Genomic DNA, 129,576 nt, shown 5'->3' on the forward strand with positions numbered 1-129,576 from the left:
GGACACACTGAAGCTGTGAAGCAGGTTTCTATGTGTCTTTTAAACAAGTGTGGTGGTAAATCTCAAGTATGTTTGTTTAATAATAACAGGCTCTAACACATTCCTTCACACATAATAGTTCTTATTCTTGAATGATCTGATCAAGTTTCCATCTACAGAGCCTTACACTAAAAGAAACAGTTACTTGAATGACACATTTATGGCTACATCGCTGTGTGAGAGCTGCTGGAGAGGGGACACCAGAGGTTAATTGCAGTCTCCTGCAAGCTAGATAAAGCCGCTCCATGCAAACAGGGAGAAAAAAAAATAAAAAAATTACACTCTCATATTCATGTAATCATGCTGATATAATTAATTCTCCAAAGCCAAAATCTGCTGTCATCCCCTTGTTGCGCTCTATTCACGCTGGCTACGATAAGCCGGAAATAAAAGAATAATTAAGCATTAGTGTTTCTAATTAAGGTTTCTCTCAAAGGTGAATGGAACACTGATGAAATTTTTTCGTGGGATTTATTAAATTACTGTGAAATCAAATTAGGGGAGCAAATTAATCTTCGCAGTGAACTAGATCAGTGAATGTGAAAATTGACTTTTCAACACAAAGCGGGGGGTAAAAAGACAGGATTGGTGTAAAACATAGACACACAGCAGGTTGTTGAGCCCAGATGGTTATCAGGGATGGATGGCAACTGCTCTTTTTTAACTGGAGATGTCCACATGTGTGTGTATGTGTGTGTGTGGGAGGTGCAGGGGCGTAAATACAGACAGTGCAGGCAGTTGGGTTGCACTGGGGCCCATGGGATGGGGGGCTTGTGGCGGGAACAGGCCCTTGTAACTCATTCAGATTGCCACCTCAGAAATACACCCATTTTAAAATAAAAAAAGTGGGGCCAACTGCTATATTTGCCCTCTATCCATCCATCCATCCATCCATCCATCCATCCATCTATCTAGCTATCTATCTATGAGCGAAGTCTCACTCCAAAGTCATCGAAATCCGGTGCTTTGGCAGTGACTTGTGGCATCAGAAACCAATGAAAAAGGCATCCGCAAATGTTGACATGATACGTGGCCAGTTGCCGGTATAGTTAAATGCCACCCAGTGGCGTCAAGGGAAAAGCAGCGGGACAAGGACGAAAGTTAAGGCAGTGAAAGTCTGAGTCAGATGGGCGGGAGGTGTCCAGCAAACACCAACTTTCACCCGAGAGAGTGGTGTTCGTGTCCCTTACGATTCCAAAGTCAAACCCTGTCCTTTTTTCTGAAACCTAACCACGTGCGTTTGCTGTTGAAGGAAAAAGAAATGTCTATCCGCGGTGTTCTGATGTAGTGAGTTTATTTTGAAAGAGACTGTGTGTAAACGTTAAATTTCCTGTGAAAGCGGAAGTGTATTTTGAAAGAAGACTTGACATGGTGTCCCGACCAATACATCCAGGGTACCTTGGACGTCGTATGTAGATGTAGAAAGTCCGTGACCAAACCGTCAATATGTGACGAACGTGTTGATCTGAAGGCAAACCCATCTCCATCGTGGTTTCTTTTCTGTGTGAAAGAGTCAGTAGTGATCTATTCTATAATAAAATTATATGTATACTTAACATGATCTATCGTGGTTGGTGTTGTCCAATGTCAAGTCGTAGCTAGTTTAGACACAAAATCTTGCACTAGGAGTTACAATCAGCTGCAAGCAGAACACAGACTCAGACAAAGAGTGGTCCAAAATGGGGTTTTATTGCCAGGATAATGGATGTAGCTGTGGGGGAAAATCCAGGAGATGGAGGCTGATGGCAGGGAAGCAAAACAAGGTTGGAGGGGTTGTTGGGAGCATAGCAGAAGGTCAAACAGGCAGACAGGTAGGTAGACAGTGATCAGGGTCAGTATCCATCAAAGAGAAGCAGGGTTGATTACCGGATGGCACCCAGGTGAGCAGCAGGGAGCAGGTGAGTTGAATGAATGTAATCAGGAACCCAGGAGAGTGAGGGAGTTGCCACACCCACAGCTCAGACACACAGAGGCATCCAGAAAACAGTAACAGTAGCGAGAATCATGTGTGTCATATTCTAATTCCAGAGAGGAAAAGAGGGTCTTTAGTGCACATGGCTTTTATTCTTAGATGCTCCTGCACATTGATTTATTCTCTCAGTGACGCACAGTACTGTGCTGCTGTGCTGTTGCCTCCCACCACAGTATTTCCCAGGCATTCCCACAATGCACTTAGACAATCTGTTTAGTTTTGCATTGATGCATAAGAGCACAGTCACACATGAGTGATTGCAGGCGTGTAACAACTGCCTGAGGTGATATTTTTGCTGAGTGTGGGCAGTGGCTGATGTGACGCATACAGAGAGCTAGCTTGTTAGCTAATGTTAGCTAGCTTGCTAATAAATTCCTCAAATGTGATGCTTTTGATACATTTTCCCTTTTCTTCCATTGCATGTCACTACCAGCCAGGCAGCATCTCTCATGTGGGGCGGCTTGTATTGATGTAAGATGTATTCTTGTAAGATGAGACTTAACTTTGCCACCGCAAGCAAATGTTTTATGTGGAAGTGAATGTTAGTTAATTTTGCTCATGTGTGACCCTGATGTAAAGCACTGGTTTCTAACCTGAACACAAGCTTCTCTTTCTGCTAAACAACCTTGTCCTGCATTAGAAATGTATGCAGTTAAAACAACCAAAGGGCCAATACAACAATGACCAAGCTCCAGGGTTAAGAAAACACAGAATTTGTCAAAAAAAGAAGACTAATAAGTACGTATGATTGTTAAAAAAAATACATAATACAGACAGACAATCATATAAAAAATTCATCCAGATTGCTTGTTTTCGCAAACTTCCCTCAGTTACTGCATTCACTATTTGGGTTAAGTGTGGAGGTTATCATTTGTTCTGTGCTGTTATTGTTGTGCATTGATTATAATTTAAAAAAATATGTGTCACTAAGTCAGGAAGGAGGTCCCTTAAGAAAACAGGTTGGGAACCACTGCCCTAAAGACAACCAGGTCTCACTTCAAAGGCATCGAAATCCCAAGCTTGGGCAGTGACTTGTGTCCTTTAAAGCCATCCTTCAATGTCAGTGTGGGATTGTCTCTTGAAAGAAGACAATGCATGTAACAGGCAGAACAAGACACGGTGTCCCAGAGCGTCAACAACCAACACACCCAGGGTATCTTGCACGTCGTATCTGGAGATGGAAAGTGACCAAACGTCAATCAATCAATCAATCAATCAATCAATCAATCAATCAATCAATCAATCAATTTTATTTATAAAGCCCAATATCACAAATCACAATTTGCCTCACAGGGCCTTACAGCATACGACATCCCTCTGTCCTTATGACCCTCACAGCGGATCAGGAATCACTCCCCCAAAAAAAACCTTTAACAGGGAAAAAAAAACGGTAGAAACCTCAGGAAGAGCAACTGAGGAGAGATCCCTCTTTCAGGACGGACAGACGTGCAATAGATGTCGTACAGAACAGATCAGCATAACAAATTAACAGTAATCCGCATGACACAATGAGAGAGAGAGAGAGAGCGAGAGAGAGAGAGAGAGATGCAGGTAATGACAGTATCTTACAACAACATTGTTGAAAGTAATAATATTATAGTTATAGTTCTGGCTACTGTGGTACAATATGTTGAAAGTATGTATTAATATCTGGCAGTATACATGTGTGACAATAGTCATATGTGTATAATAACAGAAGAAGTATGACTAATGACTAATGATGGCAGCAGCAGGAAAATGTTTCCTGTGTATACCCTCCACTACACCACTGTTTATAAGTTGATTTATATTTTGTATTAATAATAATTAATAATAATAATAATCTTAAATCTCTCAAATAAATGTAGTGGAGTTAAAAGTAAAATATTTGGCTCCAAAATGTAGTTGAGCAGAAGTATAAAATAACATAGAATAGAAATACTCAAGAAAAGTACCTCAAAATTTTGCTTAAGAAGGCTACAGTAATAATGTATCAGTTACATTCCATCATTGATACTCCTTGAAATCTGTATTTAACAATGACCATTGTCTCCAAAGGTGACACTTTTTGTTTTTTGACAGTGTTTGGGTTCAAGATGATTTTCAGTAGAGCAATGTAATGGCATTTATTTTTCTTCTAAGCACCTTCTGAGTTTCTCTCCCTGCGTTCCCCTCCTGGGTCTGCCAGAGGAGCAAACTGCACAGCTGTAGAAGATTTGAGTAATTAGAAGGAAAGTTGGTGTCTCACACAGAAAAACTGTGATTTTAGTTGGCAGTTCCGGAACGAGCAAGGCAACCCCGGTGGTCTACAGTGTAGCGTTTAAGTCCTGGGGAATATTCACATTGTTTAATGATTTAATTGTGATTATTTATTCTCACTTCACATATCTTGGTAATCATGCTGCAGTTTTATTACTGTTAGTGTGTTTGTGATGTGAACTGTATCGCTGGCCTACTGTGTTACCGACTTTAGTGAGTTTATTTCATGTGTTTTGTTTTTATACAATCAATATATCACTGCAAAGTACTATTAATGGTTTAAAAGTGTGGAGCAAAGCACTCGTATTGTGTTTCTCTAATAATACATAATAAATCCGCAGGGCTATGCCAAAAAAGTCTCACTCTGACTTCGTCACATATCAACGTTTGGTCATGGACTTTTCGCGTGGAAATATGATGTGCAAGGTACCCTGGTGCGTTGGTTGTTGACGTCGTGTCAACTTCAGCCTGTTACGTGCGTTGTCTGTTCTCAAAATACATTCCCATTTTCACAAGAAATGTGCAGTTTGCATGCAGTGTCTTTCAAATTTTTTCCCTTCACCAGCAAACACACATGGTTATGTTTTGCCAACACATGCATGTGGTTGGGTTTAGGGAAAAACAACAACAAAAAAACAGGTTTTGGCTTTACAATCTTACAGGAATCGAACACTGGCCTCCCAGGTGGAAGTCGGTGGTTGCTGGACCCATGCCTCCTGCCCACCCTACTTGCCCTTCCACTGATTTAACTTTTGTTGTTGTCCCGCTGCGTTTCCCCCTGACACCACCGGGTGCCATTAAACAATAATGGTGACTGGCTGTGTATCATGCTGACGTGAAAGGATGTTGTTTTCCGTCGGTGTCTGACGCTGGAAGTCACTGACCAAGTGACAAAACAGGTGTAATGGGCACGACATGTAACACAACAGCGTCGGCCTCCAGTGTGACATGTAACATTCATGTTGGCAGTGCTTTCTAAAAATAAGAATGGCATTAACATGGCAATAACAATCATTTACCATCCCTGTTACATGGTGGTTTATATCATCCTGTGCTCGGAGGGTAAGGAGCTTCCAGACCTTGTTTTCCCACATTTTCGGCCACAGTTCTTCTTTTTTTGAGTTAGCTGCTAACTGCTACCGGCTACTTTTCACATGGTGGGTTGAAAGCATGTCACACTGTCAAAATTTCACACCCATGCCGCCCATGATCCCATCCTGGCAGTTGTCCTGTCTATACAGACATCGTTTCAGCACCATCACTACCTCCAATGCTGCCTTAAAGGTGCATTGCTCCCCCCATTCTGCAGTTGTACCTTTTATATAGAACGGCAAGGCGGCATAACAGCATGAAATTCCCGCCTTGAAGGGGCAGTGTAAAAGGGACTACAGATGGTTCTAGCTGTAACCAGTATCCTAAGGGTCCCTACACAAATGTCGCCTTTTTTCGTCTTAATTATTTTTTTATTTTGGTTTATTTAAAGATTATTTTTTCTGACTTTTTTTTTTTTGCCTGAACAATTGGTACTTTATTCAAAGTAGATGCATGGCAGGCGCGCTCAAACAGCAGTGCGACGCCATCGCGGCGTGCACACGTTTCCAAGCGCCTGTTTTTCAGGGTTCCAGGGCTGCGCTTTGAGATAAGTCTAGTTCAACTTTTGGAACACAGCAACGAGCACCACGTCATGTGATGAGAAACAACCAGTCCCTTCTTCTGTAAATATCAGTCTGTGGTAAATATGGAGCAGAGGTTGATTGTTTTAGTGCAGGGCTGCCAGAGCTTTACATCTGTCCCATGGACGATAGGCCTACAGACTTATAAACAGCACCTGGTAGAAGATCAGCTCTGCACTCAGGAATTCAGGTCAATAGGCTATGATATCGTGCTTGTTGATGCTGCTTAGCAACCTCAGACGCAATCTGCTGCCACGCTTTTGAAAGCTGGCACAAAAAAGGCACAAAGGCAGCAAACCAGCACCCAACCACATGTTTTCCAGGCGCTGAGAGAGGTGGCATGTGTATGGCCCCTAAAAGGGTTCACCTATGTGGACAAGCCAAAGAACCCTACATAGTTCTATTTAGCACCTTTATTTCTAAGAGCGCAGCTGTATTCATGAGCAATACTATTTCAATTCAATTTCAATTTCAATTTTATTTATAAAGCCCAATATCACAAATCACAATTTGCCTCACAGGGCCTTACAGCATACGACATCCCTCTGTCCTTATGACCCTCACAGCGGATAAGGAAAAACTCCCAAAAAAAAACCCTTTAACGGGGAAAAAAAACCGGTAGAAACCACAGGAAGAGCAACTGAGGAGGGATCCCTCTTCCAGGACGGACAGACGTGCAATAGATGTCGTACAGAACAGATCAGCATAACAAATTAACAGTAATCCGCATGACACAATGAGACAGAGAAAGATAGAGAGAGAGAGAGAGAGAGAGAGAGAGAGAGAGAGAGAGAGAGAGAGAGAGAGAGAGAGATGCAGGTAATGAAGTAGCTTACAACATTATTGAAAGTAATAATATTATAGTTATAGTTCTGGCTACTGCGGTACAATATGTTGAAAGTATGTATTAATATCTGGCAGTATACAAGTGTGACAATAGTCATATGTGTATAATAACAGTAGAAGTATGACTAATGACTAATGATGGCAGCAGCAGCAGGAGGCATCTGGCAGGACCACGGCAGCAGCACAACCACACACGTCACGCTGTCCAGGCACCACTGTGATATGAGTTAATCTGAGAGACAGTGGAGCACAAAGGCTCCGGAGATGAAGCCGAGTTAGTGACATCCAGAATGGCCGAGTTAGCTAGATGCAGTAATAGAATATGAGAGAGAGAGAGAGAGAGAGAGAGAGAGAGAGAGAGAGAGAGAGCTGCAAGCAGCGTTTGGCGGGACCTCGCACTCACGCCCGTTTCGGCCCCCAGCATATGTCGTCACTGTGAATTATTTAGAAACATCAAACATATTGCCACAAACATCAGAAAATCCTTACAGAGCTGAACGGTTTGATGTTTGAATGTTTTCTGTAGCTGTAGGTATGCAGAAGTGATGTCACATTATGCAAATTAGATGGGCGAATTTCTTCCCATCAGATTCCTCTTCCTTCATTTTGAGGAAGACATGACAAAAACAACACAAAACAAAATAAATCTACTGTGTAAATGTGTTCAAAATGTTGTTTGACTGAGATTTATGAAATCCAATATGGCTGCCTGCTGGTGATGCCACAATATGCAAATTAGATGAGTTAATTTACTCCTATCACAAACTTTGGGTCATGATGAATAGTTTTCTCATTTACAGTATGCCTTTATCTGTCACCACTTTCAAGCCACAGCCTTTTGAAATGTTGAAATGAAAATGGAATATTTTCCTCAATTAACTCTGGCACCTAAAGGGTTAATAAGTGCTTTGACAATATTGTTATTATAACTTTCATGTCAATAAAGCGAATTTGAATTGAATTGAATTGAGAGAGAGAGAGAGGGGGAGAGAGAGAGAGAGAGAAGGGGAGAGAGAGAGAAGGTGAGAAGGTGCCCGGTGTATTATAGGGGGTCCTCCGGCAGACTAGGCCTAAGTCAGCCTAACTAGGGGCTGGTACAGGGCAAGCCTGAGCCAGCCCTAACTATAAGCTTTATCAAAGAGGAAAGTCTTAAGTCTAGTCTTAAATGTGGAGACGGTGTCTGCCTCCCGGACCGTAACAGGAAGATGATTCCACAGGAGAGGAGCCTGATAGCTAAAGACTCTGGCTCCTGATCTACCTTTGGAGACTTTAGGGACCACGAGTAACCCTGCGTTCTCAGAGCACAGTGTTCTGGTGGGATAATATGGCACTATGAGCTCTCTAAGATATGACGGAGCTTGACCATTTAGAGCTTTATAAGTTAACAGTAGGATTTTAAATTAAATTCTGGAATTTACAGGGAGCCAGTGCAGAGAAGCTAAAACAGGAGAAATATGATCTCGTTTCTTAGTTCCTGTTAGTACACGTGCTGCTGCATTCTGAATTAGCTGGAGAGTTTTTAAGGACTTACTAGAGCTACCAGATAATAGAGAGTTACAGTAATCCAGCCTTGAGGTAACAAAAGCGTGGACCAATTTTTCTGCAAATTTTATGGATTTTTTTGGATGCTTGCCTTCACAGCTTTCAGTTATAGATCATTGATTTCTAGCTGTAGGGGTTAAAACAGTTAATATTGACAAATACAGATATTTCATGGGCTACAAAAATAATTTTCCCTCCAAGTGGGGTTTCCAACTCTCAAATGAGTTTGCTGTTGACGACCTGGCCATCATAGTCCAAAAAATATGGATATTCTATCATGTAGTTTCATTTTTACTGGGATCAAATGAAGGTCAAAGTTCAAACGCATTTAGTCAGTTGCTCCGGGCTTTGTATCTTGATGACACTAAGAGCAGCTGATTATTTGTCAGATCTGCTCTTTCATTGGCTTCAGATTGTGCTGACGTACATCTATCACTCAGACAGCAGACACAACAGGTCTATTAGAAAACAGGATTGCTTTCCATTTCACGTTACTACTGTACAATACTGGTGTCAGGAAGAAAGATTTCAATTCACATGCCAGTGTGGAGGGGAAATCTAATCAAGTCAACTCCATTAGAAAAAATAGCGTTTGTGCATTTCAATACATTGAAAGCTTCTGCCATGGAAACACGAGACACAATATGATCCTCCGCTGTATTTTATCTGGATGTCACTGAATACAAAAACTGCAGCTTCACCACAAATCTGACACCCGGTACTTCGCTGGAGAATTGCTAATAAGAAGATCAGTACATTGCAGACTGTGTTTGCTCTCAGCTGAAGCACATGCTTCAGAGAACAGCTGATAATGACACTGTGAACTCATCTGTGAAATAAACAGATGGAAGACAGAGAGCCTCGTATTTAAGCTGACCTGGATTGACACCTTCAAGGGTGAATGTGCAAAAATGTCTTTTATTTTGTAATGGGGTGCAAATCCCTCTGGTATCAAACTCAGTTGCCCTTTTTCTTCTGTCAAGAAAATACAGCTCTTTCCTGTAAGGTTCAACCGTTTTACATAATTACGTTATAAATCTGACTCCATCCTACAGAAGCCGAGCAGTAAATATTTGCAAAAAACTTTCCAGCTTCAGGTGATAATTGCCTGATGTTTTATGGCCTGGCTAAATATTAACAAAGAGGCTAAAAGCAATTTGTCAGCACCTACTGTAAAACACTCACACCATGTCATACTAACAACTTGTGCAGTTGCCTGTATGCAGCTTTGACACACTGCCAAAACCCTCCTGGATCCATAATGAAAATGAGCTTGTACTGCACAGCCCTGTGCCTGTATTAACACTGTTCTGATTATAAATTGCTGATGGCGAGCTCAGGCTTTGGTGCTGGGTTTCCTCGACGTCGCCACAGCTAATGTGAAAAGACAGGGGGCCTCGGATTGTTGAGGAGGGTTTTAGTGGTGCACTGCCCACTCAGGCATACAGATGGAGGACATGGGGAACAGCCTCTCATCAGGAAAGCTTTTTTAACATTCATATACAGCATGCACAGAGTTATGTTGGATCATTATTGCATTATCATATGCAGCATTTTAATGTTGTAGCTGGTTGAGGTGGACCTTCTGGATCATGATGCATCAGCAATGAAGATGAGACCACTTGTATGCAAAGTCTTAAGTGGGATATATACTTGTGTGTCAGCTCTATGCACGTGGCCTACACTGTTGTGAGCATTTATACTTGTGCGGTGGTGTGTCTGTGTCACTCTGCAGTTACATCTCCACAACACCAGTGGGCAGCAGAGGTTTCTGTGAAGTGTTGTAAAGTTTAGCTGATTCAAAACACACCTATGGCTTAATATCGATAATTTCAAACATCACAGACAAACACTTGTCTTTATCTGGACACATTTTCCCCACTAATACAACATGCTAACGTCATTAGCACAAGCCTATGATATTTTACATTGTATAAAATTAGCCTAGTAGCTAGTTTTCCTCTACTCATATGAAACCAAGACAACAGCAGCATTTAACAAAGGTAATGTTACAAAATTTGGTTCCATAACAACTCACAAGGTTCACTGACAAAACAACTGTCTTATACTAAACACGTTTTCCAAACAAATCTAACGTGCTAACATTATTAGCACAAGCCTATGGGATTTTACATTGTATAAATTAGCCTAGCGAATAGCTTGGGAGGCAAACACCGGCATCCCAGGTGAAAGTCAAACCTCATCAAACCTCGTGCCCACCCTGCTTGAACGTTGTTGTCCGGCTGTGTTTCCTCCGATGCCGTCACTGTCAGTGTGTAACAGCGCCTGGCTGTGTATCAGGCCAATGCGAAGGGACAGCTTTTTTCGTCAGTGTCTGACACAGACACCACTGCCCGAGTGCCAGTATTCGACAACTTTGGAATGAGGGTTGGCAAAAGGGAAGTGGAATCAAACACAGCGGTTGTGGTATGAAGCAGTTGCTGCCCACATGAACGCGCTGCATAACGTTCACGGTGTTGAACTTCTGACTCATTTCACAGGCAGCCTGTGGTGGGCCTGCCTCAACGGAGAGTGTCTTGTGATAAGGGCCGAAACAGCCGATGATGTTGGGGTGCACAACTGATGATCTGTTGGGGGGTGGCTCTGCTGGATGGTCATGGCCGAAACACCAACACAAGTCCTAACTAATGAATCTGAGGCTACGGGCCACCCCAAAGTAACTTTTGATGTTTTTTATTTGGATATACATGACGTCAAGCATGCCTTCATGAATATACCCTTCCATTGTATACTGCAGTCCATGTTGTCAGCTTTTTGAAAGGCTAAACAACCAAACAAAACCAGTGTTGTACACCAGTGTCACCTTGTTCTTTTTGTCAAGCTTGTCTGACCTAGAAACAGTCACTTGGGGGCGGGACTTTGGATCAGTCATGCATACATAGGTAGTTCGGTAGTGCCATGGGAAAAATATATAAGCAGAGAGGTATGAAAGTAACAGCTTTGCAGAATGATCCAGTGATCCAGCATCAAACAGGTTGCAGTGGTGTTGACTGAGCCAGAGGTAACAGGAAGCTGGCATCTCAGCATTATTGTTCACAGTATCAACACTTTCTCTTTGCCTTTACTTGCACGTTGGCATTTCAGTCTGCATGAAGCTTCCTGTCTGAGTGAGTCTCCCTCCTGTCTTCACCTATGAGACCTTTATCAGCCATAAGACTGCTGTTCTACCACTCTGCTCAAACAGTATGTACTGTGCACTTCTCTGCGTTACATAACACACTTATAGCCTCAGTCTGAGTTTTACAAGTTCTCCAACTTATTTACACCAAAGTCAGTTCCTCTCAACTCAATATAGAAATCTTGCATCACCAGTTGAGATATGTTCAAAATGTAAGTGACAAGTCTATATTCAAAAGGTGAGTTGGGAAAACGAAGAAGCTGAAGCATACATCTAGGTTTAAAACTTACGCCAGCCTGCCAATCTGAGGGAAGTCAAGTGTGGAATTGGAACTGGCAGCGAATTCAAATCCACACTGTCACAGCAAAAAGGAGGAGTGCTGCAGGCCTTCTCTCCTCCTACCGTTTCTCACAGTCCAGTCCTGCACTTGTTAAATCTTCTGACAAGAGGCATTACCTTCAAAGTGCATCTGCAGACTTGAGATGTCTTGACTTGTCTCAAAGACAGTAAACAACAAAGGATTCCCCGACAAAATTCTGATTTTTGGTGATGCGAAAATCCATCTTTACATAATAACACAATAAAGACAATGATATGAGTCTTTCATTCAGATTAAAGATGAACATTTGGCTGTACAGGCTGTGTCCTCTGAAAAGCCTTTAAAAGTGTAATGTAGGGGGAATTTCATTTTATTTAATGCAAAATAAAGGTAGGAAGGTTTTTTTTCTTTTTAAATTAAGATAACACAGCTCTCCCCTCTCTGTCTTAGCCCCTCCCACCAGACGAGCACGGACATAAACCAGCCCTAGCAACAGCACCAGGCTTTGAAGTCAATTTGACATACTGGCCAAACAGTGGAATTACGACTTCCAGGCCCGTCACGTGATGCCACTGGGCCCAAAAACACATTTTCCCACAGACTTACATTGGGAAAGAGACGTGTGTAAATCAGTGGATACTTTGGGTCACAACCAAAATGACTCGTTTCACTATCAGGATTTGATCCATTTGGTCTGATAGTATTTCTAGAAGAGCCACACAATTGATTTATTCTATCGCCATTTAAGATCGCAGAAGGCTAAACCGGAAGCTAGCTGCTTGGCCGCCAGAAATCTCTAGTGCACCTCCTCTGTGGGCCCAACGATACGGAAGATCTGGGTAGGTTAATACCCTGAAGTTTTTTGGCTTAATGCACCACTTACCAACTTTTATACAGATGAAGACCCTGTTTCCAATGCTGTATTTGGTGCTCTTTGTACACATTCATGTCGTAAGCATGCACCTCATACAGGAGGCTGCTAGTCATCCATTTTAATAATTGTGATCGTGATTGTGATCATGATGTTGTCAAGTAGTGGCAATTCTAAGAGAGTGACCATCCTGTTTTCACTGCAAATTTGTGGGCCTGTAAATCCCTCTAAGGTGACATACTGTCATTTAAGGCTTTAGCTAACCACATACGGGGTCATCCCTATGTTTCCAGGGTTCTGTGTTTCCCATTTAACCCTGCAAAAAAGCTTCTATGTTCCCCGCTTACACAAAAAGGGTTCTATGTTTCCCGCTTGGTTGAGCGCGCAACATAGAACCCGGGAAACATAGAACCTTTTTTGTGTAAGCGGGGAACATAGAACCTTTTTTGCAGGGTTAAGTGGGGAACATTGAACCCGGTTAACAGATACGTTCCCCATACATACAGCTGTTAGCCTTTGGCTACAAGCAAAAATTTTCACTCCATCTCTGAAATGCTTGGCCAATATTCGTCGTACTCGTCGTCCTCCGCTTATCCAGGTCTGGATCGCGGGGGCAGCAGCCTCAGCAAAGAAGCCCAGACAGTCCTCACCCCAGCCACCTCCGTCAGCTCTTCCGTGGGAACCCCGAGGCGTTCCCAGGCCAGCCGGGCGATGTAATCCCTCCAGCGTGTCGTGGGGCGGCCCCGAGGTCTCCTCCCGGTTGGACATGCCCGAAACACCTCCCAAGGGAGGCGTCCGGGAGGCATCCTTACCAGATGCCCGAACCACCTCAACTGGCTCCCCTCGATGTGGAGCCAATATGGCCAATTTTAACACGTTTTGTTTACTCTCTTTTAGACTCTGTTTTTGATAGGTCTGTCTTCCTCTTTTGGGGTGCTTTGCAGTGTAGGCAGTTATTGCCAGCGCTGAAACAGCAACTTTCTCTGCAGGATTCTCCGCCATTGAATCAAGTTTTTACCAAGCAAATTTGCACACAGATCTGCATTTGTAGAACAGCCAATAACACAGCCCTCTCTCTGAAATGACCTGTGATTGGACAAAGTCTCCCGTCACTCTCTAGATTTTCTAAAGCCAAGTGTCACAGGTCAGGTTTCTTAGGTTATGTTTTTAATTTCATTCATTCATTCATTCATTCATTCATTCATTCATTCATGTTGTTTCCTGTTTTCCTTTGAAACTCACATCTCCTCTCATTTCAGATCTTGTCACTTCCTGCCCCTGTGTGTTTTCCCTCCCTTTTGATGACTTCACCTGTGTGTGACTGTCTGTCCCGCCCTGATTAGCCTCACCTGTGTCTTGTTATCCTACCCCTCACCAGAGTATTTAGAGGCTGTTTACACGTACACAGTGATTTTGATAAACAGAGACATCTTCCTTCATTTGTGCCCTTTGTTTACATGCAAACAGAGAGTTCTCCTCTGAAAACGAGTCTTTCTAAAAACTCTGGCCAGAGTGGATATTTTGGAAAACTCCGGTTGCACGTTTGCATGTAAACTGAGATAAACGGAGTTATAGGCAGTCGACGTCACAGTATGCGCCGGAACTTGTGCCTGTGTCAAAAGTGCGACCTATGTTGCTATGGTGACAATGGATACATGGAAGGCTTGAGCTTCTCGTTACACTGCCACCTACAGGTTTGGCGTGCTCTTGTGTATATATACACAGGTAAGTGTAAACGAAGATCTTTTTGAAAACGGAGATGGTGAAATGTCCGTTTATGAAAATAGCCAACAGCGTGTAAACGGCTTCTTAAAGTGTGTCTTGTTTTCTCTTAGTGCCAGTTCGTCTTAGCTCCTTGTGTCCTGTGTCCTTTTCTTGTTCTTTTGGATTTAGTCTATTGATTGACTCTGACTCTGGCTCATCCCTATTGGATCTGTTTGCCTCCACTGACTGTCCTTCTGTGTACCGAACCTACCTTGCAACTAGTTAAGACTTTGTTATTTTACCTGATGATGCAAAAAAAGCTGCCTACTGCAGATAAAAGCAAACTAGCAAGAACAAGTCAGCTAGCACTCAAACTCTGAGCTGATAGTCATTTTTTGTAATCAATTAATCATCTTTAATGCAAAAAAAAAATGACTGCTTCCAGTTTCTCAAATTTAAGGATCTACTGCTTTGTTCTGTTATTATACATTTCCCAATCTAGTATCTTTGGGTTTTGGCTTGTTGATTGAACAAAACAATTTGAGCATTATGATGTTCATTTTCTACCATCTTTAGACATTTTATATATTAAACATTTATTCAATTAATCAAAAGAAAAGGGATAGATATAAGCCCTTTTTACACTGCCTCATCAAGGCGGGAATTTCACACTGTTATGCCATCTCGCCACTCTGGATAAACAGTACAAGCGTGGAATTTGGGGACAAAGTTGTCTCACCTTTAAACCGGCTTCGGAGGTAGTATCAGCACTGAAACGATATCTGTATAAAAGGGACAGCCGGCAGGACAGGATCATGGGCAGCAACGTTTTGATTACATGATATGCTTGCGACCTGCCGTAGGAGATTTAAAAAGTAGCTGATAGCAGTTAGCAACTAACTCAAAGAAGAACAGCAGCCGAAAATGTCTGCACATTGTGAAAACAATGAGGTCTGGGAGCTCCTTACCCTCCGAGCAGCGGACCATGATAATGATTGTTATTGTTGTTGTGTTACATGTCACGGCCATCCCGCCTCTTTTGCTTCCGCCTTGCTGGCTATCTTAAATCAAACTCTGGAGCGACATGATGCCGCTGTTATTTGGTTCTGGGATTTTGTAGCGGCCCTACAATGTGATCTCTGTGTAAAAAGGGCTGTAGAAAATGAAAATAGTTGTTAGTAGCAGCCCGAAAGTCATCAATAGACCTGCTGCTACACTTACATGCACAGTATACACAAACTCATCAATGTTTTGTGATGGATAGATGATGTTATCAGTAAGGAATAATGGCTTTTACCTGGACTGACTTCATTCACATTTACTTTCTAAAGAAAAAAGGGCAAATGTCCTTAATATTTTGTGTGTTTATTGTGTCTCTAATTAATCTGTGAGACATACTCAACCAACATCAGACAAAGGAGCTGTTGCGCTGTATTCATCCAAGGTGATATTACCTGAAGCCAGGAGGCATCAAAGCCCATGTGTCCGGCTCCAATCAGGCCTCATTTACATAGATCTATTTAGACATAATGCTCTCCTCAAATAAAGCCTCTTTCAGGTGAAATGAAAGAGGACATTTGGGGCCTTTGAAAAATAGCACCTATGTTTATCAAAAGCTATTTTCGTGCACATCTGTCTAATGTGGCATGATGCTTAATGGGGATGTTTGTGCGGCTTTGTTGCGACCAATATTAGTCACTTTTTTAAAAAAGAAATCACAATCCTCTCACCCGTGCACATTAAATCTCCATCTGTATCACTCAGTCCCCTCAAAGCTGTATTTTTACAATGACTTCTTTCACAAACATTATTGTCTCTGGAGCTGGCATTTAATTATGAAAAGAATAATTAAGGGGATGCCTACGAAAAGCTGCTCTTGTGCCTGAGATCAACCGGTGGCTCCATGCTGATAAGGCCCCTGAACTGACAGGAACAAGATGCACAAGCAGTTGCATGACAGTGCTCAGAGTATGCCATTCTCCAAAGGCTGACTGCCCCATCACATGTGCAAGTATAATGCTGGAGAGGCATCCATCATCGCCAGAAAGGAGTTGCATTTCAGCTCAAATAACACCCAGCTGGCAGGGGTTTTTTGTCCTTCCCCTGCAGCCACCTTCTCTTTGCATCGGGAGCTAACATCAGCCCCTATACTCCACAGACACCATTACAGAATGGCATTTTAATGAGTCTCTTTCAAGGAAAATGTCTTCTTTTTTTCACCTTTTGTCACCCAGGAGAGAAGGAAGAAAACACAGTGGCCCTGCGTAGTATCACATCTCCACAGTCAAATACAATGTGCATGCATGTTGCAGTAACAATAACTCTTTCCGCCCACACACTCTCACTCTGGCACCCCCCGCCCCCCGCCCCACTTCCCCTCACTGCAACCACAACCACCACCTCTGCTCCAGTGCCTCAGTGGCTCACGTGCTGCAGCACACAGCGATGAATCCCAGGGGAAAGATTCTCCACATTTAGGTCCAGAGGGGCAGCGGAGTGTGGGGTCATCAGCCGGGCTTCCAGGGAAATGGAGGATGTTGCTCCTCATCAATTTGATGAGGCAGACTTAAAGATATTTGAGTAGAGCATGGTGGGGGAATGAAATGATGGTCCGAAGCAATCATGAATTCATGTTATGGTGAACACCCCCTCAATAAAGGCTATGAAGACTTTTATTTTGACAAGTGTGATTTTTGTTTTGTCTTGCCCTGACTATTTTTTTGTATATATTCTTTTTCTTTAAATTATTATCACTATTAATTTGAATGTGTTTATTCATTCAAACTTGTTATTTTCATTGGTTTGTTTTTTTTGGCATACTGGGACTGTCTTGTACGGCTCTCTATTACCCTGTTTGTATTGTATTTCTATTTTTGTTTGCCAAAATTGAACGTCTCATTTAATGTGTCGAACTGTTGTAACCAAAATCAATAAAAATTTGAATTCTATAAACAAAAATGTGCATAAAAATTCATTAGTATGCAGGAAAGTAAGTGATCCATGCTCAGATTTTGCTGCAGAGATTACATATGTGTGCCCCCTCCCCCTTTGGAAAGCCGAAACAAAACCTACGCCCTTGCTTGACAGGATATTGAGTGACAGTTGTCTTTACATTAATGTGTTGTCTGTTTTGTTTTATGACACTCCTCCCTCCATAGCCAGGTCAGACATCTAAGAGACTTTAAATGAGAAAAGACACCTTGAATACATCATAAAATGACATGTATATTCAAATTAGATTGCATATTTTTGTCCAAGTAAAAAAAAGAACAAACTATGCTCACATCAGATGTGTCATTTTTAGTTAGAACATTTTTTCTGCATGCGTAAATTTGGATAATGTGACAGGAAGGAAACTCTCTGGGGGATCTCTTTTTCTAGCAGGAATCCCCACTTCACTCTTATTAATGTCCTTTGTGTTTTACAGTTTCTGAGGAGACGGGGGAGAGATCAAGTAGCCCACACACTGTGCAGTGTGTGCGGAGGGGTGATGCCTCGAGAGCGCATCACAGGACGACAAAACCCCACTGCAAGACGCAGTGCCAGAATAGAGCAGCTTTGGCACGGGAGCTGGTTTCCTGTAGTTTATAGGGGAGAAAAAGGGGGAATATCGTCTTATACGAATCCTTAAACATACTTCTAATCATGCCGGATCATCTTTGCTGGCTCGAGGAAATGTAGTGGAGAGGAGAAAAGAGGGGAACTCCGCCGGTGGAGAGATCTGGGGATGCGTGGACACGGTTATGGGTGATTAATGCCATTTTGCAGCTGCACAACAAAGACTGGATATGCGCACAAAAAGTGGAGATAAGTGAGTTGGACACAGGATGGACACTGCGGAGGTGATTCTCTCCGTGTTGGTGGTTGTGATTATCATAGTGTCGTTGCTGTCCAACATCCTGGTGCTGATCTGCTTTCTGTACAACCCGGAGATCCGCAAGCAGGTGCCCGGTCTGTTCAACCTCAACCTCACCTTCTGCAACTTGTTGCTGACCGTGGCCAACATGCCGCTCACTTTGGTGGGACTTGTCAGCAAGGCTCAGCCGGGAGGGGACGGCTTCTGCCAGATCGTGGGCTTCCTGGAAACCTTCCTGTCCACCAACTCGATGCTGAGCATGGCAGCGCTGAGCATCGACAGGTGGATCGCGGTGGTGTTCCCACTGAGGTACCACTCCAAAATGCGCCACAAGGACGCGGCGTTTGTGCTCGGGTACACGTGGGCGCACTCCATGTCCTTCTCCACGGTGGCCACCTGCCTCTCCTGGGTGGGATACCACCGGCTTTACGCGTCCTGCACCCTGTCCAACCCGAGGGCGAGCAGTCGGACCCAGTTTGTTATCTTCACCGTCTTTTTCCACTCCTTCACCTTTCTCCTGTCTTTTATAGTGCTGTGTGTCACATACCTCAAAGTGCTTAAAGTGGCGAGGTTTCACTGTAAGAGGATCGACGTTATCACAATGCAAACTTTAGTGCTGCTGGTGGATATACACCCCAGGTGAGCTCCTTTAACTTACTATCCCTGTTTGTGTCACTCCTGCATCCAAGCACCTCTCACGGCCCTGAAGGCCATGGGTGCAGATTCCGGGGTACTGGGGCAGGTCAATACCCCCAATAAAACATGACAGTAGCAGAGAACTTTTAAAAATAAAATTTAAGACACTTACACCACAAACTGATCCTTACAAATACACCAGAGTGCTCAAAATCAAATGTTTCTCCCCCAGAACTGAGACAAAACCTTTACCCTTGCTTTAGCTTCACGTTTGGCAAGAAAATACAGACATTACTCAGTCAGAGGAGAGCGCCTATAAGAAAAGAACAAACTGTACAAATCACCCCTCTGATCAAAAAAAGGAGGAAAAAACTGGAGGCAGTTATCGTAGCTGGAGCCATCATCCCATTTCATATTGAACAACAGTACAGTTAATGATGCTCTGCCGTCTCTGCCCTGACATCTGAATTGTGTCATCAGTATTCAGAGGGGATGCAAAATTTGATTCTATTGAAATGCCATCCAGAGTGATTGCTGTACTCTGCCTGTGTGTGTGTGTCAGTGTGTGTTAGTGTGAGTGTGTGTGTGTGAGAGAGAGGGAGAGAGATCCAGCAGTGTGAGTTTGGTTACATACTGTACAATAAGGTGCTGGTGTTCTAACTCGTGCCTCTTTTCACTCACACTGACGATCTCTGTTTCATTAAATATTACTTGAAGCAGTGTGTCATCATGCATGGGTGTAGATTGCAGGATGGACCGAGGGGACACGTCCCCATCAATATTTAGAGCAGTGGTTCCCAGCTGGTCCACCCACGGGGTCCAAATTGCTCCTCAGTCATTAGTTCAAGGTCCACACAGTTTAATATATTCAGCGTCATACTGTCGTCGAGTTAGTTTGCTGTCTCCGTTAAGTAGCTGTCCGTCTTTTATTCACTCTACAACAGAAAACAGCGCTTCAAAATAAAAGCTTGTGCTGGAAATTCACTATACTTCAAAATAACGTGTGGTTTTTACTTGACACTTTCACGAGTCATTTGCGGTCCATTCAGAATGGGCCCACGACCCATTGAGTTAGGAACCACTGATTTAAAACGTGAATTTGTCCCCTCCATTAGCTTGTTTGCAATCACACATTCTCAGAACCCATCGGCTGTATTCGGCGTCTGACTTCCGGCAGACTGCGATACAGCCTCTGGGGGCAGACCCCTGATTTTTTGGCATTTCGGTTTGATTTGGGCGGAGGAGGCAAATTTCCGTTTCTGACTTCCGTTTATATATAAGTAAATATGCTGAACCATTGCGATGGATTCAGAGTTTGCAGTGACGTCAATTATGTTCCACCTCGTTAGTTCACCGCACGGACCGTTTAACCTGGCAACAACTGCAGCCGGCTCAAACGTGATTGGGCAATATCACGTGGACTACAAACAGCCTACAACCGGAAACCAGGGCTCTTCCGCTCTTCTTCCGGAGGCAAGATCTCCGGGGTTTGCCTACAGACTCTACATTCACTGAATGTAGAGTCTGTATAAGGAGACTAGCAATCACGTGACTATTGTAACGTTAAATTCAGATGGGCGGCAGGAAGTGAGCAGTCCCCATACTATGTGTTTTGTATATGATGGAAAGTGAGTACATAAAACTTTGGAGAACCTGCAGGCAGCAGGTATTGTCAGAAAATTAAAAAACAGAAAATAGATTTTGTGGACACAGTTGTTGTTACAAATCACCTCGTCCTCCAGACCTCTTAAAGTTACTAAAGTTACACGGCAAGCTTACAAAAGTGTACAAGAGTCCAGTGGACTATAACTATTTTGTATCCAGTTGGGTCCGCGATTGAAACAACTGCCGCCTTGTTTTCGGCTGGGTGAGTAAATGTGCTTGAGTAGAACTGTCTTTTATGTATCAGCTCTGTACGTGGATGCACCGCTGTCAGGTCAACATTACTAGCTAACATTAGCTGACTTTAGCTACTATTTCCTACCAGCTAGGTGAACCGTTCCCAAAGGTCTGGTGAAACACAGTTAAAAACAACACTCACTCTGCCCTCGTCACATATCAATGTTTAGTCATGGACGTGCAAGGTACCCTGGGTGTGTTGGTTGTTGATGTTCTGGGACGCCCAGTCAACTCATGCCTGTTACATGCATTGTCTTCTTTCAAAGTACACTTTTGTTTTCACAGGAAATTTACCGTTTACATACAGTCTCTTTCAAAATAAAAGCACTACGTCAGTACAACACTGCAAATTGACATTTTTATTTCCTCCAACAGCTAACACACGTGGCTAGGTTCAGGCAACAAAAACACGTGGTTAGTTTAAGGCAACAAAAGGAAGTGGTTAGGGTTAGTAAAAACGAACAGGGTTTGGTTTTATAATCTTACAGGACGCGAACACCGCTCTCCCAGGTGAGGGTCGGTGTTTGTTGGTCCCATCCATCACCACTCCTGCCCACCCTACTAGGACTTTAGCTGCCTTAACTTTGGTTCTTGTCCCGCCCTTGTTACCCCTGATGCCATTAAACTATAACAGATAACAGCGACCGGCTGAATATCATGCCGATGTTAAGGGACACCGTAGGTCACTGCCGAATTAACGGATTTTGGCGATTTCAGAGCGAGATTGGGTTGTTAAAAATCTGGGTCATGGAGCACCTGGTGGCTTGGTGGATAGAGCAGGCAGCCCATATATGAAAGGCGATGCCCTTGCTCTAGCGACAGCAGGTTTGATTCTGGTCTGCAGCCCCTTGCTGCGTGTCATCCCCCTTACTCTCCCTCCTTCACACTTAGACTGTCCTATTCAATAGAGGCAAAATGCCAAAAAATAATCCTAATAATCCTATCTGGGTGGTGGCTAAAAACATGGAGAAGCTGTCACAGCACATTGTAATTGCATCCAGCTCAACACGTTTGATATTTAGTTGACTCCGCTCTTTCAGACCAAAGATGAAGGTTTTTGATCCACATCTGCTGCTGTTCCTCAGTGAGTTTTTTTTCCCTTCCCTTTATGTCCTACTATTTTCAGGACTTAAAATGGCCCTTATTTTCTCCCCAAGTTGATTGATTGGAGCAGCTTTAATTAGCACAAATCATAGGCATTTGTGTAGTGTTGATAGTCTTTGCCCCCAGTTGTCCGCCCTCCATCTGGACAGCGCACTGATGTATGACGTCATATGCAACAAAGCTATCAAAAAATAAATGTAGTAAAAGACTTTTATTTTGACAAGATTAAAGACATTTACACTGTAAACTGGTGCATGAAAATTCACCAGAATGCATAAATCAAGTGTTGTTGCTCACAGTTTTCTAGTGGAGAACCCCCAAAGATGAGATTGGCTTTTTATATGTATCCCTCCAAATGTTGATATAAAGCCTACGCCCTTGTCATCATGAAAGCACAGCCCACCAGCACCAGACACAAAGTCACACACGCACACATTTAGAGTTGAGATTGTAATTCTTGAAGTGGGGACTTTGGGTCACTCTGGGTTACATCAGTGGCTTTTAATTATTTTGCCTCAGCGCAGCCTCCTGTATTTAACCCCTTCAAGACACCCACTCCTCACTGTCTTTTGTGAAATATCTGGAGAGACTGTCTGGTCTTTATAAACCCACTCTATGTTCCCAGTGTTCGCCAGCGTTGCCTGGAGGAGCAGAAGAGGAGACGGCAGAGAGCCACGAGGAAGATCAGCACCTTCATCGGCACCTTCATGCTCTGCTTCGCTCCCTATGTGATCACAAGGTGAGAGACACCATGCAGGCGGGAGACGGCTGCCACGCTGGTACACTGCGGTGTACGCAGCCCTTTTGTTCTGCTGGTATCCCCCAAAGCTCCCTCCTCTGCTGTCAACCCTCCCACCCCCCTACCACCACCACCACCTCCTCCTCTCTGCTTACTCTCCACAGCGGCCAGAGTTGGAAGATGAGATTGGCTGACCTTGTGATAAGTAATATGCCTCTGCTCTGCTGTTGCTGCTGCATTAGCACTTTTCTCCTCAAGTTCGTCGGGTGCATCAGTTAGTTAGGTGGAATCCAGTCGCATCAATCACCGGACACTGAGAGGATGTCACATGAGGCGTAGGGTGTGAGACACATAAGTGATGTAGTGGACATGTGAGAGGAAACTCACATGAAACTGTACGTTAAAATCACATGAAGGACATGACAAATATACAAAAATATAATGTGCAGGGAGAAGAAAGAAACCCAATAATGGAGAGTCATCACCTCCACTGTAAACAGATCAGATTACGTGACAAAAAGCAAAGTTAAATAAAGTTTTTCTAATGCTGTAAGCATCTCAAAAAAAAAAAGCTACAGTCACCTCTGTTATGGGTGACTAGAAAGGAGCTGACATCTCAGAAGAAGGTGGCTTATGTCAAAACCTGGACACATTACACCAGAATTATCTCCATGGTGATGTTCATCAACATATTTGAAATACATAGAATTTCAATTCAATTCAATTTTATTTATAAAGCCCAACATCATAAATCACAATTTGCCTCAGAGGGCTGTACAGCATACGACATCTGTCTGTCCTTGAACCCTCACAGTGGATAAGGAACAATTCCTCAAAAAAAAAAAAAAAAAAAACTTTAACGGGGAAAATCATTCAAACAGTAATAACATAAAGTTTATTAAAATAAATTAGGTACATTTTATGAGCTATAGTTATATGAGATTAGTTAAGACAGGATAAGACACGTTAAGATAAGACATGACAAGATAAGATAAAATAAGACAAGATGAGATAAGACAAGACAAGATGGGATAAAATAAGATAAGACAAGAATATAAAAGACAAGACAGGATAAGATAAGCTAAAACAAGGCAATGTAAGACAAGATAAAATAAGAATAGACAAGATAAGACAAGACAGGATAAGACAAGTTAAGACAAGACAAGCCAGGAAAAGAAAAGACAAGACAAGATAAGGCAGGATAAGACAAGTTAAGACAAGACAGGATAAGACAAGTTAAGACAAGACAAGACAAGACAGGATAAGACAAGTTAAGACAAGACAAGACAGAATAAGATAAGACAAGTTAAGACAAGACTGGATAAGATAAGACAAGACAGGATAAGACAAGTTAAGACAAGACAGGATAAGATAAGACAAGACAGGATAAGATAAGACAAGGCAGGATAAGACAAGTTAAGACAAGACAGGATAAGATAAGACAAGGCAGGATAAGACAAGTTAAGACAAGACAGGATAAGATAAGACAAGACAGGATAAGATAAGACAAGGCAGGATAAGACAAGTTAAGACAAGACAGGATAAGATAAGACAAGACAGGATAAGATAAGACAAGGCAGGATAAGACAAGTTAAGTTAAGACAAGACAAGATAAGACAAGTTAAGACAAGACTGGATAAGATAAGACAAGACAGGATAAGATAAGACAAGACAGGATAAGACAAGACAAGCCAGGATAAGATAAGACAAGACAGGATAAGACAAGTTAAGACAAGACAGGATAAGACAAGTTAAGACAAGACAAGACAAGACAGGATAAGACAAGTTAAGACAAGACAGGATAAGATAAGACAAGACAGGATAAGATAAGACAAGGCAGGATAAGACAAGTTAAGACAAGACAAGACAGAATAAGACAAGTTAAGTTAAGACAAGACAAGATAAGACAAGTTAAGACAAGACAGGATAAGATAAGACAAGACAGGATAAGACAAGACAGAATAAGACAAGTTAAGACAAGACAAGATAAGACAAGTTAAGACAAGACTGGATAAGATAAGACAAGACAGGATAAGATAAGACAAGACAGGATAAGACAAGACAAGCCAGGATAAGATAAGACAAGACAAGATAAGGCAGGATAAGACAAGTTAAGACAAGACAGGATAAGACAAGTTAAGACAAGACAAGACAAGACAGGATAAGACAAGTTAAGACAAGACAGGATAAGATAAGACAAGACAGGATAAGATAAGACAAGGCAGGATAAGACAAGTTAAGACAAGACAAGACAGAATAAGATAAGACAAGTTAAGACAAGACTGGATAAGATAAGACAAGACAAGATAAGATAAGACAAGACAAGATAAGGCAGGATAAGACAAGTTAAGACAAGACAGGATAAGACAAGTTAAGACAAGACAAGACAAGACAGGATAAGACAAGTTAAGACAAGACAGAATAAGATAAGACAAGTTAAGACAAGACTGGATAAGATAAGACAAGACAGGATAAGACAAGTTAAGACAAGACAAGATAAGATAAGACAAGACAGGATAAGATAAGACAAGGCAGGATAAGACAAGTTAAGACAGACAAGACAGAATAAGATAAGACAAGACAGGATAAGATAAGACAAGACAGGATAAGACAAGTTAAGACAAGACAGGATAAGATAAGACAAGACAAGACAGGATAAGATAAGACAAGACAAGATAAGGCAGGATAAGACAAGTTAAGACAAGACAAGACAGATAAGATAAGACAAGTTAAGACAAGACAGGATAAGATAAGACAAGACAGGATAAGATAAGACAAGACAAGATAAGACAAGTTAAGACAGGATAAGATAAGACAAGAATAGACAAGACAAGATAAGGCAGGATAAGACAAGTTAAGACAAGACAGGATAAGATAAGACAAGAATAGACAAGACAAGATAAGGCAGGATAAGACAAGTTAAGACAAGACAGGATAAGATAAGACAAGAATAGACAAGACAAGATAAGGCAGGATAAGACAAGTTAAGACAGGATAAGATAAGACAAGAATAGACAAGACAAGATAAGGCAGAATAAGACAAGTTAAGACAAGACAGGATAAGATAAGACAAGTTAAGACAAGACGAGATAAAACAAGACAGGATAAGACAAGTTAAGATAAGACAAGACAGGATAAGATAAGACAAGAATAGACAAGACAAGACAAGATAAGACAGGTTAAGACAAGTTAAGACAAGACAGGATAAGGTAAGATAAAACAAGACAAGACAAGATAAAATAAGATAAGAATAGACAAGATAAGATGAGGTACAATAAGATAAGACAAGAATAGACAAGACAAAACAAAACAAGATAAGATAAGACAAAACAAGCCAAGATAAGGTAAGATAAGACAAGAATAGACAAGACGAGATGAGATAAGATAAGATAAGACAAGACAAGAATAGACAAGACGAGATGATACCAAATGATGTGATACGATGCGATATGATACCGTTAGACTTTATTAATCCCAGACCAGGGAAATTCCCACATTACAGCAGCTCAAAAGTCAGAAGCAAGAGAAAAAAGGAAAGGGTGATAAATAAGCATTAAAATATGACAAAACATAGATATTTGATAAAAATAAAAATATATAAAGTTTCTATACACTACATACACTTTGTATTTATACAATAGTGTATACAAAGCATACACTTATACAAAAACTCAGTCTATTCATCTCAGTTTTTATTTTAGTTTATTACATCAATGTTACTTTTTTTTGTTTATGTTAGAATTACATGACTTAGTTTAGTTTTTAAACCTGATAATAGACCAAATAATTTCTTTGAGTGTTGCCCAAAGACAGCACTACATACCACCTGAATACTGACAATATATACACAGTGGATGGTCGTGAAACTGCTCCCAGAAAACACAGAGTAACTATTTCGGAAAAAGATTTTTGAGGCCTTATAACATCATTGTCTGTTGAACAACTGACGTAATTTCCTGTTATTATGTTATGATTAAGAATGTTGATATCAGGAGCTGTGTACATGCTGATGCTGTGCAGTGTGTACCAAATACTAATCATCAAAGTGAGTATGCAAAAATATAAATACACTTAAGTGCTTTTTACCAACAGGAAGTGACCCAAAATGTGCAACATCAGACATCCACTGAACTGCAACTGTGAAAGATGACTTTAAGTTTGACATCTGCAGTTCATTTTAGTTATTTTAGGACTATGAGAAGGTCTTCCATTTCCTTTTGGCATTGCATTGTGGGAGAATATCAAACAAGAGCAGTCTAAGAAATTGACTGTGTTTAATCCAAATATTGTCTGGTTTGAGCCCAGAGATTTAAATGTAGCACATTTGTCAGCTAAATATTTATTCTGTGAACTTGTGACGTTGTTTAATCCAAATTAATTCCCACCCTACCTGTGTTATGTAACTATAAATAGTATCATCAGTCAATTCCTGCCTCTCGTTAGGTGGCAGGAGCGAAAATGAGTCATCCTCAGCATTTGTTGTGTCATGGTTTTAAACTGATGAAGACAAGACTGGATGTAGGCTCTGAAGGATGATTTTTTTCTTAAGCGACTATCATGTGTTTCCCAAATGAAGCCAGATTTTCGGGCATCCTATTATCTAAACTGGCTTGAAAAATATTGCATATAGCTGCCGTAAATGGGGGGGGGAAAGTGCTCCATCTTCACACAATGGTTCATATGATATCCTATGAGTTAGTGCCCCATGTATGATGTTACGCACTTAACATAAAGTTGCATATTTAATTTAAAGTTACAGAGGTTAGGTTTAGAAAAAAACATGGTGAGGACGTATCGTAAAATCACTAAAAGTTCGCTCACACTGTCCTGAGCAACAGGATCATCTTGAGACCCATCCACCTCCCCAACCTCCCTCCCTATGCTAACCGCTTCTTTCTTTGCTCCCGTCAGCACATTGGTCATGTGACCTGAAATTTTGTTTGGTATGTAATTATTTAATTTCTCCTCGCTGTTAGTGTATTAGAGCGGCACAGTGGTACAGTGGTTAGCACTATCAACTCACAGCAAGAAATTTCCTGGTTCAAACCCCAGGGTGAAAACTAAACACTGTCTATGGTAATTAAGTCCCAGTGTCCTCAAACGAGTGCTTCCTAATTAACAGTGTCTTAGCTTGTTCCTGTTACTAAAATTAGTCACATTTATATTCCATATCAAACTATAAACATTATTAATCATAAATAAACAAGTTTCAACCATAAAATGTGATCAGGTTTTGAACCTTGTCCACTTTGGTATCAGGTTGGCTGCAGACTGACTTGGCAGAGATGGCTGCCATCTTGTTTTTACATGGATTAGTGCTTTAGATGCTTTTCGGGAGCATTAGAATGACAAAGAAATCTGAATCTGAATATGGGTTATACACTAATTACTGGCGCATGATTACGTTGGATATGTACACATGTTGGTACTTTTCGTAGGAAATTGTACCGCCTACAACATCTGAGTTTGAGTATACTTTATTGTCTTGCCTTTTCCAGTGGGGACAAAATATACACCAAAAAATGCATAGTATAAGTATGTAGCACGGATTATTTGCCTCATAATCTAAGTGGCTTGACCCTTTAAAATATCACTTTAATGAGAAATGGGTTCCATAATTTAGTACCCCTACATCTTAATTAAAATTCACCACTGCTCATAAGCTGTTGAGGTGATGAAGATGGAGATTAGATGACTGTGTGGTAGGATATGAAATGACTTTATATAGTAAATATTGCCCAATAACATCTCTAATTAAAAAACTGGAGGAAGTTGTTTCTGAAATGAAAGCAGGTTGCCATAAGTAAAGTTAAATATTCAATGTTTTATTGTTGTTTTATTGTGTTTTCAGTAAACTGGGTAATGAATGACCGCAGCGGCACAGTACATGCTCTCATTCTGCAAATGGCAGTTTACTCATCTAAATATATTACGCTAAAAGCTCCTTGGCTGCCTCTCTGATGCTCATTTGTTGTCAGGGTCATCATGTGTATAGTAAAAGCCCCGCTGTGCGCTGTGGCAGCTGACTTAACCTCCTGTTCGCTCCGGTGCTGCGCAGTGTGTGGGCAAATGCCAGTGATGGCGACTGGCCCATGTGAGGCCAGTGTTAATGTGCTGACAGAGCTTGATTGCGGACAGAGTAATCATACAGAGTGCAAGCCAAGAGGTTCAGCATTTTTTTTTTAATGCCTTTTATGACACAACGTACGGTAAAATGTTTTAACACGTCACAAAAATTAGCGTGAAAGCACCAATTTAATGTCTTCGTAAGCACGGCTGAGATCACGGTGAGATGCAAACAACAGCCTTCAGGTTCTTTAAATCAGACATACAGTATTAGAAATACAGAACAGTACTTTCCCCCAAGAACTCACAGTGCTTTATTGTTCGCTGGCTGGCCCTCAGTTGAATACTGTATTAAATAACAAACAGAGTTGACTGGCTCGTTTCCAGGTGCTCATTATTGCTAAGACAGGTCTGTTTTATTTTTCCGGTGGTTCTGCTTTTGCCTTTTCTCACATGAAATGCTGCTGGCAGTAAATGAGAAATGAGATGAAAAGTAGGCTCTCGCTGTGAATTTACACACATGAGGGAAAGAGGGGGGAACTCTACATGTAGTTTCACCTGACAGCTGCCTACATTTTAATAACTTAAGACAGACTAAGCGCTTACTTAGATGGCTCTGTATGGAAATAAACACTAGGTCTTTACGTAACTGCAGTAGTAAAGAAGCACCCTGCTACCAGCAATAAAATATAATAAGTTAAAGGCAACAGTGGGCCTCATGCAGGAAGCTATATACAAAAAAATCTCTTATTTTTGTTCACATATATTTTTTAATACCTACTGATTTCTGGTATTTTCTTAAGTTTGCCCTTCTCATAGCTAAAAGAAAATCTGAAGAGTAGTTGAGAACACTCTTACTAAGATAAGAAAAACAATCCAGGTTTTGTAACACATTGTCACTCTGACCTTGTGACATAGTGCCGCTAGGTCATGGACTTTCCACGTCTACATACAACGTGCAAGGTACCCTGGGTGCGTTGGTTGTCGACGTTCTGGGACACCGTGTCATCTTTAGCCTGTTACATGCGTTGTGTCTTTTCAAAATACACTTCCGTTTTCACAGGTGATGTACAGTTCGCATACAGTCTCTTTCAAAATAAATGTACTATGTCAGTACACCAAAGTGAGTACAACAAAAATCACAGGGTTTGGCTTTATGTTTGGGAATATGGGATAATATGGGAAGTAGACACTGGCCTCTCAGGTGACTGTTGGTGATTGTTGGACCCATCCACCTATTCTTCCACCCGCCCCACTCACACTTTTCACCTCTTCACTTACGTTGTTTTCTGGACGCCATTCCTCCTGACACTGTCAAGCACTGTTACTCACTGATGGCACCCGGCTGCATATCATACTAACAAAACAGGATAGCTTTTTTTGTCAGTGTCTGACACGGAAGTCACTGCCCAAGTGTACATTTTTACTGTACACAAATCAGTCCAACACGAGAAATCCAAAGTTTTAAAACTGAGGAAATTTGAGTATAAAAATGCTTGAATATCATATAATTTGATTTTAATAATGTTTTAGAAGATATTTTAGAAAATATTACTATACTTGGTCCATTGATTCCAATTCCAATTAAATAAATTAAGTTACGTGTGTCCCTCTGCTGATCAGAGGTGGAACGTAACAAAATACATTTACTAAAGTGTGAATTTGAAGTACTTTTACTTTACCTGAGTAATAATTTCACGCCACCTTTTGCTTTTACTTCACTTTATTCCTGTAGAAAATATTGCACTTTTTACTCCACTATACTTATTTGATGATTTTAGTTACTAATTACTTTACAATAAAGATTTTTGCGCATAAACCATATGCAAATATAGCAATAGCAGCTGAGATGATTATTCAGTTGTTTAGAAAAATAATTTGCATTTGCAATAATTTTGGTAAATGTTTAAGATTTTTTTCTGCAAACACATTTCACGGCTCCAGCTTTTTCTTTTCTTTTTTTTTTTTTAACTAGAAACTAGAAAAACCATGAATAAACTTTATATTTGAAACAAACTATTCAATTGAATAAATTATTTTGTATTTTTTGATATTTTTTCATGGCTCCAGCCTCTCAAATATGAAGACTTGCTGCTTTTATTATTATTATTATTATTATTATTATTATTATTATTATTACTTACTGATTTATTAATTTATTTATACATTTTTCTAGTACCATGAGTAGGAGTTGGTGGCACCTTTCCAATTATTTGTCATGTGTCATGCTCATGACACAATACCTGCCCTTATATGGCACTGAGGCGGTGTTACCTATGCTAATAACAAACATTCGGCCACGCTTCTCCAATTTTTGATCAAGTAGGATTCATCATTTAGCACGCCTGGATAAGAGCACATTGGGACAGTTAAGAACGTTAAGAACTTCTCATTTTTTTCTCCTGTTAAGATAATATAATGTAAATTTACGAGAGCGTTGGTACATGGGGCCCACTGTCTTGCAAATGTATTTCCATTTCTGCATAATAAGCTCAGGGCATGCATGCCTTTTCCAGCATGTTGACTTGCCTTCCCCCTGCCCCCCCCCACCCCCCACCCCTCTTTATGCTTGGCTGCAGGATCGTGGAGTTATTTCCAGCGGTGCCTATCAACCCCCACTGGGGAATCGTCTCCAAGTGCTTAGCTTACAGCAAGGCAGCCTGCGACCCCTTCGTGTACTCCCTGCTCCGACACCAGTACAAGAAGACGTGCGCTGACATCATCAACAGGCTGCTGAAGCGTAGCTCCTTGAACGCATCCGGGCGCGGGCACGAGAACCAAGTCCACAGCATACCCGCCGCAGAGTGACAGGGAGTGGGCTGATACGGTCTGAGGGTCGACCCGGCAACTGTCAGGAAAATATGTGGCTGATTTATCGTCCACGAAGAAGAGAACAAATATTGGTTGTTCCTGTCCACGTCTGCTTAAATTTGGTCTGACATGCCAAAAAGAAAAAAAAAGTGACTACAGACAAGGGCAAATCCCTGCGCAGGAATACCACTGTGCTTGCATACTGAGTCCCCAGAACAGCAGATGAGTGCAGTGAACTTGTGAGGACAATAAGCAACGGCAGATTTCACATCCACCTGGAGACACAGATGTGCTCACCCAAGAAGAACGGCCAGTTCATAGCCTCATTATTCTAACCGGGGTAGCTTTCAGTCTGATATTGCTTTTGTTAGACATTACTGTAGTATATACTCATATTATCTTTACATAAAAGGATAGGGAATGGCTGTATGTCTGTTTTAGTCTGTGCAATGTGTTTGCAAGTGATACACTGGCACTGTATGTAGCACTGACAACTAGCCTAACCAAAACTTGACAGTCCCCAAATTGTATCGCAGACGAAGAGAAGGTGCCGCTGCACAGTTCGGCTCAGGTTATTTCAGACTTGATGGGGTAAAACACACTCCCGATTTAACAAATTTTAAGGTACTTTTATTTTTGTAGTACGTTGCCTTGTAGTGTAACGGTCAACGAAGGAAAAAGCAAGATTATGAGTTTTTCTGGGTTTCACATTGCCATCGTTTCTGAAGGACTTACCGACCCGGCCAAGTGGAGTTTTAATGGGAGAAATAGGCCTTCAAACCGGCTGCCTTTGCTGTCATGACTGACATGTGCCCCTCAGGTTGTTTAGTCAAGTGGAGCGTGATCAACTGTACTTGGCCGGGTTTTGTGCTCACAGAGAGGAGTAGAGACCGCCTCATGCTTTCTCACACGTTTGAGGGAGATGGACAGGAAAAGCAAATGTGTATGATGTCTTTATTTTGACATCATGTGATATTGAATAGCAATGACAGCCGTCCATGAAAAGCTAAAGATTCATCTACAGTGTTTTTAGGAAAGATACTTGGCAATCAGCGTGTCTGTTTTTAAAGAGATGGATGTTTATAGAAGATGGCAATATCCAACCCAATCACCAGAATAGATGTTGGCATTGTACGTCTCTGCAAACCACAGATACATTACATTTGTACATTATTCTATAGTGGATTTCAGTCAGGAGAGACAGAAGAAGGAAATAAAGATGAAGTTTAATGCATAATATAAGGGTACAGATTAACAGATTTGAGGGAGATTATTTGTGATCATGGGACATCTGAGTGGCAGCAAGGTAAATCCCCCAATGGAGTCTAGACACTGGTGGAGGTGGTGGCCGATGACTTTGGTCGATGGCTGATGAGGCACATAGCGGCTGCATCTGAGAAGACTAGGCGATGATGGGGAGATGGAGGGTGCGCACGGCTGCAGCAGAAAAGAACCATATTTGAAATAAGCAATGAGATGATAGGCTGACGGAGGAGATGTATCGCTGTGCTATTGGTTGATTGTGGATCGGCTGATGACTCAATTGACAGCCCCGAACACTGACAGCCAGAGATAGAGAATGAGTATGCGTGCAAGGAGAGAATGGCAGGGTGAAGATGAAAGTTACAGCTGTAGCATAGAAACAGTATTGTCTTCCTGACTGAATTTTCACTAAAACTTCATATGTTGTAACTTTATGTTTCAACGCTATGGTTGACACGTGGTTAGGCACAAAAACCATCTGGAAATGGTTAGCAAAAGATCATGTTTTGGGTTAAAATGCTCAGTTTTGGGGGCATAATCTCCCCTGAAAAAGCAGCAATATCTTGGTAAAAAAAACACATTTTTTTGAGCCACTATCCCCGCTGGAAAAACAGTGAAGGGTCGCTAAAAAACACCAACATTTGGAGCCCAAAATGTCACTGGAAACACTAAATCACAGCTGGTTTTGTTATTTGTTGGTGTCAAACAGTGGACTTAAGCTTGGCAGACGTTTCACCAAGGTGTCATGCCATTCACCTTCCCATCCACCTTCCGATGACAGAGTCAACTCATCCACAACGTCATTTTAGAAAGGTTTATATGATGCATATAAAGCGTGTAAATGTAATGTATCTGTGGTTTGCAGAAATGTTCAAAGCCAACATTTTTCCAGAGACTGGGCTGCACCTTTTTGCTCTCACCTTGAATAGAAACATATTCTGTATATATCAGCCCTACAGGCAGTTCTTGCAGACCTAAGCCCAAGAGCCCTCTTGACGGACAAAGTGTTATCTGACTCACTTACATGTTGTACTTATTATATCCATTTCTGTTCTGTATCAGAAGACAGGCAGCTCTGTATCAGAGGGCTTCAACTGGGCTCCACTTGTTATAGAGCTGACACACAGAAGATAGAGGAGCTTCAGCGCCTTAGTTCAGAAAACGGAGAATACAGAATATTGCAAAGGTTTTTAATGGGGGCCAACAGTGAGATACTGTATGTGTCACACAGTGCCAAAACTATCATTAATGCCCAGTGAGCCAAATATGAGTAGCTGCAGATCATTTCTTTTCTTAAACCACAAGAAAAGATAGATAAAATATTTATGTAATTACTAATTGATACATATTTTATTTTGTGGTCAGGCATTTAAAGGGACAGTTCACCCCCAAATCATTCTTCCCCTTACATGTAGTGCTATTTATCCATCTAGACTGTTTTGATATGAGTTGCTGAGTGTTGGAGACATCGGCTGTAGAGATGTCTTCTCTGGAATACAATGGAAGTAGATGGCACTCGGCTTGTGGTGCTCCAAGTGCCAAAAAAAATACATATTTATATATACATTAGAACACTCAACAGCAATGTCTCTCTCCAGAAATCCTGACCTGGTTACTCAAGATAATCCACACCCACCAACTGTATCACTGTGAGGAAGGAAGAGTACATCTACTCATGGACAAAACAGAGTTATGCACAGTTCTGATTTTTAAGACCCGCTCCCAAACTGGAAACACAATGTGTAATACCACACCTGCCACGCCACCTGGACCGATTAGATCTGCAACCCAACCTGACCCACTGATGCAAAACCCAAAACCACTAATCCCATCATAATCACTCATTCATTTTCCGTAGCCGCTTATCCTGTTGGGGGTCACAGGGGGGCTGGAGCCTATCTCGGCTGTCGTTGGGTGAGGGGCGAGGTACGTCCTGGACAGGTCACCAGACTATCACAGGGCTGACACATAGAGACAGACAACCATTCACACTCGCATTCACACCTACGGACAATTTAGAGTCACCAGTTACCCTGCATGTCTTTGGACCGTGGGAGGAAGCCGGAGTACCTGGAGTAAACCCACGCTGACATGGGGAGAACATGCAAACTCCACAGTGAAGTGCTCCCAAACCCTGGGGTTCGAACCCCCCACCTTGTGAGGTGACAATGCTGACCACTGCTCCACCTTGCCATAACAGTTAATGTGCTTATCAGTAAAGCACCTGACTGAAGTGACTCTCATATTCAAGCTGACGCAGAGGACAGAGCCAACACGCAAAGTCAGCAATCAGAGGATTAAAACTTTAAAACATTGATTAAATTATTATTATTAGTGTCATTTTGTTTTATATATTCATCATCCAACACCACAAATACAACTGCATGTCCTTTTTTACCTAGAACCAAACCTGGAAATAAAATAAAGACAAAAAAACAAAACAACCTGATGCAGGACTCTGGGACAGGAGGCTAGCTCAACTATTTTCTTTCTTCCGAAGTATACCCACCAAACATTATCACTGTGCTGAAGATGTGTCTGTTTACTCATGGGTGTGACGTTCATGCTTGTAACAGCTTGAGATGTAAACATTAATAGCATCCTCCTCGACTGAGCTGTAACATTAGCTAGCTCAGTGGTGCTAGGTGAGCTAGCAGTAGATGCACTCTTCCTTTTGCGCAGTGATATATTTGGTGGGTGTAGTTAAGTAGAAAGAAGATAATACCAACATGAAACTGCTCACAACAAGATCTGTGGATTATCTTGAGTAACCGGGTCATGATTTCTTGAAAGAAACATTGCTGTTGAGTTTTTCAAATGTAGTTTTTTGGCGTTTTGAGCACCACAAGTCGAGTGCCATCTAGTTCCATTATACTGGAGGGAAGGCAGACATCTCTACAGTCGATATCTCCAATACTCGTAAACTCACACCAAAACAGTCTAGACTGAAAAACAGCTCTACAGGTAAGAGGACAAATATGTGTTTTTGATTTTGGGGTGTACTGTCCCTTTAAAAATGTATAATCATACAGAGGAGAAATGGTTGTCTTGGATATATGATGCATTGCGAAGTACTGTATGACACTCCAAGACAACCGATGCCTTAAATTCTGTAACATATGATGGTTTAGAGTTTTTCCATTCACAATGGCATATGAATATCTTGAACAATACAGAGTCAAGCATTGCCTTATTCACCTCTGTTCATTAACACACAGTCATCTAGAATCTGTATTCCTGTACCCTAACTCTGCTTATGGTAATTTATCGCTGATGTTTTGCACTGAAGTAAAGTAGTTATTTTTCTCATACATGATGGTTACTGGTGAAAAACAAGCTAAATAATATAATATGTTGACAGATTTAGATAAATGACAACGTGAAAAGTATTTTTGTGTCTTTTTGATATGTAACTTATGACGACACTGTATTTGTTTGAGTGTTACAGAATGTGCTGCTTCACATGCAAATGATTTAGTTTGAACTGTTGTTGGTAGGTGACAATGAAGTGAGTGTAATATACCTCATTTTGGTTTGGTGACAGACTTGACTGCCTGAACTGTTTTGTTATGTACTTCCTAATTTATTAAACCACTGGTTCGATGCTGCTGCTGCTGCTGCTGCTGCTACAGATGGCTAAGCTGACAAACAGCTGATGACAGTGGCAATGTGATGGCAGGTGATGACGACTGCTGTTTCCACCTGATGATGATGATATTAGATATTTGGTTTCACTGGTTATCATTATTGTATTGTTGGTGAAAATGAGGAGGATGACTGTTTCAGATGTTGACCATGATGATTAAAGTAAACTGCAGACTTTACCAAAGTGTTCTGGTGCTGTTGTGCAAATTCTCCAGAAAAACCTGCTGCCAGTATTTAAAGCTGTGTAAAGAGAAACCTCCAAAACAACCCCACAGAAACACCGCTCCAACCTCTGTTCCCATGGCATCCATTATTTGCTTTTTGGCAGCTTATTTAAACAAAAACATGAAACTTGTTCCAGAAGTTTTCTGTCTCTCTGGAAGACAAATGGGTCCTCTCAGGTCCTACACTCCTAGAAATAAAGGTGCTCACTAGAACCACATAAGGTTCTTCAGCTTGTCCCCATAGAGGACCCCTTTTTGGCTCCTGGTAGAGGCTTTAATAAAGGTTCAACCTGGAACCCTATCAGTGGGATCTACCTAAGACCCAACATAAAAGGTTATACCTAGAACCATGTGTAAAAGGTTTCACCCAGAACCCACAATGGGAGGTTCTACAAAGAACTACTGCTCACAAAATTTAAGGTAACACTTAGGCCTAGTCCACACAGACCCGTGTACCTCTGAAACCATGTATTATTCTATGCGATTTGGCTGTTTGGCCACACGCAACCGCACTTTTGAGCCCCCGAAACCGCGAGTCCAGGGTGAAGTTTTTGGAAGACTCCAGAACCAGCGGTTGCGTGTAGATGGGATAACCGCAGTATTTTATTACCTGTCTCCACTGTTTGACGTCAGAGCGACGGTAAATAGCTAGTGAAATGGCAGACCAAACAAACATGCTGGTGCTAACTTTATTTGTGATGGCATATCCAGCTGTTCGACCTAATGACCAACGAAGGAGGCTGCTCCTGTTGCTAGCTACCCCAATGACACTACCACGAAAGCAGCAATGGGCCTGTCAACGGAGGTTCTGGATCCGGCCGGGTCAGACCTCCGTTGACAGGCCCGTTGCTGCTTTCGTGGTAGTGTAGTTTGTCGTTCAGGCACCTCGGCTCCTTTCAAAGACTCCTTCCAAAGCACTCCTGGGTTTTTTTTCAGGACCTAATTGTATTGCGGAGTTTTGCACAGCGGTGACATGTCATGGCATCCAAAGGTACTGATACGTTGAGCAGGTGACAGACCGTGGTCGTTTTCAAAACACACTTGTGTCACGCACTCCAAAAGAAACTTGTTGAAACTTTAAACAATAATTTAGTGTACAAAATGGGGGAAACAAATGTTGACAAAAACGGTTCTGTAATTCATATTAAATTCAAAAGGTAACAAAAAAACAGCTACAACTTAGAGGGAATAGTGACAAAGTGGTAAAACTTGGCATTGATCCACAGCCTCAGACGGATGCGCTCAAGCCTGCCGTGCGCACAAGCTCCGTTGGTAGGATGCTATATTTTCACATTTTTAACAATGCAATTTAAAAGTTTTGATTTTTATTGATAACCTACATTTACCAACAACAAAAAGACTGCATTTAGCACCAAAAAAATATTTTAAAAAAATAAATAAATAAAAAAAATAAGTAAATTAAAAAACGAATATCGAATACCAAATTTTCATAATGAATACCTACCCATAGAAACTAATATTCGAATATCCGAATATTTGGGTACAGCCCTAGTATTAATTCACTTGGTAACAGGTTTTGTGGTTTCGTGTGGATATCGTATTTTTTTATCACACCACTTGTGTGGACGAATTTCTTTTGGAAAGTGGAGCCCAAAAAAGTTTCAGAAGTACACGGGTCCGTTTGGACTAGGTCTTAATGGTCACAGTGTAACACCAAGTCAGTTAAACTTTAAGGATATCAATGTGTCCATTTAGGAAGCACAAGTCATTGTGAATCAGTTTCAGCTGCTTTGGTGCAAATCAAAGTGACAACAGGTTCAGTGGAGAGGCAAAAGCAAGACAACCCCCAGAAAGGTAATGGTTTTACATGTGGTGTCCACAGACAGTTGCTCTCTCCTCATCCTTCCTGACTGATTCTTCTCTAGTTTTGTGTTCTGCTCGTGTCCTTGTCACTACTGGTAGCATGAGGCGGGACCTGCAGCCCAGTCAGGCTGCACAGGTAGTCCAGCTCCTCCAGGATGACACATCTATATGTGTAGTCGCAAAAAGGTTTGCTATGTCTCCCAGCACAGTCTTAGGAGGATGGAGTAGATACCAGGAGCTGGACAAGGCCATAGAAGGGCATCAACCCAGCAGCAGGACTAGTATCTGCTCCTTTGTGTGAGGAGGAGCCCTACAGAATGACCTCCAGCAGGCTGGTGGTGTGCGTGTTTCTGACCACACTGTCAGAAACAGACTGCATGAGGGTGGCACGACGGCCCGACATCCTCTAGGGGGACCTGTGCTCACAGCCCAGCACTGTGCAGTTCAGCTGGCATTCACCAGAGAACACCATAACTGGCAGATCCACCATTCGACAGATGAGAGCAGGTTCACACTGAGCACATGTGACAGGCCTGAAAGAGTCATGTACTGCCACAGACTACTGAGTCACATTATGAGTTGCTGTAATAAACTTCACACAAGTTGGATCAGCCTGTGATTTCACTTTTTTACTTTGATTTTCGGTGTGATTTTGAATCCAGCCCTCACTGGGTTGACGATTTTGGTTTCCATTGACCGTTGTTACGTCATTTTGTTCTCGACAAATTATACAATGTACATCAGTAAAGATTTTCAACTTGAATTATTTGTTCATCAAGATCTGATGTGTGATTTAAATGTTCCATTAATTTTTTTTAAGCAGTGTATTTTATGGTGAAGTGGTTTCACCGTCTACGGGTGCTAACAAGAACCCACCCAGGAGCTTCCACAGAAAACCCTTTTATATTCCAAGGGTTTCATCTAGAACTGAGATGTAAAAAAAGTAATTGACTACATTACCCATAGATCTCTCTTGGATTCCAGATACATCTACATTTAAAATACTGTTTAAAACATGGGTAAACATTTAAATATTTGGGGAGTTTCAACAATCCTTGAAGAGTTCTTTCTTCCAAAAAGCTGCCTACAGATGCAAATGGTTCTGGGTAGAACTTCAGCCCTTTGGGAAGAGCCATTTTGGAGAGTGTATAGAGTGCTTCAGGGATGACGTCTTTCTGTAGGCAGACATGGAAGTTAGCTTCGCCCTGGTTCCCTCGTCAAAAAGCCTGTGAGATTTTTCCATTGGATTTTGGATCACTGCTGAAAATAAGCTCTGTGGCAAACAAATGTTTATGATACTTACATGTACATCTTACACTTTAATAATTTTTGGACAACAGTGGTGCTCTATGGCTCAGAAGTATAACCTATATCAGGCTGTGGCTACACAGACAACACATTGGATGAATTTATTGTTGGTTTCAGTTTGTTCAGATGATTTCATGATCAGAGGAAAACAAATAACACAACTGTTAAGATCCACTCACTGCTCCAAAAAAGTTGGTGAGCAGTTGAAACTTACTCGCCTGCATCTGCCCAGTGATAAATCAGTGCCATAATCACATCTTTAAGAACCAAGGATGGTAGAGGGGGGTTGACAAGAGTGATATGACTTTCAGCTTTTCTATCTGCAGCAATTCGGACTGTTTCCACCTGCAATCAGTCGGAGCCAGAGGGAAGCGATTTTTCTGTTCACACCACAGCGCAGGTGGTAATGAAACAACATCAGCGCCTGGCTGTGTTGGCCTCGTCTGAGATTCTGTACACTGATTCACACCCCAGGAGCCGGTGATTATCTTCAGGTGGGTGGCACTGACCATGACACGCGGCTTAATCATGGTTGGCCTCAGCCCACTCTGTCAACTGAGAAATAAAGCACAGCTTAGAGTGAAAAGTGGACACCTCGCTCTGTAAAACAAAGGAATGTTTGTTGTTTTTCCTCCTCATAACCCTTTGACATCGAGACAGGTTAACTTCAAAGCTCTGAAAGTCTGAATCCCGAGAAAGCGTCATGCTTTCAAGTGATTTGTTACAGGTGTGCAGTGAAGATCATTTTCTTCTTAAATGTGTGAATGTAAAATGACACATTTATCCTGTCATTGGTGAAAAAGGCATAGAATAACATCTCTTTTGACAGGTACTTCGAAAACCACAAGAAAAAAAAGGCTATGAAAAAGCCAGTGATAGCAAAGAATGAATGTTTGTTGGATTTTTTTTTTTTTCGCTGCAAAACCACAAAACCATAAATATGAAAGACCTTGAAACAAAGACCATGAATGCTGCTTTGTTTCATCCAAACTCCAAACAACCCCAACAAAGTTCACCTTGGCTTTTGTCTCCACATCTGAACAACATGTAAGAGAATCTGTAAGGATTGTGATGGAGGATTCAGCATGACTATGTGATTCGTAAATCAATAAACAACAAGCATGTGGTGCTCATTATCCCACTCGCGCTCTTGTTTCTCCCCCATGTGTCACCCGATGATTTCTGTTTGACTGTGTGGACACCGTGCGGCTTTGACACATGTGTGGCTGCTGCTCTGATGTGTCATTCTGGACTTCCGCCAAGGAGTCTTATTTGTTTGTTTGTTTTGCTGAGGGCAAAACAAACAAACAAATATTGAGGGCACTATATTGTAGATGAATTTACACCAGATGTTTACTCGGATAAAATGGTGGACAGTAAATATGGTGCACTGAATACTGAATAGGGAGTGATTTCAGACCAAACAGCAACGTCCAAGGCTGAAAAATGAAGCAAATGTGGAAGTGCAGTTCCTCAAATGGCCACTTGAGGCTGGCTCCAAAACAGAGTAGCAGAGATAAACATGTTTACAGCCTGGTACAAAAACAGTTTTGGTCACTAAAGCTAATTTCAACATTTATGACAATTGTACTGGAGGTACAGTTATGCATATTTAAGAGCAGAGCCACTTGAGTGACAGGCTGTCTGCGAAGCGTGGCTACTGTCTGAGTCAGATCCACCCCTCGCTCCTCCACAGCTCCACCCTCTCGTCCAGATATGGTCCCTCCTGGCTCAAAAAAAACAAGATGGTGGCAGTCAAAATGACTGGAGGCTTCAGAACGGAAGTGCACAAACCAGTGGGTGTTGTCACGGAGGCTATGTCCATTGTCTGTGCTTCAGATTGTTATGTTATAACAGAAGAGACACACACGTAATTAAAAAAACTGAATGAAGGCTACATTTCAGTAAAATATTCCAGTTCCAGCATCCTAATATTGTGCAGACTGGCTCAATGATATTTATTAATAATTCATATAATCCATTATTCGTTAAAGCTGGGGTAGGCAGAAATCCAGAAAGGGCAACAAAAGGATCTTATTTCATCATAGAGCTCCTCTCCCTCTCTGTTTGTCAGACTACAAATGAGACAAGAATTATTAAGGTGGCCACCACATGGTCTGTCCGCCTCACTCCCCACCACTGTGGACTGCTTCCCCAGGATGAGAGCAGGCAGCAGCTCTGGACACAGACCTTCAGTCAGCAGCTGCAGTGGCTCAAATTCGACCAGCCCCCAGTGCCAGGTGTTGCAGCAGGCTAGTGGCCAGCAGCTGCACCAGGTCTAACCTGTGTAACAGCAGCAACAGAAAGTTTGCTGATCTGGTGGGAAGTCTGAGCCAGGGTTTGCGCTGGCTGGGTTCAGGTTGCTGCAGCCCCTGACTGGGGATCCCTTTCCAGAGCTGCTCCCCGCTCTCCTCCCTTTGAGGTGGTCTGTAGTGGCAGGGAGTGAAATGGAGTACACACTCTGATTCAAGGTTCTGGCTAACGTTAGCTAAATAAAAGTGAACTTGAAGCACCAGCTGCAAGCCTTTAGCTTTGATTAGCAACATTTTCTCTCCATCTCTGAAATGCCAATATTGACATGTGTTTTATTTTTTTTATTGTCAGACTCTCTTTTTGATTCTCTCTTTTATAAGTCCATCTTCCTTTTTTGGGTTGCTTTGCAGTGTAGGTAGTTGTTGCCAATGCTGGAATAGCAACTTTATCTGCAGGATTCTCTGCCGTGGAATTGGGCTTTCACTGAAGGGATGTGCACATGCATCTGCATTTGTACAACAGCTATTAGGATCACCTTTTCTCTGAGAGGACATGTAATTGGCCTCCCATCATTAGATAGATTATCTAAAGTCTGAGACTACTTGAATTACAAAATGCTCAGAGGTTGTTAACAGATTTCTTTCCAGAGCCAAATTAAACTGCCTACCCCAGCTTTAATGCTACTGGTTAGATCTGTGCCTTTTTTGTTTGCTGTTGTTTTTGTCTTGTTTAGTTGTTGACATGCCAGAGTTTGTTAACATCATAAATACCAGAATTGCTCTGCCCCTCTAAGCAGAAGTCTAATTAGAGATGATAACTCGAAACACCTGTGTTTTGGGCTACAAATGCAAAGTGTAAACACCTGTGTGAGTGTGAAAGGCCTTTAATAAATCTGGATAAGCATGATAATTGATTTATTTGACAGTCTTTATGGTTTTCTATATTTGGTTGCCACATACCAAGCACCTGTCACAAAATGAAAAGATAACGGGCGCATCTATCAGCTGTGAGGGATCCTTATCAATATAATGATTTTTAACCACAACTTTTGCATTTGTAATTTATTTTTATGCAATTAAAATGAGTCAGAGTATATTTTTTTCTCTGAATATTTCTTACACAACCTCCCATGTAGCAGCACCATCACATTTTACTAAATCCAGAGCAGGACCAGCTGTGAGTGGTGACTCTGCTGCAGGTGGGTGGAGTTGGTTTGCTCGTTACTTTAACCTGTAACATCTGTGCCGGGGCTGCTGCGGTTTTAAAGGACTGTATCACTGGGCAGTCATCTTTCCTCTAACTCCCTCATCCGGTGCACATCCTGCAGATCTGTGCCCCATTCACACGCCTTACAGTCTGGTTAATTATTATTAAATTACTTTCATTCTAATCCTGATCTCCCATTGTGTTGTTTGAGCGAAGTGGTAACAGCGGATACTCATGCTTTTGTTGTCATTAATGAGGATTTGCTGCAGAGTTTAATCAGACACCTGACAGATTCACAGAGCAAGCATTCAACATGTTTGTCTCAGAAGGCTTTTAGTCGGAAATGTGGTAATATTTCACTTGTTAACAAAGCAAACAACATGGCTACAAAACAAATGTCTTGCTACTATTTGAAATATTCATCACCTAATGGTCCACTGTGTAAGATTTAGGGAAGTTTAGTGGCATCTAGTGGCGAGATTGCAAATTGCAGCCAGCTGAAACTTTTCCCAGTTGGGATTCCTTCAGTGTTCATTGTTCAGGAGGTTTTTACCTGGAACCAAATTATCCGCAGAGGTCACTTATTCTCTAAAACAAATGGACCAGTCGATTTAAACTAAAGCCACATAGCAGCATGGCCGACGAGGTCTCGCTCTGAAGTTGTCGAAATCTGGCACTTCGGCAGTGACTTGCGGCGTCAGACACTGACAAAAAAAGCCGTCCTTTAACGTCAGCATGATACGCAGCCGGTCGCTGTTGTAGTTTTACAGTGTTCAGCAGCATCAGGGGAAACGCAATGGGACAAGAACGAAAGGTGACAAAAGTCTGAGTAGAGGCAGACAGGCCCATCAAACACGGACTTTCACCCGGGAGAGTGGTGTTCATGTCCTGTAAGATTATAAAGCCTACCCCTGTTCTTTCCTTCTAAACCTCACCATGGTTTTTTGTTGTTGGAGGAAAGCAAACATCAATTCACGTTGTTGTACTGACGTAATATTTAGACTGTGTGTAAACGTAAAATTTCCTGTGAAATCGGAAGTGTATTTTGAAAGAAGACGATGCATGTAACAGGCAGAACTTGACACAGCTTCCCAGAACGTCAACAACCAACGCACCCAAGGTACCTTGCACAATGTATCTGGACGTAGAAAGTCCATGACCAAATGTCGATATGTGACGAGGTCGGAGTGAGACATTTTGGCATAGCCCTGCGGATCGCAATGTCCACCATTTGGCCCAGACTGAAATAACTCAACTAATGGATGGATTTCCATTAAATGTTGTACGGACATTCATGGTTCCTGGAAGATAAAGTCAAGTAGCTTTGATGATCCTCTGACTTTGCATCTAGCGCCACCATGAGGTCGACATTTGTTGTGTTGAGTGAAATATCTCAACCATCGGATGGACTGTTATTAAATGGTTGTGCTTTGCTTGTAGTACTAATTAGCAAGTTTTAGGGAGCAAAATCTAACAGAATAATGTGTTTAAACTTCGAGAAATAACAGAAAACTTTTCAATCACCATCCCTCTCTTTGCTGATCTGGTCGTCGGCTTTGATGTCCATCCAGCCAGCAGAGAATCTAATCTGTCTCAGAGAGGTTAAGAGCTGGTTTACCAACGCTGCGTGGCGACTCACTCCTGTGATATCCAGGCCGGCGCTCTTTAACACTTCAAAGGCTGGACCGACTTCTGAAGAAGCGCTGGCCTTTCAACTGCTGGCAAGGTCAGCTGGTGCCTGTGTCTTCCCACACATCTGCATGGTATCACAGCTGCAGGCCACAGCGGCTACACTGCACACCCTGCACACTGTACAACCCCCCTCCCTCCACCCATCCCACCAACATCCACACCCACCTGAACTCACAGGGATTGTCTGCCGTCCATATGGGAGAAGTTTGTCTTACAAGTTCTTGTTATTAATGAACATCTCCACTGATTAATGGTCAGAAATGCCTTTTTTCCACTGAATTTATGGCTTGTTTTTATCCAGAAACATCTGGGTTTTATAACCAATACATCAGACACTTTTTGGACTGTCAAACCTTTCACATCAGCATAAATGCTGACCACATCTCTTTTCTGCAGTGTGAGAAAATGATAGATGTCACCAGTAATAATGAAATGGCCTCTGTGGAGAAAAAAGTGCCCAGAATCTAAGAGAGAGAACTCTGTTGCTGATTTATGCCAGTTTTTCCTCTTATAACTCCACAGCTTTCTAAACAGGGCGACCTGGCTCTGTTTTTGTTTTGAATGCTCAATTCTTCAAGCCCCCCTGGAAGTCGAGTCAACATTAGGGCAGCATCTGAAAGTTAGAGACTTCAGGCTCTGCAGCAACCACACAGAGACACTGATCCCTATTGTTTTTCCTGGGAACTCCACTATCTAAGCTGTTTTTTCTCAAAATACACAGAGTTTACAAGAGATTATTCCAGCGTCTGAATCCTTTCTGTTCATGACACTTCAGTTTTATAGTGGATACAACAGCTTACATTAAAAAATTGAAATTAGAGGTAGATTTCATCCCGGTCGCACTCCCAGGAGTCAAAAAATGTTGCTTGGACAGTGGGCCTTGGCGTCCGATACGGCCACACAATCCACCTTTTAGCGTCCATGAGATGCATTGACCTTACAAAACAACTCCATGTCACGTCATGATTAGATGTTTAGAGCAAGTGATGTAGTATAACAAGCAGGAAAGTCCACTAAGGATGGCTGTGAGGGAGCTTTGACTCGTGAAACCAGTCAACACTGAGTCACGACACATCACGAGTGGAGTGAGTCACATGTGTCAACTGATGCACTTTGTAGTTGCTTAGTCTTGTTTGTGTCAGTGGTTTGCATCTTTTTGTAGTCATGAGGCGTATCACTCCGAAGTTGTTAAAATCCGGCACTTGGGCAGTGACTTGCAGCGCCACACACACATACGAAGAAAGCCATCTTTTCACATTGGCATGACATGTGGCTGGTTGCCGCTATGGTTTAATGGCGGGAGAAGAATGAAAATGATGATGGATGGGTCCAACAAACACCACCTTTCAGCCTGAAGAGCAGTGTTCGCGTCCCGTAAGTTTCTAAAGCCAAACCCTGTTCCTTCTTCCTAAACCCAACCATGTGCTTTTAGTGTTGAAGGGAAAAAAACATCAGTTAGCAGTGTTGTACTGACGTAGTGCATTTATTTTGAAAAAGACTGTATGTAAACATTAAATTTCCGGTGAAAACGCAAGTGTATTTTGAAAGAAGACAATGCATGTAACAGGCAGAACTTGACAGGGCATCCCAGAACATCAACAACCAACACACCCAGGGTACCTTTCACGACGTATCTGGACGTGGAAAGTCCATGACCAAACGTCAATATGTGACGAGTTCGGAGTGAGAATGTGTTGAAAAGTGATGTAATGATTTCAGACATATAGTATGCATGTACAAGAGTGTGCAGCAACATCCAGTGACTTTTTCATGCATGTTCTAGGAGCTTTTTTTTAAAAAATATTTGGCAACACTGGTTACAGAAGCTGAGAGCGACCGTGCTTGCAATTATTTCTTTAAATGTCGTTATCTCAAGATCCAGAGTCAATTATTTCACTGTCTTGAGATAACAAAGTTCGTTTTCTTGTGGTATGGATTAATTTATATTGATTTATATTAATTTGATATTTTTAAAATATCAAAAACATATCAATATTCAATTCATATGAATTTAATCAAATATTAATTCATATTGACTCTCAAAAACAAAAGGCTAATTTCTTGAGATAATGAAAAGAGATTATTATTATTTATCACGACTTAATGACTTTATGTTTTTTATTTTTGTAACGGGATTATAAAAAACTTAAAAAGAAGTGTCAAAAGAAGTGGTTCATTTGATTTTTTTGCTGAAGTCAGGTCATTATATGGTAAGATATGAAGCATGCTGCCATGGCATTCCTAAACTCTGATAAGCACCAGTAATAACAGGAAACAACGTTTTGTTTTTCATGATAACAAAGCTTGTTTTTTCAAGTAACAAAATAATTAACTTGTGATCTGGAGATAACGGCATGAAAAATAATTGCAAGCATGGCCTTTCTCAGCTTCTGTACTTGGTTGTATTTGTTAAAGCAGTGTAATAAACATTTGTGCTCCAGTATTTCTCTCATTGTATCACTGCCAGTTCATACAGGACTGACATACAGTGACACATACAAACTTATTATAGATTAAAACCCGCTTTTATGAAACACTCCATCATCTGTGTGACAAATATATTTCCTCTATTTCACACTCAGAGTCACTGATTATGGTATAGAGCTGCAAAAGGCATGGTAATATTAACAAGCTCTGATGCGCCTATACTCTCCAGTACTCTGAGATGATGACAGGTGTGCGAGCCTCTGTTCAATAACCTTTGGAGGAGGAGATAAGAAGTTGAGGTCTTCCTATAATTGCATGTTGGCCAGAGAGAAGGAAGGCTGGTGTTGTTGTTAGAATAAGCCAGTGATCCGTAAGAGCCCCAGCGCAGCTCTGATAATTAGAGCTTTTCCACCTCGACACCCAAGATACTAACTCACCACACACTGCAGGAATCAAATGAGAAGAGGCTTATTTCCGTTATGAGGGATGTTCGATCAAGCAGGATTGAGTGTGAAATCAGAGTTAATTTTAATATTAATAGAACAAATAACCAACAACATCCAAGTACTCACCACTGCTAATGTTTTGACATTTTAAATCAATTTATAACCATACTTTAATTCCTTCTTATTTCAAAATGGAATATCATGTTAAACATAAAGGACAGAACATAAAAAATTATTTCTGAAAGAATTAACACATTAATTTTTTTCATAATTATTTTAGTCTCCAGACCTTTGTTGAAATCTAATAAAATTAATCCTTCCATCTTTTTTCATTTGCTTATCTGGGACTGGGTCGTGAAGGCAGCAGGCTGAACAACATACTTCAGACGTCCCTCTACTCATCAACGCTTTCCAGCTTCGCCTGGGGGATCCAGAGGCGTTCCCAGGCCAGATGAGATATAGACGATGTTATGGCTCAATTTTGCTCCCTTTATGTAAAAAAAAAAATTGATCAGTTTCAAAAGTTGTAAAAGTCAGTGCTCTCATACTTTCATGCGTCTTTAATGTTGACATAGATACAGCCACTGGAGGGCGGAGTCAAAGGTTTGCACAACAATGAACGAGGCGACGGTGGAGGAGGCTGTAAAACTGTACCTTTAAATGGAGGCAGCGTTGTAGACGGCGGTTGTCTGTGCAGCCATTATATACATCCCCAAATGTGGACAGAGAATTCTTTTTTACTCTATTACTAATTCATTCCGTGCTGCCATTATTTAAACTTCTTCCTCGTCTCCTACGGTCATATCTCACTTACGCCTCATTCCCACTTACACATGTGTACAAAGACAAGTCAAGTGTAAGTCTATTCGCTCCTATGGGAATCTACATGATACTAATGTGCCTGCAAAACTCCTCCCCTCTGAAATATTTTGGTCTGGAATTTACCTCGAGTACATTAAAAAAAATTGAACTTTTGCGATGGATTTCTGAGAGACTGTAGGACAGTGTGCTAGCTTAGCTGACAGGCTGCTAAACGGCTAACAGGCTATTTTCGTTCAATTCAGTTGCCTGTGTTGATCGTAAAGTGAGTTTGTCTGATTAAAAAGAATTTGTTTATCTAGTTTTTTACCACATTGTGAATCTGAGTAATATTATTCTGCTAAAATATGGTTATACATTATGTACAGTCAGATTGTCATTATGACTCATTCAGCCATTCATCTCTTTTTAATTAAATATTTCACAAAACATGCTCCATATCCGGCAGGCCAACATCTTAATTTATTTGTTGCTATGCAGTATTGGTCCTGTTTTTGTCCCGGTAATGTTCAAAGTGAATATTCCAAACTACTGGATGTATCATCATATGTAAAGACATGCACTCCCATGCGTTGGACACTAGATCTGTATATTTACAGAGCTACGGACACCAGTCAGGTGGAAATGAGGCGTTATGCTCCATTTGCATACAAAAGTAGATCTGTAGATCTGTGCTCTCACGCTTTCATGAGTCCTTCATGTTGACATAGACACAGCCAACACATGGCACTAGAGGGCAAAGACAAAACAAATGAGGCAACGGTGGAGGAGGTTGTAGAAAGGTACCTTTAAAGGCAGCATTGCAGTTGCTGTCTGTGCCGCCATTTTATAAATCCTGACATGTGGACAAAGAATTCTTTTTACTATAGCAGCTTTTACAGTGTCAGATTTACCGTGAATGTTAGGCCATTTAGGCGAGCGTTTAGACACACAGAGCCGGATTGGCGAGTTGATCCGAGGTGCCCAATTTTCCGCCTCGTAGGGTAGTCATATTGGGGGAGCCCTTTTAGTTTAAACAGACCGAGGTGACTTTCCGCAATGGGAGGGGCTGTTGAAGACTTGTGGGAGGAGCTGTTGGTGAGGCACACGTGCGACCCACTGGCAGTGGATAAACAGGAAACAGCTGATAGCAGGAATGAGCAGCTAGTAGCAAGAGGGAAACGCAAACCTGACAGACACTGTAAAGATGAGCAACTGGGGAGACAAGGAATTGCGCGCCCTCCTTGCCCTCGCAAACGAAGAGGCCATTAACCGGCAGATGACAACAACAGTGAAGAACATGCCAACTTATGAGAGAATTGCCGAAGGACTGACCAGCTGTGGCTTCCCTCCCACGTCACTGTTTACATCACACGGTGAGCTACACGTTTTGTTACTTGCTCACGTCCCCCATTGCCCCGAAAAAGGCGCATTCTGTATGAACAAAAGTAGGTAGGCGGCATTTTGCTGCACTCCCCGATTTTATTTTTATACTGCCAATGCTGAAATTTGCACAATTCCTGTTTAAAAAGGGCTTATAATACCTGGTTAGCACTGTCGCCTCACAGCAAGAGGGTTGCCGGTTCGATCCCGGGTGTGGGAGTCCTTCTGTGCGGAGTTTGCGTGTTCTCCCCGTGTCAGCGTGGGTTCTCTCCGGGCACTCCGGCTTCCTCCCACAGTCCAAAGACATGCAGACTGGGGACTAGGTTAATTGGTAACTCTAAATTGTCCGTAGGTGTGAATGTGAGCGTGAATGGTTGTTTGTCTCTATGTGTCAGCCCTGCAATAGTCTGGCGACCTGTCCAGGGTGTACCAGTCACCCGATGTCAGCTGGGATAGGCTCCAGCCCCCCCGCGACCCTCAAGAGGATGAAGCAGTTAGAAGATGAATGAATGAATGAACAATGGACTTAGCTACCATTAGGTCAGCCATTGGTTTATGGACCGCCATTTTGAAGCCTCAAGTTCGGCATTTTGGTCGCCGCCATCTCGGTTTTTCTGAACCAGAAATTACCATATTTGGTTGAGGAGGTGGAGCTGTGGAGGCTGATAAACAACAAACGGTCCCTTAAACACACTTTTAAGCTGCATTACATTCTGTTAAAGGTGCTTTGCAAACTAACTAACAAACTAGTCTTCACTGATTGATTGATTTATTGATTGATTGTATTGACCACAAACAAAATCCAATTCCAATGTCACTTTGTGCAAACATCGTCTTTATTTAATAACTTGCCGAAACTGAAGTGTAAAAAAAATAATCAATGACACACAAAAGGCCACTGAGTCCACAAGTTTTTTTTCTGACAGGACTGGAAATTGTACAAGTGCAGATAATAAAGCTTTTACATAACTGTGTTACATAAGTTAATAAGTATGTACATAATGACAGTCGTGGCCATTCCTCACAGTGGTTAAAATCAGATGCTGAGACAGATTCCTCATCTGTAACTCATATTTCAGTTTTCTTTTATTTAAAAAAATAAGTTCTAATGTGATTATATTCTGTCAGCATTTATAGGTGATGTCACAATGAATGATGGTAGATGTCTTAGAAATAATGTAACAATATAAACCAAAGAAGAGGGGTCATAAACGTAGAATTAGCCTTTGACAGAATGAAATAAACGTTTACAGTGGATATCAAGAGAAGCTGAGATGACGACAGTGAACACAGAGAGAGCTTATGCCTGGGGACCAAACAAAACCAAACCAAACAAAAAACAAAGCATCCCGTTTAAATTAATCCACATTTTTAATCTTCCAACATAATTCCACTGACAGCACTCTGGAGGAATCTGACAGAGGTCCAAACCCCGGTCTGATTGGAGCAGATGTTTGTTTTTAATTCTTCCTTGTACAGTCATTATGTTCCCAGGCGCCTCTCTCTGGACCTGCGAGCTTGGAGCTGCCTGACAGGCAATCTGATCGGCTGCTTGTTGAATTTTTCCATTATTTCTTTGATTCGTGACAGGTTGGTGCGGCCGACGGTGAAGTCGCACGTGGTGGCGCCCATCTCGTAGCCCACCTCGCACTTCTTACTGGTGACGCTGTAGCCCTCGGCCCTGGCTGTGACTCTGTACTCTCCTGGGTTCAGCAGGCGCCAGTAGTCGCCATCAGCAGCTGAAACACAAACAATCGTACAAAAAACATTATTTTTCCACTTTCGTAGGTGGTGACTACGAATATGTTGGGGTGTTGATGTTCAGACTGACCTGACACTGAACTCTAGGAGCAGTTAGGCCTGTCCACACCAAGGACGATAACTATAACTGTAAATACTTTATTTAAATGTTCAGTCTTACTCGAGTGGATGGCGGAGTCCACGCCGCAACGTATAGAACGGTTTGTATATCTTTCGAAAAATACATGCACAACAGTTCATATGATATCCTACAAATTAGCACCCCACGAATGACGTTACGTCCTTAACATACAGTTATGTAATTAAGAAGGTCAGGTTTAGGCAAGAGAAGTCACTGAGGTTTGGTTCAGGGAAAAAAAAAAAAAAACATGGCGAGGACGTACCTTAAAATGACTCAAAGTTCACATGATTCACAACACGACACTCCAGGGGAAAGTCTGGGTTTTTATGACCCATCCACCACCCCAACCTGCCTCCTTACAAGACTACTCAGGACGGTTTCTTGGTCACGTAATCACAGCCTTTCAAATGTGTGCGACACATGTACGAATTTGGGTGCATTACTTTTTGTAGGAAAACATATGAACAGTTTGTGAACAGTGCCTGATCTAAAACGACAACAATGAACCATATTGCTGGGATCACTGTCGGAGCGATTTGAAGAGCGATAACAACCATTTTTCAGGCTGCTGACTTAGCTGGAGCGTGCAGTGTGTGTACAAGTTCATCGTTCACCAATGTGGATGCTCACATCGTTGTCATTCATGATGTTCACGAACTGTTTGTATATATACCCACAAAAAGTAGTGCATCCAAACTTGTATATAACCCATGCAATCGGGACAGCTGCGATCATGTAACCAATGTACTGATGGGAGTAAAGAAGGAAGTAGTATAAAGAGTGAAAATCTGTATAAGCAGGCAGGTTGTGGCGGTGGATGGGTCAATCAACACAGGACTTCTCCCAGGAGACCAACGTTCATGGCCCATGTAAAACCAAGTGAACTTTGAGTTAATTTCAGGTACGTCGTCAGTTTGTCACCTTAAGTCTGTGACAACCCATTGCATGAGGATACGTTGTGTGTATGCTATTTAAAGTTATCCAATAATACAATATTATTATCATATGAGCCAATCTGCATAATGAGTTGTTTTTTTTTTTTACTTTTGGCACTTTAAGTGTATTTTGTTGCTAATACTACTGCTGGTATTACTACTTTTACTTAAGTAAGAGTTTTAAGTACTTCTTCCACCACTGGGAAATTCCAGTGTACAAAATGCACTGTGGCTTTTAAGGGGGAGCCTTCTTTGTCAGGTTTTGAGAGTACTGTACACGTGACGCACATACACGAACACGCTCATCTATGTTGGAAAGCAAGACCCAGGAGCTACAGAGTTTGAAACCTAACAAACCTAACAAACTGAAACCTAACCGTACAATTACTACAACTCGACAACTTCACTGTTATGTCTTGCATCAGCTGTCACTGAGTGCGTTTACGTGGACAGTTACAATGAAAGTTCATTCAAGTGAAAAGTGATCTTGTAAACACCTAATTCGGAATGAAAATGGCCAATGCGATTGAAAATTCATTCTGATGTAAGGTGCTGGAAAATTCCGTTTCTGATTCCGAATGAAAGAATTTCTTGCACACTCATTCCTCTTTAAGTTCATTCCGGTCTTTCTGCGCATGCTCGTTTCCTTGCCCTTCTGGTGTGATGATGTATGTAGCGTGCGTACAACTCGTTGCACTAACCAGTTTCCATTTGCCAAAGCAAGGTCTTTCTATCTCCCTTCTTCAACTTTCTGCCTCCCTTCTCCTCCTCAACAGACGAAGCATTAACAGAACAAGGTTGTTGTCGTACTGCTGCTTCAAGAATATAAGCAAAACACGCTCGAAAAGGCACTAAGAACGGCGGCATCAAGCATCTTGTTATCCGGAGCGAGGACTACAGTGTTTTCTTCTTCTTCTTCTTTTTCTTCTTCTTCTTCTTCCGGTAAACATAAACACGTAACATCTGCCCCGCCCCCTATTCAATCAGAAACCTTCCATGCCCCAAACCTTGTGCATACCCGAATAAAGGCGATTAAACTGATCTCCCGTGTAAACCCTCATTCGGAGTGAATATTTCCCATGTAAACTACCTGGAAAGACTTTAATTCCGAATAATTTCATTCAGATTTATTTCATTCTGAATGAGAAGCCATCATGTAACTGCACCCATTGTCACACTCACTACGCCCTGGGCTATGCCTATATAGACTTGACACATGATGAGGGGAAGTCTACACAGTAACTAATGGGCGTGTATATTTTGTATGTGCGCGTCTTTTTATTGATGGCTATCGGTTAGAAGTCCTTGACTGTCAGTCAATCAATGTAAATGCTTAACTGTTATATTAACTCTAAATAATATAATAAAAAGATACAAATTATGTATAACTGATGGATTTTGATTGTTTACCTGGGCCGTAATGCTGTTGGTACAACCATTAGTAACATCCACTTTTCTTTCATGCACAACAATTTTACCATGAATGTTGTATCCTGAAGCGCGTTCCCTGTAAGACAGTGGTCAAAACTGGTGGGTCACGGTCCAAAAGCGACCACAAGTGACTCGCAAAAAGTGTCAAGTTTGTCAAAAAACACACTTTATTTTTAAGTACAATCATTTCCAGCACAAAGATTTTATTGTGAAGTGCTGTTTTCTGCTGTAGAGTGAGAGACTAACCAAAAGCTACTTGGCAGAGACAGAAAACTAGCTCAATGCTCAATGCCATGGCCAAACGTAAGTATGTTTCTGAATATATTAAACCGTGTGGACCTCAAACTAATGACTAAGGAGAAATCTGGACTGCTATAAGAGACCATGTAAACATTGCATTTAAGTTAAATCACAAGCATACAGTACCCATTATTTGTGCCACAGCAGCAAAATGCAAATCTTGTCCTAGAAAGCTGAATTGGAAGAAACCTGCTAAGCAGTGGCAAAAAGCAAGCCTTCATCCAAATCCTAAAATAAAAGTTGGAGAGTTCTTTGTGTTCTTCTCTTGTGAAGGGAGGTGTTCCATATCCCCATTTATATCTTTTAAAAATAGCTCTGCTTTGTCATGTTGGATTTTCTTGGCCTCCCTCTCTGCTGAGCGCTGCCTCTATGTGACCAGGGAACACTCTGGTGCGCTTGTGGTGTACTTTCAGCCTTTGACTCACTCGCTAAAACGACAGTGTCGCTTCCTTCCGGTCATCCAAACGCCCACCTGACACGTCTGAACGACCACCGAGACAAATGAAATATGACGGCAGGTCTGCTTCTGCTGCTGATCCTGACAGTTACACGTGGACATCTGCGCTCAGACGGCAGAAGGGAATCTAATTGTTTCCAGGAATGCCTCAATAAAAAATGCTAACAAGCTAATGAGTACGAGATATCGATACTGAGACCTTCTCAGTGACTGCAGGTGATTCATCCAAGAGAATAACTGCTTTGCCCAATTCAAAGCAGCTGGATAAGTTCAGTTTTCAAAAATAAATATAAAATCTTTCCTGACTGCAACTGAGAGCAGTAAAGTTTCTGAGAGGAAACAGTGGCTTATACTTAGCTCCAGGAATAATAATGGCTAACGTCCTTTTGGACATTCGATTTCACGCTCTAAGTGCAAAGCTCCTTTGGCTTTGAAGGCAGCATTTTTTCAGGCATCAGCAGAGATTGCCTTGAGGATGCACAATCGATAGTCAAATTCAGAGCAGGAGGCCCAGGCGACACTGGCTGTGACTGCGAATTGAGTCAGACTCCGACCTGCTCCAGCTGCTTTTGTTTATCCTGTTTATTTCACGTTATGCTGGAATACTAACTTACTGTAAGAGTGACTCACTGCGGATGAATAATGTGAGTCGCAGAGACAGTTGAGTCAGTGCGCCCTGGGGTAGCTTCTGTTGCTTTGATTGCAAAAATCTGAGCTTACTCATGTAAAATTTTTGGGGAGATAAAAAGGGAAAATATCCACATATTGCAAAACAGACAATGACAACATTTGTTTTGTATTGCTCACTCAAATGAAGCATTAATAGCTGTAATCCTGCATAAGAACTTAGGTGTAGATTTTGGAGGAGATGCAGGGGACACATCGGCCTCAGTATTTACAACATGTGCATTTGTCCAACCCCAACAAATTAAAACATGAAAGTAGCAGAGGGCTTTTATCATTTCATGGAAAACTGAAAGAGTGATTCCAGCGAGTAGCAGACAGAGGGGTCTACAGTCTGTTTGAAGGATATATCCAGGATGTCAAACTGACTCAGCAGCAACAACAGGTTAAAAAGACAAAGACAGTTAGAAGCTAAAGCCGAACTATAGGCTACAGATCACAGTGTAAAAGTGAACCACCACATCACTGCTGATCGCCACACAAGACAATGAATATAAAGGGAAACTTTGCTGATATTGAACCAGCTGTGTGGCATCACAGTGTGTGCAGATGACAGTGTTTGGCTGCCAGCACCTGCACCTCTGCCGTCAAACAGTGTGATGACACAGAGCTGGTTGAATATCAGCAGCGTTTCCCTGCTTCCCTTCACTGGTTCCTGTACAGCAGGGTCGGTCTTTGTTTCACTGTTATAATCATTACAAAGCAAAAGCAGCATGTGTATACATTCAGTAGGCTATATCTTCAGTAGCTAGCTAGCTAACCCTACACTTTTCAGGGTTTGATTTTGGTTTTGGAACAGGGAAGAAACATATATCTTTTTCCAACCTGTCCAGGTAACGAGTATCATTAATACACGACGTGTCCCAGGCACAACATTTAGCTCCAAATCCACAAAACCAGCCTGAAAATGAAGGAAATCTGAGACGAATGGAGCACAGCTGTGTTGTTGTCGGACCCTGGTCTGAGCTGGCCTGATGCTACGTTACGATTGGCCAGTCTGACACATGGGGAGTGACGTATGTATGAATCACTGCAGCTTGAGTTGACTGCCTGGACTAGCTCACAGGCGGCGCTCCCTTTACATTATAAATTGGAGCATAAAAGTTCAGCAGAATGCAGGAAATAAAGTGTTTGATGCTCGCAATTTTCCAGCAAAGGACCTCCAAACCCTCCACTTCATATTTCATAAGAGCATTGCATAAGAATCAGGTGAAATGCAATACTGTACCTGTGCGAATATCATGGCTGATGCCCTCCACAGAGATGACGGCATTAGCGATTCCGCGACCCTGCAGGTCCCTCACCACACCTTTGATCCCACGATGCACCTGCACATAAAAAGCATAGCCCATGAATCGTACCTCATCAAAGTCTGCTTTATAATTTGACAGAATGTTTTATGACATGATGTGATGATATGATATATAATGTATGATCATCAGTAAAACAGAACAGTTAATCATGTTTTAACGCCTTTCCTCCTCATCCAGCTTTAATATTTAAATACAAGACATCTTGCAACATGAGGCCGGATCCTGTGAAGTCCATATCATTAACGAAAAAATTATATAACACACATAGTGAGTAGAACATCGCAGACACACATATGAAAACACACTGTAACATGTGGTTAATGTCTGAGTTCGGCGTATGCAACAAACCTACTTGTTTTGGGGTAGAAAAAGATAATGTTTTAGGTTAAAATAAGTAAAGACTGTGACAAACACATCATGTGAGTGACGTCAGTGTATTGACAAACTGTTGTCGCTTGGCTGAAAGTCTTGTTTTGTTGGCCAGTGCACCTCCCCTCCCTCCCATTGCATGCCGACTCTCTCGCTCTTTATACTCAGTCAGTTGCCCTTCATGTCATCTACTGTATTGCCACAGGTGGGTTCGCACTGGTGTTACCTGATGGGCTGTTGCATCTTTTAGAGATGCTGAAGACAGCCTTCAGGGTCAATATCACACTCTGGGGGGTGCGGCAAAGCAGCAGCATTTGACGCCCTGGGAATGAGAACGGGCTACAACACCACAGTGGCCGTGGATGGACAGCCTAGGAGTCGACGGTTTGCTGGTGGATTTACAGAGTGGAGGATGAAGTTGTTTAACCCTTTGAAACATGGAGTGACACCCCTTTTCTTATGCTGCTTTCAGATGCCTGTCACAAGTATTTGAACCTTTGAACCCTGAGTGAATTGGTACAATTTCTTTTAAAAACACGGGAGAAAAAGGCAATAAGCAACTTGCTAAGAAATGTTCCAGAAAGTGCATAAATTGATAGATTTAGAAAATTATTTTTTTAAAAAGCTAGGGGAAAAAAGAAAAAAAAGCCAAGGAAAAACTGTATCTAGAATTATCACTATTTTATGTTTAAAATAATGTTACAGAATTATGATATTTTCAAGCACTTTTTCCAGGTTTGACTAATTTTCTTGTTTTTAATTTTCTCTTTTCACTACTTTCACTAATTTTTGGGGGTCATTTCTTCTTCCATTGCTTCCGTCCCATGTTTTTGAGAGAAACCAAGCCAATTTGCTCAGGTTTTGAAGGGTTAAGGGCAAAACTACAGACAACTTTGTGGCTCATTGTCAGTGGTTGGCAAGCTAACGGCTATCAGGGCTGTGCGTCTGCCACTCCAAAAGTGCAGCTGTAGGCTACCAATGAGCTACACTGTGTCATCTTTTAAGTGTTGTTGTAATGTTTTCAGACTCGCACAAGAGGGTGATGGGGTGGAGAGAAAAAAAAAGGGACCATCGCTGCAAACAGGTTTTATAATGGCAAGGAAACTCTGCCGTTTACTCACAATAGGCAAAGTTGGGGTCAGCAATGTCCATTTATTGTACGATAGTCAATAACAGAATTATGACAGGCCTACTGATGACAGCAGTGTAGTGGAGGGTATAAGCAGGTGTACGGGGTGTACCCACCTCTTGGAGCCATTGAAATATATGAGAGTAGCTACCACTACAACACTGGGTGACAGTTAAATTGTCTTGAGCATGTAATCAGCTGGTATGGTCCCGATACAGCATTTTTTAGTTAATACTTTAGCAAGAAGAGTAAGAAATTAATAGGGCCACCATATTCCTGGAATAACTTTGTAATAATAATAAAAGCATGTGTTTATGTGGCTTGCTTGCACAGGTTTTCATGTGTGTATGTATGAGTTGCGGGGGCCGCTTTGCCTCTGTACTGTACCTGCTCCATGAAGACAAGAAGAGACTCGCGATTGTTCTCCCACTCCTCAGGCAGTTCGCTCTCATGAGGGAATTTGTCACAACCCACGTACATCGACAGCTCAAAGCAGTTGGTGTGCAAATAGCTGAAATCATTCATACCTGCCAAGAAAAGAGAGAGACATATCTGTAGGGCAGCACGGATCAGCGTATTGTCCAGGTATTGCTAAGATGTCGTGACGCTAATTAAGAGTGAAATGGATTTGAATCACTTTTGCCTTTCTTTGTTTGTTTGCTTTTGAATTCTTACATGATGCTTCAAGCTAAAGCCGAGGAGCTTTGAAACAGCCAAAGGGGCTCAGTGCTGAATATGCAGATGTGCTCGTGTGTGCTAAACAAAGCTATGGCTCAAAGGCTCAGAGCTGAGCAGAGAAATCCTGCATAACACAGTGTTAGGATCAGTGAGAAAACACCCGGGCAGCTATAGACACTAACTGCCAGCCGCAGTGTGCCAGGATGCTCCGTTGATGGTGCCGTCCTCCTTGGCGAAATCCTCTGTGTGGCAGACCCTTTGGTTGGCGGCAGTCATCAGGCGGTGGGTGGAAGCGTAGGAGAAGGCCAGCCAGCGGAAGACGTGGTCATCCGGGGTGGGGGTCGACTCCCTGGCCACTCCCTGGGAGCGTGTTTTGTCATACGGGAAGGTCACCACCAGCTCCCCTCCCTGGATGTTACCGCCCAGCACAAAGGGCATCTTCTCCATCCATGCTATCAGAGCTCGTGTCTCCACGGCAACCTATAGCAGGGACACAGGGGAGGGGAGGATAATGCAATTTGTGCAATCATCTCAGCACTGTGATGTTAAATTAACTCCCTCACGCTGAAAACAATTTCATTGCAGCGTGCTCTCAAGAGGGAGTTATAATGCTGTTCACACACTCCCATGCTGTAAACTAATTTCACTAATATTTTATCAGAAATGTAAACAAATTTCCATCAAGAGGCAGCACGGGCAACCATCCAGCGGCTTGTGTTTGCATGTTACAAATCAGGATATTGTTAAAACTGCTGCTGCTGTTTGGACTCCTAATTAAACCAGCCTTTCTATCTCTGAGCGCTGGTGGGGCCGGTCAGTGAGGCGAGCGAGGTTAGTTTTCACAGCCTCCTGAGCACAGATGGGGATCCCAGTTCCGCAGCTGCAGCAGCTATACTGGAGGCACTGTGTGACTCACTCGTGGCTCTCGGTAACGTCAAAACACTCGTGAAGATGAGCTTTTAATAGATCGCCGGGTATATTTTTGCTCACAGCCTCGTCATCACAAATAGCAAACGCATCCGCTTCTCCCAAAATAGACAGCGGCAGTTTGCCCATGAGGCTGTTTTACCCTTTTCAAGAGGCAGATGGTCTTTACTGTGGGATTTGTTTGTTAAAGTGGAGTTGTCATAATTTGTCACCTGTAGGGGAAGTTACTGGAAACTGAATGGCAATCATGTTATTAAAGGTCCAGTGAAGGATTTAGGGGGGATATAAAATGGATTATAATATAATATAAATATGTTTTCTTTAGTGTATAATCACCTGAAAATAAGAATCCTCATGTTTATGTTACCTTGTTACATAGAGAGTGGGTCTCATCTACTAAGATCGCCATGTTGCACCACCATGTTACTACAGTAGCCTAGAGTGTTTGGATGAACCAAACACTGGCTCTAGATAGGGCCATTCACATTTTCATGTTTTCACATCGGCCAAGGTCGTTAGCAGCTCTTCTATGACAAGCAGCGTCAGAAAAACACAGATTTTTGATGTGAAACTGCTTTATTCAGAATTTTCATTGGTTTAAATCACCTGGTTCCTTTGTTTGGCGAAAAGGAGACTTCTGTGAAAAAAACACCTCCTTGTAACAGCTTCCTGAATGTCTGGATCTTAAGCTATCAGAGAGAAAAGGCTAGCACACATTAGCAGGTGCTAGGCTAACGGCTTGTCTCCAACATGCTAAGTAGTGTGAGAGGAACACTGATTTGTGTTTCTGGTTTTAATGATCTGATCCGTTTGTTTTGGAAAGGAAGAGACTCCTGTGAAAATTCGGCTGCCGGTAACAACTTCCTGAACATCTGGATCCTAAGCTATCAGAGCAGAAAGGCTAGCACACATTAGCAGGTGCCAGGCTAACAGCTTGCCTCCAACATACCGAAGAGCATCAGATAAACACTCATTTGTGTTTTCAGTTTTAATTATCTCGTCTGTTTGTTTTGGAGAGAAAAAGACCTCTGTGAAAATTTTGCCTCCCAGTAACAACTTGCTAAACACCTGGTTCTGACGCTATTAGAGAAAAGGGCTTTAGCAGGTGTTAGGCTAACAGCCCATCTCCAACATGCCAAACAGCGTCAGAGAGAGTGATTTGTGTTCCTGGTTTTGATTATTTGATCCGTTTGTTTTGGAGAGGAAGAGACTTCTTTGAAAATTTCAGCTCCTTGTAACAACTTCCTGAACGTCTGGATCTTAAGCTATCAGAGAAAGAAGGCTAGCACCCATTAGAAAGTGCTAGGCTAACGGCCCATCTCTGGCATGCCAAACATTGTTGGAGAAACACTGATTTGTGTATCCGGTTTTAATTATCTGGTCTGTTTGTTTTGGATATAGGAAGCAACCTCTGTAGATCATTCAGCTACCAGTTAAAACCTACTGAACAATGAACACTGAAGGAGCGTTAACCATGAGCCCGGTCTCACTCCAAAGTTGTTGAAATCAGGCGCTTGGGCAGTGACTTGCTTCAACCAACAAAAGAAGGTGTCCTTTAACGTTGGCATGATATGAAGCTGGTTGCCGCTATAGTTTAACAGCACCTAGCAGGGTCAGGGGGAAACGCGGCGGGACAAGGACGAAAGTTAAGGTGGTGAAAGTCCAACTGGGGTGGGTGGGATAGGTGGTGGATGGGTCCAACACCGACTTTCACCTGAGAGAGTGGGGTTCGCATCTTGTAAGGTTCTAAAGCCAAACCCTGTTCTTTTTTCCTAAACCTAACCATGTGTTTTTGTTGTTGAAAGAAACAAAAAAAAAAAACAATTCACATTGTTGTACCAACATAGTGCATTTATTTTGAAAGAGACTGTATGTAAATATTAAATTTCCTGTGAAAACAGAAGTGTATCTTGAAAGAAGACAATGCATATAACAGGCAGAACTTGACACGGTGTCCCAGAACGTCAACAACCAACACACCCAGGGTACCTTGCACGTTGTATGTAGACATGTAAAGTCCATAACCAAACGTCGATATGTGACGAGGTCGGAGTGAGAATTTGTAGAACCAGGAGAAGTTTCAGCTGGTTGCATTCTGCAGTCGTCACGCCACTAAATCCTTCTAAATCTTAAACACTGTTCCTTTAAAGATGCAGCACATGGGCTGTTATTTCATATTGTGCACAACGACAGCTGTGAGTAGGACTCACTTGGGCACAAATGTGACATTTCTGTTCGGCGTAATCTGCAAACTGCATGCCTTTACCTGTAGGGCTGCTGAAATATTCACATTGAATATGTTAATAATACAAGTGTCAGTCAGACTCACTGAGGCATTTTTGGACAGATACCACTCTGGGATGGGCACATGGTGGTTGAACATTTTGCGAGGGATCCACTTCTTGGCCTCGGCTTCCCACAGTATGGAGTTGAGATCAGGGAAGTTGTGGTGAATGTCTATTCCAACATTGCTCCATCGACCCAGAGACCAGCCGCTGAGCTCTGAACCCTGGGCACAAGAACAAGAGAGGAAACACAGTGTGAGGGAAATTAAGAGAGAATGATGTGGGAACAGCAGCTCTATGATTACAGATGGAGCTCTGTGACATGGTTCGGATGGCTTGTTGGGAAGTGTGGTGTTAGTTTAAGCACCGGTACAGAAGGGACAGTGGTTCATCATCACACCTCATCACAGCTCATTCAGGGGCAACATATGAACAAATCATAACGCTGCAGACCTCCTGCTGATCACAAAGCCCAGCAGTCCATGGACACAGCTGGTCTATCAAGAAACATGCTGTAGAGTCAAGGAAGGTCAACACTGGCAACCATGAAGCACTTAAAGCTGAGGCTAAAACAACAGAGGCTAAAAGCTGCTAAACTTTGCAGAGTGGGGCATTTTTTCTGGGTGCAGCGCAACTCATGGCCTTTTCAATGTAAAATACAAAAGTATAGCTTAAAGGGACAGTTCACCCCCAAAACTACAATTGTTTTTCCTCTTAGCTGTAGTGCTGTTTATTGGAATGTTTCAATGTGAGCTGAGGAGTGTTGGAGATATCAGTCTTAGAAATGTCTGTCTTCTCTCGAATATAAGATAATAAGATGGCGCCCCGCTGTCTGTTCTCCATGCGCCTTGTTGTGAGTAGTTTTAATGAAGGAACTATTTTCATTCTACTGAACTACACTTGCCAAATTTATCATTGCACAAAAGCAAGCATGCGTCTACTCATGGACGAGGGGCTTGTGCTCGTGCAAGATGTAAACATAGCATCCTCCTCGGCTGAGCTTAGGGTGACCATATTTTGATTTCCAAAAAAGAGGACATTCGGCCAGCCACAACATGGCCTACTTAAATGATAGCCGCAGCTTACTCAAAGATGCCTTATCATTTTAATATATTTAAAATTTATATGTATGGATAGAAAATTCAGTTATTGTATAAAATAATATCTCTCAAAGACATAAATTCAGATAGGCCCCAATAGGGGACACATAGGCCTACACACACTAGAGTGTAGCGATCTGAGCCCGACGGTACCCGACGGGTCGGCTAAGTTTGGTCAAAAATTGTATTCGAGCTCGGGTCGGATTCGGTCAGCTTTCAGTAAAAATGTAAAATCTCGGTCCTCCAGCCGCCCGCCTCCGCCTTGATTAAACGCTGAAAATAAAATAAAAGAGGGAGACAGGTTTTTCCTATTTTATCTTATGTTGTTTTATTTCTCCCTCTCCTCTCGCTGGAACTGTCGGACCTCCCGCCTCCCACTCCGTCTCAAACATGGACGTCTCCCTCTCCGCTGAGCACGCCCGGCCTGTTAAATAGCCTGTAACCGTAACAACTGTGTGACACAAACTCAGTGCTTTAGTAATTAAATAATGTCGGGCTCGGTTCGGGTTCGGGCAGAAATATGCTGCCCGTGCCGCACTCTAACACACACACACACAAACACACGGAAAACCAGACATTATCATCAGTTTATAAAAAAACCCCGGACGCCCCAGATGGGACGTGAAAAGTGGAAATGTCGGGGCAAAAGAGGACGTTTGGTCAGCCTAGCTGAGCTGTAACGTTAGCTAGCTCAGTGGTGCTAGGTGAGCTAGCAATCGATGCACACTTCCTTCTGTGCAGTGATGTGGTATGGTTGGCCCACCCAAACTTACTCCCAACTCATCACATACCGACGCTTGGTCAGTGGTCCCTTGGCATCAGATGCTGAGGCACAGAGGCAGCCTTAAGCAGTCGTATGAAATGCATCAGGCAGTGGCAATTTTGTCGCTAGTATAAAGAGAGAGAATGTCTGCATAGGGCTGGTGGGAGTGGAGATGGACGGGTCAAACAAATTTTGGACTTTCACCTGTGAGACCACTGTTTGTGTCCCAAATTAACCCAAAATCAATAGAACTGACACATTTTAATACTAACACAATAAACTAGTATGTGTATCATACTATGAAAGGAACATATGTCACAAATTTAACAAACATACTTATTATAAATCAAACTAGGATCTTTTTCTAAACCTAACCACATACTTTTGTTACGTAAACTTAAGGTCGAGTAAGTAAAAGTAAAAATGAAATATTTTATCAACCAGCAAGAACAACGTGGCTAAAGTGCAGCTTCTTTCCAGAAGCTGTGAGGCTTATGAACACTCTGACTTAAAGTCTGTTCTCTGCACTTTTATTTCTGTGACTGCGATCGGCTATTGTTGCACTCTTACGCACTTTAACATGCTGCTTATTTTTTAACTATGTGTTATATTTGTTATAGGCTTTTAGGTTATTGTAGTAGATCTTAAATGTTATTTATTCTGTACGGGTAACGTGGTAACAAATTTTGTTCCCTCATATCTTTAACATGTTTGAACATTTTTGAAGTTTATTGTGAAAAGAGAGTGTATGCATTTAACAAGTGGAAGCTTTTCCTGTGAAAACAGCAGTTTATCATGAAAAAAACAAGGAAAACAACAACACAATGAGTGTAAATTGACACACTGTCCCTGGGTATCTAAAACTGACTGAGGGGTACCAGAGCTTCAACATGTAGGGCCACCCAGCAAGCGTTAGTATTTGACGAGTTTTGGGAGTAAGAATATGTTGGGTTAGCAGGTGTAGTTTGATAGAAAGAAAGTAGTTGCTTCATGAAACTGCTCACAACAAGGTCTGTGGATTATCTTGAGTAACCAGGTCATGATTTCTATAAAGAGACAATGCTGCTGAGTTTTTCAAATGTATTTTTTTGGTGCTTTGAGCACCACAAACTGAGTGTCATCTAGTTCCATTATACTGGAGAGAAGATAAGCAAGACAAACAAGTCCACAATAAAAAAATAAACTCTTCAAACATGTCTCTGTCACCACATTCTTTATGATGCCCTTAAATTCATTCATGGATATAGGTGTTTCTAATTTTAGATCTTTTTGGAGATTGTTCCACGTCCAAGGTGCAGAGTAGGAGAATGCAGTTTTGCCCAGATCTGTTAAAACCTGAGGTACATTAAAAAGCAACAACCTGGAGGTGTGTAGCTGTTTACTATCAGAGCTGACACACAGAAGGGTGAGTTGGTGTACCGTTATCTTTTGTTAATCAAAGCGTATAAAGTACATACAGTCACACATTCACACATCAGGCCACCAAATGACATGATGTCATCGTCCCTACAGAAGCCAGACATATTTTTACCCTCCCTTAAATGTCTTCATCTATTTAGTTACCATAAATATCTGGCCTTTAATGTAGCAGGCCTGCAGCTGATTTAAGACGATACCCAACAACATGTGTTCCAGTAGTATTTAAAGCAGAACAGGCAGCCCATGTCCACTTATGTTCACTCATATAACACATACGTTGTTGCCTATCCCACCAGATCATTCCTAACAATTTTCTGCCATGCACCACATGTGCTCTAATAAGAAGAAGCTGATATTAGTGCTGTTTTCACCAGAGCCCAGCGCGTGATATGAGGTCACTGATGGCCGTCTTGCAGACCTACCACTTCAAAGGCTTTCTCGTACCCATCAGGGTTGACAGATGGCAGTAGGTGGATTCTGGTCTCCTCCACCAGGTGACGTATCCGCTGGTTGCCGGACAGATACTCCAGACACATGAACTGCATCAGCAGGAGGAGCAGCTCTCGTCCCAGCACCTCATTACCATGGGCACCCGCTGTGTAACGAAACTCTGGTTCACCTGGTTCATATGAAGGGAGAGATGGGGGGAAAGATTAAATATGCAGTCACTGCGACACAGAGAAAAACAGTGTGAGGGACACAGTGTGATGTCTCTCATGTTGTTATTGTTGTACATTAAGTCACGCCCTGTTGCTTTAAATATACTCACCAACTTCATGCTCTCCTGGTTTGTCAGAGATCTCTATGGCATACAGTTTCAGCCCACTGTGGCTCTTTCCTATGTTATAGATCCGGGTGATGTTGGGGCACATTTCATTGACCACCTTCATGAGCTGTGGAAGATAAATAATGAAGCATCAGCTCTTTATGAATTATATAAAATAGAGTTTTTGTATTTAACTGTTGGAGATTCGGTAAGGAATATTTAATTATTTGAAAAATAAGTTTTGAAACCATGTTTTCTGGAGCTTTAAGAACATTTTGCTGCAGGTACTTTTAACACCCCAGTCACGAGAAGAATATGTTGGCATTATAGTATGTTTCTGCAAGCCATGAATACATTACCTTTATACATTTCATATGAATCATATCAACGTTTCTAAAGTGATGTAATATATGAGCTGACATCGTCATCTGGAGATGGATGGGATGGTGGATAGTGTGTTACTTACTGTTACTATTCTATATCGTGGGTGTTTTGTAGTGATGAATAAGTGTTTTTCAATAGGATTTTAGGCTCCAGTCATAGCATAGTGTTTTGTAGCCACCAGTCAGAGGTTTTTCCATCAGCTCGTATGCTCCAATCGTAGCGACACATCAGTGTTTTGCTATTATCTTTTAGGCTCTAATAATAGGTGTTTTGTAGCAACACCTCAGCGTATTTTGATTAATTTTCAGGCTTGAATCATAGGTGTTTTGTAGCAACCAGTCAGTGTTTTTTGATTGATTTTTCGGCTTGAACTGTAGGTGTTTTGTGGCGACACATCAGTGTTTTGTTATTAGCTTTTAGGCTCTAATCATAGGTGTTTTGTAGCAACACGTCAGTGTATTTTGATTGAGTTTTAGGCTTGAATCATAGGTGTTTTGTAGCAACCAGTCAGTGTTTTTTAATTGATTTTTCAGCTTGAATCGTAGGTGTTTTGTAGCGACACATCAGTGTTTTGTCATTAGCTTTTAGGCTCTAATCATAGGTGTTTTGTCGCAACACGTCAGTGTATTTTGATTGATTTTTATGCTTAAATCATAGGTGTTTTGTAGCTACCAGTCACTCTTTTTCTATCGGCTTTCAAGCTCCAACCGCCGGTGTTTTTAGTGTTTGGTCAGTGTGTTCTTTCATCAGCTTTTAAAACTCAAAACATGAGTTTTTCATAGCGATGTTTGACGAAGATAGTTCCACGAAAAGCGGCTGATTTTTACAGACATTACTGCTTTTCCTGCTGGGATTGTGCCCCCAAAAACGATTATTTTAAACCAAAAGATGATCTTTTCCTATCCATAATCAATTGGATTTGTGCCTAAACATAACCACATGTTAACCACATTGCATTTTCTACATAATAGCAGTTTGCAGAAATATATGATGCTAAATTTTTTTCTTGTAATTGGTTTGACTCATGCTTATGCACAATCATGAATGTAGCGCTTTTTACTTGAAGACCCTGCATACTCATTATAAGCTTTTAAGGCCAAACTGACACGTATTGAAAACTGTTTTCCCCCTTCTTTCTTCTCAAAACATATCGCGTCCATACCAGCACTGCTCTAAGGAAAAATCTCTGTACAAATGAAGATGCAAAAACACAATTAAAACACTGTCAGGGGCAAGCCAAACTTACAGGCACCGATACACCCTTTGCGCTAAAGCCACACAAAGAAGATGGATAAGAAGATGATGCTGGCCAATCAGAAGTCTAGAAAGGCAGCTAATACCAGGGAGCTTCCTGTAAGAGTGACCTCATAGTGTACTCTGACACCTCCGTTTGTCAATTTAGTGGAAGATTTACTGTACGTTTATGTGTAAACATGTAAAAGGTCCTGTTGGCAAGGTTAGAATCAGCACTATTTTGGTCATGCCCGCCATTACACAAAATGTCATCTTATTTGTGACGCCTAACGAAAGATATGACAGAGAACACTCTGACATCTTGAGCCAAAGATCTCTTTCTTCCCTGTCAAATGTCAACAGTGAGAACAGATTATTAAGTATTTTTACATCGTGGTATTGCTAATTTAAATGCTGCATACTTGTAGCCACAACATAGTACAAAAATAATCTCCATGTCACTGGAAATTTTAATATTGTTTCAAAAAAAACAAAAAAACAATATCACCAGTACTGTGACACAGGTCTTATTAAATAAAACTCCAGTCAGTGAAGAGGGGAGTCGTGTTGAAAAGCAGTAAAGGTAATTATAAAGACAGGTTTGTAGAGGAGCTGATTAAAATGGCAACAACTATCATTTACCCATGTGGGCATGAGCGGACACACAAAGAGGAAGTGCAGCAGGACTAACAGGCTGTTAAAAAATCTGTGTTTAGTGGCTCCTCCAGCTGCTGCAGAAGCCATTAACCAGTCGGGAGTGATGAGGTTTTAATTAAGTCTGGGTTAAATCTTGACTTTTCTAACTGAGTAAATCATTAAACAAACATCTGGTTTGGTTCACAAAACAGAGGATTACAAGTCAGCAGTGACATTCTTTCCTTCGCTTTAATAAAACATTCCCTTGATAATTATACCTGGACTGTATTTAGTAGGATCAATGCAGAGTCTTTTTTAAAACATTTGACACTTCATTAGCACTTAGGTGTTTATTTGTTCTTATAGAAACACACTGAAAATGAATATTGACTGTGTTTTAATCTGCTTATAGTAACATAATACTGAAACTAATGCTGCTATTAAAGATGAGCTTCTGAGCATATGTGTGGCAGGGTAATGTCAAGGTAATATACTATATCCGTCCTTGAAGAACGTGGAAAATTGTATTTTTCCAGCTATTTTATAGTGTCCTTTAATTGTCCACGCTCTGAGAATATCAGTATTTTCAAGGCTATTATATATGACATGGAAAGGCAAACCAGGCCAATGTTCGAGAGCCCACCCTCAGAAAAACATTCTGGGAAATGGACCCACAATGGCCACTCATATTGGCAAATTTTGCATAGTTACTGGATATGGATAGATAGGACAGTTCGCTAGCTGTCTGTAACTGTCATACACATGTTAGGTGTAACCGTTGGCCCAATGAAACAAGCATACCTTCCTGGTCACCAGAATTGAAATAAAAATCAAGAGAAGACGGTAAAATGACCCTAGGGGTGTTGGGGGGCCTCAAGAGGCATCTTTGGGGCCACCCCAAAGTCTAGGAGCCCCACTGATTACATTACAAGAAGTGGTGATCTAAGACAAAGACAGTCTTTAAAGTCCTCCTCCAGACAAATTTCAGAGTTGGTTATACTAATACAAATATTTTAACACATTTTTCCCTCTTGATAGTTAAAAAAAAATCTCTAAAAAAGGAGCTTGAAGCAGATCTACTCTTTCTCCTTCATGGTAAAAAATCTGGATCTGACATCCGCCCTGCCCCCCTGTGCTGCTAGCACTTGGCTGACCAGTGAAAGAGCAGTGCGCATATAGAGTCCACCAGGGATGACATTTCTGTAGGGCGATACGGAAGTTAGTTTCGCTCTGGTTCCGATGGGATTTTTCCATTGGATTTCGGATAATCGCTGGAAACAGTTTTCGTTCGGCAAGATAACCTTCACAAATGATCACTATTTTCATGATTACTAAAGCCTAGTTGCAATCGTCATGAGTAAAAAGCTAATGTTAGGCTGTAAACAAACTACAATACGGTTGCATAACTTAACGTCACCACCATAACAGGATGTAAAGCCGTGCTCAGCGCGGCTTGGCGTGATGACGTTCTGAAGTCTCATTTAGCCACTTGTTAGCATCTGCCATTTTTAAGACACATAAAAGCTTCAAAGTTCAAGAGTTGGGTATATACTGATGGATTTTATGTCACAGAACAAAACGTTAAAGTCTCTGAAGTCTCTTTAAACACAGACCTTATTTCAGGCAAAAAACATTCAAAAAACCCACTGACTTTGAGACAAAAATGCTAAACTCATTTCCTGGTTTTAGGACTCATTCTTGGTGGACTCTACAGATGCATTAGAGGAAACGTGAGAGATTCAGCTGAACATGTTTGAGCCTCGGTCAGACCCAGACTCAGACGGTAAGTGTAGTTAGCATCTTTTATTTGTTTGTGTTGTTTGTTAGCTTGCACACAGCATTAGTGGTTGTGAAACACACAATAATATCTGCTATGATGGGGTTTTTGTACATAGTGGAAGGAAGTTTACGTCCAAAAACTGCACATTCCACCAAGTCTGCTGTCAAAACTTTCGCCAATGCTAACTCTTCTCTCTGTACAGACAAGTCTGCTCTGTACAGGAGGTTTCAAATTGTTAAACTATAACAGCAACCTGCCGCATATCATGCTGATGTTAAAGGACGCCTTTTTTTGTTGGTTTCTGACGTCTCAACTCACTGCCCAAGCGCCGGATTTCGATGACTGTGGAGTGAGACTGGGCTTTGAAAACACCTCTCTTGTGACAAACTTTGCAAAAATACAAGTCAGTATCATCAAGGTCAGACATTTGAGGGGACATAAATATAAGAATAAGACATCTTTGAGTGGAGGGGGGACTTAACTAGATATCTTTTCACTCCTCTTATGGGAACTATTTAAACTGCTGTGGATCAGGGGGAATCTGGTACATGCTTGCAGAAAACAAATGTCAAGAGTGAAAAGGTTTTAAAAATAGTCCTTTCTTTCTTTGAGAAGGCCCATTGAGGCAGGACCCCCCTGCATGACACACATTTTAGTCTCAAAGGTTCAGAAAGACAGAAGGAAAACAGTGTTTCGGGCTGTCACAACTGAAAGAAAAAGGGTTAGGGGTTACAGTGAGCCATACGTTCAGAGCATTAATTGGAATAAGTCTCACTGTGGGTCATAACAGCAGTTTGGGACACCTGTTGTCGACTGTTTGGCACAGGGGAGCCGCTGCGTTACACTTGTACGTCACAACCACTCAGTCACAGTGTAAGCAGTGACAAATACAGCTGTCCTGCTTCCCGGTACAAACAGGCTACTGTTCATGACAACTATATGAATAAGTAATGACACAACCCAGGAGACACTTAATGCATTTTCATGCGGCTGGCAGCGCTCACTTCATTTGTTAACGTTGCTCACTTTGTTCTTGACAAGGACACAACTTGTCTGGTGTTGGCTCGCAGTTACACAAGATGTTTTATTGCTCCATGCCCCGTGGTCTTTGACTAAGCAGGCAGCTGATATCTGTTGTTTTCGGCTCGCTGTGACTCACCTGCCTCATTTCTTTGTAGCTGTGGTGTCTGAAGTCCAAGTCGTCTGTTGTTATGACTTCATTGCGTCTGTGGTAATAATTATTTGGATCTGTGGGGAATCAGAAAACATAAAAGAAGGAGGTGGATGAGTTCTTTTTTATTTGCAGTGATACCAGAGGAGAGGAATGATCGGTCATGGCGGGTGGGTCAAGGCTATAAATGCTGAGCACCTGCTCTATTTCCTGCAGTTTAGGTTCAGCCCGGCCAAATTACAAATAAACACATTTCCTCTTTCGCCTCTAGTGGCATCTAGCCATGCAGAAAGTTTTGGTGTTTTGAGCCAGGCGACTGAGACATCTGCCGCCACCCTAACTCAAAGGAAGTGAATTCTAATTTAATCTGTTGTGCTCTTGGCGCTCGACAATTAGACATTAATAACCCAGTGGCAACCTGTCTTTCCAGAAACAATGTCCCAGTTAGTACTTTGGATAATCTCGACAGACCTCGCTGTGCAAAGCTTTAGTTGGAACTGTTGTTTCAGTAGAAAATGTTCCAGTGAAAAGTGTCTGAAAACCTCAGTGACATGGAAAGATACAAGTGCAGGGAAGTGGGGCACATTTGTTTTTCATTCCCTACTAGAAGTCAGCATTAACTGTGATTGCACCATGATTGAAGTGTTTATCATTGTGACGACAAAAGTCTCCTACCCTTAAAGGGACTGTTCACCCAAAATTATAAATACATATTTGTCCTCTTACCTGTTGTGCAGTTTAGTACATTGCTTTGGTGTGAGCTGGAAAATATTGGAAATATCAGCCGTAGAGATGTCTGCCTTCTCTCAAATGGAATTGAACTAGATGGCGCTCTGCCTGTGGTGCTCAAAGCGCCAAAATATTCAATATGTCATTAGCAATGTCTTTTTCCAGAAATCATGACCTGATTACTCAAGATAATCCACATGTTGAGCCCCGTCTCATTCCTAAGTTGTCGAAATCAGGCACTTGGGCAGTGACTTGTGGCTTCAGAAACCAATGAAGAAATGTGCCCTTTGCTAGTTGCTGTTATAGGTTAATGGCGCCCAGCTGCATCGGGGGGAAACACGGTGGGACAAGCATGAAAGTTAAGGAAGCAAAAGTCCGACCAGGTTGGGCAGCAGGGGTGGTGGACGGGTCCAATAAACACTGACTTTCACCCAAGAGAGTGTTTGCATCCTGTAAGACTGTATGTAAACATTAAACTTTCTGTGAAAATGGAAGTGTATTTTGAAAGAAGACAATGCATGTAACAGGCAGAACTTGACACGGTGTCCCAAAACATCAACAACCAACACACCCAGGGTACCTTGGACGTCGTATATGGACGTGGAAAGTCCATTACCAAACGTCAATATGTGATGAGGTCGCAGTGACATGATCCTGGGTTTCTGTTTTTGTTTCATCTTGTGGACTTTGCTTTGCGGTCTTCTGTTTGTGTTCCTTGTTTTCTGTTATTCATTTGTGTTTAATCTGTTTCCTATTTTATTTCGCAGATTCTCTCCTCATGTGTCATGTCTGGTTTTACTTCCTGTCTTTGTGTGTTTTCCCGCCTGTTTTCTGTCACACCTGACCTGTCTCCTTAGTCCTTCCCTGTTCCCAGAGTCTTCCTTTCACACCTGTTCTGTATTAGTCTTGTTTGCTCCACCCTAGTGTTCCCCTCCACACCTTTGTTGTGGGTAAATCATCATTTTCCTCCTTTAGCCCGTGTCCTCCTACTCCAGTTGTGTCTTGTTCTTGTGATTAGATTTCTGTGTATATACCTGTGTGTTTCCCTTTGTTCCTTGTCAGTTCGTCTGTTTCATCCCTGTGTTCTTGGTGTTGTTCTCTGCTCTGTTTCCTGCCTGGTGTCTTGTGTCCCGTTTCAAATGTTTTTCTATGAGTTCATCATGTTACTCTTATTTGGGTTCTTCTTCCTTTAGAACTTTCAGTTACCTGCCAGTTTTTGGATGTTTTTATCAGCTTCATTGAAGCTGCCTACTACTCTGCATTTTGGTCCTTCCCTGAACTGATAGCCTACTTGACATCACAGACCTTGTGAGCAGTTTCATGCAGGAACTATTTTCTTTCAACTACATTACACCTGCCAGCTGTATCATTGTGCATAAGGAAACGTGCATCTACTGCAAGCTCACAAATGTACTCTCATACAATGGTTTGTAGTCCCTCAAATTAGCACCTCATGAATTACATTACATACCTAACATGAAGTTATGGATGTTAGGTTTAGGAAACCGACCCGACTCCCAGTGAAAGTCCTGTATTTTGTAACATATCCGCCTCCCAAACTCCAAACTTCCAGGACTGCTTCCTTCTTTACTCCTGTCAGCGCATTGGTCACATGATCGCAGCCTTCCCAAATATGTCAGTTATACATGAATTACTGACTCGCACTTACATAAGGTATGTATGAATTTTGGGACACTACTTTAGTAGTAAAATGTGAAAACAGTGCGTGAGAATAGCCCGAGCTTACCTAGAACCACTGATGTTTAAATCTTGCGCTGTCAAAAGCACAGGCCTCTTGTCCATTAGTAGATGCACGCTTCCTTCTGCGCTGTGATACAAGTGGTGGGTGTGTTTAGTTTGGTAGCAAGAAAATAGTTCCTGCATGAAACTGCTCACAACAAGGTCTGTGGATTATCTTGAGTAACCAGGTCATGATTTCTGGAAAGAGACATTGCTGTTGAGTTTTCACATACACTTTTTGTGGCGCTTTGAGCACCACAAGCGGAGTGCCATCTAGTTCCATCATACTGAAGAGAAGGCAGACATCTCTAGCAACTCAGCAACTCACACCAAAACTCACACCATTGATAAATAGCACTACAGGTAAGAGGAAAAATATGTATTTTTGAGTTTGAGGTGAGGTGTCCCTTTAAAACAGTAGTAAATTTAATTCGAACCATGATCTTTCTCTAATCATACCCAAGCGGTGTTTATGCCTGAACCTAGTCAAACCATAACCATAGCAGAGTGAGATCAGAAAACATTTTTGTTTTGGAAACAATGATGCCATCCTCTTGTGGCATCAGATCAGAAAAGCTTATACATGTTGTTCTGAGAGCATTTTGTACTTTTGCTCCAAGGTCTGTTTTAACAAATCCTGTCTAATCCTGTTGGCAGGAATTATTCATGCATCTGCTTTGTCCATACAAACCCGTCACCTGGCATAGGACAGCCAAGGATCTCCACTCTCATACAGATGTTGCCGCTGTGATACCAAGAGCGAGGGTTGACTCGGATGTATCGGCCGACCACTGGTGCTGGGAAGATGTTCCTGACCGGGATCTCCTTTTCCCTGTTGCCAATGAAGATCTACTGAGGCAAACAAAATCAAACAGGTGGTGAATAAAGATCAGGATTTATTTGTAGAGTCAACCAAAGTTGATTTTAGCTCTTTCATTTCATTTATCATTGTATTTGTCATGGACAATGCCTTTTGATCAATAGTGGTAAATGAGCCAGATGTTGCCTAGAATGTAATCCCTTGTCCTTGACTAGATGTCGAAATACACTCTTAAAGGCTAATAGACATACAGTCCATGTTAAAGGTCCAGTGTGTAGGATTTAGGATGATATATTGGCAAAAATGGAATATAATAAATATGTTTTCTTTAGTGCATAATCACCTGAAAATAAGTATCGTTGAGTTTTTGTTATCTCAGTCTGAACTATGTATATCTACATAGGGAACGGGTCCTCATCCACTAAGTCGGCCATGTTGCCTCATCATGTTTCTACAGTAGCCCAGAATGGACAAACCAAGCACTGGCTTTAGATAGTGCCATATGCATTTTCATGTTATCGCATTGGCCACTGTCCTTAGCAGCCTTTCCATGACGAGCAGCTTTGAAAAACCACCAACTTTTAACTGACACTGCTTTTCTCAGTGTTTTAACCAGTTTATATCACCAGGTTTGTTTGTCTTGGAGATGCAAAGACATCTGCTGATAACTCCTGCTAAAAACATCCTGAATGTCTTGATTTTAAGTTATCCGAAAGCAAAGGTGAGCGCATACTAGCAGGTGCTGGGCTAGCAGCTCAGCTGCAATGAACCAAAACAGCATCAGAAAAATACTGATTTGCAACGTGAAACTGCTTTATTTAGTATTTTTACCGGTTTAAATCCCCTGGTCCGTTTGTTTTGGAGAGGAAGAGACCTTTGCGAATAATTCAGCTCCTGGTAAAAACCTCCTAAGCAATGAACACCTAAGGAATCCTAACTGGGAGTTCATGCTTGGCACATGGGAGAAGTTTCATCTGGCTGCAGTTTGCAATCGTCACCACTAGATGCCACTAAATCCTACACACTGTTCCTTTAAAACGTCTTTAGAAATTGAATAAATTCATGCACAGGACATGAAAAAAGAATTGTTCCCATGCTTTGGTCCACATAACCCTCGAGCAAACAGACATTCATGCACCTGCAGAACATAATTAAACCGTAATACCACTGGGAGTTAATTGTAAATTTTTAACACCCACGGTCATAGCTCTTCACTGCACCTTTTGGCATTTTTCAAGGCAAACTGTGCAGTTTGGCATTTGGCATTAAAGGTGTGCGAGCAGGTGGGCGGGAAGCTTGTAGCTTGTAGACTAAATTACTGTCGGGACATTATCTCCCACATCTATGACATCACTAGCCAAGGGAGTGTATAGTTACACTAAAATTTCATTATCTGGGATGTGAACTGCAGCAGGGAGCTACAAGGATATGATTTCCAAAAATATAATTTGATCTGCATGTTTATTGAAAATAAGTCATTATTTTACAGGTTGAATGGAACAGTCATCAGCTACTGTTTTAGTTTTCTTGTAAATAAATTCCTGCATACAGTTTCTCCGTCTATTCAATTACATCAAGTGCCGAGACGTAACTCTGTCGATGAGCCATCTGCTTGAGGATCATCCGTATTTACTATTGTCTCCCACCTCATTAAGCTTGGAAATAAGCAGAGATCTAAATCTTCCTCTGTAATTGCTCTCGAGCAAGAATTCATTTTTCTATCAGGTCCCAGTCAACAAGGGACACACAGAACAAAACTCCTTGTTTACGCAGAGAAAGAGTAATAATGCTTGAGCTCGAAAGCTTCACAGTGTGATAATTATTACCTACTTTGTTAATATATGTCAGGAGATATAGTTTTAAATGTCATGACTGTTACTCACCATGTCCCTTGAGCCATTCTTCACTGTTATCCAGGTGTGACTGTCATTGCTCACCATGACCTTGTACGAGGTCACCCAGTCACTCCTGTTTGAGAAAATCAGGTGATGAGAAGGGGAAAAGAAAAATCCATCAGGCTGAATTCAATGCAAATGAGGCGACTGTGAGGAAGTCGCTCAGCACACATCCAGACTTGTTTAATTCTCACAGGGTGGAAGTCTGTTTAAAAATAGGACAAAGTGAGAGGAGGTCAAAGAATTTATATTAGAAGTGTCACTTGGGCCTGTTATTGCTTAAAGTTTTGGAAGCTGAGCAAAAGGGAAGTTTGTCATGCAGATGATTTTAATTTTAGCTGGGTCGAGATTTGGTTATGAATTCCAGGAAACTTTAATCTGACTGAATTGCTATTTTGTCTTCACTTCATTCATTCATTTGAATCTCTGGAAGAGGAACAGTTTGACATTTTAGGAAATGCAATTACTTGCTCTCTTGCTGAGAGTTAGATGAGAAGAGTGGTACCACTTTCAGGTCTTTACGGTAAATATGAAGCCACCCAACAGCCAGTTAGCTTAGCTTAGCACAAAGGCTGGAGCAGGGAGAAACGGCTAGCCCGGTTCTTTCCTTATTTTCTGTCCTGTATATATACATTGTTAAATTATCGGATGTTGATATTGACCGATGTTTCAAATAATGACGTAAACATATGTGAAGAAATTTCTGTGAGCAAAACCTCAGGCTTCAGACTTTTCTGAATACGCTGTTTCCAAAGGTTTTTTCTACTTTCGAGACAAGCTGACGTCAGCTCGTGATAGGTTTCTTTATATGGTCACCTGCTCCAGGCACACTACTGCATGTATTTACTTTTTCCCTAACCTGATATGCAGTGTGCGCTGCACATGTGAGCATTTTTGATGATCGCCTCTGTCCAAGCCTTTCATCTAATCACATTTAACCACAGTTGTCTTAGTTTTTGTTGACGGGCAGTGGTGGCTTGTATGTGATATAAGTTTTGAGCCATGACTCCTTCTATTCTGGCTCCCAATAACACAACAAGACGACATCTTAAGACTCCTATGTAGCCTACAGCCCTGTGGTAGAGAGTCGTGTTTTGCCTCCAGCTAACAAACTGATGATATTGTGATGCCGACCCTACAAGGGTCTATTTCCCTACCTGTCCAAGCGTCCATTGGCTTCCTAACCTGCACTTCTATGCAACAATCAGGGGCACTGATAGCACTGAGGGGTACTAAGTATTTTTTCAGGATATCGGAATGTTTTCGTAACCTTGAAGAGTTCTACATCGTTTAATCGTACCATGGTGAGTGTTTTACAGGCTGGTATCAGTATTTTAATAATGTAAAATATTGTAAATATTTAACTTTTCTGAATAGTCAACTGAATTAAGAAATCACTCTGTAAATTTCCATTGTTATGCGGATGATACACAGTTGTATTTATCCATGAAGCCAGAAGAAAGTAATCAATTAACTAAACTTCATAATTGCCTAAAAGACATAAAAACTTGGATGAGCACCAATTTCCTGATGTTAAATTCAGACAAAACTGAAGTTATTGTTCTTGGCCCCAAACAACTCAGAGACTCTTTATCTGATGACATAGTTTCTCTAGATGGCATTGCTCTGGCCTCTAGCACTACCGTAAGAAACCTCGGAGTAATATTTGATCAATATTTGTCTTTTAATTCTCAGACTGCATTTTTTCATCTGCGTAATATTGCGAAAATTAGGCCTATCCTGACCCAAAAAGATGCAAAAAAATTGGTCCACACTTTTGTTACCTCTAGGCTGGATTACTGTAACTCTCTATTATCAGGTAGCTCTAGTAAGTCCTTAAAAACTCTCCAGCTAATTCAGAATGCAGCAGCACGTGTACTAACAGGAACTAAGAAACAAGATCATATTTCTCCTGTTTTAGCTTCTCTGCACTGGCTCCCTGTAAAATCCAGAATTTAATTTAAAATCCTACTGTTAACTTATAAAGCTCTAAATGGTCAAGCGCCGTCATATCTTAGAGAGCTCATAGTGCCATATTATCCCACCAGAACACTGCGCTCCGAGAACGCAGGGTTACTCGCGGTCCCTAAAGTCTCCAAAGGTAGATCAGGAGCCAGAGTCTTTAGCTATCAGGCTCCTCTCCTGTGGAATCATCTTCCTGTTACGGTCCGGGAGGCAGACACCGTCTCCACATTTAAGACTAGACTTAAGACTTTCCTCTTTGATAAAGCTTATAGTTAGGGCTGGCTCAGGCTTGGCCTGTACCAGCCCCTAGTTAGGCTGACTTAGGTCTAGTCTGCCGGAGGACCCCCCTATAACACACCGGGCACCTTCTCTCTCTCTCTCTCTCTCTCTCTCTCTCTCTCGTGTCCTGTTACTGCATCTCACTAACCCGGCCATTCTGCATGTCACTAACTCAGCTTCTTCTCCGGAGCCTTTGTGCTCCACTGTCTCTCAGATTAACTCATATCACAGTGGTGCCTGGACAGCGTGACGCGTGTGGTTGTGCTGCTGCCGTGGTCCTGCCAGATGCCTCCTGCTGCTGCTGCTGCCATCATTAGTCATTAGTCATACGTCTACTGTTATTACACACATATGATTATTGTCACATATGTATACTGCCAGATATTAATATATACTTTCAACATATTGTACCACAGTAGCCAGAACTATAACGATAATATTATTACTTTCATTAATGTTGTTGTAAGCTACTGTCATTATCATCTGTCCTGCATCTCTCTCTCTCTCTCTCTCTCTCTCTTTCTGTCTCATTGTGTCATATGGATTACTGTTAATTTATTATGCTGATCTGTTCTGTACGATCTATTGCACATCTGTCCGTCCTGGAAGAGGGATCCCTCCTCAGTTGCTCTTCCTGAGGTTTCTACTGTTTTTTTCCCCGTTAAAGGGTTTTTTTGGGGAGTTTTTCCTGATCCGCTGTGAGGGTCCAAAGGACAGAGGGATGTCGTATGCTGTAAAGCCCTGTGAGGCAAATTGTGATTTGTGATATTGGGCTTTATAAATAAAATTTAAATTGAAATTGAATTGAAATAGTATTGCTCATGAATACAGCCGCGCTCTTAGAAATAAAGGTGCTAAATAGAACTATGTAGGGTTCTTTGGCTTGTCCACATAGGTGAACCCTTTTAGGGGCCATACACATGCCCTGTGGGGCAAATTGTGATTTGTGATATTGGGCTTTATAAATAAAATTGAATTGAAATTGAATTAAGCAGGTATAAAAAATTGAGTTAAATTAGCATTTCTAAAATTCAGGCTATGGCCCTGCCAACAATAATGTAGTTATGAAAAAAACAATGCAGACCTAATGATCACTGTAATGGATTACAAAAATCAAGCAAGTTTCAAAACTTGCTTGAGATAAATGGAAAGAAACGATTTTCTGGAACATAAAAATACCTTGTTATTGTAGTTGCTGAGCTAAAACTTGTAAACACACTGGTGTCATTCTTGGAAAGTACCATAGGTAGAGCACAGAGAGGTGAAACATCAAACTCACACAAAATTCTTTATGTCTGTCTGCAAAAAGACTTTACTGAAGGTTTAATGTCTCATCATGCCCATGGTGAGCGGTATGTAGGCTGACAGGGACTCTCTTGCTTCTGGATAAAGACATCAGTGCTGAGCTGGTCCAGCCTGGTAAGAATTCCCAGTTCTGCTAATTAAAGCGCTGTTCGATGCCCCTGGGCTGGCACCGCAGACAGCTACATGGCCTACGGAGCTAATTGCGGGGGAAATTCTGTCTCAGGCATCGGAGTCTTCTGCACCCTCAGATCGTGCTGGCCTTGAAGGAAAATTACAAACACAGCCTGATAGAGTATCTCCCCATGCTCTCTAACTACACAGCAGTTTCCAGAAGTCTGTGCCCACCCTTTCCAATTAGGAAGTGCAAAGGCCAAAAGTTGTCAAATATTATTACAGGGCAAAGTCGGAGTAGGAAGATGGCAGGGAAAAATGTGAACAGAGGCAGTTGGTTTCCTTGATGAATACAGGGCTGTGATTAAACACAAATATAGCTTTTACCTTTAGTTCATTACTTTTTTGTTTGACAGAAGTCCTTTTATTAAAAGGCAAGGGGGCTCTGCTTCTTATCGCCTAGACTGGTGCACCTTTCTAAGGGGGAAAACTGCCCTAAAGCCATTAACAAAACACAGTTTCAGGCCATAAACCTATACAGCAGGGATGTAAAACTCTTTTTAGTCCTTGGGCCACATGCAGGCCACTTTGATCTCAAGTGGGCCGGACCAGTAAAACCATCACTTAATAATGTATAAATAACAATTTTGCGTCATTCGTGTTGCATCCATCACCAGCGGGAATTCGTCGTCATATGTTTGATATGTTTCTATACAGTTTTCCATATTGTTCCCTGATTAATATAATGCAGAATCCAGTCTTGTTGAAACAACCAGTTACCAGGAGAAAATGTGACACTGCACGTTTCTACAAACCACAATTACAATACATTAGTATGTTTGTTATTTATCATATCATATCATATCATATCAACATTTGTAAAGGGGTGTAGCATAAGCTGACTTGGTCATCTGGAGGGAATGGTGGTTGGCATGTCACTTTGGCCAGATGCCTGCCAAGCTGCTGACCACAACACTAGTTGCTTTTTGGTGAGTCATTGCTGTTTCCAACGGCTTTTCAGACGCCAAACGTGGGTGTTTTGTAGCAACCATCTGTGTTTTGCCAGCGTCTTTTTAGGTGTGTTTCCATTTGCCTTGTAGGCTCCAAACATTGGTGTTTTGTAATGACCCACTGGCAGAGATAGTATCACTGAGAGTGGTTGTTTTTTTACCAAGATGTCACTACGTTGCCTGCAGGGATTGTGCCCCAAAAACTGGGTATTTTATTATGTTTTTCCTAACCATAACCAAGACGTGTTTGTGTCTAAACATAACCACATGTAAACCACAGCTCTCCTGAGACTCAAAGTGTCAACATATCCACTAGATAGCAGACATGGGGGAAAGTCACACATGTGCAAGTCACAAGCAAGTCTCAAGTCTTTATCTTAAAGGGGGGCTAGCTCCGTTGTGTTTGATAACATTGTTGAACGTAAACAGAAGTGATGCCTTTCGAGTCATCTGTCTCAAGTCAAAGTCATCTAGTCATGAATACAAAGTCAAAGTTGAGTCTTTTATCAATGTTAGTCAAGCAAGTCTAAAGTCATAATATTTGTGATTCAAGTCTGACTCGAGTCAAGTCATGTGACTCAAGTCCCCCATCTCTGCCACATAGTAACATGCAAATGTAACATATCCATGGTTTGCAGAAACCTACAGTGCCACCATTTTTTCTTCTTTACGAAATCATTACCTTTGCATGTTTCATACATATTAAATTGAAGTTTTCTAAAGTAATGTTATATATAAGTACACTTCATCACCAAGAGGTGGAGGGGATTGTGGTTGGCGTGCCAGACACCTGCCACGCTGCAGACTACAAAGTGAATCATTGCTGTTCCCAGTGGCTTCTTGGACACCAAATGTGGGTGTTTTGTAGAAACCCATCATTATTTTTTTTCTGTGGCTTTTTAGGCATGAAAAGCAGTTGTTTTTTACCGCAACATCGCTGCATTTCCTGCTTGGATTGAGCCCCCAGATGAGGTACTTCAGGCCAAAACATTAACTTTTTCTACCCATAACCATAAAGGACATGCTTTGTCATATCTTGTCCTTTCTTCTTTTAGTATTCTGTTTTATAGTTGTGTTTCTTGTGTTTGAGGATGTTGTGATTTGTACAATACTCATTGGACAGGTTATTGTGATGTGGTCATCAGGCCTCTGCTCCTCAGAGTTGATCTCATCTAATTAGTGGCACCAGCTGACTGATTCATCACACCTGGTAGGAATCTGTGTGTGTCTATATCTGCTCTGTGAAGCACTTGCGTCAGTAGCACTGATGATAGTCAAGGACTGAGACGTTTGCTGCCGTTTTTATTCACTTTTTATTGTTTTTTGCACTTTGAGCTTAAATAAATGGACAATGTTTTTGCATTGATCTCAGCCTGTGAACCTTTTTTTGTGGCTGTCCAGCCCAGTTGCACTGGTGTGCGGTATCTAATCTGCCGTCCTTTCAGAAATGTTTAGTGCCAACATTTTTTCTGGCGACAAGGTTGAAAAGTTTGGACTGAATATTTCCAGGGCGATCAGTATGACTACAGGTTAACCTTTTTCATAACAAAACACACACACACACACACACACACACACACACACACACACACACACACACACACACACACACACACACACACACAGTCCTCTGGGAGCTCAGAGTGGATTTCTCAAGAGCTCATGGAATAAAGTGTGTGTGTGTACTGTACAGTATGTGAACACAGCTGACCTAATTTCAATACAGTAGCTTCAAGATAGGGTTTATTTCAACCAGTGCCCTGTGGATAGAACCATTGTGTCACCCGTCAAGAAGAAGAAGATATACTTTATTAATCTCTGAGGGGAAATTTGAAGTTTTCCCTCAGGCCCGAAATACATACACATGCACAAACAGGACCAATACATGCTTTAAAAGGAGAGATGTCAGAGCATAGTGGCTGCCCATGTACAAGCACTCTGAGCAGTTGGGGGTTTGGTGCCTTGCTCAACTCAAGGGCGTCTCAGCAGTGCCCAGGAGGTGAAATGGCACCTCTCCAACAACCAGTCCACACTCTACATTTGGTCCAGACACGGACTTGAAGCACTGACTCCTAAACCCAAGATGATGAGTTGTTTTGACGCAGTATTCGAGTTCTTAATTGAATTTAATTTTTTTGAATTCCAATTTAAGTAGAAAAACTGAAATGAAGCAAATGAAAAAATGGGAAGGGTCATTAGGTAGCTGCAAACTGTCACCAGAAGAAAATGTTAGCATTGTATGTTTCTGCAAACTGCAGATAGAATACATTTATATGTTTCATATGTATCAACATTTCTGAAGTGACGTAGTTCTGACTTTGTCATCAAGAGGTGAAGGGGATAATGCATGGCTTAACACTTGGTTGACACAGCCTCAAAGCTACAGATGACTGTTTGAGACCAACAAGCAACAGCACCAGTTGTTTTTAAGCAAGACATTGGCAGAATTTTCAGCTGCAATTGTGCCACCAGAAGCAGGCATTTTAACCCAAAACATGATCTACTCTTAATCATTACCAGGTGGGTTTTGTGCTTGAACATAACCACATGTAAAGAAACACAAAGTTTAACATATCCTCTGCACAGTAATATACACGTTACATATCCATGGTTTGCAGGAATGTAAATGCCAACATACTGATTGCTAATAATAAGTGTATCATATGCACATTTTCTTCCCACAACTGTTGATGCATTAGTTAAAGTTCAAAGGTAAAACTTATTGTACGCAGCTTCAAAATTAATTGGGAGAAACATGACAACATGAAAATTATGTGTTTATTTAGCCATTATTTAGAGACTCCACATGATTATTGTATGTAGCATATATGACACCTTGCTTTAAATTAGGGAAATCTGTCATGACTTTTTTCCCTTTGTACTGCTTTGCTTTCTTCTTTTATTTTTCTCTTGTTAGTGTACTTGTTGAATGTAAAAAATGTTCATTAAAAAAGGACAAAAAAAATTAAACAATATATTTTTTTAAATTAATCAATTAAAAATGTGTGTCTACTACTGGCTCAAAAATCAAAAACACATAACTATTTATATATATTATATATTATAATTATATTCATTGATTTATTTTTTTGTCAACCCAGTTTCACAGCAACTGTGTTAATCTCACTTGTTAACTTGATTTGAACAAACGTGTATTACCAACTTAAGTAATTATTTGGTCAAAAAATTCTGTTTTTTTTAATTTACTTCTTATTTATTTATTTATTTATTCATTTATTTATTGTAGTTAAACTTACACCATTATTGCCATAATGCTTTATTTTTTAATATATTTTTTTTATATATTTATATATATATTTTATTTTTTTATTTATTGTAGTTAAATTTACGCCATTACTGCCTCGATGCTTTATTGACACAAACGTGATAGAATTTGACCCAGGGATTTTTAGTGTGAAGTCTGTCAGAAAGGGTGCTACTCTACAGTTATACATAACATATTCTAACTTCATAGTATTAAAATAACACACACTCTGGCACAGTAATTGAAGCAATGGGAATGTTAAGTCGGGTCCTATATTTAGAGCAAATGTTTAATAATGTCTGCATACTCAAAAAAGACCCGCAGACTTTATGTACTGAGCCGAGGCAGTGGGAGGTGAGATTATGTCCATCTCTTTGTATTTAGAAGTTAAGCACATAGGTTGCCATGGAGACCTGATGGTACTATAATTCATATCTTCACAGACACTGTTAACAACGCACAGCAGACTCATGCTATGTCAGTAAACACTTACTGTAAATATAATTCAAGTGTTGAAATGTGTAAAGTTTAAACGATAATCCCTACTTTTTATCTTCCTCTTTTTTCCCTCATCATCTGAGTGTGATGAACAAGCCGACAGTGCTGTAAAATACTTATTTCTCCTGTGTTATTTTTCTAATGTGGTGACCTTTTAAGAGAGATGAAAGAATGGGGCAGTGCTCCAATCAATCAAATTCATAAATCCCTAATCCCACAGTGAAGGGATCAGAAAAGGGCAAATGCCAGCGAGGGTTCTGCTGCGCCATGTGCACCAGATTGAGAAGCTTGTTTTGTTTATATTTGTGAGGTAGAATTTTCCAGTTGGCTTTACAGGAAAATCCAAGAGTCGTTTAAAGTTCTGGAACAATTATTGCTGTCTGTCTACGTCCAGGTTTAGTTTCCCATAGTTATATTCAAACTTGTGCCATAATGTAATTAGATTTTTGGCTGTTTATTGTGTTTGGATTTTGATTAGCCATGCAAGCTCTGGGTCCACCACTTTTGTCTAGACCAACTTTATTATTGGATGGATTGACATGGAATTTTGCACAGATATTTGTGGGCCCCAGAGGATGAATCCTACTTACTTTGATGATTCCCTGTTTACCATAGCGTCACCATGAGTTTTGACTTTTGTGGTTTTAGTAAAATGTCTCAACAACTATTGGATTGGTTTCCATGAAATTCAGTGCACAGAAGCTCCAGTTTATTACAGTTCATTTCAAATCCAGTGCTGTGCAGCTCTGACCCATTTATGCATTCACATACAGTGGTTACCACTTTGTATTAAAATCCCCTGCTTATATTAATGATAGCAGGACGATATAGAACAATTAAATAGCCTAAACCATTTACAATAAATGAATAACCTTGGACATGGGGAGGGACAGGCAGAGGATCAACGTCTGATAATTATGAGCTATGGATAAATATTTTTGGGGCTATGACATTAAATACAATAAACAAGTATTGAGGTTAGCACGACAAACAGAATGGCGTGCGATTAAATCACTATGACGAGTGCAAATTAATACACTGGAGCTGGAAGGCCCACCTGCTGGTTCCTGGTGTGCCGCTCAGCTACAGCAGCACCGGAGAGAGAGTTATACATAAGAACGGGACAGTGTGCTGGTGTTGCTCTGCATTTTTTGTAGAGGATGTGAATGGAAACACATCCAACATATACTAACATCACCCAGATGTGCCGATCACTGGGACAAGGAAAAAACAAACTGGAGACCAGCTCTTTATCCCTGCTGCTTTCTAGCAGCCTTAGGATGCAAAAGCAGGACAGGATATGTTGTAGACGTTGAGGGTTTATTAATGGAAACACACTGAACATGATAATGCACAGCAGGCTATGCCATCACCCAGATTTGCAAATTACCCACCGCACCCTTATTGTAGCGTAACCTTCAGGGGTTGTTGTTTTTCAGTGTGGATAAATGAAAAATGAAAACAATAAACAGTGTATTTTGGGTGGTAACACTTAACGTGACATTTAAAATCCTGTTGGTAGCATGTTACCTTACTTTATTACTGCTAAAACGTAATATATTACTTTAAGGCATTAACCCCATTATGTTATGGTTATGCCATTGAGTAATGTTTTTGCTGAACATTATGATGTCACAGTGAATCTGACCTTTGACCTTTTGGATATAAAATGTCATCACTTCATCATGTCATTCTATTGGACATTTGTGTTACATTTTGTCTTAGTTAACGTATGAATTCTTGAGTTATGGCCAAAAACTAGTTTTGTGAGGTCACAGTGACCTTGACCTTTGACCATCAAATTTATTTCATTCATTTTTGATTTCATGTGGACTTTTATGCCAGATTTGAAGAAATATGGATACAGATGTATGGACGGACAACCCCAAAACGTAATGCCTCCAGCCAGGGCTGCTGCTGAAGCGGACGCTTGATAAAATCTGACATAGCTCAAAAAGATCCACGGTTAATGTGCTGGATCATCAATATATGAGAGCATTCTTTTCTTGTTTTACAAAATTGAATGTTCTCTTAAAACAACCTTCAAACACCAGATATCACCTGGGTTTAAGCCAACTTATGCCATATTTCCACTGCATGGTACGTTACAGCACGGCCCTACTCAACTCACTCTTTGTGGTACTACCTCGGAGGAGGTTTGGAGCAAACTGAACTCATACTAAAAATTGGAGTTAAAAGACTGCAGACCACTGATTGGTCTGAGAATCGTCACTGGGACATCCTTTACAAACCCGCCATTTTTAAATAGCCAAGCTGCCATCAATAGCAGCCACATATTTTCCTTCTCTCGACCTAAACAACCTGCACAATTATGCCATAAATCACACCATACAAATGATGAAATGCAGGAGTTCCCCTGTCTGGTTGCAGATGGAAGGATTCAGTCAGTGTGGCACTGAAGATGATGTCACAGCTGATTCATGCGACGTTGCTGTGGCGACCAGATGAGAATCCGGCCTACACTAAGCGGTTACTTTCTGTAGTTGAAAACAAAAGTTAAAAAAGGACCTGGTACCAAGAGTGAGTCAAACTGAGCCGTACTCTGCGGTGGAAATAGATCTGGCACAAAATCCGACCCCCACATTCATTCTTTAAAGTTAGCTTGGACGAGAAAATCCTCGTCCTCCACCATCTGCATCTCTGCGTGCATGTCTGTGGGGTTCCTACTCACGACCAGAGGGAGCTCCTGCCTTGTGTGATGACCCCTGTGAACTTTGTCAGCCTCCTGGCATCCACCTCGAACCACTGCAGCGGGTCATCCCTCCCAGCGCACCAGGCCCCGTCATAGAGGTCATCTTCATAAAGGCCAGCCTGCGGGCCAGAAACAGCCGTGTGGAGCAGAATTTTATTCCAGATGTCCATGTGGAGACACAAACACACAGTCCGTGTATGGTGCAACACAGCGACTGGTAATGCTGACCGCCTCCGTGTTGCTTGTTTTTGTTACATATTTATTGAAGGAGTTAACAGAGGAGAGGGTGACGCATGCAAAAGTCAACAAGGCTAAGATGTTAAGAGTTTATTCTGTGTCTTCTAACGTGATAAAGGCAGCATAGCTACTGTACATTTTGGTAATATCACCCAAAATAGACTGGATGATACTTAAATTGGGTGAACAAAGGCAAAAACAAAGCCAGTGAGGGTGAGTTATGGGACACAGGACACATCTGTGAGACAGGGCCGAGCGTTGAAATCACCGTCTGGGCTTTTTCCTCCCCATTTCCCAGCATTCAACGGTCTCAGTGTACGTGATACCGATGGAACGTGAGGACACATTTTCTTGACACTTGCTCTGTTCAACAGCTGAAAATGTTAAATTAATTATGATCCATAAAACACCACTCTCTCCGTGAAGCGCGCGCTGTGCCAGTTGACAGTGTTGGCTCAGAGCGACATGTGTGAACAGTCACACACATGCTGCGTGTGTGCTGACAGATCACATCGTTCATCTTCTTTGTCCAAATGTTAACATCACGATGACATACTGCACCCACATGCTGACTGCATGCTATTGCTGCCTCTTTATAGTGACTGTCAGGTCTCTTTGATGTACACTGACTCATTATTTAAAGATGTGAACACATGAGAATGGGACTTGGCATAATTTATAAACATTTATGTATACTCACGTCAAAGACAGTGGCGTAGAAGAGGGTATACGCAGGATGCAGGGTATACCCTCCTCTTTTTCTGCCTCTGTCTCTAGGAGAGTGAACCCACCTCCTCCTCTGTAACCTACCCATCTACCTAGCTGTACACCCACCTCATCAACTACCACTACAGGGTACATTATGTCAGTTCAAGGGAAAACTCGTCACCTTTAATGTGGATGTCCACTCCGTGTTGAGCGTAAATCTTGTCCACTAAAGAATAAATTCCTCAGTGAGAGCTACACTGACAGAGAAGGCTGCAGATCTGTCGTTCTTCCTGCATCCAGCACCATCATTTGTCACCTCCAGTAGCCCGAGGGTGTGCTCTAGATGCTGCTATAAAACAGGACTTCCTTGTTCTCCTCACTTGTATTGCACATTAGCTCTGTTTCCAAATGCAAATATGGCATCCAAAAATATGAGTGCAGAGGATGTTGTGAATGAGGATACATTTTTCTGAGTTTTGGCTGTTTCAGATCTTCAGCCGTATTTATTCAAGCCAAAGTATGCAGCTGTAGTAATGCAGTAGAGAGCCGACAAGGCTGCAGCTGCATTAACCATGTGAGAGGATATGGCCGACCAGGACCACTAAGGACCTGAGTTGCCTTTGCCTTTGGGTGTCAGAAGCTTGCACGAAATGCATCCTAGTAAATGTACTGTAGGCACTGCCGTCATCACTATACTCGCAGGAGAATTCAGCTTTCTCTGTCAGTAGCACGCACTGACGGATTTATGGCTTCATTTGGCTACCCTAAACATCAGCAATGATTTGACATCCGCATAAAAGATGCTGAGTTTTTCCTTTAAGTTTAGAACTGGGACAAAACGTTGCTTACTTTACATTTAAAGTCTTTATCAAAGTCTTTAACAAGAAAAAGTAAAGCTGGGGCAGGCAGTTTTATTTTGGTGTCATGGGGCAAAATTCCCATAATTACCTACATTGTAGGTATCTGGGAGAAAATTAGATTTCTGCACCTCTGCTTGGCTCTGCTTTCAAGCTTTAGAAAATCTTACTGGAGACTCTGGCCAATCACAGGTCATGAAAGAGAGAGAGGGCGTTCCTATTGGCTGTTCTACAAATGTACGTCCCTTCAGTGAAAGCCTCAGTTGGGGAGTGTCCTGCAGAGAAGGTCTGACAACAAATTAAATAAAACACAAGTTAATATCGGTGCAGCATTTCAGTGATGGAGAGATAATGTTGCTCATAGAGCCGTTTCAAGTTCATGCTTATGTAGCTAACGTTAGCTAAAGAATCAAATCACGTCCTCCTCGTCACTTCCCACCACTACAGACAACCTTACCAGGAGGAGAGCGGCAGCAGCTCTGGGAACTGACCCCCAGTTATGGCTGCAGCAACCAAACTTAACCTGTGCTGAGGGATCAGACTAACCTGGAAATCCAGATGCCTCGCCCCTAGCAAATTCTAATTTTCTCTGCACGGGGATCTGGCCCTGACGAGCAGAGCCCGGTGAATCGTCATCTGACCAATCAGATGAGTCTATCTGACAGAGGCAGGCTCTGTGCGGGCGTAACATGATGAGGACAGCGCTGCGCCGTAGGAGTCGAAAAGTAAACAGCCAAGATGGCAGCTGACGAAGGACCGCGTCCATTCAACTTAGCTTTGGAAGAAACACTAAGCCAACTACACTTAGGAACAGAAGACTGCCCTAGAAGCCTTCGTTTCCAGGGAGGACGTTTTTGCCGTTTTGCCGACGGGATACGGCAAAAGCATAATATATCAGTTAGCCCCACTGGTCGGCAAACCAGTGGGGCTTAGTGCAATGAATACGTCACCTTGTTTTTTGCTCTGATTGGCTATCATGCTATCCAATTGCGTGTAGTGGCATTTAATATGCCTCAGTTAGTGCCGCCCCTTGGGTAGGAAGGGTGTATTGGTGAGGGTCAGACTCAAAATTTTTCTAGATTTGAGTCTGGATTTCCAGGCTCAGATCAGACAGCTCCAACTCCCCGAAAACTTTCTGTTGCTGCCATTACACAGGTTAGACTTGGTGCTATTGCTGGCCACCAGCCTGCTATTACACCCAGTACTAAGGGGTTTGCCGCCCTCCTCCCAGGGAAACAGTGGCAGGGGGTAAGCCAGGGGGACTGCAGGGTGCTCACTAGCTAAACCTTGTCTCATTTGTGTTCTGATAAACAGAGAAAGAGGGGGACTGAGTGAATGTGTTGTGCATACCTCTGCAACAAAATAAGATTGAATAAATAATAAATAACACACTTGGTTACTGTATGAAGCACATGCATACAGGTGGTCAGATTATCGGAAAACTGCATACCCCAGCTTTAATGAAATAGCATTTGTCCTGTACCTCTGAAGAAATATAAGAAATATTGGATGGATTTGGATTTTGGATTTAGAGCTGGATTTCTGGAAACAAAGTTGGAATCATAGTTCTATAAATATACACATACTGTATACACATCTTCCAAATGTTATTGTGTTGCGTGGCTCAACATATTGATCGATCCAACTTCCTGTCTGGATCCAAGTCCAAAATGGAAAATATAAAAAATATGTTTGGCATGTGTACAAATGAAAACTAAACAATCTAAACGATACCCAGGCTTTCATTTACGGGCAGCTAGAAGGAGCATGTCCCAGCCAAGACGTAACTGTTAGCTGCCTTGAACCAAATTCCTAAAGCAAAAATGCATGTCTAAGTTTACTGTTGAATGATTTGTGAGATTTGCAAATAAATACTTCTGCCAAGCCGGAGTCTGTTCTGTGTACTGTTTGTCTGTCAGTTAGCAGAATATGTCACAACTTTGTTGACTGATTTTGAATGAAATATGGAGGGTGATTACTTTTTGGTGCCAGTCCTGATCCAGGTGCAGACCAAGGACCTTTTTTCTGCTGGGTAACGATTCAATTTTCACTTTCTGAACATTTCTTTAACAACTATTACAAATTTAGAGGGTGTCATTTTCATCTTGTCGAGTATTTCAGTTGTTCATGTTTCACTGTGTCCCCGAAAAAGAAAGTTAAATTCATCACAGAGCTGTTGGTGTCTGGAATTTAAACAAACTGTAGCAAGCTAAGAAAGTGGAAATAAACCAAGCTCACTGGCCACAGGCCCGATTCAACAGGCAACATCTGCTTTCTATGTTTTTCCTCCTGATTTACAGATAATTGTTCTCTACAACGGACACTATCTCTGCCTGTCTATGATCCCTGACAGGCACTCACACACACAGAGGTGCGCACACACACACACACACACACACACACACACACACACACACACACACACACACACACACACACGCACCCAACAAACAAATCTTTTGTTTTGTTGATTCCTGAAACATAATGCCTTGCTGTCTTGTGCGGATTAAGAGGGCATGTGTGCGTGTTTCACTAACTGTGTGGCTCCGGAGTAGCGCAGCCTGCAGAAGACGAGGCGTGTTGCAGACTGTACACATGCTAATACCCTCACAACACAGCTTGCACTAACAGGAAATACCTTTTCTCCCAGATGCCAGTCTTCTCTGTTAGGTTTGGGGATGTGCCCCTGGTTTGATTGCAACATTATTTTCTTTGCTGAGATGAGTATTAAAAATATGCTGAAGCAGAATGATAATGTCATTCACAGTTATCGCGGCCGGCATCTTTTCATGAAGCTGGAATATGAACTTAAAGTGATCCTGAAATTAAAAGATGCTATCTCTGGATCATATTTCTGTTGTAATGCAGCTTTGTGGGGGGAAAAAGACGCTTTCATGGAAGCTTCAGAGGAAAGGTGAGATCGCCCAGGGTAAAATACGAGCCCCAACATTTCTGCTAAGCTTGCCCAAGCTACCAGCACTTTGCATTCCCAGCTTACCTGAATGTTAAGACGACCTCTGTGTGCACCAAGGCCGTAGCGTTTTGTAGTTGAAGCGTGAAGCTGGAAATCATCAATCTTCAATGTCTCCAGTCCCATGGGAGGGCACTCTGGGTAACGAGAATGATAAATTGGTCTGTGATGGTGATGGTAATGTTATGTATCATGTGTTGCATTGCTTACAGCACAGTATAGCTCCTGACTTCTTGATTCGACAGTAATGAGCAATTTAGACTTTTTGCACAGCGAGCTCAAATGTGTGAAGCAAACGAGACAGCAGCTGCAGTGTGTTTGTTAATGAGAAGGTCTATTAATAGGAGCTTTATACAGAAAACATACTGTAGTCAACACACAGTGAACACCCAGCAATTTCATTCCTAATTAGAGCAGACAGCGATTGCTATTATGGCGGCCATTATCAGTGTTGCTGTTTCTTCATCTGCCTCCGAACCAAACAACTCAAAATGGAAACTCTTCACATCTTGAAATATTCTCTTCAAACGAGTCTAATTTGCAGCTAATTTCATCACCTGTTAAAAACAAACAAAGACAAGTTCATGTGCACACTAATTTTCTCTGAAACCCAAACTACAGCAGGTGAGTCTGTGTGACTGAAATGGAGTCTAACAGCGTGACGAAGGCTTTGATGTCTAAACTGTTAAGAATTTCAAATTGTTTCAATCTTCACAGATGATTAATGACTGTACACTATGAATGCTTCCTTTCTTGTAATTTTGCATCCTATCGCAGCCATCTCACTGCACCCTGAATTCTTGATTAAACTGTTGAAGTGGCAAAGGCAGTATCATGAAAGGGAGAAAATGGGAAACTGCAGCAGCTGCGGCTGCAAACCTGTCAAGCATGTTTAGAGGTACTGGTGAAAGAGATATATAATTTGATGAAAGAAAGATACTTCAGTGTCAGAAGGGTTTGAATTAATAAAAGCTCTATTCTTACATTGCTGAATACCTACGCAAGACAGTTCACCCCAAAATCAAAATACATATTTTTCCTCTTACCTGTAGTGCTGTTTATCAGTCTAGATTGTTTTGGTGTGAGTTGCAGAGTGTCGGAGATATCAGCCACAGAGATGTCTGCCTTCTCTTGAATATAATGGAACATTTGAAAATCCCAACAGCAATGTCTCTTTCTGGAAAACATGACCTGGTTACTCAAGATAATCCACAGACTTTGCTGTGAGCAGTTTCATGTAGGAACTATTTTCTTTCTACTGAACAACACCTGCCAACTATCACTGTATAAACTTAACCTACGTAACGTTACATAGGTTAAGTTTAGGAAGAGAAACACAGTGATGGCTTATCTTAAAAATGACACTTGGTTTCACACAGACCTGAACACCTGTCTCCTGGGTGAAAGTCCTGTGTTTTGTGACCCTGCGCTGTCACGAGCATGAGCTTCTAATCGATGAGTAGATGCACAATTCCCTCTGCGCAGTAATATGGTTGGCAGATGTAAATTTTACAATGGTTCATAGTTCCTCAAATTAGCGCTCCATGAATTACATAACATACCTAACATGAAGTTATAGAGGAAAGGTTTAGGAAAAAAAAACATGGTGGTGAAGTAACTTAAAATGACTCAAAGTTAACTAAATTTCACCTGGTTCTGAGTGCCCGTGTCTTCAGGAAAGTCCCTGGAGAAAGTCCTGTGTTTTGTAACACATCTGCCACCCAACCTCTGACCTTACGGTGCCACTTCCTTCTTTACTCATGTCACATGATTGCAGCCTCCCAAAAACTACACATGATTACTGACTCATAATTACATGGGATATTTACAAATTTAGTCTCTCCTCCATGAGTAGATGCACACTTCCTTCTGCATGGTGATACAGTTGGTGGGTGTAATTCAGTAGAAAGAAATTACTTCCCACATGAAACTGCTCACAACAAGGTCTGTGGATTAGCTCGAGTAACCAGGTCATGATTTCTGGAAAGAGACATTGCAGTTGAGTTTTTCAAATGCATTATGTTATGCACTGATCACCACAAGTGCCATCTAATTCCATTATATTTGAGAGAAGGCAGACATCTCTACAGCTGATATCTCCTCACTTGGCAACTCAGAACAATCTTGACTGACAAGTAGCACCACCAACACTATAATCCCAACTTGTCAAATACCACTAATTTGTCAGAGGACCTACACTTCAAAATATGATGCGCTACATACCCTTCTGCATCACTTTTGGATGCTCAAGGTCGGCATGTCAATTTACGCTTGTTACATGCACCGTGTGTTACAGGCTCACCCTTTTTCCCCTTTAAGGATGCTGGCCTTCAAAGTAACATGTGAGGGTGTGATGTGTAATTCATTGTGTATGTGGAGGGAAGCAGTCCTCTCGGGGTGTCATGGTGAAGACGCGTGCAGCAAGTGGTGATGATAGCAGTAGAGTTAAGTGTCTGTATAAGCTCAGGGCTACTGTTTGACCTCATGAGAAACCCACGTTTGTTGTTTTGTGATGAAGACTGCAATAAAGCCATTGCTGTGAACGGCACCTGAACACCTCACCATCCTTCCTTCCTTCCGCAGAGTGGTCGAAGCTAGCAACCAGCTAATAATGAGCCAAGCTAAAATTAATGTAAATAAACCAGGGTGTTCTCAACTACAGTTGCCGGTAAGCTGTCACTTAGAGAGGTAACGTGTCTTTTCAAAATACACTTCTCTTTTCACAGTAAACGTGCAGTTTCTGCTCGTTACATGCATTCAGTCTTTTTCAAAATAAACGTACACCTCGTTTTTTATGGTTATGTCATCTAGGCAAGAAAAGGTTCATGGTTAGGTTTAGAAAAAACATCAAAGTCTGCCTTAAAATATGAAGGTTTTTTACTATCGTACAGTTAGTACATCTGTAGGTACATCACGTGATATACGACACTAGTTTAGCTACCCATAATGGTACATTACGATGCTATTAAAATAACTCGATTGACTTTTGGTTTCACACATGAAATAAACAGCGGACTCTAGGGTGAAAGTCCAGAGTTTGTTTGCAGACTTTCTTGCTGTTTTTTTACTACGGTAGTTGCCGGTCACAAACTGCTGCTCCTGTCTCTGTGCACCGTCGGAGTCTGACGTCAAGATCCACTGACTAAGCGGTGGTAATTTGACGAGTTGGGGTTGAGAACGACCTGGCACTTCAGGTAAAAAGAAAAATATGTATTTTGGATTTGGGGGTGAACTGTCCCTTTAATGCATGCCCACTGTATGCTTAAACACTGGTATGCGCTATAGACTGAGAGTCTGTTTGGTGCCAGTCCTATTAGCAGACACTGGATAAGCTGACAAACGGGTCAAAATCATAAAAAGTTGTTGGATCCTTCAAGACCTTTTGCACGACATAGTTCCCTTAGAGCACTCCAGCAATTTTAAATTGCTCTTCCATAAAGTTGGGACACAGATAGATTAAAAAAAGAAATCAAAGCAGCAGAGGCTGAGGTATCCTGAATTTTAGTTCGTGCTATGGATCCAACATTTCCCATAAGCGACCTAATAATGTCTTTTTATTTGACCTGTGCTGTTCGTCATTCTGTGTTTTCAGGTCTCCAAGCTGAGATAACCCCGATGACATCACCCTGATGATGGTTATTTAGGTCAGACCTGACTCTCAGACATGTTTCCACTTCACAATCACATGGTCATTACTGTGGAAGATTAGACTACTGATAATGTGCAGGTATCCTCTAAGCCCAAACCAAAGGATGTGAGTAATCTACAATGCAACGACTCCCAAAGTTCATATCTTTACTGGCAGTCCAGATCATGGCAATTAGCAGTCATCCATATGACTAATCATCTTGTAATTAAGTCCTTGAGTATGGCAATTATCCAGTAACGCCCACTGATGCCACAGCAACGGTTTGGCAGGCGTGCAGCCATCTTCGATGCACTCCACCTTCATTGTAGAAAAACACAGTCTTTAAAAGAGAAGGCTGCACATCACTTAAGAATGTTTTCATTTGCTGCTGGAGGGAGTTTGCAGTTCATTTGAACAAATGCCTGTCTTTAAGTGATTGCAGAGACCAAGCTGGTGTTCACTAAATGGAGCTCTTTGTGTGAGATTGGCTCATCTTTTACACTACAATGGATATCAACCAGTGAGTGCCAAACGGCTAAATCAAGGTCGGTGTGTGAAATCCCTGCTGCCCAACAGCTCTTTGGGTCAGATCATGCCGTTTGCAGACTTCCCCGGATCACGGCGATAGAATTTCAGAGCAAGAATTTCCGACTGGGCACCGGTCTGTTTGTACATGCAGCATATGCTGCGCATGTTGCTGTCATACAGCCAGGACTTTCTTCGCACATGCACATTCACAAGTGTAACAGGCACAGAGAAGACGAAGACGTTTTGTCTGAGAATACTGTAGATTTTTTACTTTTGCTTTTACAGGATGTATGCATGTGAAGTCCTGCAGTATATTTGAGCCATAAAGGAAGCTGGCTTTGCATCGTGTAACTGTTCCAGCAGCCTGATATGAGCCTGACACACTGAGGACCGTCAATCACATGAACCAGGATTTGTAAAGACGCCAGAGACAGAGAAGATCGGCATCCAAAATCCACACATGCATGAGACAATTTATGTTTAGTGCATAAAGCAAATTCATTCCTGCTGTAAAGCTGAGGAGTAAAACTTGATTAACTAGCCACTGGTAACTAAGGCCGGTTAGTGTAGTATTCACAGTAACTCTATACAGCAATAAAGCACATGTGCTGATACCTGTGACCCTGTATTCCTATATTTAAAACCCTCTTGGAATCGGTCCACAGGCTTCCTGAATGGAGGGAACATGAGGGACAACCAAGCCCTCAAAGCAGCCCAAAGGATGGAGGTTAGCAGGGCAAAAATAAATGGGTTCCTGCCATGTTGCAAAGCCCTAAATCATTATCACCATCTGAATGCAATCCTTCACACAAGACCCACACAGGGACAAAGCATCTGGCCATAACAGTAATGTGTAATAGAAAAGACAAAACAGACATATGTTGCTATCGAGGCCACTTGGGATGTTATTGCTGAGGCAGGAAGTTTAGTGCATTTGTACATTACGAGATCTTTATTCACATCTGGTGGTGCAGTATTGAAATACTTTAAATGTTTTAATTCTCATGTTTATGTACTGAAAGCTTCAAACTGCTTTAGTCGAGCACCATACCAAGTGGTGTCTGTACACTTGAGGCGAGACTAACCTTTGCTGCACAGCGGCTCCTGTGAACAAAAATGGCAGCATATTAAATTTGCATGTTGGCCAAAAATGGAAAAGTCTGAACAACTTTTTTGGCATCAGCGCCCAGCAACCAACAACTTCCATTTGAATTGAATCAGTCGCCATCTTGGAACAGTTTTCAGTAAGAATGGAACAGCAAGTCGGAAATGACAATCATGTTTCTTGTTGTAGTTTTGTGACAAAACCACTGAGTGACTAGGAGCAAATAAACTTTCAATTTCAATTTCACTTTATTTATTTAAAAAGGGACACTGCATATTAATGAACTCACTCTACGACAGGAAACAGCACCTGAAAATAAAAGCTTGTGCTGGACATTCATTGTACTTCAAAATAAAGTGTGTTTAACAAACTTGACTCATTCGCAAGTCATTTGCAGTCCATTCAGAATGGGCCCTCGACCCAGCAGTTGGGAGCCATTGACCTAGAGTTTAAAAACGTTAGCTAACAATAGCCAACATAAGCTACTAGTCATACCAGACTAAGTAAGGCTGTAACAACCCAGGTCGTCCAACACTAACACATTCTCACTTTGACCTCGTCCCAAATAGATATTTGGTCATGGACTTTCTACGTCGAAATATTGCGTGCAAGGTACCCTGGATGTGTTTGTTGTTGACGTTCTGGGACACCGTGTCAACTTCAGCCTGTTACATGCAATGTCTGTTGTCAAAATACACTTCCGTGTTCACAGGAAATGTACAGTTTGCATACAGTCTCTTTCAAAATAAATCTACATCGGTACAACACTGGGAATTAGCTTCTTTTTTTTTCTTCAACAACAAATGTATGCTGTTACGTTGAGGCAACAAAATCATGTGGTCGGGTTTAGACAACAAAACCACATGTTAAGGTTTCGAAAAAAAAAATAAATAAATAACAGGGTGGCTTTACATACAAACAGGAAGCAAACACCAGCCTCCTGGGTGAAAGTCGGTGGTTGTTGGACCCATTCACCACACCTTCCATCCACCCTACTGGTACTTTTTGACCCTGTAACTTACGTTGTTGTCTGGGTTAGGGTTTCCCTCTAGCCATGCTGGGCACCGTTAAACAACAACAGCAACCAGCCACGTCTCATGCCAATGTGAAAAGACAGCTTTTTTCATCTGTGTCTGATACCGGAAGTCACTGCCCAAGCGCCGCTATTCGACGACTTTGGAATGAGACCAGGTTGCAAATACAGACATTTGTCACATCTCTCGGTGTTTCATAGCTACGCACAGGGCGTCCTTAAGCGTTTCTATTGTGAAACGGTCACAGTTAGGTTTAGGCATCAAAATACTTAGGTTAACAAATGACCATGCCTTGGGGTAAAATAAGCATGTTTGTCATGTTCGTCACTAACAAAACCTGACATAAATACATGTCATGAGTGATGTCAGTGCGCGATAACCGTATGTAACTAACATAACATCATGTTAACACTGACCTATGGTTTCACACATGACACAAACTGTGGTCTCTTTGATGAAAGTCTGGTTTTGTTTGACCTATACGCCTCCTTCCAGCCCTACACAGTCTCTCTTGCTTCCTTTCATTGAAAAGTGAAGGATTTTTCTTTTACATCAAGACTATTTAACATCATCGCACCCTGACCTATGAAACAATCTTTACTTTTCAACAGCCCAAACTTTGCCTCCACAGCTTGACTGTGCACATGTGACAAACTGCAAAATCAGAGTGGAAACATTCTGTTTCAGCACATTTCCTTTACGTCCAATGGGAATAATGAACGAGCACATCCGCTGAATCAAACTTTGAAAATCTGCCCTGGTCTTAGACACCCCTTTAATGAATTCCCTATTGTTACAGTATGTGTGGATGTGGCAGACGCTGAGGTTCTGCTACACCTCCAATAACGGCCGATTAATTACAAATTAGGAGGCTAAACCATTTCTAACGTTGAGGGATGAGGCTGCTTATAGGAAGTGTATAATTTTTACATTTCACATAAATCAGCTGCTACCAGGAGACGCTGAGACAATTTTGGAAAACACATCGGTGTTGAGTCACAGGTTCAGCCGTGAAAACATGATTTTGGGAGCCTGAGCCTTCCAGATCTCGACTGCGTGGGCTTCTTTGTGCCAGGCGTGTCGGCACGGAGTTCCCATTTTCCAACATGCGAGAATATCCAACTTTCTGCTCCCATTCCCCGGTGCCAAATTAAAAATGGCAGCCTTTCTGTCTGCCTCGGTAGGTTCCTTACAATAGCTGCAACATAAACACATAAATTCACAGTTGGCCACCACAGCCACTCTTAACCTCCCAGAATTATTAAATACAGTTTCCCATTATGCTAGAGATGCCTGACACTGTGTAAATAAGTCTAATAAGGGCAATACCACCACGTTCAGAGCTGTGGAAAGTTTGAGGTCAAAGCACATGTGCTTCGCCCCTAAATCACGCTCTCAGTCAAGTGAGTTTAATCTGTCATCTGACATGACAGGAAGTCTTCTGGGGCATTCTGGCTGCAGTTAAATAAATATACCATGATGCACTGAAACCAAACACAATGCTTCATAGGCAAAGAAGACATCAGTGCCTCTGTGGCTTGACTCCACTTCTGAGAGCATCATTTTATAGTGCCAAACTTTTCCTCCCAGGGAAAATGCTCTCTGTAAAACTCTCCCCCTTTCCAAAATATTTGTCATCTGTGAGAGAGTTTGTCTCTTTTTTCTCAACCTAACGGCTCCCGTGAAAGCAGAGAAATGATCCATGCGTGTCAGAGGGAAGATGAATTTTTATGAGATCATGAATTTCCCATAATAAGCCAGAGTGTCACCAATTGTTCACTCACCCTCTTTTAGCGAGCTGTATTGTCCTTCTCCTTCTGAGATGCTGTTTGGGGTTTTCAAGCCGTTCTTCTTGTTCTTGTCTGCCTTTTTGTTGGCTGTTTTCACTGTGGAAGGAAATGACATTAATGCAGGGACAAAAATAAAACAATTTTCATTTTTTAAAAGGAGGGTGACAGTCGAATCACCTTTAAAGGAACGGTATGTAAGATTTAGGGGGATTTAATGGCATTGCAGATTGCAACAGGCTGCAACTTCTCCTGGTTACAATTCCTTCACAGTTCATTGTGCGGGGCGTTTGTAGTGGGTGCTGAATTATCAGCAGAGGTTTCCTCCTCTCTGAAACAAATGGACCAGGAGATTGAAACTGGTAAAAAAAAACACAGAATAAAGCTGAATAAAGCCATTTCACGTTACAAATCAGTGTTTTTCCTACTCTGTTTGGCACACCCCAGATGGGCAGCTACCCCAGCACCTGCTAAAGTGTGCTCACATTTTTTCTCTGATAGCTAAAGATCCAGACGTTCAGGAAGTTTTTATGGGAAGCCAAGTTATCCACAGAGGTCTCTTCTTCTGAAAACAAACATAGATGGTGATCTAAACTGGTAAAAACACCGGATAAAGCAGTTTAATGTTTGATGCTCTCCTGGCGCGAAAACGCAAATGGCCTTATATAGGGTCAGTGTTTGGGTTGTCCATTTTGAGCTGCCATAGAAACATGGTGCAACATGGCAATCTCCTTAAACAAGCAGTAAATATAAGTGGTTCATTCTAAGGTAACGAAAACACAACATTTCTTATTTTCAGGTGATTACACACGAAAGGAAACACACTTCTTTTAGTATATTCCATCTCTGCCAATATATCCCCCTACATCCTGCACACTGGACCGTTAAAACTGTTGATTCATTGTTGTTAACGGTGAGGGAGTGTTGACTCACGCACACACACAAAGTATTTGGTTGGATTCAGTCCTACACATATGGATAGATTCAGGATATGGGTCTGAACCAAGAGACAATCTCTGGGCACAGAATTTGAAAATGTTTAACTCCTTTGCTCCTCGCTTTCAATTACAGTATGTCTCCCTCTTACAGTCACTGAGCCAATGCTCATTCAGATCTTTGATACAGTGATACCAGGAGCCTCAAGGTTCGAATCAGTCATGAAAGCAGACTGTACAAGAAGCATGGCGGTAGAACTAGATCAGTGACAGTAAATTATGGCATGGAAAGTTAAATTTTGTTTTGGAAAAGGAGACATTAGCACTGAAAAATAGTTCTCCTGGAAAGTAAAATTCAGGCATTAAAAAAAAAAAATTATTTTGATTTTTTTTTTTTTTTTGATAATCTGATAATCTTAAGATTTTTTGCATCATATCACACTTGAAAGAAAGATGTTCTCCTCTTAAGATGGATTTATACTTGTATGTCAGTTCTATGAAGAGCCTACACCATAGCATACACACCTGGCCTACGTCGTTGTGAGCATTTATACTTGTGCGGTGGTGTGTTTGTGTCACTCTGCAGTTACACCTCCAAAACACTAGTAGGCGGTGGAGGTTTCTGTGAAATGCTGTAAAGTTTAGTTGATTCAAAACACACCCCAAACCATATTTAACGTGGCTTAATAGCAACAAAAATCATATGAATTTAAAGCTAAGTTAAAGTCAAAATGACGCCCTACCTACGACATGGGCTCTATGCTGAAGTAGAGCCTACACTGTAGCATGACGTGCACCTTCCCAGAAATGTAACATGTCACAGTGACACAGACCTCCTGTCTATTTCTGTAAGCTGAAACCATTTCCCTCAGTGGAAACAAAGCTTTTATTTACTTTAATTTCACAGATAAGAAACAATAAATTGTGAAGACAGTAAAGCCTCCACAAAAATAATATTTTAAGTCTTGTGTGTGATTTATCCTGGCTTCATATGAGCAGAGGAAAACTCTGCTTGTCGCTAGGCTAATTCATACAATGTAAAATGCCATAGACTTGTTCTAATAACGTTAGCATGTTGTATTTGTTTGGAGAACGTGTTTAGTATAAGACAGTTGTTTTGTCAGTGAACCTTGTGAGTTGTAATGGAGCCAAATTATGTAACTTTACCATTGTTAAATGTTGCTGTTGTCCCTGGCGCCCCTAGGCTAATTTATACAATGTAAAATGCCATAGGCGTGTGCAAATAACGTTAGCATGTTGTATTTGTGGGGAAAATGTGTCCAGATAAAGACAAGTGTTTGTCTGTGAAAGCTGCAAGTTATAGTGAAGCTGATTTGTGTACTTGTGTTTGAAATTTTCTCTATTAAGCCATGTTTATGTGTGTTTAATGTGTGTTTTGAATCAACTAAACTTTACAGCATTTCGCAGAAACTTCCACCAACTAGTGTTTTGGAGGTGTAACTGCAGAGTGACACAGACACCGCACAAGTATAAATGCTCACTACAGCATAGGCTACATGCATAGAGCTGATACACAAGTATAAATCCCCCCTGAGTATGCAGACTCTATATAAATCACATTCTCTTGCGATCCCATTAAGTGACAGAAAGTTTAAACTGCAAAAGACTGGAAAAAACACGCCAAAAAAGAAGTGACATGAAGAAAAAGATAAGAAGAAGAATGCCACTGAAAAACACATCAGAATGCAAAAGATATAAAAATAAAAGAATTTTAATGTCTCTGTATTATTTGACAGTGGAATTTCTTTCAGTGCCAATGTTCCTTTTTTTAATGCCAAACCTTACTGTCACTGTTCTAGCTCCACAGCACCGGGGCAGGGAGTCATGGAAGTGAGGCGTGTGCTTTGTAGTTGACAGAGTGTCATGTCAGGATAGGCCCCACGTGATAACAATCCTTCTCACATCTGAAAGTCTTTTCCTCGTCTCATTCTGGGGACAGGTTAAATCCTCCACAATGCTCCCAGCTGTGTATGTGGTTTCAGTGTAACGGATAAAGAGTAGAAGGCTCTGAGATATGATCATCTGGACGCTGGTGAGGTACAGGCAATAATCAGAGAACAAACAAAGTAAATGCCCTGTGTTTAGAATTATACTCAAGTACAAAAGCCTTCAAATAAAAAAAGTTTCACAGTTTGTGAAAAGAATACAGTATTTGAGATACAAGATTGTCACCCTTAATTCTGTCTTTTAACCATAATAAAACAGGGAAATTTGAGGTTATGGAGTGAAATAATTAAAATCCCCAATATAAAAATGTGAAGTTTGACATACTTTTTGTACCTTGGACCATTAAATCCACTATTTTATGCTTTCAGATCAGTTGAAGGTCTCCATGCTTTTCTACAGACTGGGAAAGTTCTCCAACCTTTTTCTTCATCTAACATCCATCCATCCATTCATTTTCGTAACTGCTTATCCTCTTGAAGGTCAAGGAGGGGCTGGAGCCTATCCCAGTTGACACTGGGCGAAACGTGTGGTACAACCTGGACAGGTCACCAGACTATAACAGGGCTGACACATAGAGACAGACAACCATTCACACTCACATTCACACCTACGGACAATTTAGAGTTACCAGTTAACCTGCATGCCTTTGGACTGTGGGAGGAAGCTGGAGTACCTGGAGAAGATGCATGCTGACATCGTCCATAGACATGTCTGCCTTCTCTCTAATATAATGGAACTAGATGGCACTCAGCTTGTGGTGCTAAAAATGCAAAAAAAAAAAAAATGCATTTGAAAAACTCAACAGCAATGTCTCTTTCCAGAAATCATGACCCAGTTACTCAAGATAATCCATAGACCTTGTTGTGAGCAGTTTCAGGTAGGAACTATTGTCTCAGTCTTACTCCTTCTTGCTTCTCATTAGTTAGTTAAGAGATATGTGACCCATAACAAGGAAGTGTAGCCAGGACATTTGGTTGTTGTAAAACTGCTGAAGTGTGGAGAAAGGTAGGCTGAATCCAAATCCCCTCTGGAACTGCAGACTGAGCTCTCGCGGACTTCAGCTGTATGTACTGTGTAGTATTTACTGTTGTCATGTAAAGTCTGCGAGGGCAGAGACTGATGGACAGCCCTCGAGACTGTTTTACTTGTTGCTGTGGAAAGCCTAAACTATTGCTGCTGTTCATATATCCACCTTAGTCCTAGCTGCCATGATATCTTGCATGAATTATGGGTGCAACTTCCGGCACTGAACCAATATGGGCGATTTCCAATGGTAACAGTTTGTTTACAGAACTCTATTCTTCTTTCCAAGAGCAACTGGGAAATATACCTGTTATAGCTCAAACTGGATTATGTGATCATACCAAAGCCATCTCTGACAGCCATCTCAAAGCATTGGGGTTTTTTTCCTTTGCAAAAACAAAAATGTAGCTTGGACTGGTTGTTAGTCGTTACAGACACGGACAGTGCAACAGGTACCAGAGCTCCACAAAGACATTTTAGAAAATGCTAAGTTAATATTAGTTAAATATTTGTTAAAAAATAAATCAGCATTTGCTAAACTGAAGGCAAATTACTTTGGAAAAGAACCAGCGCTGACGAGTAGAGTAGCCACTGGGACTAACCACAGACAGTCTATGGGACTAACTAGCTTACTGGTACTTCCGCTATCTCACTGGAAGAAAATGTTTGTGTAGACTGTTTCGCTGATGCTCTGTTGCTAGGGCAACAGCTTTGGTCCTGTTATTACTGCATTAACAAACATTCTGGCAGAAACTACCAAGGGACCCATTAGAATGTTTGTGTTGTCAAGTTTGAAATGGTCTATATAAGGACAGGACTATAACTCAATAAAGTGGGCATTACTGACATTAGAAACCTTCTTTTGTTGTTTTTCAGCCAATTGTTTAGCCTATTTCACTGCACAGCCTGATAGGCTGCAATAATAAAATGTATTTTCAGTCCCTCTACAGCCTATACTTCTACATATCTGTGTATCATGATGTGGTTGAAGATTATTTCTGGCCCACACAATTCAAGTATTGAACAGGCCTAACTATCAGTAACTATTTTACACAATCATAGTTTTTTTTTTTTTTCGACAGTTGAAAAACCCATAATGTCACGTCTGTATTGCAATGAATCATGGCTTATTAAATCAGTGAAATCTGCTGAAGTCTGCACCCCAAGCAGACTCTCTGGAAGTCTGCTGAAAGTCCGCTCGAGGCCTCTAGTGGACTGGATGAATTGTAGCTTTGGGCAGCCCTCAGCACTCCCTGACTTCCTGGAAACGCACCTGCAAAGTCGGTGAGTCTGCAAGTGCGGTAAAGTCCGGACATTTGGATTCAGCCATAAAGTGCTGCTTAGGAGAATATCTGTCTCCTTGCTGTGTACTCCCAACAAGAATGACCCAACCACCTCACATCGAACCCTAATGCTACACCTTTGTTGTGTACATCTCGCACTGTCATGAGCTTCTCATCCATGAGTCAATGCACGTTTCCTTCTGTGCAGGAGGAAGAAAATAGTTCCCACATGAAACTCCTCACAAGGTCTGAGGATTATCTTGAGTAACCAGGTCCTGATTTGGGGGTGAGCTGTTCCTTTAAGTACAGTTTTTCATTTGATTCTGTGACTTGTGACTTCCACTAAAGCTGTCAGTGATTTTAAACAGTCCTTGCAGTATTCATGGGCCTCTTACAGCACTAATGCATCTTGTTGCTATGATGCAGTGTGATAAACAGCTCTCACCAAAGAGAAGCAGTGACTTCTCAATATTTCTCTGTTATCATATTCCTCCTCTAGTACCACCTGCAGCAGGTATCCCTGCTGAGACACGTGAAGCCAGATGCCTGAGACATGAGGTCACTGTCGACACAGCTGCTCTAAATTATCTGCCACCAACCAACCGAAAACCCCTCACGCCTGTTACTGTCTACCAATCGCCTGGCAGGATCTCAAACATACCTACAAACCTGCTACTGCATGTGCTGCGTGTCCCATACAGAGAGCTGTGAGCCGTGTGTTTCTATGTGGATTATAGCAGGACGGCATTGCTTTGGGAAAAAAACGTGGATTTCACATGTGTTCTGGCTCCGACGTGTAACAAAGTCCTGACCTCTGCCGTGGGTGAGGCTGTTAATCCTGCTGCTGTGCAGAAGCCGCACAGAGACTCTGATCTATGTGTACGGGGAGGGGAGAGCGGGGAGGAAGACTACCTGAGGAGGTCGTTGTTATTGTTTTTTCGCCGCACATCCATCACCATGTGAATTGAGATCAGCTGCTCGTCTGAAGTCAGCTGAAGTCATGTCCAAAAACTAACTTTTAACTTTCAACACTGATTTTTCAGCTTTATGTTGTTCTGAAAATTCCTTTTTTTTTAAAGCATCAGCTGATTAATAAAAACACAGAAAGGTTTTTTGGGGGTTAACATTTGTGTTTTACTGTTAAAGTCCAAAACACATCCTTGCTACTTTTATTTTTACTCTTATTTTGATGAAAATTAATGCCGGAAAAAGCTCAAATGACCAGCCATACACTGTCATCTAGTGGCAACACTGGCTCAGAAAGTTGCTTCAAAACTATCAGCAGAACTTTGGTCTTCTATAATGATTTAAAGACATCATTAGTGCTGATTGGTTGCCTGTGGCACTGTAAAGATGATGTTGTGAAGGACTTCCAGAGCAACAATGCAGTTTTTACTTTTACTACTGAGACTGTGAGAAAGTTCTCAAGTTGTCCGTCTAAAGAGATGTCAGTGCTTTTACCTGATTTTGCATCAGCAGTGGTTTTATCCGTCTGCCTGCTGCTGTCTGCTTTTCCCTTGGGCACTTTCTTGCTAGGGTTTTGGCTGGGGTGCCCACGCCTGTCAGGTATCGAGGCCACAGGCTTCTCCAGCACTTGGACCTGGTTGTACTGCTCTCTTGTCAGCAGCTCCTGCATGTAGTAATCCTCATCCTCACCGGCAGAGCCGCGGCTGAGTTCCGCGAGCCCCACGAGGAGTCCCAGCAGAGCCAGGGGGGTTAGGAGGCTGAGGCACCGTCTTGTCATGACCCGGGGGATTATCTCCAGCTGTGAGTCCCAATGCCGTCTCCAGAGGAGCCTGCTGCTGCTGCCGGGCTGTGTCCCATCAACTGCTCCCCTTTCCTCTCCCTTCCCACTCCAACACGGAGAGTTCACAAAGTTCTCAGAGCGCTCCAAGTCACTGACGAAAGCAGCGGAGCCAGAGGGTCCATGGACGCCTTAGTCTGGGAAAAATGCAGTGAGGGAGGGAGAAACACAGAGAGCAGGAGATGAGGGAGAGGAGAGGGAAGAGGCAGGCAGACAGACAGTACACTTCTCTCCTTTAGATGCTGGCAGGTGACTCGAAAAGAAACATTTTTTCAGTCTCTGTTATAGATTCAAAGCAGTCCAGCCTGCTGACACATTGCAGAGTCATTTTATTGGTGTGGGTAGAAGTAAAACAAAGATAGAAAGCTCTCTGGGACACATACATTGACACATTCAGGATCTGCTTTCATCTCCATCTCCTCCCACCCTGTCTGGGGCAGGCTTTAACCAGAGGAAAGTTTCTTCTTTCCTGTGGGGGAATGAACTTAAACATCTCTTTCTTAACCAGTTTGTAATTCTGTGTGTCCAAGGGAGAAGCAGAGGCGAGTTCCCCTCAACCACATGGGGTGTGTTTAAAGTCCAAACTGGCACATGTGCATTCCCAAACAAGCAGTAGCAGCCCTGACCAGTAAATCACACTGGATGTGCAGCTGTTAGTTTAGTACAAAGAGCACTCATTGAAAGTCTCCTAACACCACATGATATCCTTTTGCTGGGAAAGCTAATTAACTGGTTGCTCTTCTTCAAGCTGCCTCATTTGCCGAGGCTGTTACAGCCAGGACCTGTTTGGACTCTGCAGTAATTTGCACATTCACAAGCGGCTGCAATTTAAGCGTACAAAGTCTTTGTGGAGCGTCCGGGCACGTTGCAACACAGGGATGGAGCGATGCCCTGTGTGTCACACCTCATCACATCAGCGCTGTCTGTTCCTCGCGAAGCTGTTTCTCTCCTTCTCTCTCTCCCTCTTTCACACTCACACACACAAACATGACTACAGCAGCTGATGGAGCCTTCCCAAGAAGACAGTAACAAAGCGCAAAGCCAGCAGACAGACTGACACACTCCTGATTAAAACCATATTTTGCCAGCACAAAAGATTTCTCTTTGTGTTAGATAAAGGTTTCATCACAGGGAGCCCGACGTTGGGAGTTATTTCTAAGCAGAGACTATGATGTCTAGCCCTGGGCTTAAAATATTTAGTCATAAGGAGAAGTGGGATTCCACTGAACATTTGCACAACTAATAAGTACAGCTTTTGACATTTCATCAACCTGAGGCAAGGCAAACTAAAGCAGAGATAATAATCAGTGCCCTGCCTGTGCGCTGCCCAATTTAAATGCGCTGGTTCATTACACATAACTGATGTGGATAGACATTGCATGCAGAAAACTCTGAATAGGTTGTATGGAGATCAGACTTTACACCTGAGACTGAGATGGATTCTGAATAGCAGCTAAAGGAGGCTGAGGCTGCAGGCTAATCACAGACGAACAGGATCTGGAGTGGGTGGACAGCTCGAGGCTGGAAGACTTTATGCTTGGCTGGCACAGTCTTTCGCCAGCGAGGCAGGCATTCGCTGTTCGCCCACTCCTCATCGAGACTACACCCATCCTGAACTGTCTGGGCGGAGGACTGACGGAAGGGGCGAGACGTGGAAGGCAGGCCGGGGAGCTGTAGCATTTTTACATCAAAGGTTTTGAGACAAGGAAAATCCTCCTTTCCTGCACACCTTAAAACAACCACAACAGCAAGAGTGTCAGGGCTCTCCGAATACACCATTACACTGGAGCTGTGATGCCTCTGGATGGAGGTCTATTTTACAAGAGGAATCACTTTACAGCATGGTAAAGGATTTCTAAACCAATTTGTCTGTCTGTTCACCAGCATTTACAGATGGCAAGGTGACAGAGCTGGCTATGTTTGCAAATTTGTTGTGGCTTTCAGGGTGACTTCTTTAAACCTAGGACTGGTTTCCCTACGTTTTTGTCTCTTGGTAACTAAAGGGAACAGCAACATTTAAAATTGCTCCAGTATTAAGTGAGAGGGCTGCTGCCAGCAGCTGCAAAACAGGCTGCATAGTAACCATTCAGGGCACCATCAATTTCTGCTTTTGCCACTGACATGCTGTCTGACCACTTATGGAAAGGATCCCTACAGAGATAGATCCTTTTTGTTTAACCAGAAACAGCCCGAAAATATCTATTGACAAACCCACCAGACTCATGCATTCATTCATTCATTCATCTTCTAACTGCTTCATCCTCTTTCTGGTCACAGGGGGGCTGGAGCCTATCCCAGCTGACATCGGGCGAGAGGCGGGGTACACCCTGGACAGGTCGCCAGACTATTGCAGGGCTAACACATAGAGACAGACAACCATTCAAGCTCACATTCACACCTACAGACAATTTAGAGGCACAAGGGGAGCATGCGGGCTCCGCACAGAGGGGCTCCCACACCCGGGATTGAGCCGGCAACCGTCTTGCTGTGAGGCGACAGTGCTAACCGCCACACCACCGTGCCGCCCACCCACCAGACTCCATTTCAATAAACAATAATTTAATCACAATACTACATACTTCATTCAAAGCCAACAGAAACAAAACAAAACTCACAAACACCATCTTGCGCCATTTTTTCCACTGTTCCAACAATCACTAACTCACCCAGGTAGCTGTGAAACCATGCTGGCTCTCAAGTATGCACTCTAAAATCACTGTTTATTTAATTGGAGTCTGGAGATTTTGGCAGTAGTGATTTCAGGGTTGTTCATGGTTAAATTCTTTAACCAAAAGGTCTGTCTCTGTTGGGATCCATTCCGTAATCTTGTCAGACACGTATATTAACAGTCTGAGCCTGTCAATGGCAAAAACAAGCACTCACAAACCCTTTCAGTGGATGTACAATGAGGGTGCATGTGACCTGAGTGGTTATGTTGCAGCCTGTTTCACAGCTGTCAGTTGCAGCCCTCCAACTCAATACTGGACTAATTTAAAATATTCTTGTTCCCATTAGTCACTTAGACATAAAAACATTGGAAAATGGGGCCCAGGTTAAAAAATACTGCTTTAAATAAACAGGCCCATGGGTCTGAATGAGTTCTGTGATGTAGGTAACTTTTAGGTAGTGCTGTTTGACCAAGATCCTAACTCATATTCTAAAATAAGTTCTGTTGCCCAGTTATGTTTTCACCATTGACAAATTATAGCCAATATACAGCCATAAAACCAATGCCAACTCTCTGTGGCAAGGCAAGAAGTTGTTTTTCCTTTATGTAGTTATGTGGACTACTTCTTGCAATGTAGAGGTTGGGGTGGATGGACATGTAGTTCATAGGACTTTTATGCATTGTCTTTTACGCAGGGGCCCCAAATGTTACATCCCATGATAGACCTGAAATGAACATTTGCAGTTTGATCAACCACAGGCAGGACACGATGTCAAGCTCAGCTCACATCCCAGCTACATCAGCTGATCTCAGACAGCCCAATCATCTGATGGAGCAGCTGATTGATGGAACGGAGTCAGCTGATAGATCACATGATTCCTTTCTATGCAACCGATTGGCGAATCTCATTCAGGGCGCCCTATTTAAACTGCTCTGGTCTGCCTACTGTTGCTGCTTCCTTTGCAAGCTGCTTTGCAAGCTGCTTTGCAACCTGCCTCCACCCCAGCTCCTCCTTTTCATGCTGTGTCTGACTTATCAGTGCTTTAGGCTTTCCATGTGGGCACATGGAAGGGCAGGGAGGTTTGCTCTCTCTGCCTTAAGGCTTTCCATGTAGGCGCATGGAAGGGCAGGGAGGTTTGCTCTCTCTCCCTCTCTCTGCCTCAGGCTTTCCTCATTTGCAGGTATTGTAGAAGGGCAGAGAGGTGTGCTCTCTCTGCCGGCTTTCTACGCAGGTATGTGGAAGGGTGGAGAGATGTGCTCTCTCTGTCTTAGCTGTCTGTGTAGGTGTATGGAAGAGGCTTTTTGCATAGGCCTAGGAAAGTCAGAGAGGCCCCAGGACAGAGCCATATTGCCAAATATATTACTGCAAATAGAAATAAAGTTTTCTTTGACTAAAGTGTTCCTGACTGAACTATGATCTTGGCCTTAATTTAGTGTTTCATTTGTCCAACACAAACATTTCCTAAATATAACTGTGCTGTTGATGCCAAGTATTGTACTACTGAGAATTTTGCTTATTTTTGGTTTCATCATTTTTTAAGATAATTTTAACAGACTTGTGTTTACCTAAGAATTTTCCTTCTCCTGTATTTATTTCATAATCTGTTCTTGCTGTTGTTTCCTTTAAACGTTTGTTTTGATAAATGTTCCAGAAATACTAGTGTTGTTAATGCTGTGCAATTTTCAAAATCAAAATAAAACCCCAAAACTGCTTACAGCTAAGAGGAACGCTACATGTGGACCATATTCATCTTCCACTGCTGCGTGATCTCTGGCTTTTACAGAATATACTGTATGTACCGTAGTTTAGAAGTTACATGGTCAACATATATTGATGTATGCAATGTTTTCCTAAACTTGATGTCTGAAACAGTCAGAATGTAAGCATTTTAATATCTGCCATAGTCTGAAAAGAAGCAAATCAAACAGCCACTTATCAGGCAGTGGAGCAGAGCAGCTAGAGGCAGGGATGTTGTGACAATAGCTGTCTTTCTCAGTGAGGAACACCCAAGGTGGGAGAGTGATGGCTCCTGCCTCCCTCCATAATCTCTTACAGGGAGAAAATCCCTGGCTGAATTCTCATTAATTGGACGTCAGTGCCCAGAGTGACAGGTTAGAGGCTCAGTGGCAAATACCTCCCTGCTGCTGCTTTGGCACCTTGTAATTGATGAAAATGGTTTGAGATAGAGAATCTGAGGGTGGAAAAATATTACATAATGCTTTTGTACTGTTCAGCACGACATGGCCGAACTCAGTGTTCTCTGACAAACAACATGTAGTTAGTGTCAACTGGGACTGAAGTGAGACATTAAAGAGCAAATGCAATATCACACAGTGACTGAACCATGCTTTTTAAACATAGCATAAATTGAAGTCAGTAATGTACAGTGGCTGACAAGGGCAAATGCGCAACAATGGACCAAAACATTTCTTTAGGAGACATGTTCGGCAGCTTTAGAAACAGTGGGAATTCAAAAACACATGAAAATCCAAAAGAAACACAACACACTGCCAACAACAAAAAAAAAAAAACGAAGCAAAACGGGGAAAAAAAACAGGCACATTTTGTGTTGCCTCTTTACTCCACTTTTCTTCCTGCTTCAAAAATCAACCACTGATTTATCTAAGGGATGTACCATGAAGCTAGATTGGTGGTTTAGAGTTTTCCGACCTACAAAGGTGGCTCTCTGTTATCCTGGCTAAATTGCCATGGTAACTTGTACTGCAGAACAGGGGTGGACTGGCCATCTAGCATACCAGTGAGATAATTGACACTGGGTTGTCCCAGTAACATTTTTAAACCCCTCACCCTTTGGGCTCAGTTAAAGATAAAGATAAGGGAGGCGCGGAGAAATTGCAGGTCAGAAAAATACTTCTCATCCGGACTTTACAGTACATCCTTTAAGCAACTTGCTGACAGCTCAGAGTTACTCAGTCTTGTCTCGTTGTATGGTAACGTGAATTTGCACCACCAGGTCATTTTAACGTGAATGAGCCTGTCATAATGTAAGCCTATAGGCCCGTTTCCACCGCAGGAACTTTGGGGTAATTTTACGGGGCTGGGGCCGGGGCTGTTGGTGCATGTCTCCACCGCATGAACCACCCCCGAAGGACAGAGTTCCGGAACTTTTACAGGGGCTAAACAAGTCCCTGCCTCGGAGTAGGTACTCAGAACGGCCCCGAGAAACTCCTGGCTGGGTTTTGGGGTTTACTTGGTGCTGATTGGATATACTCAAGACAGGATGTGACGTCAACAGAAAGCAGCAAAACAGCCGGCATTTTAAAACTCAGCAGACGAGGGTTAGCTCATTCATAGCTTCCACCGCCATGTAAACGAAGAGACACGCCAGAAACACAGCAACCACCTCAGCTCCTTCCATAAGGGATAATGTAAGTCTATAAAGACAATGACTGAACAAACATTACTATTTATGTGTGCATGTTTTGTAATTAATAACATGGTTATCGTAGATTAGCTGGGCTAACCGTTAGCTGTTAGCGGTGTCTTTAATAACTCAATAAACGGTCCTTGAAAAAAATATTTTTTCCAGCTGATATCTTAGTTTCAACATGATTGAGCTAGCAAAGCAGTTTTGTGTTGCTATGTGTGGTATTTATTCAGTTTTGGGAAATCACGATGTCTAGAAAGCATCAGTGGCTGGGTCCATGTCATTGGTTCGACAGCCCATTGGTTCGACAGCCCATTAGTCCGACTGTCCACGGTGCTGAACGGCTCGCGGCGGGCATATGGTGCACCGCGACCGGCTTGAGGTTCACGGCTTATGTGTTTGCCACTTTCTTTTTCATTTTAACCCACACCATGATGTTTTCCTGACCCTAACCAAGTGGTTTTTGTGCCTAAACCTAACCAGACCTTAACCACAGGGCATCATGATGATTTCGGAACGGACTTAGGAACAATGAGTTTAATATGGTCGGAACAATGGGATGTCGAACCAATGGGCTGTCGAACCAATGGGCAGTTCCCCAGTGGCTGCAGCTGACAGGGACAGCTAACAGCAGCAGCAAAGCTAACATCAGGACGTCATCTGTTAAAAGCCTCCCGTTGTTGGATACGACATGAAACTACTCCAGTTAGCTCAATCATGCTGTAACTAAGACATCCGTTGGAAAAAATATTTTTTTTCACGGACCGTTTATTGAGTTACTGAGTTATTACAGACACCGCTAACGGCGTCCCTACGCCCCTACGTCGCCCCGGTCAAAATGGTCACGCAACGATTACGTCACATACAGAGCCCGGTAACTTTACAGGAACCTTCCTCCTACTCCGCTCTCTCAGTGGAGACATGGCGATTGAGAGGGCCAAGCGAGAGGACATTCCTGTATTAGTTCCTGCCCCCCAAATAGTACCAGGAACTTCTTCAGTGGAAACGGACCTTATGTCAAGTTCAATAAGATGAATTGTTGTCTGTGTGTTTGTTGGGTTGTGGGGCCAACCCCTTCAAGCTCGGGTCCTCTACCAGAGGCCTGGGAGTTTGAGGTCTTGCGCAGTATCTTAGCTCTTCGTAGGACTGCGCTCTTCTGGACAGAGACCTCAGATGTACCTGGAATCTGCTGGAGACACTCACCCAGTTTTGGGGTCACAGCCCCGAGCGCTCCGATTACCACTGGCACACTGTTGCCTTTACTCCCTACAACTTTTCTAGCTCCTCTTTGAGCCCTTGGTATTTTTCGAGCTTCTGATGTTCCTTCTTCTTGATGTTGCTGTCGCTCGGGATCGCTACATCTATCACCAGTCTGTTGTTCATTGAGCAACACGATGTCCAGTTGGTTAGCCATCACCAGTCAGCTCGGTCAATCTCAACCACCTTATAAGGTGTCTTTTGGACAGAGACCTCACATGTTGTACCTGGAATTTGCTGGAGTCACTCTTTCAGTTTGGGGGAGAACCTCTGCTGTTCATTCATTCATTCATTCATTCATTCATTGCCCATAGTTGCTTATCCTGTTAGGAGTTGCGGAGGGGCTGGTACACCCTGGACAGGTCGCCAGACTATCACAGGGCTGACACATAGAGACAGACAGCCATTCACACTCACATTCACACCTACGGGCAATTCAGAGTCACCAGTTAACCTGCATGTCTTTGGACTGTGGGAGGAAGCTGGAGTACCCTGAGAAAACCCACGCTGACACGGGGAGAACATGCAAACTCTGCACAGGGGCACCCCAACCCTGGGGTGTGGGTCACCCACCCTGGGTTCAAACCAGGAACCCTCTAGCTGTAAGGCAATGTGCCACCAACTCCACTGTGTTGAGTGGATATGCAGCATTTTCCTGTTGCATTTGTTTTAGTACTTAGTGTGTTTTTGATGTTGTATTGTTTCAGTATTTGCAGCATGTTTGCTGTTAATGGATTTTTTTTGGCTTTCTGCTGCATGTTATTTTCATCTGCAGCATGTTTCAGTCTTTGTATTTGTTTTGGATTTTCATGTTTTTAAAGTAGCATCGTTTCTGAAGCTGTAGCACATTTGCCCTTTTCAGCCACCATAGTACAGCACCAACAGTGGCTCACAGATGTGTTTTTCTTTTTGCATGAGGGGAGACTCTGGCTGTCGTGTGTAATGCCACATATTCTGTACACACACACAGACCAAACTGCACAGTATACATGCAAACACATTTTGTGATCATCCATCAAACACAACCTTGAGTGTGTCAAACTGGCTCGTGGCCAATGTTTCTAATAAATTCTGGTGTGAAAAGTTCGTTGAGGACGAACAGGTACAGCCGTGGTAACAGTGACAAACCTGCCTTCTTTTATTTATTTATTTATTTACATGTCCACCTAAATGTAATGTGACACATTTATGGATCCAGAAAGTGTCGTATTACAACCTTGGATTTACTACTTTAAATCATGTGCATTTCATTATGAGTGAATCTCAACTCTTGGCATTACTGATATTCAGACAGGCAGGGAAACTAAATGTGCAAGCCGTATCTTAGTTCATCTCAAACTGAGAGACAAACGCCTTCACAAGGATGACATCAGTACTGTCAATGTAAATTTTAATGACATGGAAAAGGAAGTTTATGGCCAGTTAAAAATTACACATTGAAAAATAAGTCTATTTCTGCATAGCTCTGGTTGTATGTGCTTCCAAACTTGGCTCAGTTGTTCTGATCACAGAGGAAAGTAAAAGGCTGGTGTTGAATCTTAGCAATACTTCTCCTGTGTCCATGGAAACTGTGTGAAAACGTGGCGATGGTCAATTTGCTCGACCAGCACACATGCAGAGCAGTATGCTTTGAGTCCTGAAGTCTGTGTCAGCTTATGTTCTCCTTCTTGGAACTCAGAAAATCCCAACCTGCTCTGCCAGCCAAGTCAAAGATATAAGCCTTTTTTTATTGGTTTGATCAGAGTCAATATATCCAGTGTTGTAACATTAAGTATCAGGATCACACCACACAGCAGTCAGGTGGTGGTATTTCTTTCGTGGTGCGAGCAGATTTCAAATGTCAAGATCACATATTAAATTTTTGAGGCAGATTCAGCTGATGCCGTTTCATTAGATGTTGTTTTTGTAGACGTTTTAAACCTGATTCTGATTAGTGCGACACACTGAGATGTTTTTCTTTCTTCTGGTTTAGTACTGACCACATACACAATCAAAGCAGAGTCAAACCTGATATTTTGTGAAATTACAGTTATGGAACAATTTCTGCTAAAAAAAGAGAAAACCTCAAAAGTACAGCCAGTGATGAACGACCATATGACACTGAGAGAGAAGATGTTTTATATGAGTTATATGAAGTGGGACTTATGAATGTGTGGATATTGAAAGAGCCCAACCAGCCTGTGGTTACTATTTTCACACTTTTGTAAAATGATTCAGAATTGTGTAAGAAGAGATGAATATGAAACGGGACTGGAACTTTACTCATACTCATAAGTATTCTACATTTTAAAGCTGCTATAAACAATATTTATACATTAACAATGGATCAAATGACGATATGTATGCAAAAGGGGTCACTCGTAGTCATGGACCAAGTCGGTGGAGACCTAAACAGAGCAAAAAGCAGAGTAAATATTGGACTAGCATTAGCCACGTGGCCAGAAACATGACTGAAAGCTAATGTTGCTATGTAACTGCTCAATAAGCTACAGTGCAGAGGACTGCATTGGGATCCCGAGGGTCCTGTGGGACCCAACGCAAATCTTGCAGGAGCAGGCAGTTTTAAGTTTGCTGAGTACAACAAGTCTGCTATAAACAAAATTTTTACATTAACAACAAATCAAATGACTACATGTACGCAAAAGGAGTCACTCGTAGTAATGGACGTGTCACCTTAAAGGTACGTTTGTAAAGAACATTTAAACTTGGCCCCTCGTCCCTACACTGCTATTATGTTGACTGCAAGCTGCTATACTATTGAAGCAAGGTTACATTTGTTTTGGAAAAGTCAATACTTTAGTAAGCTAACTAAGCTAACCACTTAGTATCCTATCAAAGAGCCAGTACCACATTTCTCTTCATTCCTATCCTCTCCTTAAATGCTTGCCAGTGAAAGTGAAAAACAACTCCAGACTCACTCTTGTTTGGAAAGGGCTTTGTCCGCACTTTAAATAGCCTTCTCTTGGATGCATACTGCTGCTACCTGATTGCTACTTTTTCCAAAGTCCCAAATTCACCTGTCTGTTGTTATTGGCTGCAGGCTACACACCACTGCCCAAAAGTTGCAGCCCAGAAACGTCCCAACATCAGCCAAATGAGAAGAAAATAAGACTGTATAAAATAATGGCCACCGTCAAGTTTGGCATTCTTGCTGTCGCCATCTTGGTTTTTTGGAGCCAGAAGTGACCATATTTGGGCGAGAGGGGTGGATCTGTCTTACAGACTGTAGCGGTGCCTCAGAAGAGCCGGTCACTCAAGCAACTCTGCAGTTTAACCTTAAGGCTTAATAATATGTAAATTGCTGAGTTATCAACCCCCCTCTTACATTTGGCATGGACATGGAAATTAACTATCAAGACCAAAACTGGTTTTGTACCAGACTGTAAACATGTTTATTCCTGCTGTAAAGTTGTGTATTTTAACATGGGGGTCTATGGGGATTGAGTCTGGTTTGGAGCCAGCATCAATTGGCCATCAAAGAAACTGCAGGTTTTGGGAGGTCTTTCTCAGCCTCTGAGGATGCCATCTGGAAAACACAGGCAGAGGGCAGGAACACTGCAGATATATTCACTGCCACACACTTTGAAGTGATTATTGAGAGGAATTACTTTTGTATTTGTCTTTATTCTGTGGGATAATCTTGCACAGTGTACCTTCAAAAGGTGATAAAACAGGACGTTAGTGCTGTGTTTATAGCTTGTTTCTGCTGCCACCTAATGGCAGAAGTAAAAATGACTATTTACAGCCAATAATCTATAAAAGTAACTTTTGCTAAATTTCAAAAGCAAATGTTGTCACTGGTATGTGGATAATAACTTGTCATCATGCACAGTAAAGTGTTTGTTCAGACCAATTGAGACAAAAAGTACTGTGGACATCTGTCTTTTACACTGCCTAAAACTTGCTTTTATGGTTTTCTGCTTTCCACATTGGCTCTGTCAAGTCATAGCAATATTTTATGATCCCTGCTGAAACTATTAACATTTGTCAAAGGCCTACAATTTCGGACAATTTATTGTTGTTTGCGGTCTGGGGAGGTTGTTGGAATGTCTCCCCATTGGAGACCTCTGGGTGTTGAAAAAGCTCTTTATCTATTTATCATCACACACTTAGACCTCAGGCTGCTCGGTAACAATGTCAGTTGTACTACTTGGTGGCCTGGATCCTGATGCGTTTCAGCACGGCCGCCTTCAGATTCCTCCCTAAAAACGCTCCCTTCCTGGACACCTGTGTTTCCAATTCTTTGTCCACATTCACCGCGGCTGGGACAGGATCCAGCTGGATGTGACCGAAACAGGCCAGATGTTCACATCTAATAACAGGGATGGGTTTTAATTTGAATTGCAGGACAATCCTGCTAGAAGCATGAATTTGCATATGAGCACAATCAAATGTAATAAAAGTCGATGCAACTTTTAGCTGTTGTGAGTTATTTATGGTGCAGTGGTGCAGGAATGAGTCCTAAAACTCAGAAATGAGTTAGCATTTTAGCAGTCCTGGTTCCCTCATCTGGAAGACGATGTGTTTTTTGAATGGTTTTCAAGTTAGATGCCTAAAATATGTTCTGTAGTTAATATTAGCTCAAGAGAATATCCCATTTACGACATAAATTATGTCAGTAAATACCCCACTCTTCAATTTTGAAGTCCCTCTTAAAAATGACAGTTGCTAACAAGTGGCTAAATAAGACTACAGAGCGTCATCACACCGAACGCGGCTTTACAGCCTCGTTATGGTGGTGTTGTCAGAGTCATGCAACCAAGGTCTAGTTCGTTTATACCTTAACATTGGCTTTTTAATTATGGTGATTGCATTTGTGCTTCAAAAATCATCAAAGTGGTGTTCACTTGTGAAGATAATCTTGCTAAACAAAACATGTATGATAAACTTTTGTCAGCCACTAATTCAAAACCAATGGAAAAATCCCACTGGCTTTTTGTCGGGGGTACCAGGGTGACGCTAAGTTCCGTGATGGTCTATAAATACCATCCCTGCAACACTCTATTGTCTGAGGGAAGTGGAAATCATTGCCTTAAGCTTTGCTGACCCACTGATGACAAATGAAAAGATTATCAGATTCTTCAATGCATCAAGGATGTGATAGAACAGCTGTGTTGCACGTTCTCCGGGCACTCTGAAGGACATCTGGTAGCTTAGCTGCTGCAAGGAAGGAGATGGTCCGCCCAGGCACAGATGTAACCACATTAAAATTCTGTACTGTCCTTGTTGTGAAATGCTTGGCTGGACTCTGAGGTGGGAGTTAATGCAGAGCAACGACCCTGTATCCATTAAACCTTGCTGAACAATGACAAAACTGCAGGGGCACAAGAGGCCCGGGAGGACAGAAAAAAACACAGAAGAAACATCTGCTTAAGCACATCCTCCATTGTTCAGGATTTGCTCTGATAAAAATAGCTGAGTCAATAAATGTAGCCATATGGAGACTTGCCAGCAGTAAACAGAGCCATTAGGGCAAATAATTAAGATGCAAACATGCAGATAAAGACATGGCTGAATTTCTGGGCGCACTGGGCACAGGCCCTGCAAAATCTCACTCAAATTAACATGTGCCAACTAGGAAGAGACTAAAATGATCACAAACAGACACAGAAAGACCACAAGGAGATGCAAAATGACTAAGAAGCAAAACCAAATGACCAAATAAACACATAAAAAGACCACAAAGAGACACAAAATTAACTCAAGTACAGACAAAATTACCCAAAGAACTATAAAAAGAGACAAAACAACACTTAAGGAGACACAAAATGACTACAGAGAGACACAGAGAACTACAAAAAGGCATAAAACAACCACAGGGAGATGCAAAATGACTACAAATCAGCACAAAATGACCAAAAAATACACAAAATTACCTGAATAGAACACAAAAAGAAAAAAAATAACCACAAGGAGACACAAAATGACTGCAAAGAGAATTACCAATTACCAAAAAAGACACAAAAGTACCTTAAAGAGACACAAAATGAACTCAATTACACACCAGGTTACCTCATAGAGACTCAAAGAACTACTAAAAGACCCAAATCAACCACAAGGAGACACAACATGACTACAAAGAGACACAAAATGATAAAAAGTAGACAAACAAATGCCTTAAAGAGACACAAATGACTACGAAAAAACACAAAACAACCCTAAGGAGACACAAAATTACAACAAAGAGACACAAAAAGACCAAAAGAGACACAAAGGGACCTCAAAGACACACAAAATTGCCTAAATAAAACACAAAATGCATGTCAAAGACACTCAAACACTACAAAAAGAATGAAATATAACCATGAGGAGACACAAAATGACTACAAAGCAACACAAAACGACCAAAAGAGACAGAAAGACCACAAGGAGACACAAAATGACTACAAAGCAACACAAAACGACCAAAAGAGACAAAGACCACAAGGAGACACAAAATGACTACAAAGAGATGCAAAATGACCAAACAAGACACAGAAGTACCTCAAAGAGACACAAAATTAACTCAGCTATACACAAAATTACCTCAAAGAGACCCAAACAATGTCAAAAAGACACAAAACAACCACAAGATGACGCAAAATGACCAGAAAGAGACAAAAAATTACTTCTAAGAGAAACAAATGAGTACAAAAAGAAACAAAATAACCACAAGGAGACACAAAATGACCAAACAAGGCACAAAAGTACCTCAAAGAGACACAAAACTAACTCAGCAATACACAAAATTACCGCAAAGAGGCCCAAAGAACTTCAAGAGGACACAAATGAACTACAGGGAGATGCAAAATTATTACAAAGAGACACAACGACCAAAAAAGACACAAAATGATCTCAAAGAGACACAAAATTACCCAAATAAAACAAACAAAAAATTACCTTGAAGAGACCCAAACAATGTCAAAAAGACACAGAAAGACCACAAGGCCACACGAAATGACTACAAAGAGATGCAAAATGACCACAAAAGACACAAAAGTACCTCAAAGAGATGCAAAATGAACTCATAGAGACCCAAAAAAACTACAAGAAGACACAACTCAACCACAGGGAGATGCAAAATGTCTACAAAGAGACACAAAATGAATGACAAAAGACACAAAACAACCACAAGGAGATAAGGCTGGCTATTATATACCAACAATGAACTGATGATACTAAGTATTCCCTGTGTAGCAAAAGGGACAGAAATGCTCATTCCCAGACCAAAGAGGCACTGTCAAGAGCCTCAGAATTTCAGGATGGATGGATATACAATTTCACACCAACACGTACAACATTATGAGGTGTTGCTGGATAAGACTATCATTAAGCAGGAGCTATTGATCTGATATCAGTGATATGAACATTAGAAAACCTGCTGTAAGCTACTGCCGCCTCTGCTCTGAATTAGAGGAGTCAGCTCTGTCGTCCTATTGTTGCTGTAATGACCCTCGTCGCTTGAAAAAGACGCCTGGATGCCGACATCATGACAATGGAGTCCCTGAAGCTTTAATATGGACGTCACATTCAGGTCACATTCGTGGGATTCACAACAGGATGTTGGATGTGGCTGGGAGAACTTTGTCCCCATGTCCATTTCTCCACTGTCAGTTTGGATATGCTTTGAAGCTTGGCTTCAGCAGAGAGGCCTCTCTCTCTCTCCAACGTCTTTTCACTCCTCATCAAGTATCTCTAAACTCTCCTGCTCTTCTTTCCCATCATTCCTCAGCCCTCTGTCAGATTGAGCTGGTGGTGTGGGAAGTCTTAATGTGAGGGATGTTTGTCTCCGGTCTCTGAGTTATGTCCTAAATTTAAGACCTCTGACCATCACAGCCAGGGTAGAAAACGCTGACAAAGACCACCAACAATGTCACGATCACTACGTCTCCTGCTCGTAACTCTCCTACGATCCTAAATCAAACAAACTGGATGAAAATAAAAAAAATCATCTTTTGAGTCACAGCTCTGTGTCTCGCGGTGTCAGTGATTAATGGAAAGTGTCTTTAGATAACAAGAAAAAACGATTTGGATAAACAAGTTTATGCAACAAACATTTGCTATCCATCATGCTGATTGAGTGCTCTGATAGTCTGCCAGTTATATTTGAAGAGGCTGTGTGAGGCCCAGTCATGCCCACTGATGATGGAGCGGGCGAGGAATGCAGGAAACAAACATGTTTATAAAAATCTGCATTTGAGTAATATGGCGATTAGTCTCTTCTTTTTATCAGACACAGTCATCCCAAAGTAAGCTGAGGATATTAAACTGAAGAGTCCTGTAAGTCCTGCTCACTTCTCTCTGAACATTTGTGGGATATTAAGCGCTCAGCCCAAAACATCTGTTTGTGATATATAGTGCTATGCAGTTTTATCTCTTTTGGACACATATTGCAGAAATAGAAATGCTCCCTGGCGTAGCTAGTGATTACTGATTACCCTGCTTCTTTCTTCACACAGTCTACTGAGGTATAAGCTAAGACGCTGTTTTGATTACATTGTCAAGCAGCTTGCAGTTATTTTTTATGTTTTCGGGCAGTGGGCATTTCACTTGTAAAGACTGTTTCCCAGGCTCTTTCAAAACTGTTTATACTCCAAAAGTCAAAGGCAGCCAAAACCTTTAGAAATGTGTTAAACCTCAAGAGCTCCTTTGACCATGGGCGTATTATGAGACAATGGGGCCCTGGGCACAGACAAGGAAAAGGCCCTACCACCTCTTCTATACAGGAGACACACTTGAAACTTGGTTTTTCTAGTTCATGTAGACCAGTGGTTATCAAACATTTTGTGCCAAAAGCACAAGCCAAAATCTCAAGGCACACCTGTATTTATATCTGTGCACAATAGCCTCTATGACATGTGTTATCACTCTTATCACGACATAAATGTTCGTTTTTATTCACTAATATCAAATAACATTTTTCAACCAACCATTACTCATGAAATATTTATTGACAAAATTATTCAAAAATTCACTTTTAACTTTTTAAAATTATATCAAAGCACCAATAACACATCTGTTTAAAGTTGCTCTTACCTTTCTTTCATTTCACACAGCACTTAGAAAAAATTTGAACATCCACAACTCCCGCCTCCCTCCAAAGTCCCATCCCCCTGCTCCTGCAACTCCACCTCCCTCCAAAGGCCTACTCCCCCCTCCTCCAATACGTCTATGACAGACGTAGGCGTTGGCAAGGTAACGTTAGATACACGGAAGAGGAGAGCGAGTGTAATGTTACAACCAAGACAGTCAAATGCAGCCCCCGAGTTTTGAAACTTATCCGGGGTCAGTGATGACTGATGGGTTTTAGAATAAGGTTACAGTGCTAACGTTAGATAGTAGTGTTAACGTTACTAGTAAAAGGAAAGGAAGATAACGCTAATGTTTCACAGGCTAGGCTACAATGTTACGCGAGCAGTTAAGCACCAATAACACATCAGTGCATTCGGTCCAAATGCAGTGATTGGTCAGAGTTTTCTTAGAACCATATGAGAATTGAGTTTTTATCTCTGGTGGAATTCACTTACATTTCAGTGTGCCATCAGCTTATTAATAGCATTTTAACCTAAACAAAGAAAATTGCAAAATTTCCAGAAAGTGTCGCTTTAAACAATAAATAGTGTAAGATAATGAAAGATAATGTGATGTGTCACAAACACTTATAATTCCCTCATGCATACGATGACAAATGGGTTCCCTGTGAAGGATTTCTAAATGAAATTAATTCCTTTAAGGTAGAGTTTGCCTCTTTATTTGGAAATAGGTGCACATAACAAACTGACACAGTCAATTAAAAATTCATAACTTTTAGTATAGGTCCAGTTGAATATTGCCATAACAACAAGTGGTTATCACAAAATCCCACATACCAGTGTGACGCAGCACAACATTTGAGAACAACTGATGTAGAATAAGCATTGAATTTTGTTATACATTGCTTCTGACTAGTTTACAAAAGAAAAGAAAAGAAAATTATGATGGAGATGGGTTTTGATTTTGAGGGCATATGGCCAATATTAAATGGCACAATATTTAATTTAATGAGTTTTGCTCCAAACACAGATGTAGTTTAGAGGTGCCAACCTGAATAATTTGCAAGACCCTCACCCCCCACCCCACCCCATGGGCCCCAGGGCCTGCACTGTCTATATTTACACCCCTGGATTGAACAACATCAGCTTCTTAAGGCAGACATCTGCAGCTACACACACATGACAAACTCCACTGATTGGCTCAGTTATTAATTAATTTTACCTGTTATATCTTTTTATATTTTTGCTCTTTTATTGTAAATCTGTATCTTTTATTATGTTTTATATTTTATTGCTCTGTAAAGCACTTTGAATTGCCCAGGTAGAGCTGCCTTACCTTGTAGCGTAAATCCAACACGAGGCGGTCAGCTGCCAGCGCTCTTCCTTCTCGCCTTTGGTACCAGCTGTGTTGCTAACTAGCTGCTTTATTCACAAAACATTTTATATGCTAACTAGCTTCCTTACAGTCCAAATACCGTACATGTTGCTTCAGGCCGAGTTTGAAGAGGAAATAACGCCGCTGCCGCCATTAAGGGTCACCTTGTCAGGTGTTTATGCTAACAGTGATTAGCATAATGTTAGCTCTCTTCACCAACCTCCACTTGAACTTGGACTGTTTCTGTGTTTCCCAAAAGATTTTTTGTACTGCAACACAACTTAACTTCGGCAAGGTAAGTTTAAGCTGCTAATGCTCACATTAACTGTGCTCGGTTGGTGTTTGTGCTTGGTTAGCCATAAGCTAAGCTAATGTTGCCTGCTGTTTGTTGTCTCCTGCTTTAATATCGCTGCCATATTTAAGTGTTTTCATTGGTAGGCTTTTAAAAATGAATAATTCAGCTTACTTGTAATGGTTAAGCTTGTTTTCTTTTGGGTTGTTTGGAACAAGCATCTTGAATTTTTCATGCTGTTGATTTATGATGATGAATGCTGATGTTTGTGTGGTGTTGTTGTTGTTGGCTGAGTTGGTTTTGCTGCATATATCCCACATGGGGTTTCCTTTAGCTCACTGTAACTGAGAGTAATGTTGTAAATTGGCTGCAGAGATTTAAACATGGCTGCTGCCTCGCACACAGTCCATTTGTATAAGTGTTACATTTTGAAACAGACTTCTTGGGAAGCTCAGCATGGCTTTTCATCACACTGAGGGGTAGAGCTGCAACTAACAGTTATTTTTATTGTCAGTTAATCTGTCCATTAGTTGTTGAGTCTATTAAAAGGACAGAAAATGGTGAAAAATGTCAGTCAGTGTTGGCTAAAGGACACAGTGACATCCTCAAATGTCTTGCTTTGTCCACAACCCCAAAAATATTCAGTTTACTGTCATAGAGGAGCAAAGAAAACAGAAAATATTCACATTTAAGAAGCTTAAAATATTACTAAAACTGATTAATATATCCCAAAATTACCAGGTGATTAATTTAATTAAGAATTAATGGTTGCAGCTCTACAGAGAGGTCACGTTTTCTTCACCCACTAAGAGTTAGAGACATATTTAAACTCAAACTCAAGCTTTAGGTGATTGTTTCCTTTCTTATTCATATCATATTTTAATCTGCTGAGCTGCTGTTTCATGGTTTAGACTGTTGCTACACTCAACAGCATTTAATACCAACCTCAGGCTAATTTCCATCTGACTCTGATTGAAATAAGTTGGTAACATCTGCTGCAGCTGTCCCGTGTGCTAGCATGTCGCTGCATGTGAGGTTGACTTCTGGGGTCAGGTTTATCCATTTAATTTCACTAGATGTGTGGTTGGAGGTGTTTTTTTGGGGGAACAGTGACACTGTACATTGAAGTTGTTCACCTTATAGTATATTTCTCATATAGTCTGAGGTGCACTTTGGTCCGCTCTGCTGTACATGGCACTCACTTGCCTCTGCTGCTCATATATAGCATTTCATAAACTCTAGCCCAGCATCCACCTGTAGCTCTGAGTCCAAGTCCCCCTGGGGTGGAGTACATTATCATCACTCTCTAGTCTCTGCTGTGCTGGGCTCGTTATATTCTTGTGGGACGAGATGAGGTCAGAGCCTAGATGCTCAATATCAGCTATTCATTACAGTCATAAATCTGTTTCACGTGAGTGGTTTTACAGAATTACTCATTTGTCCGACAGACAGCTGCCTGAAACACTTGTCATTTCCTACGACAACGGGTTTTATTATTGGGATACTGAGGCCAAGACTCAGCACAGAGGCAGGAAAAGGAATGTGAAAATAGTGGGATTTTTGGCTAAATGTGCACCTCGAAAAGTCTCTGGAGTTTTCCCAGCGGCGGTATTTGTCCAGTTTCCTGTCAGTCACTGTATTCTGATACGGCACAGACGTGGATGAAAGAAGCTTTGATAATGTTTGTGAATTCCGAGGAAATTGAAGTTGGTTGGAGGCTCTCGTCGAAGCGGAACCTCTTCAGCCAGCCAGATGGACTGTCCAACTGCAAACAAAATATGCAAATGATTTGCAGTCACTTTTTTCTTTCCCAAGTCAGATTGTCTTGATTTTAAGGGAGAAGAAAATAGTCAAAGCTGCTGGCATTTTGAGATTGTACAGTGAACGAGCTGCATTCACTTCTCTAGAAGAATGGGATCTCATGGTATTTAATAAATCTGTGTGATTGCAAGTTTCCTCTTAATTATGAAAGGAGGTTTTCCAGTGGTATTTGGGTCACTTTGTCTTGATGTAAAGGTTGGGGAGGAAAGCTTAGGGCCTGCCAGAAAAGAAAGACATAAAACTGAAGCACCTTCTTGTGCTTAAAGCTCACTTAATCATCTGTACGTTGCTGATGGGAGAGAAATGTTCTTATTTTACTGCTGACATAACGTATAATGCTGGAAATCCAAGTTGCAGCTGTACATTGTAAAGGATTGTCTGCCCTCTGGTGTAGAGAAAGGGAACCTACAACGTCAGTATTTCATTATGTCAAAGTCTTACATTTCCTTCATTTAAATTGATCAGCAGTGATTGACAGTGTTTTTAAACACATGAAATTGCTGTTCACTTGTTCCTCTGTTATCTTTTGCCACTGTGTGCTTAGCTGTGTCTCTGTCTGAGGTGTTCAAGGCTTTGTGTCAGTTGCTAAATTAATTTGCCACATTCAATAGCCTCAAATCCAATCACAAACAATTTAATTCAGCTTGTTAGTAATTGGCAATTATTCAGTGTTTGTGACACCCTTTCAATAGAAGGAGAGAAAATCATTATGAAGGCTTGAATAGAGTAATTACACAGCTGCCTTTCAGCCACCTGACTCACTCAACTTCAGTCAGCAAATGATGTTTGTCATTTAAGCTCATTTGATATCCGAATACAGTACACTGCTGTCTGAGGATTGCTTTTGAAGACAGCGTTTATTCCATTTGATGTCTTTATTTTTTCATGGTGACAAATAACTACATACAGAACCTGGGTTTGTATCGCGAAGAGGTAGGATCAAGTTACTGTTTTATGAGTTTCTAATCAAGGCAGGCAAGTCCCGAGTCAAGGCATAAAAGTCCCAAGTCCTGAGCCTAGAGTTTCAATTCCCAAGTAAGTCATAATGGCAGTTTGTTGGAAGCAGGGTTGCAGCGATGTACCAATTTTAAGGTATACCGTGATATATAAGATGACGTTATCATACCGTGTACATTTGCTTATCTACGATATTGAAAAAAAAAAATTGAACCCAGACTTAGAATCTCTTTAATTTCAGTTAAAGTCATAAAACGTTTGTTCAACCAAAAATAACCCTTTCATTTTCATTCCTTTAAGGGTCATTGTGACTAATGGTAATATAAATTCTGTAATACTGTGATATCATGAAACCACAATATTTTTTTGAGACTGTTACTGTACCCTGAAATTGTATACCTTAGCAACCGTAGTTGGAAGTTGAAGCGGCTCTGTCTGTAATTATCGACCGGCATGCTTTGCATACTGCAATTTGATTTTTGTTGACCACGGCATAGTTTTTGTACGTGAACGAAATTATCTTTGATATTATTTTTTCCAACCGGTGGTCAGTAACGTATCGTTAGCTCCTCATGGTTCATGGCTCTCCTGTAACTTGACTGGATGTTGTTGGATTGCTTCAAACAATTTGGATCTGGGGGAGTACGTGTCAGCTTGGGGTATTGAGTATTTTCAAGTCAAAAGGATCAAGTTCAAGTGAAGTCAAAAGTCACTGGTGTAAAGTCTAAGTTGTTGCAACACTTACTTGAGCCTGAAGTCATCAAATTTGTTACTTGAGTCTGCTTTGAGTCCGAGTCATGTGACTCGAGTCAGCTCCTCTTGTATGGGGTATGTATCACTGGCACCTGATACATTGTTTGAGATTTGGAGCTGTGCATCAGTGAAGTGCTTTATGTGAAGAGAGGGCTCAAACTACACATTCAAACTACACTTTAACTCATTTTACCTTTTTAACCCCCCCCCCCCCAGTAGCGGGGATATGTTATATGTGTATATATTGATTTTTTTTTTATATTGATTGAGTTTATTGTTGTTTCTGATTG

The 129,576-nt window shown here is 41.7% G+C and overlaps 2 protein-coding genes across 2 annotated transcripts; one reads left to right on the top strand and one right to left on the bottom strand.

Annotated features, from left to right (window-relative positions):
- Window positions 1-17,779: 17,779 nt before the first annotated feature.
- Window positions 17,780-32,377, top strand: LOC125881140 (G-protein coupled receptor 26-like). Its single transcript, XM_049564163.1, has 3 exons — window positions 17,780-18,838; window positions 22,464-22,577; window positions 31,223-32,377. The coding sequence occupies exons 1-3, from the start codon at window positions 18,171-18,173 to the stop codon at window positions 31,449-31,451; spliced, it is 1,011 nt and encodes a 336-aa protein (XP_049420120.1). The 5' UTR covers window positions 17,780-18,170; the 3' UTR covers window positions 31,452-32,377.
- Window positions 32,378-50,740: 18,363 nt separating this feature from the next.
- cpxm2 (carboxypeptidase X (M14 family), member 2) lies at window positions 50,741-108,075 on the bottom strand. Its single transcript, XM_049564053.1, has 14 exons — window positions 107,421-108,075; window positions 100,748-100,849; window positions 92,696-92,805; window positions 87,875-88,014; window positions 76,738-76,822; window positions 74,733-74,883; window positions 71,554-71,642; window positions 66,365-66,488; window positions 66,018-66,214; window positions 62,358-62,537; window positions 59,284-59,581; window positions 58,811-58,950; window positions 56,841-56,940; window positions 50,741-51,662 (listed from the first exon to the last, which is right to left on the bottom strand). The coding sequence occupies exons 1-14, from the start codon at window positions 107,701-107,703 to the stop codon at window positions 51,406-51,408; spliced, it is 2,256 nt and encodes a 751-aa protein (XP_049420010.1). The 5' UTR covers window positions 107,704-108,075; the 3' UTR covers window positions 50,741-51,405.
- Window positions 108,076-129,576: the final 21,501 nt, after the last annotated feature.

The sequence above is a fragment of the Epinephelus fuscoguttatus genome, linkage group LG20, assembly GCF_011397635.1.
Source record: "Epinephelus fuscoguttatus linkage group LG20, E.fuscoguttatus.final_Chr_v1".
NCBI classification, from domain to species: Eukaryota; Metazoa; Chordata; class Actinopteri; order Perciformes; family Serranidae; genus Epinephelus; species Epinephelus fuscoguttatus.

Coding starts and splice junctions, on each gene's coding strand:
- cpxm2 (XM_049564053.1), bottom strand. CDS start 107,703: ATGACAAGACGGTGCCTCAGCCTCCTAACCCCCCTGGCTCTGCTGGGA. Junction 59,582..62,357: donor ATCTGTCCAAAAATGCCTCA/GTGAGTCTGACT, acceptor TCCCTGCTATAG/GTTGCCGTGGAGACACGAGC. Junction 51,663..56,840: donor CAGCCATGATATTCGCACAG/GTACAGTATTGC, acceptor TTTGTGTTTCAG/CTGCTGATGGCGACTACTGG.
- LOC125881140 (XM_049564163.1), top strand. CDS start 18,171: ATGGACACTGCGGAGGTGATTCTCTCCGTGTTGGTGGTTGTGATTATC. Junction 18,839..22,463: donor CTGGTGGATATACACCCCAG/GTGAGCTCCTTT, acceptor CTATGTTCCCAG/TGTTCGCCAGCGTTGCCTGG. Junction 22,578..31,222: donor GCTCCCTATGTGATCACAAG/GTGAGAGACACC, acceptor GCTTGGCTGCAG/GATCGTGGAGTTATTTCCAG.